At 48.8% G+C, this 141,651-nt stretch overlaps 6 protein-coding genes across 12 annotated transcripts in view; 2 read left to right on the top strand and 4 right to left on the bottom strand.

Annotated features, from left to right (window-relative positions):
- The window catches only part of Cacng8 (calcium voltage-gated channel auxiliary subunit gamma 8), a 22,633-nt gene extending 16,103 nt beyond the window's left edge, over nt 1-6,530 (bottom strand). Inside the window, exon 1 of the mRNA XM_042266439.2 lies at nt 6,073-6,530. Coding sequence (XP_042122373.2) covers nt 6,073-6,250 — 178 coding nt within the window. The 5' untranslated portion in view covers nt 6,251-6,530. The remainder of the gene's footprint in view (nt 1-6,072) is intronic.
- Nucleotides 6,531-27,516: 20,986 nt separating this feature from the next.
- Nucleotides 27,517-60,870, bottom strand: Cacng7 (calcium voltage-gated channel auxiliary subunit gamma 7). Its single transcript, XM_006988315.4, has 6 exons — nt 60,756-60,870; nt 57,081-57,305; nt 55,641-55,727; nt 55,140-55,280; nt 29,951-30,096; nt 27,517-29,230 (listed from the first exon to the last, which is right to left on the bottom strand). The coding sequence occupies exons 2-6, from the start codon at nt 57,274-57,276 to the stop codon at nt 28,973-28,975; spliced, it is 828 nt and encodes a 275-aa protein (XP_006988377.1). The 5' UTR covers nt 57,277-57,305; nt 60,756-60,870; the 3' UTR covers nt 27,517-28,972.
- Nucleotides 60,871-62,695: 1,825 nt separating this feature from the next.
- Prkcg (protein kinase C gamma) lies at nt 62,696-91,474 on the bottom strand. Of its 2 annotated transcripts, XM_076568356.1 has the most exons (19): nt 91,344-91,474; nt 90,579-90,686; nt 90,190-90,221; nt 89,183-89,265; nt 83,844-83,955; nt 83,550-83,681; nt 82,176-82,332; nt 80,851-80,985; nt 80,428-80,515; nt 80,104-80,133; nt 75,415-75,567; nt 74,486-74,674; nt 71,149-71,240; nt 71,001-71,063; nt 69,760-69,898; nt 65,843-65,923; nt 64,694-64,801; nt 63,831-63,971; nt 62,696-63,653 (listed from the first exon to the last, which is right to left on the bottom strand). In XM_076568356.1, the coding sequence occupies exons 5-19, from the start codon at nt 83,854-83,856 to the stop codon at nt 63,465-63,467; spliced, it is 1,710 nt and encodes a 569-aa protein (XP_076424471.1). In that variant the 5' UTR covers nt 83,857-83,955; nt 89,183-89,265; nt 90,190-90,221; nt 90,579-90,686; nt 91,344-91,474; the 3' UTR covers nt 62,696-63,464. The 2 variants fall into 2 exon arrangements, with proteins under 2 accessions (XP_076424471.1, XP_042118296.1); XM_042262362.2 differs by lacking the exon at nt 91,344-91,474 and having other exon boundaries at nt 90,579-91,011.
- A 4,386-nt stretch (nt 91,475-95,860) lies between these two features.
- On the bottom strand, nt 95,861-105,755 carry Myadm (myeloid associated differentiation marker). 6 transcript variants are annotated; one of them, XM_076568317.1, is made up of 5 exons: nt 105,553-105,755; nt 104,780-104,848; nt 104,187-104,474; nt 101,648-101,735; nt 95,861-98,249 (listed from the first exon to the last, which is right to left on the bottom strand). In XM_076568317.1, exon 5 carries the CDS (start codon nt 98,245-98,247, stop codon nt 97,291-97,293), a length of 957 nt encoding a protein of 318 aa, XP_076424432.1. In that variant the 5' UTR covers nt 98,248-98,249; nt 101,648-101,735; nt 104,187-104,474; nt 104,780-104,848; nt 105,553-105,755; the 3' UTR covers nt 95,861-97,290. The 6 variants fall into 6 exon arrangements, with proteins under 6 accessions (XP_076424432.1, XP_076424454.1, XP_076424445.1 ...); XM_076568339.1 differs by lacking the exon at nt 104,187-104,474 and having other exon boundaries at nt 104,681-104,848; XM_076568330.1 differs by lacking the exon at nt 104,187-104,474.
- Nucleotides 105,756-135,303: 29,548 nt separating this feature from the next.
- Nucleotides 135,304-136,286, top strand: LOC102912702 (olfactory receptor 6E1-like). Its single transcript, XM_076564507.1, has one exon. The coding sequence runs from the start codon at nt 135,312-135,314 to the stop codon at nt 136,284-136,286; it is 975 nt and encodes a 324-aa protein (XP_076420622.1). The 5' UTR covers nt 135,304-135,311.
- A 4,549-nt stretch (nt 136,287-140,835) lies between these two features.
- Nucleotides 140,836-141,651, top strand: part of LOC143271891 (olfactory receptor 6E1-like) — a 1,188-nt gene continuing 372 nt past the window's right edge. Inside the window, exon 1 of the mRNA XM_076564502.1 lies at nt 140,836-141,651. This exon is cut by the window's right edge and continues 372 nt beyond it. Within this exon, the coding sequence (XP_076420617.1) occupies nt 140,905-141,651 (747 nt within the window). The 5' untranslated portion in view covers nt 140,836-140,904.

The raw sequence follows: 141,651 nt of genomic DNA, 5'->3' as shown, positions 1-141,651 counted from the left end.
TGGGGGGTAAATCAGTAGCTCTTTAGCAGGGTTATTTGAGTGACACATGAATGGCAGGTACAGTAACAGTCAAGTCAGCCTTCACAAGCTAGCTCCATGACACACTAACCTCCTTTGGCTGACAGCATACCCACTTCCCCAGTTTAAACTCAACATCTGATCCTTTCTCATCTCTCCTGCCATGCATTTCTCCAGCTCCCTCATACTTTAACCCTTTTGTGAGAGCTGGTTTTATTTGTCAGCTGGACACAACCTAGAGTCACCTGAGAGTCACAACAAGGGGTTGTTTGGTTAGATAAGGTTGGTGCTTGGGCATGTCTGTGGAGAATCGTCTTGATTGATTTAATTGAGGTGGCAAGATGTGCCCACTGTGGGTGGTTCCATTCCCTGGGCTTGAGGTCCTGGGTTGTATGAGAGAAAACTGAGCACTGCTATGCAAGCAAGCAGCATGCATGCATTCATTTCTCTCAGCTCTTGACTGTGGATGTAATGGGAAGAGCTATTAGATTTCCCCACAACAATCCACTGTATCCTGGTCCAAGTGTGGGAGAGCCGACCTTGAGGGTATGAAAGCAGAACTGGCCCTCCCCCTTGCTCATCCCTGCAAGGGGTGAACCAGCCTGGTATAATGCTGAAGAGCTCCCCCCCGGTGGTAAGGAGCGGGTGGAGCTGGCAGGCTGACCAACCCTGCAACCACTCAGACCCGGAACCAGGGTTACGAGTTGGCCCACCCCAACACTCAGCCCATCGATGATCTGTGGGAGCAAGTAAAGGGACTGGTCCTGTAGATCCAAAGCTGCAGGATCTCCACAACACAAGGCAACAACAGGATACACAAGAGGAGTTCCAGGGAGAGCCCAGCGTTGATAGTGGAGCAGAAACCAGAGACCTCCAAACAGACCAATGAGTCTTTGCAATGAACACTTGCATGTCAAGATAGATGGACTAAAGGGTTTACTGTGTGACTCACTGCGTCACACTCCAGCTTCCATAATGAGATTTTTCCATTTTTCTTTTCTTCCCCCCCTCCTTAAATTTTATTTTATTGTTGGGGGAGGTTGCAAGGGCAAAGGGTGGATACAAAGGGATGGGGAAAGGAGTGGAATGGAGATGCATGATGGGAAAGACACAAAGAATAAATAAAAAGAAAGTTTTAAAAAGAAGATGAAAAGGTCTCTTTCTCCTTTAAGTTATTTTTTGACAGAGTATTTTATCATAACAACAGAAATGAAATTAGAACACCTTTTGACTGTCTTTTTTTTTCCCCCCTTTTGAGACAAGGTCTTGCTACGTAGTGTAGGCCCATCTGGAGCACGGATCCTGCCTTGGAGATCCTGCCCCCAAGTGCTAGGATCGTAGGAGGGGACCATCCGGCCTGGCTTCAAATGGTTTCTGTCTGATTTTTCTTGGGCTGTTTGAATGTCATTCTAAAGAACGCTACTTCCATTGAGACGGCCCCTGGCTAGAGGCTAGGCTGGCCAGCAAGGCCCAGCGATGCTCATGTCTCCGACTTCCCAATGCTGGCATGACAAGCATTTGCCACCCTGTCTAGCTTTGTTATCTGGGTTCTGGGAATGGAACTCAGGTCCTTGTGTTTGTGAAGCAAGCGCTTTATGAACTCGGTCGTTTGCTGTATTTCTTCTTTTTCTCTTAGGTGACTCTGGTCCACTCATGCACTGATACTCAACCCATTGGCATCTCCAGTCAGGCTGCTCCCCTGACCCCAGCCTCCCAGACCACATCTCTAACAGGCTGAAACAAGAGGAGAGAAGGACCACAAACAGATCAAACCTAACTGAGAATGGCTTCTTCAGTTTGTAAAGGATGGAGAAAAGAAGAGTGGTTTCCTGGCATCTGAAAACAGCATGAAATTCTGCCAGACTTTTGACACAGACCTTTTATTACATCTACTTGGGAGGCTGAGGCGCAAGGATTGCAAGTTCAAGGCCAGCCTGGGACACTTAGTCTCAAAATAAAAAGAAAGCTGAGGATATAGCTGAGGGATAAAGTACCTTCGTAGTGTGCATGAGGCCCTGGGTTCAATCTACTGGGGGAAAAGCTAGGTATGGTGATTCATACCGGTGGTCTCAGTACTTAGGCTACTGAGGCAGGAGGACTGCTGTGATTGAAGGCTAGCCTAAACTGCATTGTATAGTCCTGTCTCAAAAACAAAAAACGGTAAGCTAGGTGTGGGGACTCATGGTGGAATCCCAGCACTTAGGAGACAGAGACAAGAGGATCTTGTCTGGGCCAATGAAATGGCTCACCGGGTCAAGGTGCTTGCTGTCAGATCTGATGACCTGAGTTCTACCTTGGAACTCACATGGTAGGAAGAGAAGAGGAAATTAGCTGTCACGAGTTAGCTGCTGACTTCAACCTATGTGGCCATGGCATGCATGTATATCACACACACACACACACACACACACACACTAAATTAATTAATTAATTAATTAAAAATAAAATTAAAAGAGACTGCATAGACTTCATATTTTAAAAACAAAGTCCAGCCTTGGCTACAAAGCAAGTTAGAAGCCAGCCTACCTGAGAACCTATCTCAAAAGCCCAACCAAAACCCACAGAAAGAAGAGATGGAGATAGAGGAGCGGGGAGAAGGAAGGAAGGAAGGAAGGAAAGGAAGGAAGGAAGGAAGGAAGGAAGGAAGGAAGGAAGGAAGGAAGGAAGGAAGGAAGGAAGGAAGAAGGGGGCGAAAAGAGGAATAGCAAAGGCGAGGGCATGAGACTCAAACGCCGGTGACCGTGAATGACGCTCAGCTGGGCGGCAGCCACACTCAGGTGTAGCACGGGTGTTTTCAGTAGCAGGGGCAACACCGACCATGTGCTCCACAAAAAGCCTGAAACAATTACCGTTCTGCATGCCGTAAGCCCTTCACAAATGCCGCCTCTCCCATCACAGGTACTATTTCCTGGCAAACATTCTAAATCTGAAAGTGCTCACAATTGAGCCGGTGATATCCCTCCTTAATTATGAGAGAAATAAGAGAAAACATAGGAATTTGAACAAAATGCCCGCTCTTCCATCTCATGAGCAGATCTCCCTCATTGCCAAGGGCTCTGGTCAAAGCTTCATCATCACGTGGGATTTCTCACCTGAGGTGTGTTGTTTTTTTTTTTTAATTCCCCAGGGGAATGTAGATAATGTATGGAGACAATTTACAATTTTGGTTGTCACAACTGTTGGGGGGTGGGCGGGACTAGACAGAGAATAGAGAAGCAGATCAACATCCTACGGTGCACAGCTCAGCCCCCGCCACACAGAATTCTCAGTTCCAAAATGTCACCAGGGCTGAGGTTCAGAAACCCCGCCTCCAAGACACCCCTCATCATGTCTCTCTCTCTCTCAGATCCCACAGTTGCTCCGTCAGCAATGCCTTCCAACGGGGAACTTTGGAATATACTGTGAATTCAAACCACAGCTCCCACATTCTCCCTTTCCAGCCTTCCCTTAGCCATTTCTCAACGCAGCAGCAAGAGCCATCCTCTTAGAACTTAAGCCAACTGCCATGGCTTCCCTACTCCAGAGCAGTCAATGGCTCCCACCACCAAGCAAAAGCTGGATCTTCCGTGGGGTGCACATGAATCTGTGGCATCAAGAGCCTGTTGTCTCCTGACTGTACATTCCTCTCTCTCCTTCCCTTGTGTCCCAGCCATGCTGGCCTCCCATTGGTGGCCAAATGCAGATTCATGATCACCTCAGGGCCTTTGCAGCTACTGTTTCCACAGCCCATACACCCATGTGTCTCCAACCTCACTTCTTTCAGGCCACCAACCAATGTCAACTGCTATGTGAAATGCCTCCCAGCCTTCTTGATTAACTCACATGTATAACCCTGATATCTCCCTCTCTCCATTTCTGCTTTTTTTCTATTTATTTCCATTAGTCGTTCTCTCTCCTTGCAGAGCAGAAGATATTTAGAGTCAGAGATTTGCCCCTTATTGCTCTTGAGTCAACAAGGAGAACCTGGGGATGGCTCAGTGGGCAGAGATGCTCGCTTCCAAGCCTGACAACCTAAATTCAGTTCCATGAACTTACGTGGTGGAGGGAGAGAAATGACTACCGCAAATTCTCCTCTGATATCTACCTGCACAGTGATACACATTCAGCCCATTCTGACACATACACACACAATTAAAAGGTACAGAGCCTGCTACACAGTTTAAAGCCAATAAAAACTGATGGACAGATGGATAAATACATGGATAAACGAGTGAGAGAATGAATGAATGAATGAATGAATGAATGAATGAATGGATGGATGGCACACATTGTCATGGAGGGTTCCTGTGCAAACTCCCATAGTTGGCTCTGTACTTCATGCCTGGTCAGACCAAAAGAGTGGACACGGGTGACATGTCCCCCTGGTGGGGGTGGGGGGTAACAGAGAAGAGGAGAGACATGGGATGGCAGTGAGCAGAGGTGACTATGACAGCTGATTGACTTTGTAACCAGATCTGAAAAAGTGTCTGCTACTCATATTGGGCCAGCAGGGGTCAGTTCTGAACACCGGCCCTGGGGATCAGATCTTCTGTGATAGCTCGCTGGAAGCCAGAAGGCAGACCTTTAGGGAGCAGTCTTGCTGCTTTGAAATGTTGCTGACTGACTTTAGTTTCCCAGTGTGGAACATTCCACAGACTCATCTTCAAAGCCCACCCATTCTTCACTTGAGGTGAGTAATTCCGCAGGAGAGAGGCATCAGGGGCAACAGGGGAAAAAAGTGTAAAAACTTCTGCTATTGGCGGTAAAGCAGGAGCTTCCAGGTTGCTGGTCTACTCCTCGATGCCACAGATGAGAGCGCAGAGGCTCGGAAAGGTGGAAGGATAGGGGTCACATGGTAAGGCACCCAGAGTCCTGCTTCCCAGCCCAACACCTCTACACGCATGAAAGACACATCCGAAATGTGCGTGAAAGAATTATTGGCATGGAGGGCGGGCTAGAGAAGGAGCTGAAGAGGAAGAGAGCGTGTGTCCTGGACAAGAGGGGCCGGGCAAGGAGTCAGGTTTGAGCCTGAAAGCAGCACAGAGAAAACACTTGGAGGGAGAGTGGAGAGCAGCAAGGAGCCTGTTGAGGAAGGCGTGAGGCCGGGAGGATGAGGTAGAACTGTCCAAAAGAGGACTAGAAAGACCAGGATGTGAGCTTGGGAGAAGTCCTGAGGGGAGAGGAGCTAAGGGCTGCAGATGAGGAGAGGAAGACCTCCAAGAAGGAGAGTGAGGAAGAGGGACCAGGGGCGGTCAGAAGGCATAGCTCTGTTTCGGTTCTGGGAACCCACAGAGCCAACAGGAGAGCCAAGACACGGAGAAGGGGCAAGAATGGCCAGGGCTGGTGAGACAGCTCATGGGTGAAGGTGCTTGCTGCCGGGTGGGACAACCTGAGTCCCTTCCCTGGGACGCACACAATGGAAGGAGATTATTAACTCCTTCACGTTGCCTTTTGACTTCCATATTCACACTGGAACTTGTACACACTAGATAAATACAGATGACAGACAGACAGACAGACAGATAGATAGATAGGATAAGAAGTATTTAAGGGAGCTGAAGAAGTGACTTAGCAGTGGAGAGTACTCCCTGCTCTTCCAAGAGACCAGAGTCCAGTTCCCAGCACCCATATCACGAAGCTTACAACTTTTTAATAACTCCTAGCTCCAGGGGATCAGAGGCCCTGTTCAGTCGCACATGGGTACTTGAACACACGCACTCATGCAAAACACGGACACACACAAATACATATATGGTAATTCCACCTGGCTCACAGCCATCTGTAACTCTAGTTCCAGAGCATCCGACACCCTCTTCTGACCTCAAAGGTCACCGAGCATGCACGTGGCACATCCATACACATCATCAAGTAAAATATAAAATAAAAATTAAAAAAAAGAAGCCCAGAAGAGGGTCAGGAGGGAGGATCGAGGAATGCGTGGAATCATAGCACCTCCAGCAGGGAAGCACACACCCCCGGAGACCTTGGGATGGAGACTCAGAACACACTAGCCGTCAATTTGCTGGAGGCACAGGCTTCAGGGAGGTGGCCAGCCAGGGCCTTCCTGCACCCTACCTTCCAAGCAGCATATCCGCCAGAGACCTGAGTGTGTGAGGCCCCCAGGGTCCTTCTTCTCCGAGGAGCCGCTGCCCCCACGGTGGGGCGGTCCGTCATCACCCGCGGTGAGGTTGGTGGTGTTGCAGATGAGAGCTCGTGTGTAGAGCCAGTAGTCAGTACTGATGGCGATGGTCATGAGTCCAAAGGCTGCGAAGGCGCCCACGGTGGTCAGCAGTACCTGAACGCCCTTTTCGCACCACAAACCCCTCTCTTCATTCCAACGTTTCAATGACTCCAGTTTGACCACGGGCAGCCGGGGGGCCGTGGGCCACCACCGGGGCAGCGGAGGTGGGGCCGTGCCTGCGGCTGGGGGGGTCACAACACAGGCAGAAGCGGGGGCCTCGAGGGGCCAGAGGGGCCGGGGGGCAGCGAGCAGGTGGCTGCGGAGGCGGAGGTCAGAGTGAAGCCATGGTCTCCAGCTGGTGGGGGCAAGAGAGAGGGAGTTAATTCTGTGAGACGGCCTCTTTTCTCCCAAAACGGCTTTCCTGCTAGATTCTACTGAAAGATTGCCCCTCATCCATCCATATCCTCAGAGGTCAGGACCCAGCACCCTCCATTCCTCTGTTGTGATCACCATTGTCCCCTTGGGAAGCCAACTCTGGATTCAAACGCCACTGTTATCTCAAGAAGGCCCCTGCCTCTGCTCACTCCTTAGTTTCCTTGGCCCCGTTACCAGCCTTCTCACATACAGTAACACACACACACACACACACACACACACACACACACACACACACACACACACACACTGTGGGACCACTGCTTAGGAAAAGCCTGTCTGTAGGTCTCCAGTTTTGCCTCTGGTATCTCTCCAATTCAGGAGCCACAGTATCAGCTGGGGATGTAGCTGGTAGGAGCTGGCCTAACATGAATAAAGCCTTGGGTTTGATCCCAACCAGAATATAAATGGGACATGGTGGTGTATGTCTAGCATCCCAGGACTCATGAGGTAAAGGTAGGAAGATCAGTTCAAGGACATCCTCGGCTACATAGCAAGTTGAAGACCAGCCTGGACTATGGGACACCCCCATCTAAAGAAAAACAAACAAAAATTGCCCACTAATTCCATGTTTTGGATTTTTTATATCCTCCTTGACAGAATACCTCCCTCCCCAAAAGTTTCTGGTTTTGCACCTGGCATATCTCCTATAATTTCCTCTACTTAGGAAAAATAAATCCCCCAATCTCTCCAAAAAACAAACAAAAAACCTTCCCAAGTGAGCCTCACTATTCACAGGAGTCCTAACACTTCCCCCATTTCCTCTAGATAGGCCCCTGTGTCTCAGGATTGGCCTTACCACCTTGGACACATCTTTAAAGTGCGAGAGGATGAAATAAAAATTCTGATGCAGGACTCCTACCCGAGAAATCCCAATTTAATGGGGCTGAGCAGCAGTCAATCACCTGGGGTGTTTAAAAAGCTCCCTGGGGAGTTTCCAAATCCCCTAGATTTTGGAAGACATATGGACGTCCTGTCTCCGTCATGTAGGCTCTCACAGTCCCTCCTGTACCCTCTTGCCTCATTCACCCACCTCCCTTCCAACCCCAGCGCCCTGCTATGTTTCTGACTCAAAGAAAACTCCGCTCTCAGTCTTGCTTAAAAGTATTTGGAACCTGGCCTCTGTTCTCCCTACAACTCACACAAACTCATCCTTCCGTTGCTTTCTCCCCTCCATTAAGAAAAATTTGCTCTGTGAGCTTCACAAGGTTTCCTACTACAGCCATGGCTTCCTCCAGACCCCGATTTCCTCCCATTCAGAAATGTTCTAATATCTAACCTGTCCAAAAATATGATCACCCTCCCCTGTTCTGCCCAGCATGCCTTGGCTCTTGTCCTCGGCACAGACAACTCACCACAGCCTCAGCAGTCTACACTGCAAGGGATCCCCTCAATTCTAGATCTTCTCGGGTGATTCTGAACCCCACACTCTCTTCAAAATATTAGAACTTGTCATCCCCAACTTTTTTTTAACATCATAGAGAATCCCCTTCTCTTTTGCCCACTTCCTCCACACACCACAGCTTCCAGCATCTATTTCACGAAGGAAAATCCCCTCCGCAGGCCCAGCCGGCAGACTTCTCTGGAATATCCCCAGTCCTTTCCCATAACAGTTTCACCTGTGTAGGAACTTAGTCCCTGTCATCTCCCAAACACACACACACACACACACACACACACACACACACACACCACAAAAAAAGAAAGAAAGCTACAGAACTACAACTCCGGTATGGATAACTCGTTCCCTGTCCATTCATTGCTATCTTCTATGAGATCCCGACCATCCGTGCCTCTTCCTGGCTGCCTCTTCCTGGCTCTGTTTCCCTCACCTGTTTCAACCTCTTCCTCTGACTTCTTTCCCAAATCCCCCCGTAAGAAGGAGTCCGGAAGCTCGGAGGATGAGAGGCATCAACTAGAAACCCTGGGTCCCAGTACAGGGTGACCTTGGCCTCCCAGTTTCCTCTCTGGCTCCACCGCCCCCACCAGCTGGCCCTGGACCGGGTCTGCTCCCAGGAGGGGCTGTAGAGAAAGGTTGTCTATGGGGGGTGTCTCCATGGCAACAGGGCCTAGTGCCCCACACGTGTGCTCCTGCCTACACACACACACACACACACACACACACACACACACACACACACACACACACACACAGCCCCTTCCTGGGCCCATTCCCAGCTTTCCCATTTTCAAGGCTGGCCCCTGACCGGGACTGAGTTTCCTTCCCTCCTTCTGCCTCTAGACAAGACTGTACCCCTCACCACTACCACAGCAACCACCTCCACTGTTTTAACAAATGCTGCTTCCACGGACATGAGCTCTGACCCCAACATGTACCTTCTTCCCAAGCCTCGTGGGCCCTACAACCTGGGATAGGAGGAAAGGGACCAGGAGGGACTTTCTCCATCATAAAGATTTTAAGAGCTTTTCATTTCTGTCAATTTGAGAGACAATCTGTTTGGCTTTGGGGACTCTTCATTGAGTCCATCTGCAAAGGAGAAAGGAATAGAGGACCCCCCAATTCTAAATCTTCTGGATAGAAGAGGGTCACAGTCTTTCGTTTGAGAGACTGGATTTTTTTTCCTCAGAATCAGGGGGATTCACGGAACCTTAAATCTACACCCACCCACCTCCGATTAATAAAAAGATCTCTCACCTCAGTTAATGATAGGTCAACTCTCCGATGCACTGGGGAGGGACGTCCAGCCCCTGCTGCCAGCACCCCTCCCCCCAGAAACACCTCTGGGCTTCCCAATTCTCGCTGCTCCCCCCTCCCCCAGCAGCAAGGGACCCAGGCGTCCGACCTGGTTGAGAGGGGATGGAGATGAGGAGGCGTATGAAGAATGGGGGTGTAGAGTGAGGGGGAGGGGAGCTGGGGGCTAGCTCGGAGCTTGGGCCGTCAGGATGAGAGGGTCGGGCTTTAAAAAAAAAAAAGGTGAGGAGACAATTTGGTTCTCGTGTCGCTGGGTAAAGTGCGGAGCTGGAAGAGAGAAGGAGGGAGGAGGGAGGGAGGGGGAGGGGAGCTGCTGAGGGATGGGGGAGCCTCCGAGAGGAGAGGGATGAGGGGGGGGAAGGGAAGCGGTTGGGGAGCGGGGTCTGAGTGGCAGAAGGAAGCTAAGGAAGAAGAGAGATAGATCCAGAGAGGGAGGGAAACGGAGAGAGACAAGGAGATCGGAAAGAGAGAGAGAGAGACCCAGAGACTGAGAACAGAGGTGGGGGAGGGAAGAATTTGGGGGAGGCAGTGACTGGTAGCAGAAGGAAGTTGAGGAGACACACACAGAGAGAAATATCCAGAGAGAGAAGGGGACAGAAGCAGGAAGAGAGGCAGAGAGAGAACAGCAAGAGACGAGGGAGAAATAGAGGGGTAGGGGGAGGCTGGGGGAGGGTGTGGGGAGGACAGAAGAGGGGGTCCGGGTCTGGGCAACAGAAGGGAATAGGAGCAAGAGATAGTCATCCAGAGAAGGGGGAGGAGAGACAGATGGGAAGAGAGAGACTGAGAGGATGGGAAGGGAAAGAAATAGAGGAAGGGGTGAGGAAGAAATTGGGGATGGGGGCCAGGGAGAGAGTGAGGAGGGAGAAAGACAGAGACACAGGCAGAGAGAGACAGAGACAGAGACAGGGAGAGACAGAGAGATTGATTCTGGGAAAGGGGACCAGCTCAGATGCACTGAGGAAGGCAGGGACAGAGGGCACCTCTGCCCCCTCCCACCCGCACCCCCATCCCCCTGGTCCTTACCCCCACCCCCATTTCAAAGCCACCACCCCCACCCCCACCAGCCTCCATCTCTTCAGCATGGCTTGCCGCCGCCACCGCCTCTTCCTGTTGTCATAGCAACAGGATCCAGGCGCCCAGCCAAGGTTGGCAGCGGCGGCCGGAAATGAGGGGAGGGCCTTTTTAAAAAGACCCCAGGAATGCTCTTCCCTCTTTCCTCCCCCCCCCAAAAAAAATCAGGGGAAAGCTCAACTTCTCAGGGTCTTTTTTTCTCTTTCCCCAAGTAGCGGGGCCAAAGATTTCTTCTAAATGAACTATAATTCATTTACAAGCATAGCAAGCATTTTGAGTTTTACCAACAATTTTTTTTTTCTTGGTACCCTCTGCTTCTACCGTAGTTTAACCCCGATGGAAAAGGAGGATGCCGTTCGGTTCCCATCAAGACAAGAATCGGGTTGGGGAGCAAAGCGGAGAGATAAATGTATCTAGGACGGTGCTGGAGAGCTAGGCAACAGTTGTGAACTTAGCTGTCACTTCTAGAGCTAACCAGCGAGTATGGGATGGGCCAATCTGAGGTAGAAAATAGATAATTACAACTTTGGCCTTGGTCCTGATTTTGGAGACCGCCCTTTGCTTCTGGGTGACCTTGGGCCAAACACTTCCTGTCCTAAACTCAGCCATTCTGAGGACCGAAGTTACCTTCAGGTAAAAGGAGAGCAACCTGAAAAGTCGCTTTACACGTTTTTTAAGACTGGTGCAAATTGAGCTAAATATGGTGGTGCACATCTGGGATCCCAGGGAGGTAGAGACAGGAGGATCAGGAGTTCAAGGTTGTCCTTGGCTGCATAGGGAGTCTGAGGTCAGCCTGAGCTGCATGGTAGGGGCGAACCACAAAAATCTTAAGAGCTGGCCAAGGTTTGTTTCTGTCTTGAGCTAGATAGTTTACAAACCACTTTATCTCGTGAAATTCTGACAGAATCTTTGGGAAGTGGGCAAGCTAAGATTCTGAGATGTGAGGCCATCCGTTCAAGATCACGCAGGGGATACAGGCAGAGCTGGGATAAGGCAGCCTTTTTGTGGAGAGAGGCCAGCAATGGGTAAGTTTCAGAAACTTTTTTTTTAACATGTGTGTGAGTGTGGTGCGTATGTGCGTGAGGAAAGGTGTGTGCCGTGGCTTGCGTGAGAAGGTCAGAGGACAACTTGCAAGAGTTGATTCTCTCCTTCCACCCTATGGGTCCTGAACACGAAACTAAGGCGGTCAGGCTGGCTTGGCAAGTGCTTAGATGGGCCAAACCATCTCCACCCTGGGAGGAGGCTAACAGAGGACAACCTATGCTCCCTTCTATGTCTCATTTACCTGATGGATTTTGTATCTCTGAGTACCCAGTTTCTCAAAAGTTCCACTAGTCTTTCTTTTCTTCCTTCTGTTTTTGTTTTGTTTGGTTGTTTCTCTTCAGTTTTTTGAGACAGCGTCTCAGTTTGTAGGACAGGCTGGCCTGGGACTCACTCTATAGCCCAACTGGGCTCAAACTCCAGGCAATCCTCCGGTTTCAGTTTCGACAGATATCATCAGTTCACCAGCTTTCCTTGGTACTGCTTTAGATATCTCAGTTCATTTCATTCCCACCATGCCCCCTGAGGGACTGAAGTTCGGAAAAATATCCTTACACTCCTGGTTTAGAAGCAAATAAAAATAACCCCTCAGGGAAAGAAGGGACCTGGAATCCACTTGTCAGTTCTGGGCATATTTTTTTCAGCATCTTTTGCCAAGGAGAAGGATAAAACAGACTCAACAATGACAACCAATATAAATTGAACGTTTAATTTGCAGGCTCAGTACTTTGCAGGCATTGGCTCAGTCTTTTCAGGAAGCAATTCAGAGGTTACCCCCATTATGTTTTATTTCATTATTTTTTTATTTCATTATTTATTTGTTTGCCTGGTTTTGCATGTGTATACATTTGTGCATGTGTATGCGTGTGTGTATGCGTGTGTGTGTGTGTGTGTGTGTGTGTGTGTGTGTGTGTGTAACAGAGATCAATGTTGGATATCTTCCTCAATTTCTCTCCATCATATTTTTTGAGGCAGGGTCTCTCACTGGCTTGGAGCTTGAGAATTCTGTTAGACTGGCTGGCCAGCAGACCCCCGGCATCTTCCTGTCTCCTCCTCCCTAGAACTGAGATTATAGGCAGACCCTACCACACTTGGGAATCTGAACTCGGGTCCTCATACTTTTGCTGCAAGCTTTTTTCTGGCTGTGACACCTCCACAACTTCCAGTTATTTCATTTTTCTTTTTAAGACAGGTTCTCATGTGTCCTAGGCTGGTCAGAAATTCACTCTGCAGCCAAAGATGACCTTGAACTTGTCTTTATCTCCTGAACTTTGGGATTATGGGTGTACAACACCATACCTAGTTTTTTTGTTTTGGTTTGGTTTGGTTTTTCGAGACAGGGTTTCTCTGTGTAGCCCTGGCTGTCCTGGATCTCGCTCTGTAGACCAGGCTGACCTCGAAGTCACAGAGATCCGCCTGCCTCTTCTTCCTGAGTGCTGGGATTAAAGGCATGTGCCACCACTGCCTGGCTCCATACCCAATTTTTAATTGCTTAATTTATTATATTTTATTTATTTTCTGTGTGATTTCAGGGGGGTGGGAGGAATATGCATGGCATGATGTTTATGTGCACACCAGAAGACAGACAATAGACATTGGTTCTCTCCACCAGTAGATCCCAGCAATTGAACTTAGATATTAGGCCAGATGGCAAGCATCTTTTACCCAATGAGTCATATAGCCAGTCCTTATTTTTTTTTTTTTGAGAAAAGGTCTTATTATGTAGACCAAATGAGCTTTAAACTTATGTCAGCCTTCCATCCTAGGTCTCCCAAGTACTGGGATTACAGTCATGTATCACCATATCTAGCTTAGCTCCCATTTTACAGATGTAAAGACTGAGGGTGAGAAAGAGAAGCACATTCCATAGCTTGAGCATGATGTCAGTTGACATCAAAGTTGGATTTCAGATAATGAAAAATAAAGCCAAGGTTTCCCAGCCTTGATATGAATGACATCCAGATCAGGTGCTGCTTCATTATGGGGTGAATTTTACCTTGTGGGAGACTGAGCAGTAACCCTTGCTGGCACCCACTGAAAGCCAGGATCTGCACCCTCTCTCCAGTTATGACAACCAAAGTCTTCAGACACTGTCCCAAGTCCCTTGAGAGACAAAAATCACCCACAGTAGAGACACACTAGCATAAAATAATTAGCCACTGGGGCCTAATTACCAACTTTATTTTTATTTTAAATTAAATTCAATCTCCTACACAAATCAATATTGCTAGTAACTACTTCTTAAAGGAAAAAAAACAAATAGTACATGAGGGATTTTAAGAAAAATAATTCAGCCAATTGTATCCCAAATTCTGTTCCTTATGGAAAGGGCTGTCAGTGGGATTTTGTTGCTGTTGTTGCTTTAGAGTTATGTGTTTTATTGTACATATCAGTGTTTGGCTTGCATTGATGTATGTGCACCACATGTGTGCCTCATGCGGGAAGAGGTCAGAAGAGGAAGTCTGAACCCCTGGAATTGGAGGTACAGATGATTGTGAGTCACTATGTGGGTGCCGGGAATTGAACCTGGATTTTCTGCAGGAGCCACAATCACTCTAAACCACTGAGCCATCTCCATGGTCTGTGTGTGAGTGTGTGTGTGTGTGTGTGTGTGTGTGTGTGTGTGTGTGTTTGTACACGCATGCACTCACTCATGAAACGCATGCCAGTACAAGTGTGGATGTCAAGAGAGGGCATCAGACGTTGTCCATCACTATCTATTCCTTTGAAGCAGGGTCTCTCCCTGTACCTGGACATGGGGCTTACCTCTTCTTTGGAAGCAAGCAAGCTTTAGATTCCCTCCCCCTTCAGTCTCTACCCATCTTGGAGCTGAGGTTACAGAAGTTTACAAGACACCCAACTTGTTGAGTAGGAGCTGAACTATGATGGTCATGCTTGTTCAGGGAGCATTCTTAAGTACAGAGACAACTCTCTGACCTTGTAAATGTTTTAAACTATGTCTTCTCTTGGGGCCTGGTGTGGTAGCACTCACATTTCATCTCAGCACTCAAGAGGCAGAAGCAGAAAGGACATGTGTGAGGTCCAGGGCAGCCAAGAGTACATAGTGAGACCCTGTTTCGAAGGGAAAAAAAGTATTTCTTTTCCGACTTTTCTTGACATTTCTAAATAATAATTATCTTTGAATATGTCTACATGATGTATTATCTATTGTCTTTTGTTTCTCTGATAGAAAATGATTTTACTCACATGGAACTCACTTTTTTCTCCCTTCCTTCACATATAAATAGTTTTACATTGCTGGTTAATTTTTATATTTAAATGATACATAATTAGAATACTTATTGTTCTGGTGACTAAAGAGAACACATTTCATATTTATTTACTTTAATCTGCTTATGTATTTAAAGAAGCTGTTTTTGTTTGGTTTGGTTTTCAAAGACGGTCTCACATAGCCTAGACTTCCCTTGATCATTCTCTGTAGGTAAGGCTAGTCTTGAACTTGGTTCTCTTGCCTCTGCCTCTCAAATGTTTGGATTACCGGTGTACACTACCATACCTGGTTTATACAATGCTGTGGACTGAATTCACCATTTTGTGCACACACACTATGCAAATACCCTACCTACTGAGCCCCATCCCCTGTCCCTCTAATATCCTTTAAAGAACACACGATCAGGGCCAGAGAGACGGCTTCCCAGGTAGACACATTTGCCATGAAAGCCTGATGGCCTCAGTTCAACTCTTAGAAGCCACATGAAAAGTCAGATGTTGTGCATGGCTCACATCCATAATCCCAGCACCCCTGAGGTGAAACAGGAGAATTTTTCAGAAGTTTGGAGACCAGCTGGAATAGACAACCAAAGAGACCCTGCCTCGACAAGGTGGATGAGCCATCAAAATGGCTCAGCTTGTAAAAGCTTTTGCTGCACAAGCCTAACAACCTGAGTTCAAGTCCCAGGACCCACAGTAAAGGGAAAGAAACAACTCAGAGCCGCCCCCTGACCCCCACATGCACACCCACATTCAGACACACATAAAAAAAGACTAATAAATTTACAGGGGAAAAAATAGAAGAGAACTGACTCTCACAAATGTGTTATTTAACCTCTACATGCATGCTGAGGTACATGTGTACCTGCACACACACATTATACTATAGAGAGAGCCATGGTACAGAGAATTTTGATTGGCAGCAAGACAACAAGGAACTTCTTCTGGTTACAGGGCAGTGAATTCTGCACAGGTTTCAGGAGTTTGGTGATCTCTCCCAGCCCAAGCTCCAGATAAGAATGAGCCAATCCGTGGTTTCAGGTCTGAGAGACCCTGGCCAGATCACCATATCTTGCTGGACCCTGATCTGCAGCAGCTATGGGGTTCTCAGTATGTGTTGTTTGAAGCTCTAGGCCTTCTGCTCTTTGGACAGATGACTAATGCACCCTGTCAAGCCTCACACTGGGAAGGTCACACAAGCTGTTCTGTCACTGTTGCTTCAGTGCTTCCTTGAAGCCTTCTGTTCCAACAGTCAGGCCACATGTAGTTCTATCTGGCCTCCTGGGTAGATGCCCTTTTCTTTCCGGTCCCTTCCTCCTGCCCTGCTCTTCCTTAGACTGCTACCAGCCCACACCACTAGCCCTCACACATCTTCTCCTTACTCACCTCCCCAAAGACTGTACAGCACCACAGCTGGCCCTGTCCTTCTTCCTCTTAAATTTCTCCATGGCTCCCTGTCATCCTCAGAATATCCAGGCCCCTTAACTGAGCCTTCATGGCGAAAACATCAGCCTCAAGGCAGGACATCCTCTCTCCTGTATCCTTAGGATGCAGTCGCTCTCCTACCCTGCTCAGCCCACAAGGCTTCCTTCCATCCACACTTTTGGATGTTGTTTAATTTTTCAAGCAGGAATTTATTAATGGCATGTGTGCTGCGTGTGCATGTCCTGTTGCAATGGCGGAGGTCAGAGGACAACGTTCAGGAGTCAGTGTTCTCCACCATGTGGGTTCCAAGGAGCAAACTCAGATAGGCAGTTTTGGTGGTAAGTGCCTTATCACACTGGGCCATCTCATCGGCCTTCCATCACTCTTTTAAAAAGGATTATTTTTTAAAAAATGATATGGAGGTGGGATATGTGCACTTGCTTCTGGGTGCAGTTTCCTGCAGAGGCCAGAAGGTGGCCTTTGATCTCCTGGAGCTGGAGCTAAAGGTGATCTTGAACCAAACTCAGGAAGCACAGAAAGTGCTCATAACCAGTGAATTGTCTCTCTATCCTCTTTTCCATCCACTCTTAAAAAATTAAACCTCAATGGGGCATGGTGGTACATGCCTTTAATCCCATCATTTAGTAGGCAGAGGCAGGTGGATCTCTGTGTTCAGGGCCAACCTGGTCTACAGAACTATTCTGGGGTAGCCAGGGCTGCACAGAGAAACTCTTGTCTCAAAAAAAATCAAAACAAAACAAAGAAAGAAAGATTCACTGCTGGGTGGTGGTGATACACGCTTTTAGTCCCAGCACTCAGGAGGCAGAGGCAGGTGTATCTTGGGGACTTCAAGGCCAGCCTGGTCTACAAAGCAAGATCCAGAACAGGCACCAAAACTATACAGAGAAACCCTGACTTGAAAAAGCATAAAAAAAAAAAAAAAAGATTCACCCTTATCCTTGCTGTGATGGTACACACCTTTAGTCCCAGATTGTTGGAGGTGGAGGCATGTGTATGAGGAATGTAATGTTAGCTGCATAGCAAATTTAAAGTCAGCCTGGGCCATATAAGACCATGGTGTCTCAGAAAGAAACAGGAGTTGGAGAAACTTCTCAGTGGTTAACAGCACTTATGGTACCAGCATAGTGGTTCACGCCTTTAATCCCAGCACTGGAGAGACATAGACAGGTGGACCTCGGGGAGTTCCAGGTCTACAGAGCAAGTTTGAGGATAGCCAGGGCTACAGAGAAACCGTGCCCTGGGGGGGAAAAAGAAAGAAAAAAAAAAGAGCACTTATTGCTTTAGTGATGGACATGGATCCAATTCCCAGCACCCACATGGTGGTTCACAACAATCTGTAATTCCAGTTCTAAGAGATTTGGTGCTGTCTTCTGACCTCCGTGGCCACAAAGCACAGATGTGGTACACAGATATACATACATGTAGGCAAAATACTCATACATAAAATAATTAAGTCTAACTTTCATTTTTTATATATAATTTATTTTACTTCATGTGCATTGGTGTAAAGGTGTCAGATCCCCTGGAACTGGAATTACAGACAGGTATGAGCTGTCATGTGGGTGCTGGAAATTGAACCTGGGTCCTCTGAAAGGGCAGCCAGTGCTCTTAAACACTGAGCCATCTCCCCAGCCTCCTCACTTTAGAATTTTAAACCAACAAGAGCTGGTGAGATGGCTTAGCCAGTAGAAGCAAATGTCACCTGATGATACAATGCTGGAACCCTGAATTGGACCCCCAGAACCCATGGAAAGGTGGAAGGAGAAAACTGAGTCCACAAAGTTGTCCTTTGACCTTCAAATATGTGCTTTGGCACATGCACCCCCCTCCCCACACACACACACATCTCTCTCATACACACAATAATAATAAGTAGTTTAGCCGGGCGGTGGTGGCGCACACCTTTAATCCCAGCACTTGGGAGGCAGAGACAGGCGGATCTCTGTGAGTTCAAGGCCAGCCTGGTCTACAGAGCGAGATCCAGAAAAGTTACAAAGCTACACAGAGAAACCCTGTCTCGAAAAAAACAAATAATAATAATAATAATAATAATAATAATAATAATAATAATAGTAAGTAGTAGTAGTAGTAGTTCAATTGATTAGAGTACTGGTCTAGCATGGATGCAGCCCTGGGTTTATTTCCCAACACTGCATAAAACTGGGAGAGGTAGTGACTTCCTGAAATCCCAGCAGTCAGTCTAGAGACAGTCAGGAGGGTCAAGAATTCAAGGTCGTTCTTGACTCCATATGAGTTCAAGACCAGCCTGGGCTGCATGAGTCCTTGTCTTAAGAACAAAATAAGGTCTAGTGAGATAGCTTAGCAGGGGAATATTCTTACTGCCAAGCCTGACAACCTACGTTCAGTCCCCAAGGATGCACACCGTGGAAGTAGAGAACTGACTCTCACAAGTTATCCTCTGACCTCCACAGGCATGCTGTGGCACACGCACCTCCCCAAAAATCTGTGAATAAGCCGGGTGGCGGTGGTGACGCACATCTTTCATCCCAGCCCTCAGGAGGCAAGAGGCAGGCGGATCTCTGTGAGTTCGAGGCTAGTCTGGTCTACAGAGTGAGTTCCAGGACAGTCAAGGCTACACAGAGAAACCCTGTCTCAGAAAACCTAATAATAATAATAATAATAATAATAATAATAATAATAATAATAAATTATGAATACATAAATATATCTTTTAATATAAAAAAAAGAGATTCACCTTCAATGCTCTTCCTCCCAGGAAGCCTTCCCTGACCACTGCAGCCTGTATCCCGGCTCTTGGTTTCCAACTTGCCCTGTACTGCCTCCACCAGCACCCAGGTACCCCACCTAGTGGTTGGTGTGTGGAGTCCATTCTGCCTGTCGGTGCAGGAGCTGATCAAAGACCGGAATAGGTCTGACTCACTTCGTTCGGGCCCACTCCCACAGGCAGTCGATGGGAGGCCTCTGTCCAGGGCTCCTGGCTGGGTGGGGAAGGGAGGGATGGATGGAGTCTGAGAGTGAGTGGGTCTGTCCTCTGTAGTCCCTGCCCGGAAGCATCAGTTCTATCCCCCCCTCACCCCAAGCCTCCGGGCCCTTGCATCCTCTCCAGGTGTTTGTCATCAGGCACAGCTGGGGCCTTTGTGTTTCTGGAGAGGAACAGAGAGTGTCGGCTCCGCTCTCCTTCCCACCGCATCGCATCGGGGAAAGGATGATAATCAGCGCTTGGAGAATGTCCTCATTTGGGGTGAAGTGGAAATGTCCCAGCTCTGGGGAGTCAGGTGGTCTGTGTCTCACAGGCTGTTTTTCCTGGTCTCCGCCCAAGGCACCCAGAGCCAGTGCCTCATCCTCTACCCACTGGGCCTCTTGATCTGTATCAGGGAAAGGTTGCCTGAGTGCGCCCCCTCTGAATGGGGCATTCTACAACCGAGTTTCCAAACAGCATACCCGGAGAGTCTTGGGAGAGCTGTGACGATCGATGTTCACAAAGCTCCTGAAATTATGTACAGAATTGTGTGAGTATGTGTATTCCCCCAATGTACCGGAGGTTTGTAGCTTTTATCTGATTCTCAGAGGGATCTCTAATGTCTGCATTAATTAAAAAAAAAAAAAAAAGAAAAGAAAAGAAAAGCAGAAGTTGGGGGTGTGTGGCTCAGTTGGTAGAAAGTGGCTGCCTAGCATGGATGAAGCCCTGGGTTCGATCCCCAGCACAGCATAAACCAGGCATGGAGGTGGCCCCTCAACCATAATCCTAGTACTTTGTGGGTAAATGCAGGAGTGTTAGAAGTTCAAGGTCACCTTCCCAATACGAAGTGAGTTGGGGCTAGTTTAGGCTGTGTGAGTCCTGTTTAAAAAAAAAAAAAGATAGATAGATGATAGATAGATAGATAGATAGATAGATAGATAGATAGATAGATAGGTAGATGATAGATAGGTAGGTAGATAGATAGACAGACAGACAGATGGCAGGTAGGTAGATTGAAGAACAGATGATAGCTATGGCAATAGAAAAGAATGGAAAAGACAGAGGGACAATATAGGTGAAGAGGTAATGCCTGGAGCCAGTAACTGGAACTTCACTACAATCAGATCTTAGACCAGAAGAATCTTTGTTATGGATGGTGGGCAATGCATAACCACACCTTTGCAGAATCCTTACAGATGCCAGTCTGCCCTCTTAACTTGTACAGAAATCACTTTTTTTTTTTACCCTGGAGGCAAAATCATCCCAGGTGAGAGCCACTGGCCTAAAAGAAGAAACTGCTAATGGTCACGTCATCTGGGGATGAGGTTGAAACTAAAAAGAATAAAAATAGGAAAGTCACTTTGATTATCTTTCTTTTCTATTCCTATTTTATTTCCTTTATTGTCTGATACCAGAGGTCAAACCCAGAACCTTGTGCATGCTGGGCGGTTGTTCTACCACTGGGTCATACCCCGAGCCTCTGGTGTATATCAGGCAAGGTGCTCTGCCCTCTAATCCACCGTCAGGACATCCCTCACTAGCAGATTCTAGGCACTCCACCTCTGAGCTGAGAATCTAGCCCAACTATTTTCTTATAGCCTTCTCTGCTCCTGAAACCCTGTCCCCTGTCTCAAAAAACAAGAAAGAAAGAAAGAAGGAAGGAAGGAAGGAAGGAAGGAAGGAAGGAAAGAAAGAAAGAAAGAAAGAAAGAAAGAAAGAAAGAAAGAAAGAAAGAAAGAAAGAAAGAAAGAAAGAAAGAAAGAAAGAAAGAAAGAAAGAAAGAAAGAAAGAAGGAAAGAAAGAAGGAAAGAAAGAAAAAGGAAGAAAAAAAGTTACTTTTTATTTAGATGTATGCCTGTGTCTGCATAGATTAAGTGCATTGCCCACAGAGGCCAGAAGAGGGCGCCAGTTCCCCTGGAGTTGAAGTTACAGGCAGTTGTGAGCCACCCAACTCAGTCTTCTGAAAGAGCAGTATGCACTCTTAACCTCTGAGCTCTCTCCAGTCCTAAAAACTTCTTAAGGAAAAAAAAGCATTTTTAAATATTTATTTTTACTTAATGTACATGTGTGAGCGTACGTGCACATTTAATTTAATTTATATGCCAGTGCCTATGGAGACCAGAAGAGAGTGTCAAGTCCCTCAGAGGGCTTGTGAGCAGCTCAACATGGGTGCTGAGATTGGAACTCTGGTCCCCATGACTGAACAGTATGCAATGACTGAACAGTACGCATTCTTAACCACAGAGCCATTTTTTCTGGTCCCAGAAAATTCCCCCTACCCCACCCCACCCCCCCCCACCCCCGTGTGTGTGTGTGTGTGTGTGTGTGTGTGTGTGTGTGTGTGTGTGTATGAGAGAGAGAGAGAGAGAGAGAGAGAGAGAGAGAGAGAGAGAGAGAGAGAGAGAGAGAGAGAGAGAGAGAGAGAGGACTGTTTCAGGTGTCCTTCCTCAGTCACTGTCCATCTATTTTTACTTTTTAGATATAGTTATTTTATATGTATGAGTGCTTTGCCCACCTGTATATATTTACACCATGGCTTGCCTGGTGCCCTCAGAAGTTAGAAGAAGGTGCCAGATCCCCTGGCACTGGAGTTACAGATGTTTATGAGCCACTGTGTAAGTGCTAGGAAGCAAGCCTTGGTCTTTCGCAAGAGCAGTGGGTACTCTTAACTGCTGAACTGTCTCTCCGACCTCAGGATTTCAGGTTTGAAGCTAGCCCAGGCTATTCAGCAAGTTTCCATGCAGCCTGGACTCCACAGTGAGAGACTGTCATAATAAATAACTAGACCACAGCATGCTTACATAAGCAACTTGCTTTAGTGAAAACTCTCTAGGGGGTTCCAAAACAAAAGAAGCATATGCAGATACATTATAAAATCTATCCAACCTTTGTCCTAGTGGAAGAAGGGGTGGCTGGTGTGGCGATACTGAGACCTCAGCCCAGCTACTTGTAAGACTAGGCAGGAAGATAGTAAATTTGAGGCCAGCCTCGGCTACTGGGTGAATTCAACACAAGTCTGGGCAAGTTAGTGAGACTGTGTCTCAAAATAAAAATTCAGAAAGGACTAAAGATATAGTTCAGATATAGAGCCCTTGCCTGGTATGTGTGAGGACCTGGATTCAGGTGAAGTCCTACTTATTTGTCTTTTTGATTATCTTCATACTGGCTCTAATTTTGCTGTACTCTATATTTCATAAGGAAATAATAGTATAAGGGGAAAATAAATTGATTTAGGCCCTGTTTTACTTTATTTCCTGTTTCCTTAAATCTTTAAAAAGGGGTGTGTGTGTGTGTGTGTGTGTGTGTGTGTGTGTGTGTGTGTGTGCAGTACCTGAGGAGTCCAGAAGGGGGCATCAGATCCCCTGGAGCTGGAGCTACAGGCAAGTAATGAGCTTGACTCATACATTTTTGGGAACTGAACTTTGATCCTCTGGAAGAGCAGTATGTGCTCTTAGCCACTGAATAATTTCTCCAGCTCTTAGTCTATTATTACCACTACTATCATTATTGTTGTTGTTATTGTTATTATTACTGGAAGTGGGCATATGGAGGTCAGAAGACAGCTTTCAGGATTCAGTTCCCTCCCACTCCGTGGGTGTTGGGAACTGATCTCTGGCCTTTAGGCTTGTGATGCAAGAACCTTTACTGACCCCTAAATTACTCTCTGTGTGTGTGTGTGTGTGTGTGTTGTTTGTTTGTTTGGGTAGAGTCTCTGTATCAAACTGTCCTCAGACTCCATGTATAGCCCTGCCTTGGACCTCTGATCCTCCGTAGTCAACCTCCTGAGTGCTGGGGTTATGGCTGTGTGTAACTACACCCGGGTCTGTGGGAAAACTTTGAACTTCTAATCCTCCTCCCTCCAGATTCTGAATCTTATAGCTTTTTAAATTAAGTCCCAAGGATCCCACAGGCCCTCTGGGTCACAATTTGAGCACCACTAATGTGTGACATTCTTCTGTAAATAACGTAAGATGCAGGACACTGTGAAAAATGGTCTCACAGAGAGAAGTGTGGCTTCCTCCCGTGCATAAAGACATCCTCCCTTTTCATGGGTGAGTAGGACAGGCTCAGGGACTCCCAGGATTCAATTTTAGCTTGGTGATTTTTCTAGCTGTGTGACAAGGAGAAAGTTAATTAACCTCTCCATGCCCTGGGATCTCATTTACAAAATGAGATGATAATAACTATCAAGCCTCCACGGGTTACGGGATGTAAATGACTTAAAGCAAAGTGGCCAGTGACAGGAAGCACTTGCTAAATTATGCAACTGATTTATGCAAACTATTGTTATTAAGTGGCCTTGGAAAATAGTCAAGAAGGGTTATATAACTGATATGAAACTGGCTCCGTTCCACATGTGTAGTTGGAAGGTGGAGAACTCTGTGCCTTCTGTGATGACTGTTACATAAAATACACACATACGTGCTTCCTGCCCACCTGTGTGTGCATTTAAACTCACACCTGTATGGGCAAAAACACACAGAGTGTTCCTCAAATGATTTGCTCAAAGGTCATAGTACTTGCTGGAGACACAGCTCAGCTGGTAGAATGTTTGCATAGCACACACAAAGACCTGGGTTCAATCGCCAGTGTCATAAGGCAGACTTGATGGCAGATATGATGAATTAGAGGCTAGCCTGGGATACATGAGACGGTCAAAAAAAAAAAAAAAAAACCAGCAGCAGTAAACAGAATTCTGATAGTACCTTGGCAAAGGTTCTTGCTGATGGTGGCTGTCTTGTATAGTTTTATGTCAACTTGACACAAGCTAAAGTCATCTGAGAGGAAGGGACCTCAGTTAAGAAAATGCCTCCCTAAGACTGGGTTGTAAGGAGGCCTATAGGGAACTTTCTTAATTAGTGCTTGATGGGGGAGGGCCCAGCCCATAGTGGGTGGTGCCATCCCTGGGCTGATAGTCCTGGGTTCTGTAAGAAAGCAGGCTGAGCAAGCCAGTAAGCAGCGCCCCTCCATGGCCTCTGCATCAGCTTCTGGCTCCAGATTCCTGCCCTGCTTGAGTTCCTGCCCTCACTGCTTTGGATGATGAACTGTTATATAGAACTGTGAGCGAAATAAACCCTTTCCTCCCCAAGTTGCTTTGGTCCTGGTGTTTCATCGCAGCAATAGTAACCGTAACTAGGAAAGTGGTGGAGACAGCTTGTTCATTTGCTGTGTAGCCTGACGATCTAGTTTCCATCAAGCTGAAAGGACCCACTAAGCCACACAGTCTTCCCACCTGAATTAAACTAATCTAGATAATCTGTCACAAGCATGCTTGGAGGCCTGTGTTCTGGAAGAGGCTAGGTCCTACCAAGGGAACAAAAGTGAACTTAACTTTCTGCTTTCAAGATTTGTATCTGTTTCTTTCTTTCTTTATTCTCTCTCTCTCTCTCTCTCTCTCTCTCTCTCTCTCTCTCTCTCTCTCTCTCTCTGTGTGTGTGTGTGTGTGTGAAATGCCCCGTGTGTACGTGTATCTATACACACCCGTGTGTACAAGGAGAGGCCAGAGGAGGGCATGGGCATCTCTGCCGTATTCCTTTTGAAACAGGCCCTCTCACAGGCTCACTAAGCTGGAAGCCAGAAAACTCTACAAACCCTCCTCTCTGCCCCTCACAGCACTGGAGTTCCAAGCCCGTGTGGCCATGCCTAGCTTTTTCCGCAACGGAGTGAAATCTGGACTCAAGTCCTCATTCCTAGATGACAAGTGCTCCTACCCATTGAGCCATCTCCACAGCCCATGGCCTCATGTTTTTTTAAAAGAGAGAGAGAGAGAGAGAGAGAGAGAGAGAGAGAGAGAGAGAGAGAGAGAGAACATCAACTTCAGGATTTTAGGTTACTATATTCTGTACAAATAGCAGCAGCCAGCACTTGTACCATCGCCTCCCATGCTACAGGCAGGACAGACAGCACCAATCGATCAGTGTGGCAGACAGCACCAATAGATCAGCGTGGCAGACAGAACCGATAGGTGGGAACATTCTCTCCTCCTGAGCAAACGTGTGTTCAGAATCCTTCTAATACTGTGTTCCAAGCCACACTAGGAATCAATTAGTCTGAACAAAGACGCTGAACTGTGTTTGCCATTGCGAATCTCAAGCCTGACCTTCAGAAATTCCTGGAATCATGGAGAATGACTCAGAATGTATTTCCCTCCAGGGAGTCTGACCCTGCTGAATCTGAGTTCTTTCCTGAGAACCTCCCTAAACCATCCTCCCTGTTCCAGAGGGATTTGGAATCATTCTAAACCATCCCCCTCATTTTTTTTTTCTTTTTAGATAGAAAAGGAAACCAAAGCCTCGGAAATTAAAAAGACTTGCTCAAGGTCACAGCATGAGTTTGCATAAAATCTGAGGTGGTAAAACGTAGCAGCTGGGGACAGCAAGATGGCTCAGCAGGTAAAGGGCCTTGCCACCAGGTGACAGACACCCTGAGTCCAGTCCCTGGAAGCCACATGGTGGAGGGAGAGAACTGAAGCCTGAAAGCTGTCCTCTGACCTCCACGTGTGTGCACCTCACATGCGTCCCCTCCCCCTCTGTACTTTTTTTTTAATGTAACAGCTAATTGACTGTGACTCAGGGAAAGCCTGGGCATGGGACGAGTTCACGGGTTAACAGCTGGGTCACCTCACCTTCCAATGCCTCTGCTTCTTCACTTGTAACCCGGGGCTAGTGGGAATGCTGAGTCTACAGGATGGTGGGGGAAAACTAATGACTGGATAAATTAAAAAACGTTACCTCAGTAGGGCGGTGGTTGTGAGCCAGGTGTCACGGTGGCAGGGCCATTGTCGCACAGATGAGGCAAAGAACAAGGGGCAGACATCGTACTTCCTTCCTAGTTTTCAAGATTAAGCTTATTGGGGCCACGGGGGAGGGGGGGAGGGGAGGGGGTTGTTGCCAGTGGTAGAGCACCTGCCCAGAATCCCCTAGTGAGGGCCTGGGGGTGTGGCTTAGCTACTGAGCTCTCGCCTTGCGTTTAGGAGGTCCTTGGTTCCCTGGATTCAACCTCTAAGAGAGAGGTGGGGAGAGAGATCTCGGTTGTAAATCTATCGGCTACTTAATATTTTGGCTGTTCTCAGTCTCTCCCTAGAGTGGAACTGCAGCTCTCAGAATCCAATTTTGAGCCTCCCTGTCTCCCTCCCTCCCTCACCTGTACAAACAGCGGTAATTCCTACGTACCCACCACTGTGAATGGCTAATGGGATTATGTTCAGATCGGAAGCTTCTGCCTCACGGCAGCTGTCCAATAAATAGTTACGGTGGTTTCTTTCAACGTCGTAGCAAACGGGCCCAGCATGCGCGAAGCCCACTCTTGCCTTGTACCCGGGAAGGAAGCTCAGGTGTGGGAGCCAGACTGACTTGGTGCCAGTCAAAGGCTGTCAGTTGGCATAAACGCTCTCAGATGAGTCATTCACCTGGCTGGCTGAATGGGCACGAGGAGGCCGGTAAATTCAACAGGGGGTCTCGGAAGAAAGTCAGACGGAGCAGTGTGGGTGACGGACAGTGCACTGGGTAGCCAGAGGCTATCAAGAGGTGGGGTTCTTTTTGTTTTTGTATTGACCTTAACATTGTTTTCATGTATTGTCCTTATACAGGGACTGAGTTATAAGGTGACGATTAAATTAAGTAACCTAAATAACTTCTCAACACTCTCTCTCTCTCTCTCTCTCTCTCTCTCTCTCTTTCTCTCTCTCTCTCTCTCTCTCTCTCTTCCTCTCTCAGTGAGCGCTTAAGCTCTCTTCACAGCCAGTGAGGACCTTGAACTCCTGTTCCTCCCTCTCCCATCTCCTGGTCTGGCTGAGAATGAAACTCAGGGCCTCAGGTATGCTAGGCAATCACTGTACCAGCTGACCTACACCCCAAGTTTTGTTTGTTTGTTTGGTTTGTTTTTGTTTGGTTGGTTTGGTTTTTTAAGACAGGGTTTCATTTCTCTGTGTAGCTATGGCTGTCCTGGAACTCTCTCTGTAGCCCAGGCTGGCCTCAAACTTAGAGATCCCCCTGCCTCTGCCTTCCAAGTGCTGGGACTGAAGGTGTGCGCCACCACCGCCCAGCTTATTTTTAATTCCATTATTATTACGGGGAGAAAGGGAAGTAATCTCAAGCATTCCATTGCAAGAGTGGGTTCTAGGACTCAAGCAGAGCCATCTTGGTGGGCTTATTTTGTTTTTTAAGAAAGCCTTGAAAGTTTGCCTAGAACTTGCAGCAATCCTCCTGCCTCTGTCTCCCAAGTCCGGAATTACAAACCTGGTCATGTGGTGTTCTATTTTTGAAGACAAGGTATTACTTAGTCCTGGCTGTCCTAGAACTCACAGAGATCTGTCTGCCTCTGCCTTCTGAGTGCTAGGATTGAAGGCATGCACCATTCGAAAGATCTAGTCAGAATAATAACACTTTACCCTCAGGAGAAACCAGTACCATAAGCCCATTGTTTCTGATGCCCTCCCTTTTGTTAGGCAGAGACGTGTTTGAAATAAAGTTTATTGAAGTTTCTGTCGGTATTTACATATGATACACGGTAAATAACAGAGCCAGGCCCCCCACCCCACCATTTCCCCACCCTTATCGCTTCCCTCCCCCTCCCCCAGCCTCATTAAAAATCGCTGCGTAAAGACAGGTTATAACTGCTGCGGTTCCCCCACCCCCTCCCACCTAAGATGCAAACTAAAAGCCCCGTCCCTCCCCTGCCCCCCTCCCCCCACCCTGGGGCCGTTCTGGTTCCGTGTGTTAACACTGTGCTACCTCTCCCCTCCTCCCTTAATAAAGGGGGTGGGGTGGGCGGTTTTCTGGCGACCACCCCCCGAATCTGTCCTAGGGGGCGGACGGGCCCTTGAAAGAGGCCAGAGTTGGGGGATCTGAGATAGGAAGAGGGACATGGATGAGAGGGAGTACCAGAAAATGGAAGACAGAGGTTTTGGGGGGTGTTAACCCCCGCTACTACCCCTCCCTCCCCCGATGGGACCTCGAGGGGGGAGAGGCGGGCACAGGTGTGGAGATAGCATGAGGGAACCTCCCTCCACCCTGGGGTCCCATCCTTGTTTGGTGTGAGAGGCTGGATGCACCTAGGGGCTTCGGATGAGCAAGTGGAGGAAGGAAAAGAAGAGGAGGAAGAAGAAGGAAAGGAGGAAGAGGAGGAGGGAGAGGAGGAGGAGGAAGAAGAAGGAGAGGAGGAGGAGGAAGAAGGAAAGGAGGAGAAGGAAGAAGAAGGAGGAGAAGAAGAAGAAGAAGAAGAAGAAGAAGAAGAAGAAGAAGAAGAAGAAGAGAAGGAGGAGGAGGAGAAGAAGAAGGAGAAGAAGGAGAAGAATGATCCCTTAGAAGAAAGATCACCTTCCTTCCAGAGGACAAAAGAAAGAGAGGGAATGGAGTCTCCCAGAGGCAAAAGAAAAAGAAGTCAAGGTAAGCCATAGTCATATCACTGCAGCCCCTGACCCGACCAGCAGATGTGGGCAGAGCAAGCTTCTCCCCCACCCCACCCCACCCCACCCCACCCCTGAGACCAGGGACCTGCAGGCCACTGTGGTGTTGTGCTAGGAAAGAAAGAATTCAAGGGCATTCCCAGTGGCTATCACACCCACTCTCCAGCCCAGCACCCCCGCGCGGAGGCGGTAGTCTGAAGGGGTTCGGGGGAGCTAGATGCAGGATGCCACCAGAGGATAGTAAAATGGGTTAGAGAGATAACGGGTGAGGAGGGACCAGGAGAGGGACCCCCGAAATGGAACGGGCTCATGGGGGGTTGGGCGGGTGGCCGACATCATCATCTGGAAGTATAATGGACCAACGAGCGGTTGGAGCCATTGAAATGAGGATGATGGGTTGGGGCCTGGAGATGGCACAGCATCCCTCAGCCAAGAGTCCCTTAAGGTATTAGGGAGGCGGGAGGCGAGGGGGAGGGGGAGGAAGGAGGAGGAGAGGGAGGGAGCCCGGCCTCAGCACGGTGAAGTGGAGATGTGGAGGTGGTCGGGGTACTTGATGGCTGGAGGGTAGTTTTGCGTCATCTGGATGGAGACGTCGCTGGAGATGTCGGAAGGGCTGCGACCACGACGCCACGCCTCGGGCTGCAGAAACTGGCCCGAGTAGTCAGAGCAGTCGCTGAGACGCGGGCGGTAGAAGGCCGGGTGCGGGCGGTACATCTCTTCCTCCGCGTAGCGCTTGGTGAATAAGTACACCGACATGACTCCGGCCCCCTGTGGCAAGGCACCGTCAGAATCCCAGAGGCAGCTTTCTGCCACTTCCTCTACCAAAACCCAGGAGTCACAGTTGCATATCACCCCCCGCCCCCCCCCCCCCAGACCTCTGCAGAACCCAAGAGGCCCCAGTCCTCATCTCCTCCAGGACCCCACGAATTGGAACACTCAGATCTCCGGGGTTAGACCCACAGTCTAACCCTCCTCCCTCATAATACAGGCATTACCCTCAGCCTCCTCTTCCTTCTGGACCCCGGAATCAGACTGCCAAACCCTCCCACGTCAAAGCAGAGAGACCGGTCCCCCAGCCCTGCTCTTTCCCGGGACCAAGGGCTCCCCATCCTCCTCCAAAACTTCAAGGGTCCAACCTACAGGCTTTCCCTCAGCTTTTTCCCTCTCAAGATCCCCAGGAGCTAGAACTCCCAGACTCTTTCCTCTCTGGGACCGACCCATAACCTACAGAGTTCTTTTCCTCCTGGGCACAGGGTCTTCTCTTCAGGGAGTCCTGTCCCGGGGCTCCTTCTCTCCAAGAAACCAGGACTCCCACCTCTAAGACCTCAGAAGGTCCAATCCTCAGGCTTGTTTGTTTGTTTGTTTTCTTGCCACAAACCCAAAAGGCCCTATCTTCAGATCCCATCTGCTCCAGACCCCCAGGAGCTGGAACACCCCGACATCCCCACCTCCTCCTTCAAATTGGTAGTTCTGGGCCCAACACATCACCTCTTTGAGAAGGAAAGAGGAAGCAGCGAAGGCAAACGACCACCCGTATCGATAGTGAAAGTACTGCTCCGAGCTGCTGGGCCTGTTCATGACCTCGTCATTGATGCTGGAGATGTACAGAACCAAACCCACCACCAAGGAGAGACCTGAGGGGAGAAGGGTGCCAGGAACATGAGAAGGGAGCGCCCCCAACTCCGGTTCACTGCTTTCCTTTGCGCTCTGCCCTGTATCTAGACTAACCTTACATGCAAGTCCTCCACCTCTGAGCAATGGTCCCCATCACTGGGGAATTGTAGGCAGGTGCCCTTCCTCTGGGCAATGGTCCCCATCACTGGGGAATTCTAGGCAGGTGCTCTACCCCTGAGCAACGTCCCCCTTGCCTGGCCCCGCACCCCACTGGGGTATTCTAGGCATGTGCTCTACCTCTGAACAATGGCCCCCATCACTGGGGGATTCTAGGCAGGTGCTCTACCTCTGGGCAATGGCCCCCATCACTGGGGGATTCTAGGCAGGTGCTCTACCTCTGGGCAATGGCCCCCATCACTGGGGGATTCTAGGCAGGTGCTCTACCTCTGGGCAATGGTCCCCATCACTGGGGAATTCTAGGCAGGTGCTCTACCTCTGAGCAGTGCCCCCCTTGCCTGGCCCCGCACCCCACTGGGGGATTCTAGGCATGTGCTCTACCTCTGAACAAAGGCCCCCATCACTGGGGGATTCTAGGCAGGTGCTCTACCTCCGAACAATGGCCCCCTTGGCTCGCCCTGCACCCCACTGGGGGATTCTAGGCAGGTGCTCTACCTCTGAGCAATGCCACGCACACGCAACTAGGGGGTGCTAGGCAGGGGCTCTATTACTGAGCCAAACCCCCAGCCTCACAGTGGAGGTTTTAGGCACGCATTCTACTGCTAAGTCAGTCACAAACCCAGCCCCTTACTGGTGAACCTAGGCAAGAATCTATCACTGAGCAATGACCTCTCACTGCTGAATTCTAGAAAGGTACCCTACCACTAAGCCATGAACTCCTCCTCTCACCAGTTAGATTCTGTGGAAGAATTCTGCTGCTGAGCCAGGCCTCCACGCTGCTCTGTCGTCACTACGGAATCCTAGGCAGGTACCCCGTAGCAGATTCTCAGCCCCTAGTGGATTCTAGGCTGGAGCTCCATCACTGAGCTCTGTCCCTGGTCCTCTTTTCACTTTTTGAGACAGGGTCTCAGAAACTTGCTCAGGCAGGCTGTGAACTTTTGATCCTCCTGGCTCAGCCTCCCAAATAGCTGTCATGACAAGCCTGTGTCTCCAGGCTGGACTTAACTTCTGTGTTCCGAAGGACCTCCTGTTCCAGGCCTTGGTTGGATGTAGAGAACCCAGAAATGAATCCACCAGCTGCCCTCACCCCACCCCACACCTACCATATGAGACCTCGGGGCAAATGCAAGAAGTAAAAGACAGGATAGTGACCACCCATACTGTGCATGGTGACATGTGCTACAAAGTTTGTCCCACTGAACACAGTGGGGTCCACAGGAGGCACAAAGCTGTCTGGGATAAGAAGAACAAGGGGATTAAAAAAAAAAAAAAAAAAAAAAAAACAGGTCCAAGTCCTAGAGGATGAGATCCAGGCAAAAATAAGGTGGACAGCAATACCATGTGTCAACCTCTGGCTTTCAAGCATACACACACACACACACACACACACACACACACACACACACACACACACACGGTGTAAGTATTCTTAGGAGGCCTGGAAAGATGGCTCAATGGTTAAGAGCACAGGCTGCTCTTTCAGAAGACCTGGTATCAATTCTCTGCACCACAATGGAGCTCACAGCTGTCTATAACCCAGTCCTAGGGATCTGGTAAAAACAGCTAAAGGGATAACTGCATAGCCTGGGCTCTACTAAAAGCCATGGTAATATATGAGTTGTGTCTTATGCGAGTTACCCCTTAAATGTTTAAAGCCTATGAATTCCATGCCTATGAGATGGCTCAGTGGGTAGAGGAGCTTGCTGACAACCCCGAAGACCTGAGTTCAATTCCCAATATATACATGGTAGAAAGAGAATTGACTCCCACAAGTTGTCCCCTGACCTCTAACCTCTAAATGAGCTTCCTGGCACTTGCACATACCCCTCACTAATTAAATAAATGAAAAAATATTTAATACACTCATTAGGGACTGGAGAGATGGCTTAGCCATTAAGAGCATTTGTTGCTCTTGCAGAGGACCCAAGTTCAGTTCCCAGCAACCACACAGTGGCTCACAACTGTCTGTAACTCCAGTTCCAAGGTGTCTGATGCCCTCTTCTGACCTCCATAGACGCTGCACACACATGGTGAACAGACATACATGCAGACCAACACTTGTACTCTTAAAAAAGCAAAACAAAGCCGGGCGTTGGTGGCTCACGCCTTTAATCCCAGCACTTGGGAGGCAGAGCCAGGCGGATCTCTGTGAGTTCAAGGCCAGCCTGGGCTACCAAGTGAGCTCCAGGAAAGGCGCAAAGTCACACAGAGAAACCCTGTCTCAAAAACCAAAAAAAAAAAAGCAAAACAAAAAACTACAAGTGAATTAATTCATCTTTCAACCCAATCCTGGCAATATCTCCTCAAGGATATGAATGCTATATAATATATATATATATATATATATATATATATATATATATATATATATATATATATACAAGCAAATCCTTTCCTTCCTTTGTTTCTCCCTTGGCAATATATATATCATCACTGAAAAATATGAGGAAGTATTAAGCCAAGGGGTAGTTGTGCACACCTTTAAGAGCTGCACTCAGAAGACGAGGCAGGTGGATCTCTGTGAGTTCGAGGCCAGCCTGGTCTACAGAGAGACTTCCAGGACAGCCAGGACTACACAGAGAAGCCCTGTCTTGAAAAAACAAAAACAAAAATATGGGAAAGTGTTGGGAATAATTCAGCGGTGGAGTGCCTGCCTAGCATGCATGAAACCCTGAGTTCCATCCCCAGCATTGCATATAACCAGGTGTAGTGGTGCATGCCTGTAATCCCAGTACTGGGAAGGCAGAGGAAGAAGGATCAGGAGTTTAAGGTCAGCCTGGGCTATATGAGACTTTGTCTCCAAAATCCATTAATCATTCCATAAACAAAATGTAAGATGAAAGAAAACTGAAAATGTGCATAAGAGTATAGAGAATGCACTTTTTTTGTTTGTTGTTTTCAGACAGCCTCTCTCTACATAGCCCTGGCTGTCATGGAACTCACTATGTAGACAGAGCTGGCCTCAAACTCATTGAGATCTTCCTGCATCTGCCTCTCAAGTTTTGAGATTAAAGGTGTTCGCCACCAGTACCTGGGTTAGAATGTACTTTCAAGCATGAGAAAAGGGATCATTATAAAAGGTATTTGTTAAAACAAAACAAAGTGTTGGCTCACACCTTTAATCCCAGCATTCCGGAGGCAGAGGCAGGTGGATCTCCATGAGTTTGAGGCCAGCCTGTTCTACACAGTGAGTTGCAGGACAGGCTCCAAAGCTACAGAGAAACCCTGTCTCCAAAAAAAACAAACAAAAAGGTATTTGTTATTGCACGTGACCGATCAGGCAGTGTTTGAGGGGGATGTCGTTCCTAACACTGTAAACATGTGGAGTTTAAGGGACAGCTATGTGGAGTCTCTTGTGTCCTTCTTCTTTTATGAGATTTCTAGGGGATCAAATTCAGATTGCCTTAAGAACAGAACAGGAGGGATGGAGAAATGGCTTAATGGTTAAGAACACTGGCAGCTTCTCCAGAGGACCTAGGTTCAATTCTCCGCACCACAATGGCAGCTCACAAGTGTCTATAATTCTGGTCCTAGGGATCTGACATCCCCTTCTGGCTTCTATGGGCACCAGGCACACAGACGTACATACAGTCAAAACATCCGTACATATGAAAATATTTAAAAAACAAAACAAAAAAAAAGTACAGTAGGAGGGACCGAGAGATGGCTCAGGTCAGGGTTTAAGAGTACTTGGTGATCTTGCAGAGTACCCACATCTGAAAGTCCATAACTACCCTGGTTCATTGTGAGTTCAAGCCAACCTGAGTAACCTAGTGAGACTGTGTCAAAATAATGGGGAGAAAAAAAGAGGGGTGAGAGTGTGGCTCAGTGGTAGAACACTGACCTAGAATCCTGCAGCAAGGGGCAAGAGACATGGCTCAGTGGTGGAGCCCCTGCCTAGAAACCCCAGTGAGGGGCTGGGGTGTGGCTCAGTGGTAGAGCCCCTGCCTAGAATCCGTCAATGAGGGGCTGGGGTGTGGCTCAGTGGTAGAGCACCTGCCTAGAATCCCCCAGTGAGGGGCTGGGGGTGTGGCTCAGTGGTAGAGCCTCTGCCTAGAATCCCCCAGTGAGGGGCTGGAGTGTGGCTCAGTGGTAGAGCCCCTGCCTAGAATCCCCAGTGAGGGGCTGGGGTGTGACTCAGTGATAGAGCCCCTGCCTAGAATTCCCCAGGGTGGGGATGTGGAAGCAGAGGAACACTTGTCCAGCATGTATGAGGCCCTAAACTGAGTCCTCAGTGTTGAAATGGGAAAGAGAGAGAGAATACACATGCATCTGCTTGTTTTTGCAAAACTAAGCATAAGAAGGAAAACCAACGAACAAGCAAGGCTGATTGCATCGGGGAGTAGGTGGCACACGGAGATGAGGAAAAGCGCACAGTTTTGCATGATTCTGATCTCGGAATTACATTCATATTTTATACATTCAAGGAATAAACTCAAAGCCAGGTGTGACGGCAGAGAGCTTGCTGAAGGGAGAGGGGCACAGTTGGAGACCAGCCCAAGCTACACAGCAAAACTTCATCTCAAAAGCAAAGCAAACAAGAACAAATAAATAAATAAAAATAAAAGAGTGGAGAATGATCCCAGTAACTTTTCTTTCTCTAGCTTTTCTCCTCCCTCCCTCCCTCCCCACCCCAAATTATGTATGTATTTGGTTTGTCGAGCTAGGGTAGGATCTCTCTTGCTATGCAGCGCAGACTGACTTCAAACCGTTGATCCTTCTGCCTCCAACTCCTAAATTCAGATCCTATAGGCACGCCATGACACCTACCTGTACTTCTTACTTTCTGAATCCACCCCCCACTGAAAGGAAACAAGACTTCCTGAAGAAACATCTTCTCCAAAGCCAAGGAAAGTCACATTATAAGTGTACTTTGGCCCCCAAATAAGAAAGTGCTCAAGGGGCTTGAGAAATGGCTCAGTGGTTTCTTCTCTCCCAGATAAACTGGGTTCAGTTCTCAGCACCCGCATCGAGAAGTTCACAGCCATCTATCACTCCAATTCCAGGAGCTCCAACACCCTCTTCTGGCCTCTGTGGGCATTATAAACTGTATGTATACCCATGCATGCTGACAAACACTTGTACACATAAAATTAAAAATAAAGATATCTTTAAAAAGAAAGAGAATGAGCTCAAAAATGATGGGAGATGATCAAAAAGGGACATGGCAAGCCGGGCGGTGGTGGCGCACGCCTTTAATCCCAGCACTCGGGAGGCAGAGCCAGGCGGATCTCTGTGAGTTCGAGGCCAGCCTGGGCTACCAAGTGAGTTCCAGGAAAGGCGCAAAGCTACACAGAGAAACCCTGTCTCGAAAAACCAAAAAAAAAAAAAAAAAAAAAAAAAAAAGGGACATGGCAACTAGCTCAAAGAGTTTCCTGAGTCAAACTGAGGACAATTTAAGCAACAAATGAGTCATTGAAGTGGAGGTTTATAATCCACTGATATATAGATATATAATGTATATAATATAAATATATAATACTATATCTAGATAGATGGATATATCTAGATGGATGGATAGATAGATAGATAGATAGATAGATAGATAGATAGATAGATAGATGGATAGATAGATTATTTGAGCTGGGAATATGGTTCAAGTTGGTAGAGAGCTTGTCTAGCATATGTGTAGCTGTGAGTTTGATACCACATTTGCGTGTGTGTATGTTTATGAGTGTGTGGGTGCATTTGTAATATACACTGATTGCTTGTTTGACATAGGATCTCTTTATGTAACCCAGATTCTACACAGGTCTTTTTTCTTATTTGAAACAGGGTCTCACCATGCCCGGACTTGGTGGAACTTGCTATGTAGTTAAATATGACCTTAAACTCCCTGATCCTCCTGCCTCCACCTCCTGAGTCCTGGGGTGACAAGTCCAAACCACCATGCCTGGCTTATGCATTGCTGGGGAAGGAAAACAGGGCTCATCCATGCTAGACAAGCACTCTACAAACTAAGCCACATTGTCAGCCATGGGTTGGTGGGGTATTTTCGTTTTGTTTTGGTGTGTGTGTGTGTGTGTGTGTGTGTGTGTGTGTGTGTGTGTGTGGTTTGTTTTGTTTTTTAAAAGTGGGCAAATTAAATGGCTCACTGGGTCAAAGTGCCACCCGAACCTTATGGCCTGAGCCCACTCCCTAGGACCCATGATGCAGAGAGACCTGACTTCTGAGAGTTGTTCTCTGACCTCCACGCTCAAACAGTGGGACAGTCACACCTGCACTCACGCGAGCACACACACAATAATAGTGATGACGACAGTGGGTCAACAAAGTTAATAAACAAATAGGGGGAAAGGTTCGCTTCAGTAGCACACCCATCCATACATGTCCATGGAATGGCACAAGATAACACACACTTGACAACGGCAATTATAACAGCAGTCGCAAGTAGGAATCACCGACAGGCTGGAGAGACTGCTCAGAGGATTAGCGCAAGAGTGCTCTTCCAGAGGACCCCAGTTCGATTCCCAGCACTCACATGGCAGCTCACAACATCTGTAACTACAGATCTAAGAGGTTCCAACACCTCTGGCTTCTGAGGTCACCTGCACACCACCACACACAGAGATTCACATTATTAAAAATAAATATGTTTTTAAATCACTAACAGATATTAAATCAAACGGTAGCAGAATCTCCTCATTGAATGTCAACTAATTACCAAGAGATTAAAAGCATCTTTCTCAGCTGGGGATGTAGCTCAATTGGTAGAATGCTTGCCTAGGGTACACAAAACCTTCAGCTCTGCCCCTTGCACCCTATTAACCAGGCATGGTGGTGTGTGTCTGTCATCCTAGTGATAATGTCTACACTAGGGAGGTAGAGGCAGGAGGATCAGGAGTTCAAGGTCATCCTTAAGTACATAGTGAATATTAGCCCATCCTGGGCTACTATATTAAACCCTGTCTCAAAACAAGCTAAGAAAAAAAACCCACATCATTTATTGTGATTTCTTGATCCAGCAGGTACCACTTTGAGTAAGCTAGTATCGCTGATACTGGGCAGACAGACTCCTTACACCAGGTGTTACAAAGCGAGTAAGCCATTACTTCCTTCCTATGGTGTTCCCGCTGAGAATGTATGACCTGAATCCACTGAGAAGGACATTGTGGGGCTGTCCTCTGCAATAAAAATGTCAACATGAAAGAGAAAAGGAAAAGTGACAGAACTTTATAAAAGACGAAGAGAGCCACTGGAGTACTCAGAGCTCCACAGAGATGTGTTTGGGGAGTGCCGGGTCATCCATCCGGGCACTCTGGAAGATGATGAAACACAGCAAATCAGAGGTGAGGTATCCCAGGTTCTGCGTGGCGCCGCCATCCTTCCTGGCGCAGCCGCTATCGGGAGACTGGCAGCCAAGCCATGTATGCACTATCCCGCCCCCCCCCCCCGCCCCCAAACCCTGGTGCCGGCCACCAAGCGCATCAAGTTGGTGGGGTACATGATGCAGGAGGTATGCGCCCTACGAGGGGCGGCCACGGAGCATCTCAAGGTGTCCAAGGACAAGAGCTCGCTCAAGTTCATCAAGAAAAGAGTGGGCACATACATTCGTGCCAAGAAGATGCAAGAGGAGCTAAGCAACATGCTGGCGACCATGAGGAAGGCTGTAGCCCAGAAGGACTGATGCACCCCCCCCATAAACGTTTGTGCGCGTACGTACACACACACACACACACACACACACACACACACACACACACACACGAAAGAAAAACGAATCAGAGGCAGTGTGCCTTATGTGCATTCTTTGAGCAGATTTCCTGGGTGCACAGGAGGTTCTCAGATACTTTGGTCTGATCCAAGTTTCTAAAAAAATTGTCCAGTGAGGAAAAGGCTGTGTCTGCTAAAGAGAAAGTCTGAAGGCACAGCCAACGTGGGCAGTCTGGTTAGGAAAGAGGAATGGAAATAGCGGCCTGCCACGGTGGAGACTGGAGATAAGAGGACCTGCCCCTCTCCCTGAGGACTTGCAGGCAGATAATAGTTGCTAGGGCAGGTGGAGAGAGAGAGAGATTTTCTTCAGTGACGTAATCACCAGTAGGGAGGCCACTCCCAGGTAAATAATCCTTCAAGGATATTGTGAGAAACCCTGATAAAATATATTAGGTCACCACAAACAAACAAACAAGTAACAAAAAACGTGGGCTGGCAGGATGGCTCCCAGTTAAGAGAGCTTGCCACCAAACTTGATAACCCGAGTTTGGGTCCTTGGTCCCACATAGTCGAAGGAGAGAATTGGCTGCCAGGGGTTGTCCTCCTGACTTCCACGCATGTGCCTTGGCACCATGTAAATGAAAAAGAAAAGTTAAACATAAAAAATAGAAAGCCTCTGCTTCCTGAATGCTGGGATCAAAAATAAGCACCACCATGATGTCCAGATTAAAAAAGAAAGAAAGTAAAGTAAACACAAAAATAGAAAGGTAATTAGCTGGTAGACAGGTATGAGGAGATGGAAGAAGGGAACAAGAGGTGGTAATAGGAAGTGATTGTGACCAAAATGCATGATATACCTGCATGAAAGTATATATGTTATAATGGGCTGGCTGGGTGGTACACAACTTTAATCCCAGCACTCAGGAGGTAGAGGCAGGTGGATCTCTGTGAGTTCCAAGGACACACACACACACACACACACACACACACACCACAACCTAGATCCCTCCTAATAAGGACACAAGAAGAAGAGGAGGAGGAAGAGAAGGCAGAAATTGATTAAGGTCTGGGGATACAACTCAGCTGGTAGAATGGTTGGCCAGCATACATGATTGCATGATGCCCTGAATTCAGTCCCCAGAGCTGCATAAAACTAGTGGAGACAGGAAGATCAGAAGTTCAAGGTCATGCTTGGCTGTATAATGAGTCTGACCTCAGCCTAGGTTACAGAACATCCTGATTCAAAAACAACAAACAAAAATGTTCAAAGTTCAAAAATCCATATTCATCCAAGAGGCCTCCTTTGGCCTTCTTTTATGTTCTGAGTTTTGCCCTCAAACCCAAGAACAGCTGAGCCTGGCCATGGTGGTGTTGTAAGCCGTGGATCGGGCATGCTGTGGATGATTGGCAGCTACAAAAGAAGGCAGCTGAACTGAAGGGAGAGTATGAAAAGGATGCTGTCCATGGTGAGGTAGGCTAGCCTGATGCAAGAAGGGGCAACAAACAGAAGAAGGAAGAACTAGGGCATGGTGGCTCCTGTCTCTAACCCCAGCACTTGGAAGGCTGAAGCAGGAGGATTGCTGAAATGGAAGCCATCTTGGACAACAGAATGAGACTCTCAAACCTCTAAAAACATAAAAATAAAAATAATAGTGGGCTGCCAAGATGACTCAGCAAGACTGGGGCCAAGCCTGGTGGCTTGAGTTTGATCCTCAAAACTCACATGGTGGGAGCAGAGGGCTGATTCAAGCAAGCTGTCCTCTGACCGCCACTACGGTTCCAGCCGCTCCCTCCCTCCCTCCCTCCCTGACAGCTGTATGTAATTCTGCTCCAGATCTTAGATGATGCTAGGCAGTATACCGAGGTGAGAAGTCAGCTGATGCTTCATGTATGCATCTATGGGGAAGTGGTCATTCATGCCTGGGTACAGCTGCTTTGGGGTCACCCACACTTCTGCAGGTAACCCATCACCCATCCTCCTGTCAGTAAGCCCAATCAACAAATTCACAAATTCACCAAGCTAGAATTTGGTGCAGTAACTACTCAGGTTCTTCATTGGTGACCTATCTTAAGAGAATAAACATCTGTTAACATCTGCCCAGGAGAAGGGAATGCAAACATTATCTGCAGAGATGTAACTCTGCCCTGAAGAAAAGGGCCACAAAGTTCATAACAGCACTTTTTTTTTTCTTGATGCCAATCATGTTTGACCCAAATGCTACAAAAGCCTCAAGTCCAGGCATAACTTCCAGATTCCAGGGGAGACGGAAAAAAAGGACTATGATAAGCAAGAAAACAGATAAAAATGCAGGGTGGGAGCTGGGTGGTGGCGGCACAAGCCTGTAATCCCAGCACTCTAGAGGCAGAAGCAGGTGGGTCTCTGTGAGTTCCAGGCCAGCCTAGTCTACAGAGCAAGTTCCAGGACAGCCAGGTCTACACAGAGAGACCCTGTCTCAACAAAACAAAAATGCAGGGTAGGGGGTATTCTACAGAAATCCTGCCCTTCAGTATTCTGAGGGTGCTGCCTGGATCAGGAATCAATTGTTGCAGGAGAGGGAGAGAGAGAGAGAGAGAGAGAGAGGAAAGGAGGGAGGGAGGGAGGGAGGGAGGGAGGGAGGGAGGGAGGGAGGGGGAGAGAGAGAGAGAGAGGAAAGGAGGGAGGGAGGGGGAGAGAGAGAGAGAGGAAAGGAGGGAGGGAGGGAGGGAGGGAGGGAGGGGGAGAGAGAGAGAGGGGGGAAAGGAGGGAGGGAGGGAGGGAGGGAGGGAGAGAGGAAAGGAGGGAGGGAGGAGAGAGAGAGAGAGAGAGAGAGAGAGAGAGAGAGAGAGAGAGAGAGAGAGAGACCAGACGCTGCATTTCCTAATAGAACTTTAATAGCCCTATCTATCATGTAAGCCAGCCTGACCTTGAACTGACTATGTAGTAGCCAAGGATGACCTTGAATTCCAGATCCTCCTGTCTTTATCTCCTAAATGGTGGGATTACAGATCTGTGCCCCACACTCTCAACTTTAGGAAGTGCTCTTGACAAAACAACAAGAAATCAAACCCACACTTTCCCAAGCTTCTTCCAAATCCTAGTTCACAAAGATGGATAGATGGATTCAACCACAGCATGGAATGTCTTTAGAAGAACACAGAGCATGAGGAATCTATACCACAAACTGCCATGTCCCCCCCCCCAAAAAAAAAACAAAAAACAAAAACAAATGAAGGAAAAGAAGGGGAGGAGGGAGGGAGGAGAGGAGGGAGAGCATGAAGGAGGAGAAAGGGTGGCTAGGTAGCTCCTGAGGTAAAGGTGCTTGCTGCCAAGTTTGATGACCCGAGTTCAATCTCTAGAGCCCACATGGGGAAGGAGAGAACAGATGTCCTCTGACATGTCCCCTACACATGTCCCGTGGTGCACACCCGCACAGCCACAGATAAATAAGTGTAATAATATTTTTTAAAGGAAAAAGAGACTGTCTGAGCGTAAAGGAGGCTTTGGAGAGCCATCGGCTAAATGCCCGTGCGTAATTTACATACAGATTTGCAACCCGCTCACAGTAAAAAGGCAATTTACGAGACCAGTGTGGGGGGAATGAACAGTAAGTAAATATTAGATGGCGTTAACTTACTCTCTTCGGTTTGTTTGTTCGGGCTTCATCGTGGTAGCGTGGCTAGCGTGGCTGGCGTAAATAAAAGAGTACTTCTTACTCGGAGACACACTAAAATTCGTGAGGACAAAATGAGTTGCTGGTGTCTGAGGCTGGCTTTAAAATAAGGCAGCAAAGTACAGAAGGGGGACATGGCAGTGTCTGACTAAAAAAAGATCCGCCATATGCTGGCAATTGTTGGAACCGAATGAAGGGTGCATGGGATTTCCTTATACGATTCTTTCCAAATTTTAAAAGTAAATGTTGGGGGGCGGGGCAGAAAAAGAGTGGCAGAGCCAGTAAATACCAAAAAGACTTCAACGAAATAAAATTCAAGAGGCTGGATGAAGTCCTGGCTCTGAAGGGAAACCTAAAAAACACAGTCTCCACACACACACACACACACACACCCTTTCTTTCTTTTTTTTTTTTTTAATGCTGTTAAACACAGAGCCTCAAGTAGGCATGCTCAGAACCCCTGAGCTACTAAGCCCTAGAAAAGATACTCTTTTTTCTTTCCACTTTTATTTTATTTGCATTGGTGTTTTGCCTGTGTATATATTTGTGCATGTGTATGTGTGTGTGTGTGTGTGTGTGTGTGTGTGTGTGTGTGTGTGTGTGTCAAATTTTAGGTGTGATGTGTATTGGCATTGTACTCATGCAAAAGAATGTGTTCTTGTAAGATCCTTAAAACTGCGTGTGTGATACGTATTTGTACGTGTTCATGTTTCTGTGTGCTCAGACACATGTATGTGTGTGTGCGCATGTGGGTGCCTGGGTGCAGGATGTCAACACAAGACATCTCCCTCAATCTCTCTCCACCTTAGTTTGTTGAGACAGGGTCTCTCACTGAACTTAGCGATCAAGAATTAGGCTGACTTGCCAGGGGGCCCCAGGAATCCTCCTGTCTCCACTTCCCCAGTTCTGGGGCTTCAGACTGCCGATGTGTGCTCCAAACAAGACTTGTATGTGGCGGGTGGGGATCAAACTCAGGTCCTTACGCTTGGGTGGCAAACATTTTACCCAGTGAGCCATCTCCCAAATGACACAATATCTACTATTTATTCTCTCTCTCTCTCTCTCTCTCTCTCTCTCTCTCTCTCTCTCTCTCTCTCTCCAACCACTCCTGCTTTTTTGAGACAGAGCCTCAGTCTATACCCCAAATTATCCTTAAACTTGCAGTCTCCTTTTGGGGGGGCAAAGTTTCTGTATGTAGCTCTGGCTGTCCTAGAACTCGCTCTGTAGACCAGGCTGGCCTTGAACTCAGAGATCCATCTGCCTCCCCCTCCTAAGTGCTGGGATTAAAGGCGTGCTCCACCATGTGTGTACTACCATACCTGGCTCTAAAACTTACTTTGAAATGGTAAAGAAAAAAAATGTAATTAGTAATCACAGCTACTCAGCAGACAGAGGCAGGAGGATGCCAAGTGTAAGGTTTGCCTGGGCTATAGAGAGAGAGTTCACACAAGGACCCCATCACATCCAAACTATAAAAATGATTGGGATGTAGCTCCATGGCAGAACATTTGTTTGGCACGTGGGAGATCCTGGGTTCAATCCCCAGTGTTTGGGGCGGGGGGGGGGGGGGCGCGGAAGGTACATGGTATGTGGAGGGAAAGGAGGGAAGCTGGAGAGATGGCTCCTGCAGGACACCTGCCGCTCTTCCAGAGGACGCAAGTCCAGCTCTCATTACCCATGTCAGACAGCTCACAGCCACCTGTAGCTCCAGTTTCGAGGGCTCTGACACCCTCTTCTGGCCCCCATTGGTACTGCACCCGTATGTGCATGCGCGCACCGGCATAAAGAGGCCGAATAAGGGAAAAGAGAAAGAGGAAGGAGAGACTGGAGAAATACCTAAAAGCTGGATGGTTCAGCTAGGTGGGTAAAATTATCCCTTATCTTTCATTTTTCTCCCACCCGCCTTATTCTATTAATTAATCAGTTAATTAATTTTGTGAGCAGGGGATGGAGGCACACCATGGAAGGTGTGGGTCAGGGAAGAACATGAAGGAGTTGGTTCTCTCCTTCCGCCATGTGGGTCTGAAGGACCGAGCCCAGGTTGTGAGGCTGGCAGCATCTGCACTTGCTGAGCCATCTTACTGGCCCCTAAATGGTTCTCACGATCGCACTCATCACTACCTAAACTGTGTTCTGTATCTGTTACTTTTTTATTGTACATTGTTCCCACCTCACCAGAAAGCTATATAATCTCATAATGCTAGGAAGGAGCCCATCATCTTTTCTATTGCATTCCTAGGATCTACCACAGTATTCAGTACGTGCAAGATGGTAGTGTACTGGCTGGTTCTGTGTGTCAACTTGACACAAGCTACAGTCATCAGAGGAAGGAGCCTCCGTGGAGGAAACGCCTCGATGAGATCCAGTTGTAAGGCATTTTCTCAATTAGTGATCAGTGGAGGAGTGTCCAGCCCGTGGTGGGTGGTGCCATCCCTGGGTGCTGGTCCTGGGTTCTATAAGAAAGCAGGCTGAGCAAGCCATGGGAAGCAAGTCAATAAGCAATACCCCTCAATGGCCTCTGCATCAGCTTTTGTCTCCAGGATCTTACCCTGCTTGAATTCCTGTCCTGACTTACTTCAGTGATGAACTGAAATGTGGAAATGTAAGTCAAATAAATCCTTTCCTCCCCAACTTGTGTTTTGGTCATGTGGTGTTTTGTCCCAGAATAGAAACCCTAACTAAGACAAGTATATGGAACTTCTGGAGAATTTCATTAACTGGTCTAGTCTCCCTGCTACACTGGAGTGATGGAGATTGAACCTCAGGGCCTCCAGAATGCTAGGCAAGTGCCCTACCACTGAGCCACACCCCCAGCCTCTCTCTGAGAGAATCTAGGCAGGGATTCTTCCACTGAGCCACACCTCATCCCCTCATTGGAGATTCTAGGCAGGTGCTCTACCATTTAGCTATGACTCCAGCTCCTTAGTGGTAAGTTCTAGATAGAAGCTCTATCACTAAGCCCCACCCCCACCTCTCACTAGGGGATTCTAGGATGGGCTCTACTCCTAAATCATATCCCCTAATCCCTCATCTGGGCATTCTAGACAAGAGGCATTCTACAGCTGAGCTATATCCATAACCCTTTAAATATGGGTGTGTGTGTGTGTGTGTGTGTGTGTGTGTGTGTGTGTGTGTGTGTGTACAGGGGCTGGAGAGATGGCTCAGAGGCTAAGAGCACTGGACCCAAAGGACCCGAGTTCAATTCCCAGCACCCACATGGCAGCTCACAACTGGCTATAACTCTGATTCCAGGGGATCTGGTGCCCTCACATAGACCTACATGTAGGCAAAACACCAATGTACACAAAATTAAAAAATAATAATAAAGCATGTACTTTATTAATTACTTACGTATGTGTCTGTGTGAATGTATGAGCACTCGTGCATGTGGTTGCCCACCAGAAGAGGCCATCAGACCCCCTGGAGTTAGAGTTACAGGCTATGGTGAACCATCAGACACCGGTGCTTAGAATCAAACTCTGGTCCTCTGGCAGAGCAACCAGATGTTGCTCTTAACCACTGAGCCATCTCTCCTACCACCCCCACCCCCACACACGCCTCAATCCACTTCTACTTTTTGGTTTGTTTTGAAGCATAGTCTTGCTAGATAAAGCCTTCTTTAAACTTACTCTGTAGCCTGGCCAGTCCTTGAACTGGCCTGAGCCTCCCCAGTAGCTGAAAAGACAAGCTTGCAAGATCAGACTAACCGTTTGGCAATGTCTCTGAAAATGGCTTTCTCTCTCTCTCTCTCTCTCTCTCTCTCTCTCTCTCTCTCTCTCTCTCTCTCTCCCTCCCTCTCTCTCTCTATTTCTAAACCTGCAGTGTGTGTCTCTCATCTCTTCCTGTTCCCTCAAGTTCATCTGCCCACTAATCCCAGCTCACAGAAGAATCGCATCCCAAGCTGAACACAATCACCGTGACTTTAGGTCAGAGATTCAGGACCATGGACAACCTCAGTAGCAGCGGCTGCTGGTCTGATGGTCTCCCGGGCCTCAGCATGTGCGGTGCATTGCATTTCATTACAAGGCACCTGGCTTTCTTTGACCCTCTCCCTCTGCACATCCACTTCCTCTGGAAGGCATCCCTGCTGCTCCCCCAGCACGTTGTGCCAGGCCAATGCATATTCTCTTTTCTGGGAATACCAGCTTTGTCATTCATACACTCATCCACTCTCCAAATGTGTGTCCTCCCTAGCAGAAACTCACATGGGCTCTTCAGACACAAGTGAGAATACATTGGGAAGGTTCCCTGGTGGGCTAGGGGGTGGCTCTGTAGTTAAACTGCTTGCTATGCAAATGTGAGGACCGGAATTTAGAAGCTCAGAACCTAAGAAAATGCCTGGTGGATGTGGTGGTCTGCCTGTAACTCCAGCCCAAAAGTGGAAACAGGATCCCAGAACAAGCTTTCCCGTGACATTAGCCATATCAGTGAGCTCTGAGTTTGACTGAGAGACCCTGCTTCAGTGAAAATGAAAGAAAAGTGATCAGGATCAGGAATTATTCCCGACCTCAGCCTAGGGCCTCAACATACATACACACACATGAGCATTCACCTCAACTACATACACACCACAGAGAGAGAGAGAGAGAGAGAGAGAGGGGGGGGGGGGGAGGAGGGAGGGAGGGAGGGGGAGAGGGAGAGGGAGAGGGAGAGGGAGAGGGAGAGGAGGGAAAGGGGAGGGTAGAAGAAAAGGTGTATGCCTTTTAGAGTTTATTCAGAAAGGAGCAGGTAGAAAACTAATAAAATGAACCAGGCAGTGGTGGCGCACACCTTTAACCCCAACACTTGGGAGGCAGAGGCAGGTGGATCTCTCTCTGTGAGTTCTAGGTTGGCCTGGTCTACAAAGGTTGTTCCAAGGACACTCAGGGCTACACAGGAAACCCTTCCTTAAAAAATATTAATAATAATAACAATGAGACTAATGATAAGGGATATAAAAACATGTATGAGAGTGTGGCTGTTAGCAGCCTGCTCGACTAGCATGAACAAAGCTCTGGGTTTTATTCCTGGCAGCATTGGCACAGGAGACACAGTGGTCCACGCCTGTGATCCCAGCACTAATGACGTTAAGGCACACAGGTCAGAAGTTCACTATCATCTTTGCTTACATAGTGAGTTCCAGGCCAGCCTGGGCTAGAGACCTTGTCTTAAGAAAAATGGGGAGATTGGAGATATGGCTCAGTGGCTAAGAGGACCTGAGTTCAAATCCCCGGAATGCACATAGAAAGTCAACCCTTGCTGCTGTGCCTGTTACCCCAGCACCAGGGTGTGGGATACACATCCATCCTGAGGGTCCACTGGCCATCCAGAGACACCCAAAAGACAAATTTCTAGGTCAGTCACAGACCCTGCCTCAAGATAATTACCCAGAGCTGGGCGTGGGGGTGCACGACTTTAATCTCTGCACTCAGGGAGCAGAGGTAGGCAGGTCTCTTGAGTTTGAGGCCAGCCTGGGCTACACAGTGAGTTCTGGAACAGCTAAGGTTACATTGAGAAACCCTGTCCAAAAAAAATAAAAAAATAAAAATAAATAAAAAGCTTTTTTTTTTTTTTTTTTAAGATAAAGCACAGGATGCAATAATGAAAGCCACTCCACATCCTACTCTGGCCTCTGCACGTGTGTACCCACAGTCACATGAGACACACACACACACACACACACACACACACACACACACACAGGAAGACAGGGAGCGGTGGGAAGACATCAGAAATTGTTTCTAGTGCAGGTGATTCCCTTGGCCTGGTTGTTGCTCCCCTGCCTGACTTCTTCATTTTTCTTTGCCTACATTTGTTCATGTAGTGTGTTGTGTGTGCATGCAGAGGTCAGAGGACAGCATGCAGATGGATAGGTTCTTTCCCCCCATGTGGGACCTGAGAAAAGAACTCAGCCTATCAGTCTTGATGGCAAGCACTTTTATCTTGCGGACCTCATTTTGCTTTACTTTTTTCTTTTCTTTTCTTTCTTTGGACAGGGTTTCCCCATGTATCCCAGGCCTGCCCAGGCTCCTCTCAAACTCAAAACAATCCTCCTGCTTCCTAATTGCTGGGATTACAGGCCACAAACCCATCCAGAAGAGGAAATTTTAAAGAGGCCCTGAGGGACAGGAAGCGAGATCCCTGCAGGGAGGAATAATGAAGTGCAGAAGTCCTGTAGTGAGGCTGAGATCTGCGCTCTCAAGCAATTGAATGAAGCTGGGACAGCCTAAAGCTATGGCAATGTGGAGAGTGTTAGTGGGTCAGAGATGAGGTCACAGACCTGAACACCAGCTAGATTCCAAAAGACCTTATAGGCTAGAGTGAGCAACCTGAGTGTCTTCTGACACATTGGAAACGCACCGGAGGATCCGGGAAGATGTGTGACAAGCTGTGAATGACATGGAGATGAGGCTGTCTTGCGACTGTGTCTGGGCATTCACCTAAGATTTAGCCACGTGGGACCTGCTACATTGGATAGCTGATGAATGAATCTTAAAGCGGATGTGTGTGTGTGGGGGGGGGGGGCTCGGGATGTTGCTTGGTTGGTAGAGTGTCTGCCTAGTGGGAATGAACCTAGATGCAGTCCTCAGCAGTGCATACACCAGCTGTGATGCCATGGGCTACAGTCCCAGTGCTGGGGGAAACGGGATGGGAAGAGGCAGGAAGATCAGAACATGAAGGTCATTCTCAGCTACACTGCAAGTTCAAGGCCGTTCTAGGGTATGTATGTATGTTTGTTTGAATTAAATGTACAGACTGAGCTTGAGAACTGGAGTGAGCATGGGGTGCATCTATGTCTGTTGTGACCTACAAGAAGAAAATCTATGCAAGCTGGGCCGTGGTGGCACATGTCTTTAAAATCCTAGCTGTGGGGAGGCACAGGCGGGCAGATTTCTGAGTTCAGCTTGGTCTACAGAGTGAGTTCCATGACAGCCAGGGCTACACAGAGAAGCCCTGTCTCAAAAAAAGGAAAGAAAAAAAAAAGGAAAATCTATGCCACCGTGGCTTTTTCCCAGCTCCCCTCTCCAAACAGTCAGTCAGTCATGGGTCTATTGATTCTCTGTCAATACCCCTCTCTCTCACAGCCATGTGACACCTCCAGCCCAGCACAGATCTCATCTGCCACTGCTTGGACCACTGCAGACACTGTCCATTTTCAGCCTTTGCGATGGATAAAATTGAATGTCAACTTGACGGAATCTACCATCATGTAGGAGACAAACTTCCGGGCATATGAGTAAGGGAGTTTCTAGATGGGGCTAACTGGGGTGGGACAACTCACCCTAAATAGGGGTGGTACCATCTGAGTCCAGCCTTCATGGCTGCTGGCTTCTGAATGCTGACGTAATGTGACTGGCTGCCTCACGTTCCTCCCACCAGGGTGGACTGCACCCTGGAACTGTGAGCCTGAGTAACCTCTTCCAACCTTACATTACTTTTGTTAGGTCTTTTGTTTCAGCGATGAAAAAGAAATAAAATTAACTAGTCAAGAGCCCTCCAGCTCCTTCCCTAAACAGGTCCTTGAGGGATATTTGACCACCAGAGATGTCCCTTCCTTTCTCCTGCTCTAAACTCCGATACCACTTTCTCCAGGTTTAAGTGCCCATGTATCAATGTGCCAATGTATCAATGTGCTGATGTATCAATGTGCCGATGTATCAATCATAAGCTCAGAAGTGACTCCTGTCTCTGGGAACAAGGAGTTAGACAAGATCATTCTAGTCTAAGATCTAAGGTACTGATATTATGCATGGAGTTCTCTTTGGTTTGGTTTTGAGATAAGGGCTCATGCAGCCTAGGCTGGTCTTGAACTAACTGTGTAGCCTAGGATGACTTGGAACATCTGATCCCCCTGCCTCCACCACCTCCTGAGTACTGGGATAATATGTGTGTACCACCACACCCAGTGTGTATGTTGGGTGTGAGACAAGATCTCACTATGTAGCCTTGGCTGGCTGAAGTGTTCTAAGTAGATGAGTCTGGCCTCAAACTCACAGAGATCTGCCTGCCTTTCCTCCTGAGTGCTGAGATTAAAGCTAGTGTTACCATCATTCCTTTAAAACATGGTCTTGCTGTGTAGCCCAGACTGGTCTCAAACTCTCAGTCTTCCTGCTTCGACCTCCCGAGAGCTGAGCTTGCAGGCATGTGTCTGGTGGAGTTTTAGAAACTGTGGTTTTGGTGTGGGGTACAGTGCTGTGGTGAACGTGCCTGGCCTGGAGTCCTGGTCTCATTGCTGCACAACTTCACCTCCTAACACTTCTGCTTTCACAAGGGTAAATGAAGTTACTGGGGTTAGCGAGAAGGCTAGGTGAGTAAAGGCACCCGTTGAGCAAGCTGGCTTTCCATTCCTAAAACCCACATAAAGGTGGAAGGAAAGAACTGACTTCACAGGGTTTTCCTCTGACCTCAGCATGTATGCCTTTGCACTCACAACCCCAGAGACATCATGTGCGTGCGCACGCGCGCGCACACACACACAGAGTAATAATGACGATAATGGTAATAATATAATCGTCAAGGAAATGAAATTCACATAAAGCAGAATGGCTGAGGCCCAAATACACCACAGGTCATACTACTACCACCAGTACATTTATTTATTCATCCATTGATTTCCGATTTATTCTGTTTCAATTTTTTTGAGACAGGGATTCATGTAGCCCAAGGTGGCCTTGAACTCATTTTGCAGATATAAATGGCCTTAAACATGTGACGCTCCTGCCTCCACCTCCCTAGGGCTGGGATTACAGGTATGCACCACCTCTTTGTTCATGGGATGCTGAGGACTGAACAAGGACTTTGTGTATGCTACACAAACAGTCTACCAATGAGCTACGACTACAGCCTTTGCTCACTCATCTACCTGCTTTACTACATACAGTTGAACACTTAATGTTACATGTCATGCCCATGACTGGGATCGGGTTTCAAACACCTGCAATTCTTCTTTTTCTGTCTATTGTTTGTTTGTTTTTCAAGACAGGGTTTCTTTGTGTAGTCTTGGCTTTCCTAGAACTAGATCTGTAGACCAGGCTGACCTCCAACTCACAGAGATCCACCTGCCTCCGCCTCCCGAGTGCTGGGTTTAAAGGCATGCGCCACCACCAGCTGGCTGGATTTTGTATGGTTTGCAGGCTAAGGATGGGCTTTACATTTTTACATTTTTAACTTTCTGGTAGAAAAAAGAGAGAGAGAGAGAGAGAGAGGAATATTCCACGACACTTTATGATTTGAATATGAAATGTACCCCCACAGGCTCATATATGGAAAGTTTGTTCCCCAGCTGGTGGTGTGATTTTGGAAGGTTCTGGAAATTGTAGGAAGTGAGACTTACTGAAAGAAGTAGATGACTTGAGGGTATGTCCTTAGATATATTTTGTCCTGGCCTGGTCCTCATTCACTGTCTCTGTTTTCTTCCAACTTTGTCCAACTCAACACTTGGTGTTTATGATGGTGGTGAGGGGTGTGTGTGTGTGTGTTCAGATGTACACACAGGGGATGGACAGATAGCTCAGTTATTATGAGTGTGTACTGCTCTAGCAGAGGACCCAGATTCAGTCTCAGCACCCATATCAGGCAGCTCACAAGCTCCTGTAACTTCAGCTCCAGGGGATCTAACACCTTCTTCTGTCCTTCACAGATGTGTGCACACTCATGTACACATACCCCCGTACAGATACACATACACACATACTTAAAAATATTTTTAAAAATTTCTTAAAGGACAGAGAAAGAACAGGGTGGGGGTGGGAGGTCCCCAATCACTCCCCACCCTATTCTTTGAGGCAGAGTCTCTCACTGAACTAAGCTCATTATTCAACTAAGTCGATGAGGTTGAGGGACCACCTGTCTCCACCTCCCCAGTGATAGGGTTCCAGGCATGCACTGCCATACGTACTGGTTCTTTGTTTTTGTTTTTAATATGGTGTTGTGGATCCCAGTTCAGGCCCTCAGTCTTACAAGGTACCACTTCCCCAGCTGAGCTGGGCCCCCAGCACAAACCAAGTGCTTTTCCTTCCATGCCCCTTCGGCCTCACCACAGGCCCACAGCAGTGGAGCCGGACAACCCACAAAGAGAAGTCCTATTATTTCCTTCCTGGAAACTGTTCTCTCATCCCTCAGAGTGAGCTCCTCCAGGCAGTGAGGGGTTTGAACCCACATCTCTCTGGGTTTACAATATGTGGCTCGGCTATACAACCCTACAAGCTTGAAAGCACATGAGCAAACACCCCAGTAGGGTAAACACATCAAAATCTACTCAATGAATTCAAGAAAAGAGATTCAGTCAAGACGTGGTGGTTCACACCTAGAATCCCAGTCCTAGGGAGGCTGAGGGAGGTGGATCGCCATGAGTTTTAGGCCAGTCGGGCCTCCATAGAAAAAGCTTTTCTAAGCCCCTCCTATGTGCATGCTGGGAAGAGAGCATTTTTAGATATATTTTTTAAAAATGTAAGTATGTGTCTTCTGGCCCGTGCAGGCCAGAAGAGGGCGTTAGATCCTACAGAGCTGGAATTGGGGGGGGGGGAGAGGGGACGCGGGGGGGGGGGGGGGGGTTGTGAGCCACTCGATGTGGGTGTTGAGAACCAAACTCAGATCTTCCGGAGAAGAGTGAAGAGCTCTTAACTTCACAGCCCTCTCTCTAGCCCGGGGAGGAAGGGAGTTTTAATGAAGAATTATCTAGATTGGGCCGGCCTAAGGAAACATCTGGGGGGTGGGAAGAATGGTTGGAATATTAATTGAGGTGGGAAGGGCCATCCTGCATGTAGGCGGTACCGTTTCATGGGCTGGGCCCCGAGCTATATGACAGTAGAAGACACTGGCTGAGAAAGCAAGCAGGCAGCATGGGTGTGTTCATTTTTCTCTGCTCTTGACTGTGGATGTGATATGACAGGCTGCTTGGGCTCCTGCCTTGCTTTTCTTGAAGTGGTGGACTATAAGCAGGAATTGTTAAGCCAAATAAACCCTTTCTTCCTCTAAGTTATTTTTGGTCTGTGTGTTTAATCACGGCAGAAGAAATCAAACTAGAACACTACCACCAACACACACACACACACACACACACACACACACACACACACACGGCTCTGACTTCCAGCCCCAAAGGAATCATTAATCTGTGGTTTGACCTTGGGCAGACAGTTACTGGTTCAGTGCTTGGAGGGTGGATTTTAGAATCAGAATTCTCTTGGTTCAAAGCCTAGCTCTGTCATTGACTGGCTGATTCGACCGGTTCCATTCCTGTGATCTGCAAACAGTGGGACTTGATACACAACGTACTGGGCAGATTGAATAAAAGTCCCCATGGGATCCACTCTTGCCCCACTTTCTCTCTCTAGGCTACTATTTTTCCATCTCAGAAATGATGCGCCCTTTCTGCTCTGACACTCTGGGATCGTGATATCCAACATGTCTTATTTTAGCTCGGTGTCTGGCTCCAACGCCGTGATTTGAGTCTGCACGGAGGCTGCACCCTGCTTTCCCTGGAAAAGGTCTCCTCAGGTTAGGGTGAAGGCTTGGGGGAAGGTCTGGCCTCCAGAGAGCTGGGAGAGGAGCAGGGATATCTTTCTGTAACACAGTGAACTGTAAAGATGGACCCACTCATAGGCTGTGGGGAGCAGAGTGAAGGAGAAACACCATAGGTTGTGTGCATGTGTATGTCTATATAGAAAACATCAGTTCAAGGGGCTTTGGAGACGGCTCAGTGGAGAAGAGTGCCTGGTGTTCAAGCATGTGGACCTGAGTTCGAATCTCTAGCACCCATGTACAAAGCAGGATGTGGCTACCCATGTTTGTAACCCTAGCATTGGGGAGTGGGGGCAGAGACAAGCAGATCCTCTAACCACACTGAAACCAGTCTAACCGAAATGGTGAGCTTCCCAGGTAGGAATATAGCCTTTATCAAGGCAAAACGACAGAGACTGACTGAAGGAGGACACCCAGCATCCTGCTCTGGCCTCTGCATGTACACGCACAGGTGCATGGATGCACATGCATAACACACACACACACACACACACACACACACACACACACACACACACACACTAAAATACCAGTCAACTGGAAGAATCTGGTTTGAGTTAAATTAAGAAATGGTGAATTAATTTGGATTAGGTTGGAGAAATAAGTCAGAATGAATCGGGGTTAGTTGGACTGGACTGATGGGATGAAGTATACTGGAGCTACAGTAAGCTGATCTGGATTGAACTGGATTGGACAGAGCTGGAAAGCTAAGACTCCCCAAAGAATGCCGCTTGGATCTCTGGACACTGGCATCATCCGGAAGCAGTATGCACCGGTGACTTGGGTGTATGGATCTTAGAACCTTTACTTCATCAGGTGACTGCTAACAACGCCCCATGGAGTTTTTAGAGGAGGGAGTGTGAGATCACACACGCTAAAGATAAAGAGCCTTGCACCTCAGAAGACAGAGGGAGGTGCAGATGAAACCTGCGCTCCAGCTAATGGCATGCACTGTGAAGTGCTGGCGGTGACGGGCACCAGAAATACACCTTGAAATGCTTTAAAAAATGAGATAGATAGGTAGGTAGGTGGGTAGATGATAGTTAGATAGATAGATAGATAGATAGATAGATAGATAGATAGATAGATAGATAGACAGATACAGACAGACAGACAGGCAGGCAGACATAGATGATAGATTGATAGATATATAGATAGATACATAGGTAGGCAGATACACAGCTTAGATAAAGGGCTTGGATATAGCTCAGACAGTACAGTGCTTGCCCGGGTGCATGTGACCCTGGGTTTCATCTCCAGTACCATATAAACCGGGCATGATGGCATGTGCCTGTACTGCTAGTGCACGGAAGATGGAAGCAGGAGGCTCAGAAGTTCAAGGTCACGCTCAGCTACACAATGAATTTAAAGTCAGCCTGAGCTATTTGAGACCCTGTTTCCCAGAATGCAGAAGGAAGAATAAAGAAAGAGAAGAGAAGGGGGGAGAAGGGGAAGCAAGGGAAGAAAAAGGAAGAGGGTGGGATGAGAGGACAGAAAGACAGAGGCAGAGGTACAGAGAAAGGAAAATATAAACCCAGTAACAGATCATTAATTGACTGGAATTGACAGGCCCATGTTGCTCACTGTGAAACTCTTGTCTGTTTGTTTGTGGAAAAAAAATTAAAATAATAAAATGTTGCACCCAAAATAAAGAGCTCTGTAAACTGCTAATTGCTAAAATAACAGTGCTGGCTAAAAATACAACTTCTGGAGGCGAATTACGTGAGTTTGATTCCCAGCTCTGCCCCTCACTCTTTTGGCCCCGAGCAAATGGCTTCATCCCTCTGACTGGTTCCTTCCATATCTATAAAATGGGGCTATTAATAGCCCTCACCCCATGGGCTTCTATCAGAACAGAGCCTGGCACCTAATTAAGCAGGTACCTACAGTTTAGCCCACTAAACAACACAGTGCACGGGCACTATGCTATCTCGACTTCACACAGAGGTCCTACACACACGCCTCCTAGGGCACAGCGAATAAACCACTCAGTGGAAGAAGGTCCCTCCCTAGCTCCTGGAAGTCGAAACAATCTCTCACCCTCCTCACCCCTGCCGCAGCCCACAGTTCCTTGGACTCACCTGATAAAATGAAGAAGATGCCAGACACAAAGGCCAGAATGGTCCTCTGAGGTCGGATGTGGCCGATGTTGCTGATGACGAAAGCGGTGAACACAAGGAAGAGGCTGACCATAGGGAAGGGAGTAGCCGTGCGCACTGTCTCTGGGGGAGGTGGACAAGGAGAAGCAGGGGTGAGGGACGAGTCTCCAGGGAGGCACCTCCCCATGCCCTTCCCTCGTCTTCCCTTTAGCATCTCCCCTTTCCCACCTATTACACCCTGTTGTTAGCTGTGTCCTCTTCTCTCCACTCTCAACCAAACCGTCCCCTTGGTTCACCCCCACCGCTCTCATGCAGATCCCTCCCTGTCCCAGCCAAGATATCTCCATTTGCCTTCTTCTCTCCCAAAACTCTTTCTTCTTTCAACCCTCTGCCCTTTGTGTGAACCCACCCCTTTCCTACCTAATCCTGTCCTTTCTCCCCAAACCCTCTTGTTGCCTGGGCCCCTTCCCTGCTCCCCCTCACTCAGAATATTCTCCGTGTTTTCCGTCACCAAGTTGATCTCTGGTTCAAGAAAGTACTCGGAAGCCACACAGCGGCCCTTCTCCCGACCTGGTGGGGAGGAAGATGAGAAAGCATGGGTGGAGGAGAGCCTCCAGGACTCAAGGGAGGCTGCCAGGGGCAGAACAGGACCCAGGATGGACATGGGAAATTTCACCCGACATTCACAATCTGCACTGCTCTAAGGGCTGGAGACAATGGGCTGAGCCAGTTGAGGCCTGGGCGTAGAGGACTGCAACCATACTGGGGAGTTTGAGGCAGGAGGATTGTAAGTGCAAGGCCAGCCGGGCTACATCATGAGACTCAATCCAGCCTGGGCAATTTAATAAAGTCCTGTCTCAAAACGGGAAGTAAAGAGAAGGCTAGGGATGCAGCTCAGTGGGAGAGCACTTGCCAAGCAAGCACACAAGAGGCTTTGGGTCCCATCCCAAGCACTAAAAAGTGAATAAACAAGTAGGATGGGCGAGAGCCATAGTGTTGGAAGATCCTGATTGCTCTGGAGATTGGAGGGTGGAGGAGGGCAGGGCTGGATTTTAACATCCTACAGGAGGAGAGAGCTGTGAATGAGGACTCCTGGATTCCTAAGGTCCAGGGAGCTGGGGGTTCTAAAAGTAAGTAGTCTTAATTAAGTTCAGCTAGAAGGCCTGGAGTCTTCCTCACTGCCCGTGAAACACTAGAACTGTCCGAGGAATAAGTTCTGAATCTAAACTGTTGACTGGCTTTGTTTTCTGGAAGCGCCTGTTTTCTGTGTATTTTCTTTTCGTTTTTGAGACAGACTTGTGTATCTCAGGCTGGCTTTGAACTGTCTCCACAGCTGAAGATGACCTTGATCCTCTTGCCTCTGATCTCCCAGATGCCATGATTATAGACATGTACCCTTGCATGTAATTTATGAAGTTCCAGGGGTCGATCTCAGGACTTCCTGTGTGCTAAACAAGCATTCGACCAATTGGGCTTCCTACAGCTCTAGCCCTAGAATTCTGACTTTTTTTTTTTTGTCACTTTAAAAATTATTAAGGGACACAGGTGTGAGCATGCCAGTGTGCAAGTGTGGAAACTGGAGAACAGCATTCAGGAACAGATTCTCTCCTTCCACCCATGTGGGTCTGGGGATGAAACTCGGGTCATCAGAATGATGCTAAGCACACTATCCACTGAAGCATCTCCTGACCCTAGTCTTACGACTTCTAACAGAGTTCTTCGGAGTGGGGGAAATGTTAGAGACATGGATTTTGAGTATCTGCGCTTCAATATCTAGGGAATAAAGGGGTAAGCATGAGGATTCTGTGCTGAAATTTAACTTCTAAGAGAGAAATAGAAACAACTTCTGGATTATCGGAGTCTAAGACATATGACTACAGATAAAGACTTTGGGGTGAGTGAGGGCAGGTGAGGGGGGGTCACCTGCAAAGAAGCAGACTCTCCAGAGGCCAGCGTGCAGCGCCATCTTGACCTCGGTGGTCTGGTTCTGCGGCAAAACGGTCCCCTCCTCCATGTACAGCCAGTAGTCCGTGCTCACTGCGATGCCCACAAGAAGCAGGCCGCAGGCACCAAACACGCTGCTCAGCAGGGTCAGGGCGCGGCTGCTGCAGTGACTCATCCTGAGCGGCGGGGGGCGCCCTGCGGGGCCTGTGGAACCAGAAGCTACAGTAGAGCGTGCCCAGGGTCCCCAGCTCCATGCAGCCATTTGGGACATTAGCTCTGCTCAGAGACAGAACCTCCAAAACCAAACTCCCAAGTGTGATTTCTGTGCAGTGACCCACCATCCCAGCCCTGAACTCTGAGCAGAGATACGAATGTTGACTCCAAACCTCCATACTGGACTTCCCTGACCCATCACTGTGCTCTGTCCTCATGGATACAGATCCTCAACTTGAGATAAGACATGCAGCCACAGTCTTTAAGTCAGACCTGAAGATGACTCTTGACTTGAGCCATGTCTAGACCAGAAATCCAAAGTATCAGGATTCTGATTCAAATCCAAATTATCAACCCAAGACAGATTCCCCTAGATCCAACTTCCAATATTGGCTTGCAACCCAATTTGAGAAGCCAGACCTTAGCAGAGTCTTTAACCTTTGAAGTAAGCCAGTGACTCAGAAACTGCCCTAATCAACAGCTTCAAATTTGGACCTGACACCTCAACCCTGACTCTGTGCCCTGATTAGCCCCCAGCTGTGAGCACTAGACACCACCCCCCACAAAAGACCTGCTATCACATTTTAAGCAGAACTGGAGTTCTAGATTTAGACACTGAATTATGGACAACTTGATTTATTCGGAAATTCTATCCCATGCTACCCAGCTTTAACTCTGTGCTATGACCTGTATATTGAAATGTTTCCTGTAGAACCTGTCTCTAAAGCACATCCGATATTCCCCAAAGTAGGTCACCACTCAAGGCTCCCTAACCCCATACCCTGGACTCCCACCCTTGACTTTAGGCCTCTGTAAGACTTGGAGCACAGTCCTCCTCCTGAGTTGACACTCTTAGATGCTTATGTTGACACTCTTAGACGCTTATCTTCACCCTGACACTCAGCTGTAATTTTTTAAAATCACCCCTGTGTGTCTGTGTGTCTGCGTGTCTGCGTGTGTGTGTGTGTGTGTGTGTGTGTGTGTGTGTGTGTGTGTGTTCACGTGTATGAGTGCGAGGAGACGTCTGTGGCGATCAGAGGACAACCTCAGGTGTCTGTCACTTTCCACCATATTTGAAATAGCACCTCTTGTCTGCACCTGCATGTCAAGCTAGCTGCCATACAAATTTGAGCCGAGATTCTCTCTCCATCTCCTATCTCATCATAGAAATGCTTTCATTACAGATACATGCTACCACGATCAGCCTTATGTGGGTTCTAGGACTCTGAACTCGGGTCCTCACACTTCCGTGGCTAATGCTCTACCCTCTGAGCCATCTTCCTAGGTTGGGGTCAAATCAGTTGTACAATCTCAGATCCAAACCTTAATCCTACCCTTCCAGATCCAGGCATGCCCCTGAACCTGAGGTGCTGGAATTTGTTCCAGGACATTAGAGACCAGAGATCTGAAGCTATGACCTGGATTGGAGATTCTAGACTACCAAGAGCTGGAGTTGGGCCCCTCCAACCCAGCATTCTCAACCAGAGAACTCCAGTAAAACCAAGGTCCTGCATCCTGCGAACACGAAACCAGCACTCTGAACTGACTATTCTATCAGAAATTCCAGTACACCCCATCCCATTCCCCAAATTCTGCCAAACTCTGGACCCTGATTTCCCATGCTAGAACTTTCCAGTCAAGTTCTGCTCCAAGCAAGAAATACCTAGTCAGTTTATATGTGAGACCCCCCAAATTCCAATTAGGAGCTCAGAAGTGCTAACTAGGGAGAGTCTTGAAGGCTCCCAAAATCTTTTTTATGTATGTAGTGTGTGTGTGTGTGTGTGTGTGTGTGTGTGTGTGTGTGTGTGTGTGTGTTACCTCCATGGCACTCATGTGGAGGTCAGAAGACAACTTTCAAGAATTGGTTCTTTCTTCTCCCTATGAGTCTGAGGGGTCTAGCTGAGATCATCAGCTAGACTGGCCGGACACTCAGAAGCAATCACCTTTACCCCCTGAGCCATCTCAACAGCCCCCAAATTCTTTATCTACACTTACACCCCCAATTGCCACACAAGAAATCCCTCCTTGTCACAAAATGCCATGCAGCACTCATCTTGGTGTCCCCAATTTACCTCAGCCAGAGTCTTCTATGACCAGAGGCACTCATTCCCCTTAAAAAAAAATCTGTGTAGGTGTGTGTGTGTGTGTGTGTGTGTGTGTGTGTGTGTGTGTACACGTGCGTGCGCAGGTATGTTCAGGAAAATGCAGGTGCCTGAGAAGGCCAAAGTTGAGAGATCCGGGTGGAAGAGAGGCCAGAGGTGATGGATATTCTGGAACTGGAGTAACAGACAATTGTGAATCACCTAATATGGGTGCCGAGAACCAAACTCCAGTCTTCTGGAAGAGCAGCAAGTGTTCTTAACAACTGAACCGCCATCTTTCCAGCTCCTACCCATCATGTTTTTTTCATTATAAAGTTTGAGGCACCTCCCCCAAACATTTCCCCAACAGAGCAATAAAGACGACATGAGACTCCACTTCCCACATTTCCTCATAGTTCTGTGAGCACTAGGAATCCACCTCATCCCAGTGAGACCCTAGAGTCAGAGTCAAACCCCCCACACACATCCCCGCACTTCAAGCCTCCAGAACTCCTCGCTTCCAACCTCAGCCTCGTGGACGACCCAAAGATCTAGATTCTGTCAGAGCTCTGGCTAGCTTTTCCTCCCTTCCCCCTTCACGTAGCTCTGAAGCTTGACCGCCAGCTGCCTGCTCCGCTTCCAGTCTTCGGCTCATACAAGCATTATCCACCCCATCACCCAGTCACTGGACTGTCTCGGTCCAGGTAGCTGACCTCAGCCTCCGGGTCTGCTCCTCCGACTGGACTCACGGTGGGAGAGCTGGACCTTTCCAGTTCCCCTCACTTCTCACATTAACCCTTCTCCCATCCAGTTCATCCTCTTTCTACCTGACCCACTCCGAGCTCTGGATCTGCAGCCATTCCTCCTCTGGGACACCCCCACCTCCACCACTACCAGGCCTGGAATCTCCTTCTGGTCTGTTACCCCAGCGTTTGCGCGATCTGGATATTTGAATGGCTGAAGTTTCATTCCTCAAAACCCAAGTCAAAACTCCATCTCCCAGACCGTAACTCTCCGCTTTTCTAGAGACCCTTTCCCAGACTCCCTGCCTGGGCCCTCCGCCTTTATCGATTACCGCCTTCCCCAAAGACCCTGTCTAGACCCTGCCCAGTGGCGATGATCCCAGAACTCAAACACCACGAGTTTGTTTTCTAACTCCCGCACGGACCCTCAGACCCCGGTCCTCCGGGATCCACCAGGCCCAAATGTCCCTCAATCCACCCAAACCTTCCCAAATCCGACACCGGAACCCCCAGGATCCAATTCCTGGAGCCCTTCTAACCTCCCGGAGCCCCAACTCCGGCTGAGAGTGGTCTAGCGCGGAGCCCCCTGCCTGGCCGGACCCTCCCCTCGCGCTTACCTCTCTCAGGGCTTGGCGGACGCTCCGGGCCGCGGGCCCCGCAGCCGCATGACCGGCCCCGCGGTTTCCCCCGGCCGCCGCCGCCGCCGCCACCGGGGTCTCCGGTGCCCGCGCCCCCCGCCCCCGCCCCCGAGCCCGGCGTCCCGGCCCCCTCCCGGCCTCCCACCCCCCACCCCCCGCGCCCGCGGCCTCACTCGGCGGACGCAGCCGGGAGCAGGGACCGGCGGCCGCTCATTGGCTACTGCGGAGGAGGGGAGGGGCGGGGAGGTAGGGGGAAGGATGCAGAGAGGGAATGAGATGAGCCTTCAGGATGGGGGGGAGGCAGGGAGGGAGAGAGAATAGAAACAGAGGCAGAGAGCCCGAGAGAGCGAGAGAAAGAAAGAGAGGAAGAGAGGGAGAGGGAGAGGGAGAGAGAGAGAGAGAGAGAGAGAGAGAGAGAGAGAGAGAGAGAGAGAGAGAGAGAGAGAGAGAGAGAGAGAGAGAGAGAGAGAGAGAGGAGATTGATTCTGGAACTCACGAGTCCTGAGACTGGAGGAGACAGACAGAAAAGGAGAGACAGAGATGGAGTAGTTTCAGGTGTCCCCACCCCCACCACTACAGAGACTCAGAGATGCTGAGGCCCTGGAAGTGGAGAGGTCAGAAAGCCCCAGAAACCAGGCAAGGAAAGCTCAGAGGCCTTGGGCCAAGGGAAACTGGAATCCAGGGATCTTGAGCTTGGAGATGGGGTAGGGGAGACAGAGAAATAGAGATAGATGATAGATAGACAGACAGACAGATAGATAGATAGATACTCTCTGAGGAGAGACAGCAGGGGCAAGCCAGAATGGGGGGTCCCCTGATGAGGACTGGGGCTGTAGCCAGGCAAGGGGCGGAGCCTGGGGTCTGGGCAGCTGGAGAAGGCGGGAAGGGGCGTCCCGGGCCAGGGTCCCTAGAGCAGCGGGCGGGCAGGCGCAGAGCAGAGCCGGGTCCTGCAGCCGCCGCGGAGCCGGGAGCGGGGCCAGCCCCCCCCCCCCGCCGTGATGTCAGCGGGGCCACTCTTAAAGGGGCAGGCCGCCCGCCGAGGGTCGGAATTTGGGCTGGGGCCTCCAGGAGCCGGATAGGGGTAGAGAAGTGGTGATGCGGATGAAAGCGACAGCTTCAGCATCGAGTTGGAGCAGGACTCGGAAATCCAGAGAAGAGGAGATGCCAGGTCCTCAAAGGAACCTGCTAAGCTTTTGAGGCGCTGTCCCCTCCAAACACACTGACAGGCACACCATCCTGCTGCCCTGCCCTATCCAGAGACTACATTCCCCATCAGCCCTGGCGGCCAGAGGCCAGCACCTGGTGGGGGGGTCAGGGTCTTCTCCAGTGTCTTCTGGGAAACGTAGTCTATCTTGATTGGCCCCCTCCACTCCCCGCTCCCCTCCACACACGCTTGCAAGTGGGTCAGGGGGAAAAAGGACGGGAGGACGCTTCTGCCTCGCTAAGCGGTTTCTAAGCTCCCAGGTTCTGACTGTCTCGCCTTCTGTAACATGGGGTCCTTTCTTCTGATCATGTCTGTCTCTCCCTCCACGGGAGGCCAGCCTTTCATCTCCCTTCCCAGGACTTCTCTGGATCCCGCGCGTGTGTTGTGTGTGTGTGTGTGTTTGCACTTTGCTCTCGGTGAATATGCACGTGCGGTGTCTGGGTGGAGGGTCGGTCAGTTAATGGTCAGTGAGCGTTCTCCCTCGTTAAGTATGTGACTGAAGTGGTCACACTGGTCTTCTCTGAAGGAGTCTCTGCATGTCGCTCACATGCCGGAGGTGTCTTGTCTCTCACCGTGTGGGTCTGTGCATGCTCTCCCCCCCACCTCTCCACACACACACACACACACACACATACCCCTATGTTTGTTTCTATGTACAGCCGGCCCACCTCCGCACCCTCTTCATTCCCCAAGCTTACAAGAAAACATCCAAACATTTTAGCATCAGCATCCCAAATTTATTCTCCAGCAGCTGTCTGGGTGGGGGAGGCTAAAGGAAGAGGGTGGGGGAGAAGAAAGTCCCAGAGAGTGGCAGGCACTGCGGAGGACGAGGGGAGTCCGACCAAGGCTGGAGCCATGCACGGGGCAGGAGAGCAGTGATGGGCTCTGGGACATGTCTAGAACAAAGGCTGTCTGACACCAGCCGGGGAAAGAACCCTCCGTGCATGCCAGGAATCCCCAGAGCGTGGAAGGGAGGTGGCCCGGAACACGGAGCCCGGCCTCCCACTTAACTCTACAACTGAAATGGAGGTAGGAGGGGCCTTGAAGGATGCGGGCGGGCGGGCGGATCTGGAATCTTAGTCTGGAGCAGGCAATCTCATGAGACTATTTCCCCCAGGGTGGTGTAGGGGGGAGAGAAGGCATAAAACTACCAAGATGAAGTCTAGAACCCCACACGGAGTAGGGTTTCTGGGAACAGTTGGAACAGCATCCAGATGTTGGGGGTGGGGGGGGGAAACACGGCTCGGCACAACGGAATCTAGGACACAGAAAGGCTCTAGAGACTGTATGGCGTTTAAAATGCCAGCAATGCTTGGGAACAGCATCTAGAACCCGTTGGAGGGGTGCGGGAAAGAGGCCAGAAGGCTGGGGTGAGGGACCTAGAATCCGGACTAGAGGTTGGGGTGGGGGTGGGGGTGGGGGTGGGGGCTGCAGCCGGCGTGGCGGTGGGGGGCACTGGGGACACCTAGCGGCGGCAGGTGAGATTACATGACAGGCACGGGCACTGGGCTTGTGGGGCTACGGGCATCTGGGTGCACGAAGTCCGGGTTTACGTAGGTAAAGCCCTGGAAATCCGCTTGGTCGATGCTGGCTAGGACCAGGCGGTCTGGCGGGGTCAATGCTGGCGCCGCCCGCGTGAAGAACTTGTCAAAGTTTTCGCCACTGCGCCCACACTGTGATAGGAACGGATGGGAAAATTAAGCTCTGATAATCAGAAAAAACACACATCCCCGTGGTCTCTGATTCTCCTTTGGGAGCACCTCTGCCGAAGGGTCCCCCCACACCCCAACCTCCGCATACAAGTGCGGGAGCCCCAGCCCCCAGGGATAGAAGCTGGGGGAGCAACTGACCGGACGTGGTCTGAACGGCGGTGCTATCTCCAGTCTCTCCAGCCGCTCCCAGTCGATCCAGCGGAAAAAGCCGTGTGCCCGGATGGTGGGTTCACCGTCTGGCCCTGAGCCCAGGCGCTTTCCCGGGTGCTTGGTCAGGAACTGCGGAAGACACACAGAGAGGGCCTTCCAGATAGCTCCGTGAGCAAAGGCACTTGCCACCATGCCTGAGAGATGGATGACCTGAGTTTAATCCTTAGGACTCACATGATGGAAGGGTAGAAATGACTCTCTAAAAGTGTCCTCTGACATCCACATATGTGTGTGTGTGCGTGTGCATGCATACACACACACACACACACACATCAACAGATAAAAATGCAATTTAAAAATGCCTTAAAATCAAGTGTGGTGGTATAAGGGTCAGAGAGAATAAAAGAGACATAAGAAAAATCCCAAGGAAGGAGGGAGAGGGAGAGATGGAGGAGAGCTATAAATAGAAGGAGAACTTCTGTGGGCCAGGCACTTTCTTCTGCACCAACTGAGGAAGAAGAAACTGAGGCTCACAGTTTGGGCAACCCATCGAGATCCCTGAAGAAGAAAAGTCACAGGAATTGGAGGCAACCTGACCCACCCAGCTCTGGGAAGACGGGCCTCTCCCTTTCAACATTTCCTGCAATGTGCCAGGATGTGGGGACGGCAAAGGATGGCGAGGAAGAGGCCACCCTTGGCCTGGGATGACAGCAAGGTGGCAAAATATCGCTCAAACGTTTGCAGCAGATGGCCGTAAGGAGGTTTGAGTGATAGGAACCTTCTTCTAAAAGAGATGGCAACTGGGGTGTATGGGTTGAGGGTCTGGAGAAGCCGGGAGCTGGGGCTCTCACCCCCTTGCAGATGGCCACAGCTTCCCGGGAAAGCGACTTGGGATAGGTGACAGTTTGTTCCATGATGGCTTGAAACAGCTCCTCCTCATCTTCCCCATCAAAGGGCGGCTACAAAAGTAGGGAGGACAATGTCAGAGCTTGGCAGGCTGCCTTTCCCAGACCTACATCCCTTCAGTATCCACTTCCAACAAACGCACTCTGATAACGTGTCCGCCGCCCCCACCCCTACGGATGACTGTCCTGGGAGAACAATTAGAAAACTATCCCACCCTCATCTCCAATTGCCTCTCACACGTGCCCCAGTTCTGTGCCTCTCTCTACTGTCTGCCTGTCTTTTTATGTTATGCAAATCAACAGATTGTTAATTAGGCAATATGTCATCTCATGAGAGAGGGAGGGAAGGAGAGACATACACAGAGAGGGACAGAGACAGAGAGTCACAGAAGGAGAGACTGCCTGGAAATGATTATTCTCACTGAAAGCGGCTCAGTCTTCTGTGGTTAGGAAAGGCAATGCAAAGTAAAAGTTTGTTGTCTTGCTTGCTTATCTGATTGTTTTGAGACAGGATCTCATGTAGCCCAGGCTAGGTAGCCAAAGATGACCCTGAACTCCTAATCCCCTTATGTCCACCTCCCAAGTGCTGGAGTTACAGGCATGTAATACTACACAGTTAACTTTTGAATTTGAAGAATTCCTTCTCATGTGAATACTATGGCTATCACATTGTTCTGGAGAGTGTTGATATGGTTCATCAGACCGCCAAAGAGGTCCACAGGAAAAAGATGAAACAAAAACGGTTAAGACAATGTTTCAGGACCATGGACAGCGCTGCGCTGCCCCCAGCTTCCCAGCAGACTGGCCTGTTTTCTTAGTCTGGACTACCTGTTCTTTCAAGAACAATGCCGCATAAAAAGGGACATCCACTAGGGCCGGGCGGTGGTGGTGCACGCCTTTAATCCCAGCACTTGGGAGGTAGAGCCAGGTGGATCTCTGTGAGTTCGAGGCCAGCCTGGGCTACAGAGTGAGTTCCAGGAAAGGCACAAAGCTACACAGGGAAACCCTGTCTCGAAAAACAAACAAACAAACAAAAAAGGGACATCCACTAGATGTGGCCATTAGTCAAGTCAACACATCCCCACTTCCCCTTACCTGTCCTGCCAACATCTCATACAGCAGGACCCCAAAAGACCACCAGTCCACAGACTTCCCATATGGCTGATAGGCAATGATCTAGAAGACAAAGAGAAAGTAAAGAGTGTGACTTTTTTTTGAGACAGGGTCTCATGTAGTTCAGGCTAGCTTTGAAATAACTATGTATAGGAGGATGGCCTTGAACCCTTTATCCTCCCACCTCCACCTCCTGAGTGCTAGAAATTCAGATATGTGGCACTGTGTCTGGCTGTGACTTATTTAAGATGTGCAGATTCCTCTGGTCTTTCCCTCTCTGGATCCTGACCCATATTTTCCACACTGAATATTTTAGCAAGAGCTCCACCCTTTGGAAAATCCAGGGAATGGTGTTTAAATACTTACAAGGTTCCTTTAGGTCAGATATAAGGGCTACCTAAGGGCTGGCAAGATACCAGCAGGTAAAAAGGCCCTTGCCACACAAAGCCTGGTGACTGGAATTCAATCCTCAGAACTCACATAGTGGGACAAGAAAACCAATTCCCTAAAGTTGTTCTTTGGCCGGGCGGTGGTGGCGCACGCCTTTAATCCCAGCACTCAGGAGGCAGAGCCAGGCGGATCTCAGTGAGTTCGAGGCCAGCCTGGACTACCAAGTGAGCACCAGGAAAGGCGCAAAGCTACACAGAGAAACCCTGTCTCGAAAAAAAAAAAAAAAAAAAAAAAAAGTTGTTCTTTGACCTCCATATGCAAGCTGTGACATACACACACACACACACACACACACACACACACACACACACACACACACTATTTTTTTTAAGTGGAGAGAACAGACTCCTCGAAGTTTTCCTCTAACCCTCACATACATACTGTGACATGTGTGCCCATGCATACACAAAGCAATAATAAACTTCACATTTTAAAGCCTATCTAGGCCAGGCATGGTGGCACACGCCTTTAGTCCCAGCCCTCAGAAGAAAAAGGCAGGCAGATCTATGTGAGTTTGAGGCCAGCCTGGTCTACAAACAGAGAACCAGGACAGCCAGGCAGGGCTACACAGAGAAACCCTGTCTTGGAAAACAAACAAACAAACAAACAAACAAAAAGCTATCTAAAGGCCAAGTCACAAGTCCCACCCACCCATGTAAAATATTTGAGTAAATACATTTTCTGTTTGAGTGCTAAACATATAGAGCTAAATCTTATTTTTAAAATGCTTTATTTATTTATTTATTTATTTATTTATTTATTTGGGGAGAGTGGATGTGAATCGTGGTTTCTATGTGGAAGTCAAAGAATGGCTATCAGGGGTCAATTCTCCGATTCCACTATGTGGGTCCCCAGGATAAAACTCAAGTCATCGGTCTTGGCAGTAAGTGCTTTACTGACTGGGACATCTGGCTGACCCTCAGGCTAAATTCTGAAGACCAGGTAATTTTAAGAGTTCTTGTAGCCCAGATTGGCTGTCTCTGTTGCCAAGGATGACCTTGAACTGCTGATCCTCCTGCCTCCACCTCCTGCATGCTAGGATGACAAGAATGAGTCACCATACCTGATTGGATTCTTTTCTCTTTCCTTTTATTTTCTGTTTTTCTCCTGAGCAAGACAGGGTCTCGCTAGGTATCTCCAGGTGTCCTCAAAACTAGAGATCTTCCCACTTGAGCCTCCCAGGTGCTGAGAGTAAAGATATGCACCGCCACCCTTGGCTAAGACAGGAGATTCCTTGTTTGTTTCTTTGGTTGGTTGGTTGGTTGGTTGGTTTGATTTTTTTGAGACAGGGTTTCTCTGTGTAACAGCCCTGGCTGTCCTGGAACTCACTCTGTAGACCAGGCTAGCCTTGAACTCACAGAAATCCTCATGCCTCTGCCTCCTGAGTGCTGGGATTAAAGATGTGCACCGCCACGCCCAGCTAAAACAGGATATTCTTAAGCCTGGAGGATTCTTGCCTTGATAACCCAGAGTCAGAGTCAGGACTGTGTGTGTATTTTTCCACCTTGCTTAAGTGAGTTCAGGTCACCAGGAAGGTTTTGTGGCCAATGACATTGACTGCTTGGGCCCTAGCACTGATCTACTGTAAAGGTCAAGAGCCAGCACCCCTAACACAATGGCCTCCATGGCTTAGAAAAGTCAGTTCATGCACACTACCCAACTACAGTATGAACCTTCCAAATATTAGCTCCAGCCCCTTTACACCAGGGTACTCGTCTATCCATTGAAAAGATCCAAGGGTCAGTTTTCTACTCCCCTAGGAAGCCCCTCGGGTCTGACCTTGCCCTCTCAGAATGTCGGGAGGGTGATCTACCTACACTACAGAATCACGTGCAAGTTAAAGGCCTGTGTTCAATTCCCAACACTAAAAAACAAACAAACAAACAAAAAACAAGAAAGATGGGAGCTGGAGAGATGGCTCAGTGGTTAAGAACATTGGCATCTCTTCCAGAGGACCCGGGTTCAATTCCCAGCACCCACATAGCAGTGTAGAACTGTCTGTAACTCAAGTTCCAGTGGATCCAGCTCCCTCACAATGCGTGCACACGCGCACACACACACACACACACACACACACACACACACACACACACACACAAGTATGAGATGCATGGGCTTGGGGTTCAGCTTAGTAAAGTGTTGCCTAGCATACATGAAATCATGGGTCTGAACCCCAGTAACACATAAACCCTGGTGTGTTGTCAAATGCTAACTGTTCTTCCAGCACTAAGGAGATAGGCAGAATGGTCATAAGTTCAAGGTCATCCTCAGTTATACAGAGTTCCAGTCTGGGATACTTGATACCCTTTCTTAAAAACACAAAGGGGAAGGGGCGGGGAAGCCAGGTGGTGGTGGCTCACACCTTTAATCCCAACACTCAGGAGGCAGAGGGAGGTGGATCTTTGTGAGTTCAAGGCCAGCCTGGTCTACAGAGTGAGTTCCAGACAGCCAGGGCTACAATGAAAAAGTTTGTCTCAAAAAAAAAAAAAAAAAAAAAAAAGGCAAATAACAAACAGGGGGAGGTGTTATGGGGATGGCTCAGTGGTTAAAACTGCTTGCCACATAAGTGTGAGGCCCAGCGTTTGGATCCCCAGGACCCACATAAAATGCCTGGTGAGTGTATCGGCCCACCTGTAACTCCAGCCTTGGAAGGTGGGTGCAGAGGATCCTCAGTGCAAGCTGGCTAGGGAGACTAGTCAGATCAGTAAACTCTGGCTTTGACTGAGACAATTTGCCTCAATGAATAAAATGGAAGAGTGGAGGAGGAGGAGTCCTAACATAACCCTAGGCCTCCCAATGCATGCACAAATGTGTCCCACACACACATGTACAACACACACACACACACACACACACACACACACACACACACACACACACACACACGAAAAATGGAAAGCTTTCCTTAAAAATCAACAACAAGCTGCCATTCAATTCTCTGCTCAAGGGTTAGCCTCACCCAGCAGCATACAGAAGAGACAAAGCCCCACAGCAGGCATAGTGTTCTCAGGCCTTCCCACTCAAAACACACTAGAAATAGTCTCCACCTTCTTCACTTCGGAATAGTGCATGCTCTACTCACGCTCCTACAAGCTGATCCTACTCCTGTACGCTACTCATTCTCTAGTCCTTCTGGCTTTACCCATTTGAAGTAGGGAGATCTAGCTCACTGTGAGTGGCACCATTCCCTAGGCAGGACAGCCTGAAGTGTAAGAGCTGAGCACTAGACACGTGTTAATTCGTAGCTTCCTGCTGTTAACATGAATGTGACCAGCTCCTTGACTTAGAGTGCTCTGCATATGGGTCTTTCCACTCAGGGCATTGGTGGAGACTACCACAGCTGGGGGCTGGTAAGATGTCCCCAAATCAAGGACAAGCCTTGCCTCCTGTGACTACTAGACAATTGCACCCACTCAGAGATGTCCACAGAGCAGCAGGCTCAGGGTTACCTCAGGGGCTATGTAGTCTGGGGTCCCACAGAAGGTTCGGGTTGTGGACCCCGGGAAGACATTCTCTTTACACATGCCAAAGTCTGTGATCTTGATGTGTCCTTCAGCATCCAGCATCACATTATCCAACTTGAGGTCCCTGGAGGAGGAGAGTACAAGTGAGAATTGAGGAACAGTAGTATGATGGTTAGTGTTCCATGTCAACTTGATACAATCCACTATCTCCCAGGAAGAGAGTCTCAATGAGGGATTGTCTGGATCAAGCTGGCCTGGGGAACTGTTGTAGAGGACTTCCTTGATTACTTCCATTGAGATAGACAGGCCTAGTCCACTGTAGGTGATATCACTCCCTAGGCAGGAAAACTTATGGAATATGAGAGCTGAGCACTAGCTCCATGAATTAATTCTTTGCTCTCTGGTCTTGGGTTTTTTGTTTGTTTTTTGTTTGTTTGTTTGTTTTTTGTTTGTTTTTTTGTTGTTTGTTTGTTTGTTTTGAAACAGGGTTTCTCTGTGTAGCTCTGGCTGTCCTGGTACTCTCTCTGAAGACCAGGCTGGCCTCGAACACAGAGCTCCCCCTTCCTCTGCCTCCCCAGTGCCAAGATAAAATGTATTCACCACCACTGCCCTGAATGTTCTCTAGTCTTACCTGTGTGTGTGTGAATAGCCCTGACTTCTCCTCAATGATGGAAACTGTGAGCCAAACCAAACTTTTCCTCCCTTGGTTGTTTTTGTTAGGTTCAAAAGCGTGTGTGGTGTGTGGGTGTGGGTGTGGGTATGGGTGTGTGTGTGGGGGTGTCCAGGTGTCTGGGGCAGGATGCAAAAGAGGATGTCATGGCCGAGAAGTGGTAGTGCACGCCTTTAATCCCTGCACTCCAGAGGCATAGGCAGGTGGATCTCTATGAGTTCGAGACCAACCTGGTCTACAAAGTGAGTTCTAGGACAGCCAAGACTACACAGAGAAACCCTGTCTTGAAAACCAAAACAAACAAACAAACAAACAAAAAGAGCATGTCATATCTCCTGGAGCTGGAGTTACAGGCAATATACTTCAGTCCTCTCCAAGGGCTGCAAGGACCTTAACTGCTGAACAAGCTTTCCAGCCCCCTTGTGGTGTACTTTAGAACAGCAACGGGACACAAGACCCAAGGCAACCAGCACTCAGCAATCCGGAGCTGTGTGTTGGAATCCCATCCCTCCAAGGAACCCATTTTCCCTCCAGGGAAAGTGCTGGGGCTTCTGACCTGTAGATGATGCCCTGGTTGTGAAGGAAGAAGAGGCCTATAGCGATTTCTGCAGCGTAGAATCTGGAGGAGCACGTGGAAAGTTGGAAGGTCAATGACGAGACCACTCCTCCCACCCCCCACTCCCTTCACCATTGCTGAGACTTACGCTGCGTGGGGCTCCTTAAACTTGCCCAACTGCTGAATGTGGTACATTAAGTCGCCTCCAGTGACATACTCCATCACGAAATACAGGCGGTCCTGAGGAGGAGCAGGTGTGGCTTAGTGTCAGGGACACACCACACCTGGACAGAAAAGCTTTTTGGTTTAGTTTTGGTTTTTCAAGACAGGGTTTCTCTGTGTAGCTCTGGCTATCCTGGAACTCACTTTGTAGACCAGGCTGGCCTGGAACTCAGAGATCTGCCTGCCTCTGACTCTCAAGAGCTGGGATTAAAGGACTGCGCCATAACCGCATTTTTTTTTTTTTAGTGTTTTGGCTGTGTGTATATATGTCACCACATGTGTGTCTTTGTGCCTTTGAGTGTCAGAAAAGGATATTCAGTGCTCTGGAACTGGAGACTCAGATAGTTGTAGCCACCATGTGGATGCTGGGAACTGAACCTGAGCCATCTGCAAGGGCAATAAGTGTCTTTAACTGTTGGGCCATCTCTCTAGCTCCAAGTTTTTTTGTTTTTGTTTTTAAAGACAGGGTCTCAGCTAGTGGTGGTGCTCGCCTTTGATCCCCACACTTGGGAGGCAGAGTCAGGCAAATTTCTAAGTTTGAGGTCAGCCTGGTCTACAGAGCAAGTTCCAAGATGACCAGGGCTACACAGGGAAACCCTGTAATGAAAAACAAACAAGACAAGGAAGGTCTCCTGTAGCCAGAGTTGACATTGAACTCACTGTGTAACTGAGGACAACCTTGAACTCATGATCCTCCTCCCTCTGACTTCTAAGTGCTGGGATCACAGGGGTGGTCTATCACAGCTGTCTAAGAACAGCTCTTTCCTCCTGCCCACTTGGGACAGACATGGATACCTCCTGATGCACTCAGCCAGTAATCCAGAAGAATTGGACAAACACAAAGGAAGGTTCCGAGATTCTGACCCTGATACCTGAGAATCTCCTCAGCCCTCTCTCTGTTACTCTGATTACCCAATGTTCTAAGAGACCCGCAGGACTGGACTAAAACCCAGAAGCACTGAATCTCATACTATACACACACACACACACACACACACACACACACACACACACACACACACATACACACACACACAATTCTGGCTGCCCGGGACCAAAAGTGGTTGGGTTTCACTTGCAACTACTAGTTTTTGTTTATTTAGGGGGCAAATGCAGATCGTGCACGCATGTATGTGTGCGTGTATGAGATCAGAGGACACAGGCCGCCCACCTCAATCACTTTCTGCCTTATTCCCTTGAGACAGAGTCTCTTAGTGAACCCAGAGTTAAGGTGGCAACCAGTGTCAACCCTGTGACACTGTTTCCATCCCCACCCCCACAGTGCTGGTGTTACAGGTGTTCATGAAGCCACACTTGGCTTTTTACGTGTGTGATGGGGATTCAAGTTCAGGTCCTCATGTGCGCACTGCAAGTGTTCCTACCCAGTAACCCATCTCTCTAGACATCCCTACTATTATTTATAGGATCTCCACTCTGTAGGTTAGGTTCAGCTCAGGCTCATGGCAATCCTCCTGCCTCAGCCTCCCAAGTGCCAGGATGACAAATATGTGCCACTTACACTCGGTTGCCTGCAATTAATTTTTTCTTGGCCAGAGACCAGGGAAACTGAAGTCATACTTCCCCAAGCCCCGAGGATTCTAACTTCTTGTTCAATCCCTCAGTCTCAGGAAAACACCCTTTTATAACTCATCCTTCAGTCAGGATCCAAAAGTGGTGAGCTCACCCTGGAAGCCCAACATTCTGGGCATGTCCAATTAGAGACATCCCTAAGGGCTGGGGATACAATCCAGTGGGTAGAATGCTTGCCTGGCATTCACAAAGCCCTGGTTTGATCCCCAGCATGATATAAACAGGCTTATCCTCCAATACATAGCAAGTTCAAAACCAACCTGGACTACATGAGACCCTGTCTCAAGGAAAAAGAAAGAGAAGAAAATATTCCCAGCTAACTCATTCCTGGGATCAAAGCCACAGAACACTGGCTACAGGCATTGGAAATAGAGTTCACAGGAACCACAGACATTCTGACCAATACTCAGATCCCATCCTCTGGCCATGCCCTGCATGACACCCCCATCCCCATACCATTGGATCCCACTTGACTGACCACATTTATTCATTTTTAAAATTTTTTATGGTATGTAATGGCTCACTTTTGTCCTTTTGTCCCAGCACTTGGGAGGCAGAGGCAGGTAGATCTCTGAATTCTAGGCCAGCGTGATCTACAAAGTGAGTTCCAGGATACCAGGGCTACATAGAATAACCTTCTCTCAAAAAAACAAAAACAAAAACAAAACCGGGTGGTGGTGGCAGCGGCACATGCCTTTAATCCCAGCACTTGGGAAGCAGCAGCAGGCAGATCTCTGTGAGTTCAAGGCCAGGCTGGTCTACAAAGTGAGTTCCAAGACAGGCACCAAGGCTACACAGAGAAACCCTGTCTTGAAAAACAAAACAAACAAACAAAAAGTTTAAAAAAATTAAGAAAATTAATTTTTAAAATCATTTTAAATAATGGAGGCAGGTATGTGCTTATGAAATAGGGGATCCCCAGAGACCAGAAGCATCGGATCCCCCTGGAGCGAGAGTTACAAGTGGTTATGACCACTGCACATTTGATGCACCATAGGATCCAAACTCAGATCTTCTTCAAGAGCAGTAAGTGCTCTTCACTACTGAACCATCCTTCCACATTACTCACTTATTTAATTTATTTTTATTTTATTTTATTGAGACAGTGTCTCACTTTGTAGCCCTGGCTGTCCTGGAACTCGCTCTGTAGACCACTTTGGTGTCCAACTCAGAGAGGCCCACCTGCCTCTGCCTCCCAACTCCTGGGATTTAAGCCACACACCACCACCCCAGCCTTATTCACTCATTTTAACAATTTCTTTGTTGTATGTGGCGTATATACAAGTGTGGTTACATGCATGTGAGTGTGGGGGCGTGTGGACCCATGTGTCCCGTGTGGAAGTCATGGTGTCTTCTAGCTCTCTTATTGCCCTGAGACAGGGTCCTTCACTGAACTGGAAAATCACCAGAATTACAAGGCTGGCTAGCCAGAGAGCTCTTGGGACCCTGTTGTCTCTGCCCCTCAATGCTGAGGCTACAGAACACACAGCCACATCTGACTTCTTAAGTGAGGACTGGGATTCAAACTCAGGCCCCCACACTTGTGGAAGCAAACACTCTTACCCCCCGGGCCATCTCTCAGCACTGGCCACATCCTCTCAGAGCACAAGCTTCTTTTTGCCTTTCCCTGAACTCAGCCTTCTAAAGCATCAGCTCGCCCCATCCTTCCTCACCGGTGTCTGAAAGGTGGAATGAAGCTGTGTGAGGAAGTGGGGCCGGCCTCCTGGACCTCGGCCTCCCAGGGCCAGCACGCGCTTCTCCACTAGGGTGCAGTCCACATCGTCATCCTGGACTATGACGTCTTTCTTCAGGATCTTGATGGCATAGAGTTCATCAGAACCTCTGCGTTCAGCCAGCATCACCTACAGACAGATGTCCGAAAGGGCCAGTCCATTTGAGAAACTCCATGCTGCAGGGCCCTGCCCCACTCATCACACAGAAGACAGGATCAGAGCCCCGTCCCCCCTCCCCCAGGGGCCTGGGTGTTCTAAAATTGCATCTACTCCTCTAAAGAAAAGTACTGGCAGATTTAATTTTTGTTACAATTATTTGTTATGGGTATGGTGTGAGTGCCACAGTGAGTGCGTGGAAGTCTGGGACAACTTGGGGGGAGTTGGTTGTATTATTCCAACACATGGGTCCTGAGACTCGAACTCAGGTAGTCTGGCTTGGTGGCCAGAGCCTTGATCTCCTTTGCTATCTTGGTGGCAAATGCCCTTACCTGCTGAGCCATTTTACCAGCCCAGTATTGAGATATTTATAGCAGAAATATCCAGATACCCAAGCTGTTGTTTTTTTAATGTGCATTGGTGTTCTGTATGTCTGTATGAAGGTGTTAGATCCCCTGGAACTGGAGTTATAGACAGCTGTGAGCTATCGTGTGGGTGCTGGGAATTGAACCTGGGTCCAATGGAAGAGCAGCCAGTGCTCTTAACCACTGAGCCATCTCTCCAACCCCCAGATACCCAATCTTAACCCATCTTAATTCATTTAGGGACACAGGAGCCTAGTGAGTCTGCCACCCAAACTTCAGGCATAAGAAATGGAAATCCAACCTCTCCTCAAGCTTCCTCCCCTCCCCCCAGAACCCCAGGAATCTAACCTTCCCAAAACTGCCTTTCCCTAGAACCATGAGGAAGCTGAAGTCAGAGATATGCAGGCGTCCTGGGCTGGCACTGAAGAAGCATCGCTTGGAGTCTGTGGGACTGGGGGATGGAGAAGGGATGGGGGAGGAAGAGGGGCCCATCCGCACTCTCTATGAGAAAGGAGAGAGAGGGAGATTCAGAGACAGTCAGAACCTGGAGATGTCCCCAAGAGTCACAGCACCCCAAAATGAAAAGGACCAAGAGAGACAGAATGGAGAGAAAATGCCATTGTCCTGTGTTTAGTTTAGTAACTTTCTCTGACTAGGCTCGCCTGTAACCCCAGCACTATGGAACCTGAAGTAGGAGGATGGAGAGCATAAGACCAGTCTGGCTACACAAGACCTTGTCTCAGAAAATGAGAGAGAGGGGGAGAGAGAAAGAAGGAAGGGAGGGAGGGAAGGAGGGAGGGGAGAAGGGAGGGGGAAATACAAAGTACAAAAATTAAGAAAGGGAGAGAATAAGGAAAGGAGAGAGGTATTGAAGGAGGGAGGGAGGGAGGGAGGGAGGGAGGGAGGGAGGGAGGGAGGGAGGGAGGGAGGGAGGGAGGGACTCTCCATAGCCTGGTGGACCTATTATTTAACTCACACCTAGTCAAATCCAAAGAATTCACGTCTATAGATTTGTACCTGTTAGCCTCTAAACCAGAACTCCTTAAGGGATCGACAAAAAAAAAGTGGGGCCTCATTCCCAGGTTTTCTGGATATGAGGCTTAAGAACTTAAAACAAGCCAGGTGGCGGTGGTGGCGCACGCTTTAATCCCAGCACTCGGGAGGCAGAGGCAGGCGGATCTCTGTGAGTTCGAGGCCAGCCTGGGCTACAGAGTGAGATCCAGGAAAGGAGCAAAGCTACACAGAGAAACCCTGTCTCAAAAAACCAAAAAAAAAAAGAACTTAAAACACGATCCAAGGGGACACTGCCTGCTATTGGTCTGAGGACCACACTGAGTTTCCAATGATGGAGTGTTCTCATCTTTTCCTACCTCCACCTCTGTTATGGGGAAGCGGGGGAGGAAGGGGGTCCCCAGCCTAAACTGCAACAGCTACCACACACATCCCTCTGCATCCACTGCCATGCTGTCTGATATGTTCTCTGCTCTGTGGGCAGAAGGACCAATTTAAAAATAAATAAATCAGGTCATGTCTTCCTTTGCCTTCAAAGCCTCTCACTGCTTCTGTGTATTAAGATTTTATTCCCTGCAGCTTCAAAATCGGGCTCTGATCAGTCCGGAGTGTCCTTCTTCTCTCTGCCCAACCCCCCCCACACACACACACACCATGATACAGACCCTGGCCTCGTTCACCTAGTCCTCTGTCTCCCCTCAAGGTCTGGGCAAGTGACACCGAGTCTTCTTGCAGGCTGTCCTGTCCCATCTCCTCAAATTGTTTCTCCTTTAGACCAGAATCAAGCGCCTCCTTCACAGGTGTCTCCTGATGGTTTTATCAGGGTCAGATGCCTCTCTTGAGGCCTCTGTGCTACCATGGACAGCTCCTGAGTGGCCCTGCGTAATTAGCATCTCTCCATCAGTGTGGCTGCTGGCTTACTCCCTGGGAGATCCTGCAGCAGCCTGTTTGTTCTCTAAGATACAGTGACTGGAGCCGAGCTGGGGTTCAAGGGAAAATGATTATGTAGCTATGTATGAGATGGATAGACAAATGGATGGATGGATGGATGGATGATGGATGGGTAGGTAGGTAGGAGGCAGGCAGGCAGACAAATGGATGGATGGATGGATGGATGGATGGATGGATGGATGGATGGATGAACACAGAAAGACAGGAAGAGATAGAAAGAGTTTTTGTTTCTTTGTATGAAGATCTCATGTAGTCCAGACCAGCCTCAAACTGGCCATGTGCCTTGAGCTCCTCATCTGTCTGCCTCTACTTCCCAAGCGCTAGGATACAGACACAAGTCATCCAACCTGGCTGCAAGAAGTATTTACTAAAGTATGTGTTCTTGTGAAGAACAGCAATCTGACCTTCTGGATTTGGGACTCAGTCACCAAAGGGGTTCTCTTCATAACCTTATCACAATGTAAGTGTAATAGGTATGATTTCCAACAAAGTTAGCAAGAGTTGGTGATTAACATCTACAAACCACTTAGAGCAGTACCTAGCATGTACCTTTTTACCTAGTACTGGGCCTGGACAAGCTAGGCAAGCAAGCATGCTAACACTGAGCTATGTCTCCAGCCCTCTCAGGGACTTTTTTGTTTTGTTTTGTTTTGTTTTGTTTATTTTTTTGAGACAGGGTTTCTCTGTGTAGCCCTGACTGTCCTGGAACAACTCACTTTACAGACTAGGCTGACCTTGAACTCAGAGATCCACCTGCCTCAGGCTCTGGAATGCTGGGATGCATGTGCCATCACTGCCTGGCTTCAGGGACTTTTGTATGGTGCTGATGAGTGAATTCAGGTCCTTAGGCATACTAGGCAAGCAGCTGAATTACAGCCCTAGTCATTCATTAATTTATTAATTTAATATTTACTCATTCATTGTGAGAGGGGGCTTCACACTGTAGCTCATCCTGGCACAAAACTTGTTTTGTACCCTAGGAACTCATTATGTAGCCAACACTAGCCTTGAACTTATAGCAATCCTTCTGCCTCAGCTTCATGAGTGCTGGGATTATAGGTCTAGACTGCCATGCTCAGGTTATCAAGGATTCTTGTGTCTTCTATTACTATTCTGCCCCACCAGGACCCAGCTCAGGGTCTGTCACATAGTGGGTCTGCATTGGTAACACTAATGTATGCTTACTGGTTGAGGAGACAGCTGTGGACAACACCACACACAGTCATAGCCAATCATTGGTACTCTTAGACTAAGCAGCTAGTCCACATTGGGTATGGTGACACATGCCTATGTCACATGCCCAGCATTAGGGAGAGGGAGGCAGGAAGCTCAGAAGTTTAAGGTCAGCCTCAGCTACATAGTGAGGTTTTTTGTTTGTTTGTTTGTTTGTTTGTTTGTTTGTTTGTTTGAGACAGGGTTTCTCTGTGTAGCTTTGGTGCCTTTCCTGGAACTCACTCTGTAGCCCAGGCTAGCCTCGAACTCACAGAGATCCACCTGTCTCCGTCTCCAGAATGATGGGATTAAAGGCATGTGCCACCATGCCCAGCTTAATATCCAAATTATCTCAGGATACAACACAGCTCTGCCCAGAACCCTCCCTTCTTGCTTGGGTTAAGAACAGCCGTCCTCTTGAGGGATGACAAGGCATCCTCTCTGATGCCGTCTCCTTTCCTTCCTCCACACCCTTTGACCTATCTTCACTGTCCTTGTTGATCCCAACCCTCCTATCTGGCTCCTCCCTCGGGGTCTCACACATGCCCCTTCCTCTGCTTCAAGACCCTTCTCTGGGGATCCTCACTCATTGTCTTGTTTAATGTAGATCTTTGCCCAACGGTTCCCTTTTCAGAGAAGCCTTCTTACTGCGAGCTCACATTATTATCAGCAGAATTCCCAATGCTTCTCAAAGAAGATTGCAGCATTACCAACAGAATTCCCAGTGCTACTCAGTGCTCATTGTTTTCCTTATCACTTATAACTTCCTAACATATTGTCATGCATTTTAAAAAAAATAATAAGAGGGCTGAATCTGGGGTTTTGTGGATTCTAGGCAGGGGCTCTACCTCTGAACAACACCTCCAGCCCTCACTGGGGGATTCTAGGCAGGGACCCTACCACTGAGCCACACCCCAGCCCCTCACTGGGGGATTCTAGGCAGGAGCTCTACCACTGAGCCGCACCCCCAGCTCCTCACTGGGGGATTCTAGAAAAGAACTCAACTGCTAAGCTATAATTTCAGCGTGCCTCTCCCCTTTACTTTCTATTTTGAGACAGGGCCTCACTAAGTTGCCCCGGCTGTCTTTGAACTCACTCCATTGCTCGGGCTGGTCTTGAAATCGTTCTGTAGATGGCAAGCCATGAACTTGTGATCTTCTGCCTCAGCCTTCAGAGTAGCTGGGATGGCTGGCCTGCACTACCAGACCAGATGTCATGTCTTACATCATGGGTGAGTTGTATGAAGGAGGGACTCTTTTGTCTTCTCGGCTGCATAGAGATCTAGACCCTTGCCTTGCATACAGAGATGTGCCTTTTTTTTTTTTTAAACAGCAAAGGAGGGGAATAGTTTTACTGCCTCCCTCCCTGTGTTCTTCTCTCCTTCCTCCCGTCTGCACTCTCTAGGAAGTTGTCCTGACTCTCAGGCTGTGCTGGCTCCCTGGTGCCTGAAGCTATTTCCACCATCAAACACATTCCTATTCTGATGTCTCAGGCTGCCTCCTTCATTAGAGAGGAGCCCTAGGGAATGGCCTGATTCTATGCTGGCACCATGCTTCAGGAAATAGTGTTCAATGAGCAAGTGACTGAATGGAGAGAACAGTGTCCTGACCACAGAGAGACAGCAAAGCTCAAAAGCCAATTCAAGGAGAAGCCTTCACTGTCCACTCCAATGCCTCCTCCAGACCTTTGAGGCTCCCTGAGCTACCAGTAATTGAGCTCACATACCTATGATGGTGGCCCTGCCTCACGTAGCCACTGATATTGTTCAATAAACACAAAGCAGGTGCTCAATTTCTGTGTGCAGAATTGAAGACAGGAAATCAGAGGATTAGAACCAAAGATGTCTGTCTGAGTGAGACTCACCTCATACAGTTCCAATGGGTAATTACAGGCCTGGAGGAGAGGAAAAGCCACAGTCAGGACCCCTTGAGAGGTAGGTAATTGCCCTAGAGCAAAGGCCCACAAGGGCCCCTAAGGCCCCAAAGCCATGGGGATGGGGAACTACAATTCCCATGAGACCCTGTGGCCTAGACCCCTAAGAATATTTGAGGAAGGGGCCCTGGAGTCTTCTGGGAATTGTAGTCCCAGTGCCAGTGGTAGCCCAGGGATAGAGGGCAAAGCCAGCTTTGAAGTTGGGGAGGCTGGGCTGGGCTCCCCTGGGGGAAGCCAATCAGTCGGTCAGGGTACCTCAAACTTCTGGAGGAGGCTGCAGTTGTCAGCATCGGCCACCGGTACATTGTAATACTCGCCCTCCTCCTGGTTCAGTAACTTGTACCTGACATACAGACGGAGACCAGGGCCGGGCAGGGATAGGGGGAAGCAGGGCACCCATGGGAGAGGCAAAGACATCCAAAGGGAGGTAAGTGACACAGAAAGACGTACACGGAGATGGAGAGAGAGAAAGAGTGAGATACGGAGAGAGGGGAGAGGCAGGGGAGGAGAGAAGAGGAAGAGAAGGAGGAAGAAGAAGAGGAAGAGGAGAAAGGGGAGGAGCTATGCGGGAAAGTAAAGGCGGGAGGGTGGGGGGAAGATGGTGGCCTAAAAGAGAGACCACATATGGAGCAAGAAGGTGACACCCAGGTCCACCGGCAGCCCAGCCCTGCTCCTCACCATCCGTCCACCGGGGCCTTGAGTAGCTCTGAGACGCCGAAGGACATTGCACCCATGAAATCATTTCGGGAGGTCCTGTCCCAGTCCCACACCTCCACACTCAGCCGGCGCTCCACGTCCCCTGGCTTCAGGTTGCTGTGAGAAGAGTGGGGGCAGAGTGAGGAGCCGAAGTCATGGCTCCCGGCTTCGTTGCCCCACCTCTGACCCTCAGAGAGTCCCCCCACCGTGGCAAACGGGGCGGTCACAGGTGATAAACAGCTACCACAAGCTCTCTCCATTTCTCCCAAATTCTTGATCCCTTCCACTCAGTTCCCTGGTCCTTTCTTCTCTTTGCTCTGAGTTTCTGAGCTCCTCCTCTGAGTCTCTGTCCTCACGTCCCGGCTTCCCTTTCTGTCCTTGTCACTTTCACAGCACCCTCCCCTCCTCTCCTCCTCTCTTTCCTTCCTCCCCTCCTCTATCCCTTCTTCCTCTCTCCCTCACCCACTCCCTCCCTCCTTTCCTTTCTTTCTTTCCTTTGTTTGAAACAAAGTCTCTCCATGCAGTCCCGGCTAACTTTGAACTTGCTCAACCCCCAAGTTGCTGCCATTACAGGCATGCACCACGACTATACCCGAACCTAACCGCTTCAGTCTGTCTGTCTGTCCCTCTGCCCTTCTCTTCCTGCGCCGCCCCACTTCTTTTCCTTTTTCTTCCTCTGGACTCTTCTCTAGACCTCCATTCCACCCCCCACCCCACCCCACCCCCACCCCACCCCCGTTCTCACTTATTCTGACCGTCTATCTGAGCACCCGTGTGTGTCCATCAGCCTCTCTGGTTTCCTGGTTGCTTCCTTAACAATTTAAAGATTTTGTATGCGTATGAGTATTTTGCCTGCACGTGCCTAAGCACGACGTGTGTGCCTGATGCCTGTACAGGCCAGAAGAGGACATCAGGTCCCTTGGAACTGGAATTCCAGGAGGCTGTGCCTTGCAGGTGCTGAGATCCCAGGTCCTCAGTACTCATGCTTCACGACTGAGCCCTCCTCTCTCTAGCCCCTCGGTCTGCTTCCTGAGAGTCCTGTCTTCCTCACTCTGTCTCTCCTTTGATCTCCTCACTCTGACATGTAGGGCACTGAGGAGGAGTAAACACCCAGAGCCCTGTCTCTCACTCCTGAATGCCTGTCTCTCTTTCCCGATCATTCCATTTCTGTCTCCCACCTTCTCCTGTCTCTTATTAGAGGTTTCCTCCATCCTAACATCTACTCCACACACAAGCACTCCCAGGTTGTATGGGCTACTAGGACCCTCAGATCCTGCCCTGTCAGTCATCACAGCCCCAGAGCTCACAACACGAAGGTCTCGTTCCACACGGGATTCAGTGTGGCTTTCACAGTCCTCGTCTTCTGTTTTGTCAGGTTCCGAGGGTCTGGGATGAGCTTCAGTTTCACATAGGGATCAGACAGACCATTGGGGTCCATAGGAATGAGGTTTCGGGCCTCGCCAACTGAAGGTAGAAAGCAAGGAAGGATGACTTGAGTTAGAGATCCAGGAAATAGCTCCCAGCCCTCCCACAGCCAGTAATCAGGAATTCAGGATCACAGCCAGCAAGATGGCTCAAATGGTAAAGAAATGGTAAAGGTGCCTGCCACTAATCTTGATGATTGGCGCAGCAGGAAAAAATGACTTCTTCTGGTTGCCTTCTGACCTTCATACACTCACTGTAACACACACACACACACACACACACACACACACACACACACACACACACACCCAACAGATTAAGAAATGTTGAAAAGTAATAGAGGCTGGAGAGATGGCTCAGTCATTAAAGGGTACTTGTTTTGCAAAATGCCTGAGTTTGATTCCCAGCACCTACATGGTGGTTCACAATCACCATGTAGTTCCAGGGTATCTGACATCCTCTTTTGGCCTCTATGGGCACAAGGTACACACATGGTGTTCATACGTATATCAGGCAAAACAGTCACATACAGAAAATAAATATATCTAAAAATATTTTTTTTAATTCATTCAAGGTCAGTCTCCTTTCTCTGTGACTTATTTTTCTACCACCTATATGCAGGACATAAGGCCTGTTGCCTGGAGCATGTGCCCAGAAATCAGTGTATTTCTTCCACTAGGACTCAGGAGTCTGGAGTAGGGACTCTGCTGGGTAAGTCAGATTTTGCCTCTCATCCCATCTTCTCAATGGCCACTAGTTAGAAATCTGAGATGGGGGTGGGGGGGTATAGCTCAAGGATAGAGTGTTTGATAAGCATAATGAATTCCTCAGTTCAATACACAGTGCTAGCACAAACACACACACACACACACACACACACACACACACACACACACACACACAAATCATAACCTGGCATGGTGTTTGTTGCATGTCTGTAAACCCAACATTTGGGAAGTAGAGTCCTGCAGGCCACAGATTATAGACCAGCCTCTGCTACGTATCTAGTTTGAGGGCAGCCTAGGCTACATGAGATCACAGCTGGAAGACTAAGGCTGAAGGCAGGTGTTCTGCTAGTGGTGGATAGAAGGAGCCCATTGGGGATGGGGTCAGGGATGTGGACGGTGGTTTGGGCGGGGGAGGGGGGGGAGGGGGGAGGGCGTGGCATCCTGGTTCCCAGCATAGAACACCCTGGGTGAGTTCAGCTAGCCTCAGCTCCGGGTTGGGGCGTGGCGAGTGAAGAGGCGTGGCCTCACCAGTGATATGGATCTCATCTGACGTGGGAGCTCGGATTTCCAGTTGCAGACGTCCACGGCGCTCTGTGTGGTCCACGCCGCACAGGGAGGGAACGCTGCGCACACAGCGTCGGTGCACGTTCATCTCGCAACCTGGAGCGACAACACTGGAGATAGCATTTCAAGCCCAGGCGCTCACCAACCCCACCTTAAATCCCCTCTGCACCCTAGACATTGCGCTGTGGTTGAAGAAGGAGCGCCCTCTAGTGCCCGATCTGGGCTGGGGCAGCAGACAATCCTGCCTGGCACACTCACAGGAACATTTCATGCCCTGGTGCACCAGCCCGTAGAGGAGAGAGCCACAGTGGTCGCAGAAGGTGGGGCTGCTGTAGCTGTGCAGACGGAACTTGTGCTTGTTGCGAGGGTCCTGGGGGGCAGAGAAGAGTCATTTAGGGAAATAGGGTTGGGGGAGGGTCCTAAAACCTTAAGAGAGGTGATTTTAAAAAATGACTTAGTATTTTTGCATATGCATGCCTGCATGTGAAAGCAAGTGAAGGTAGAGGCCAGAAGAGGGCGTCAGATCCCCTGGAGCTGAAGTTACAGGAAGTGTGAACTTTCCCCGACATGGGTGTTGGGAACGGAACTCAAATCCTCTGGCAAAGCAGCAAGTGTTCTAAACTGCTTTCTCGCCATCTCTCCAGCCTTGGAATTTCTTGTTTTTATTTTTAGGCTATGAGACAGGGTTTCATTTAGTTCAGGCGGGCCTTACACAATATATAGTAGGGGATGACCTTGAGCTCCTGATCCTCCAGCCTCCAGCTGAGATTGTAGGCCTGGGCCACCATGTTTGGCATAGAACTACTAACAGAGAAGTGTCCCCAGCCAGAGAGAAACCCTTTTACGTTTTCTTCCTTTGGCCTTGCTCTCTGTCATCTTTCTGCTCTATCTCACTCCCTTCAGTCAACACAAATTCACTGAGATCCTGCTGGGTGCCACGCCCAGGACTGAATAAATACAATTAGAAATCTGTCACATAGAGAGACTGGAGATATAAAATTTTATAGAGACAGGCTCTATAAAATGCCTGTCTGGCATTCGTGGAATCCTCTGGTCCCCAACACCCCATAAACTGGGTGTGGTGGTGCATGCCAGAGTCAGGAATTGAAGAACAGCATCCCTTGGCTGCAGGGCAACTTCAAGACCCTCTCTCAAAAAACAGAACACCCTTGTCAAAAAATGAAACAAAAAACAAGAACCCGCTGGGCGGTGGTGGCGCATGCCTTTAATCCCAGCACTCGGGAGGCAGAGGCAGGCGGATCTCGGTGAGTTCGAGGCCAGCCTGGTCTACAGAGCGAGATCCAGGACAGGCACCAAAACTATGCAGAGAAACCCTGTCTGGAAATATACAAAAACAAACAAACAAACAAACAAACAAACAAACAAACACCCTGGTCAGCTGACATTTGGCTTTCCAGTGGAAGGAGGTGGAACAGTAAACACAGTAAATAATAAATAAAAAAGATGACAAATGGCCATAGCTGTTTCGGAGGGAAATGAAGCAGGGGTGGAGACCATCAGGGGCCTGACAGTGCATGCCTGTCATCCCAGCTATTCTCGAAGCTGAGACAGGTGGATCGGAAATCCAAAGCTACCCTGAGCTACACAGAATTCAAAGCCAGCTTGGGTAACTTAGTGATACCCTGTCTAAAAATTTTAAAGGGGCTAAGAGTGTTGCCTGGTGATAGAGCAGTTGTCTGGTATACATGAGGCTTTGGGTGTGGTCCCGGTATTTCAAAAAGAAGGGATGGTTGGAAGGAAAGAGGAGGGGGGGAGAGGTGGAGGAGGAGGACGGGAACAAGGAGAGTGGAGAGGAGGAGGGAGAAGACAAGAAGAGAGGGGAGGAAAAAGGAGGAGAATGAGGTGGAGGAGAGAGGGGTGGAGGAGGGAGGGGTGGAGGAGGGAGGGGTGGAGGAGGGAGGGGTGGAGGAGGGAGGGGTGGAGGAGGGAGGGGTGGAGGAGGGAGGGGTGGAGGGTGAGAAGAGAAGGAGAAGAGAGGAAGAGGAGGAGAGAACAGAGGAGCAGGAAGGAGGAAAGGAAAGGAAAGTGAGAGGAGAGAGAAGAGTGGGAGGAAGAAGACATGGAGGAAGACAAGGAAGAGGAAAACCCGAAGTTGGAGGCTCCAAAAGGGATGTTTGGGGAGGTCTTGTTCACAAAGGGACATTTGGTGGGAGCACGCAGATGAGAGCTCCCAGGAGCCTTCCCATGTCCATACCTCCCCCAGCTTGCCGAGGGAGGACCTGTGAACCACCCTAGCCCCAGGTCCTCCACTCACTGCCTCCGCTGGCCCCCACGTGAGCCGGAGAACCGGCTACCGCAGGCACCAGAGGGCCGGACTAGATTAACGGGAGGCTCACAGCAGAACTCAGTATGTGGGACAAGTCCATTGCTGCTCATCCGACCGCAGTTATCGCGGGGCTGTGGTTATCAGGAGGGGTTTTATTGCTGGCCCTGAAGAACCCCGAGTTCAAATAACGGCCAGGTCACTTCCCAGATGTGTGATTTTTTTTTTTTTAGCAGATTCATTTCCCAGTTTTGAGCCCCAGCAACCTCCTCTGTCAAATAGAAATAAATATTCTCTCTATGTCTTAAAGCGACATTAAATGCCCAGGGTCTGATTATGCAGGAATTTAGGACACCAGCCAGTACCTTCCCCACCCACACAACACCCTACAGGGTAATGCCTGATTCTTGAAAAATTACTTCGATTTTTCTCTCCTTCCTTCCTCCCTTCCTCCTCCCTTCCTTCCTTCCCTTCTCCCTTTCCTTCCGCCCTCCCTTCCTTTCTCTATCCCTCTCCCCCATTTTTCTTTTCTTTCTTTTTACAGGCTGGCTTGGAACTTATTGTGTAGGTCAGGATGGTCTGGAAGTCCGGATCCTCCCGCCTCTACCACTGAGATTCCAGGTATCTCATGGTCACCATGCTGTACGCCATGATAAACATCACCATGGTCAGTTTACTCAGTGCTAGGGATAGAACCCAGGGCTTCTAGGCAGGTGCTCTGCCATCCGAGCTACAGCCGCAGCCTCGGATTTAACTTTCTCTGAGCAATCATTGAAAGAATTAGCCTGAAGGGAGGAAAATTAAGATAATCTCTGGCTTTCATTTGTTTTAGTGAGATTTCTATCTTCACATTTTTAAATTTAAATTTATGATTGTGTGTGAATGAGTGTCTTGCCTGTATGTATGTATGTGCGCCATGTATGTGCCTGGTGTCCACAGAGATCAGAAGAGGGCATTTGATTACCTGGAACTGGATGGTTGTGAGCCACTACGTGGGTGCTTGGAACTGAGCCTGTGTTCTTCCCAAGAGCAACAAGCACTCTGAACCACGGAGTCACCTCACCAGTCCCTAGTTTTCTGTTTTGAACTCATTCAAGCGTGTGTGTGTGTGTGTGTGTGTGTGTGTGTGTGTGTGTGTGTGTGTGTATGTGTGTATGTGTGTGTATGTGTGTGTGTGTGTAGGCACACATGTGGAAGTCAGGGACTACCTGCAGTCATCCATTCTCTTCCTCCACCGTATGAGTCCCAGGGATGAAATTCAGGCTGCTAGCCTTGGCAGCAAATGCCTTTTCCAGCTGAGCCATCTCGATGATCCAGTCTTTTACTTACTATGTTTCAGATACTATCCCAAGTGTTTGACTCAACTGAGGCTGGGAAATGACCCCATAAGTAGGCACAATTCTCACTTTCTAGCCTAGGAACTTAAGATGTGTCATAAGTAATTAAGCCATCTGTTTTGACACACACCCGTCATCTCAGCATTTGGGAGGCTGAGTCCTCAGTAGAATGGGGGAGTTTGGAGGCACCCTGGACTACATAGAGAGACCCTATCTAAAAACAAACAAAACAACAATAACAACAAAAAACAACAGAGGAAAACACTGGGCATGGTGGGGGCATACTTTTAATCCCAGCACTCAGGCAGCAGTGGCAGATGGATCTCTATGTGGCCATTCTGGTCTACAGAGCAAGTTCCTGGCCATCTAGGGCTATATAGTAAGATGTTGTTTCAAACAATGCAATAAAAACAAGACCTCTGAAAGAAACCAAAAAGACTTTTGATCTCTCCCAAAGGAACAGAAAAGACTTTAAAATGTATTTAAAATTTTTAAGAAAGAAAGAGGAGCTGCAAGAGATAATTCCTCATTCGAAGAGGGACTGACATTCAGATCATGTGTTCTAGTTCACGAGTCTCTGCTCAGATGGGAACAGAAGAAGAAGCAACTAATCTAATCTTATGAGCAATTATACGGATTCAAGCCTACACTGGGTGTAAAACAGTTGATGAGTATGTATGTAATCAGGACCTCATAAAACACAGCTAGCGTTGGAGGCAAGCAGGTGCACAGGCAGGCAACAACAGACCCTGGGGCTGGTACACAGTGGTGCTCAATACATGTTCTATGTAGCCACATCCTCTAAGCAAACTCCTGTTTTCTTCAGCTGACAAGGAGGCAGGTGCCTCGTGAGCCTCTGTGGATCTGTCCTCCTGCTTTTTCTTTGAGACAGCATCTCCCTATTTAGCCCACTCTGGCCTCGAACTCGTGACCCTCCTTCATCAGCCTCCCAATTGCTATCTTCCCTTTCTATGAATCATATGGCTATCTCTTGCCTTGTATCAAACTCTGCTGAACTGCTAACATAAGATTGGAAACTTCTGGATTTATGCTACCCCGTTCAGCAATGTAGCTGTTCAAATTTAAATCAATCTGGGCAAAACTGGAGTTTAGGTTTCTTCTCCTCACAGCGTCCCTGTTTTGTGCCCGCTGTAGGCTGCTGGTGGCAGCCATAGAAAGAAAACATCTCCGTTACCATAGGCAGTCTCACTGGTCACTGCCAGGTCACAGCCCCTTTTGACAGGGGAAGAATCAGAGATTTGATGAAAAGCTGAAGGAGGGGAGGGAACAAGTGCCCAGAGTTGACGTGCTCATCAGCCCCTGCTGTGCAGAGGGTCAGGGCAAGGTGGATATGGATCTGAGTGCATTCACGCGTGAGACTGCATGGTGTCTGTGCACTGTGGGGTCTCTATAAGCCTCCCTAAACATCTAAACGCCTTTTATCTCTGCCACTTCCTATTTCACACACACACACACCCTTAAGACAGTTAGACCCAGGCTTGCCTAGAACTTGCTATGTAGACAAAGTTGGCCTTCAATTCCAGATCGTTCTGCCTCCACCTCTTAAGTGCTGGGATACCTGGTTTGTGCCATGACGCCCGGCTTTGAATTTCTCTTTTCCTGCATCTCTGACCATCTTCTGAGAGTCTCTCTACCTATTTTACTATTTCGGTACTGGCATGGATAACTCTCTCTCGGCCGATGGCAACTTCATCCTTCCAATGATGACTTTTGGTCCCTTCAACCCCTGCTTCCTTTCTGTCCCCTCACCTGTGTCCCTAGCCTCTTCCAGGCCCCTTCTCAGTCCCCCTTTTCAGGCCAAGGGCAAGGAATCTGGGCCAGACTAGCTCCCCCTATCTCTCCAGCCCCCCTCCCCTCCCAGCCTTAAAAATAGCAAGAGAAATTGGGACGGACGCCGAGGGGGTGAGGGCGGGGACATGGCCTGAGGAGGAAGAACCAGGTGTCTGGGCACTCACGTCCGTCTGGGGGCCCTTCCCAGCGCCTGGACACTCGAAGGTCACAAATTCGTGGCATCGTCGGTGAACCACGAAGCTGCAGACTAAAGATGAGAATGCAAGAGACACCGAGGCAGGAGAGACCCCCCAATAGACACAAATTCAGAGCAATACATCCAGCCCACAGAAAACCACCAAAAGAGGGGTTCCCACGTAGAGTCCAACGGAGAGAAAAACAGAGGAGAGACCCAGACCAAGAGTCACATGGAGAGGGACACAGAGACAGAGAGAGCAGGACCCAGAACCCCAAGAGATAGACTTGAAGGAAAACAAAAAGAGACTGAGAAACACAACCCCCTAATGCGCACACGTGCGCATACAGAGAGAGAGAGAGAGAGAGAGAGAGAGAGAGAGAGAGAGAGAGAGAGAGAGAGAAGAAAGCAAGGAGAGAGGGAGACAGGTTCTGAAGAGAAACAACAGAAATATCCTGAGACACAGCAGAGAGCAGCAACTTGAACAGAAGTGAGTCTGGGGGCGCTGCTTCGGCCCGCCCCCCACCTTGAGTCACTCTGTTCTCAGCCAAGTGGCAGCTGGTGTTTTAGGACTCGCCCCCCTCGCCCGGCCCCCACCCGCCCATTAGTGACCCCACCCGGCCTGCCCCTGCTTCAGGATGGATGGTGTTGTCATAGCAACGGCAGTCTGGGAGGGGGGCTCTGACTTTGCATCGCCGAGCCCCTTCCCCCCCTTCGGCTCCCCTTTTCCAAATCTCCCTGTTCCCATGGAAACAGATTCTCCAAATATCTGTCCCCACCTGGAGCCGGCCGAGGGAGGGGCCCCCAGCACCACCTCCGCGGTGGCCCTGCCATCAGAGTTTCCTCCCCACCACAGGCTGTGTCTCTGCCACACCCCCCGCCCAGGGCTCCCCCGCGCCTCTCTGGGGACCACAGAACACGTGTGTCAGCCGCCTCAGCTGCGAGGCCCCAGCCTCCACCCTCGGGGGTCCCAGGAGTCCAGGTCCCAGCTCTTACCTTGACATTGCAGGCCCTGCTTTCCAATGCCCCTGGAAGAATCAAGGATCTAAGGTCAGTGCAGATAGGGGTACAGGGCCCTCCCACCTTTGCGAGACAGGTTTGTGGCTTCCCACCTTCACCCAGGTGTGTGAGGGAGTCTCAGGCTCCTTCTACTAGAACCCAGAAATTCTAGTCCCAGCTCCTTTTCCCTTGGACCCTGGAACCCAGCTCTCAGCCCCTCCTCCCTCAGACCCAAGAACCCAGGCTTCATTCCCCACCCCCCGCATCCTTAAGCCAGGAGTGGGGGCTGCAGCCCCTCTCTGTTCAATCGCTTGGGGGCCAGCGTGACATGACGGCCCCCAAGTCCCCTCTTTCTCCAGCCCTCTCCCCCAGCGCGCTTCCCTCACCAGATGAAGTCGGTACAGTGACTGCAGAAGGTTGGCTGCTTGAAGAAACGAGCGGTGAACTTGTGGCTCTTCACCTCGTGGACCACCTTCTGCCTCAGCGCCCCCTTTCTGCAAAACAGGGGTCGGGGTCCCCCCTCTGAGTCGCCTCCACCGGGGCCCAGACCCGCCATGGCCCCAGGAACGCAGCAGGCACCACGATCTGGCCCTTTTTCTGAGGAAACAGGTGGACGGGAAAGGGGGACTCCGTAGACTCGGAGATGGGAAGGGCAGGGGCGAGGCACCTAACGGTGCGCAGCGCAGGGCAGAAAGCGGCACCCCGGCACGGCACCGGCTGCACCGAGGCTGGAGCAGGCGGGTGAGGTCAGAGCAGAAGGCAGGGGCACCGAGGAGCCGCAGGCACGGGCGGCGGCGGGAGCTCCGGCTCCCGGCACCTGCTGAAATGTAGAAGCTGGGGGTGGGGGGGGTGGGGGAGAGGCGTTGCCATGACGACCAAGGGGGCGGGGTTTCAGCTTAAAGGCGCCCCCTCCCCCGCCCCTCCCCAAAAGCCCAGGACAGATGCCCCTCCCTCCTCTCCACGTGCACACACCCATTCCGCAGGCGGTATGCAGGGAGGGGACGTCCTCTGAGTCTTGTCCATCCCCCTCCTTCCCCCCAAATACATTCCAGCCTGTCATCCTGGCCCCAACATCTCCATCTTCCTCCCCGCTCAGTTGCATGGCTCTTGAATCTGGGCTAGATCTGTGTGTCTCTGGCCATATTACTCACATTAATCAAGAAACTTTGTGTTCAGTGCTAAGGACTTCCGAATGAACGGAGAGGCTCGTGTCTCACTCTCCATGATGCTGCGGGCTCTTTTCTCGCTCTCTGAGCCTCTGGCTTTACTGACATGCCTCCCTCTGGGCGTGTCTCTCCTCTCTCTCCCACTTCTTGTCTCTCCTTTCCTCTGTGTTCTCTCTCTGTTCCTCCCCGCTCTGCGTCTCTCCTTTCCTTGCTCACGTCTCTCCTCATGCCCCACATGGTGAAATGTTTTCATATCCATCTCCCTGCCTTTCCCGGTCTTTTCTGGGTTCCTTGTTTCACCTCTGCCAGTTCAGATCAGCGTTTCCCGATGTCCGTCACTCTCCACTTCTGTATTTCTCCCCTGCAGTCGCTAGGGGATGCTCTCCCTGAAGAGTTGCCTGTCCCTCCTTTCCTGGGCCTCTTTCCTTCTGTCCCTTTCTCTCTGCCCCGCTCAGGGTTTTTCTTTGTGGCCCCGTGACCCTCTTTGTCCTTGGGCATCCCTCCCCCACTCCTTGTGACTCTGTCTCCAGCGGTCTCTTCGCCCTCCCCATTTCCCTGTAACTGTCTCTGGGAGACTCTCCCTCCTCGGTGACTCCCGGTGACTCCGTCTCCCGGGGAATCTCGACCCTCCTCAGTGTCTCCCAGTGATCGCCCCGTCGCAGGGGTTTCTCCCTCCAGTGTCTCCCCGTCTCTGTCTCAGAGACTTCTCTCTCTGTTTCTCCCTGCAGCTCCGTCTTCGGAGGTTTCTCCCCAGTCTGTGTCTCCCCGTAACTCTCCATCTCTGAGGGCCTGCCCCCTCAATGTCTCCCTATGACAATGTCTAGCTGTGTCTTTTTTGACTCTGGATCTCCCTGTGACTCTGTCTCTGGGGTCTCACGTGTCTCCCTGTGACTCTCTATCTGGGTGGGGGCTTCTGACTCTGTGTCTCCCTGGGATTCCCTATGCACCTCCCAAGTTTACTCCCCCGCGTTCCTCCCCCAGGTCACGCCCCACGGTGCGCCCTTTCCGCAGTTCTGGCACTCCCATCGGTCCGATCTGGCAGGAAGCCGTTCATAGGCCATGGGGAACCCTGGCCCGCCAGAGGCTGTCGAGCTCAGTGCACTCTGGGACTTATAGTTGAGGCCCTCGTACTGGCTATTCTTGGGAAGCAACAGAGAACTACTTCTCCCGGCGTGCCCTGCGTTGGCGAGGGTGTCTGTAGTACCACGCCTTCTTTGCGGTTTTGCCTATCTTGCGGTTGCGTCCAGATTCCAGAAGGTGCAAGGGAGGTGGAGGAGTTCGAGTCAACTCCCAAGCACCCTTCGCTGAATGCAGAGTTCCCTGCCCGCCCGGCAAGCCACCTCTAAATGTCTGTGGTTCTCTGGGGCGACCGGTGGAAGGCACTAGGCGTCCAGCTTCGTCCGCTGCTGCTTTTCCGAATCAATACAGAAGACCACTGGATGCTACAGCTGTGTTTAGTTTTGTTTCTTCTTTGGGGGGGGGGGGGCGGAGGGAAAGCGAGACAGAATTTCTCAGTGTAACAACCCTGGCTGTCCTGGAATGCACTCTGTAGACCAGGCTGGCCTCGAACGCAGAGATTCGCCTGCCTCCCGAGTGCTAGGATTAAAGGCGTGCGCCACCACCGCCCAGCTCTGTGTTTTATATTTTAAAATAGGGGCTTGCACACCTTTAATCTCAGACAGAGGCAGAAAGAGCTCTTGTGAATGTGATGTCAGCCTGATCTACATAGCAAGTTCCAGACCAGCCAGAGCTACACAATGAGACTCTTATCTGGTAAATACATACATACCTACATGGGTCTGGTGTATTTCTGGCTGGCTTCAAACTTGCTTGGTAGTCGAGATGACCTTGAACATCTGAGCTTCCTGCCTTCACCTCCCCGCCCCCCCCCCAAAAAAAACCTGGGTGTGCCGGCATGCTTCACCACAGCCTGGGGGCTCAGGTGCTGAGGATTAAACCGAGGGCCTTGTACCAACTGGTCGGGACCCACAACCCTCTAGCTGTTCTTTCTAGTGTCTTCCAGAAGGTATTCTTGAACCAGGTAGGGGAAGGAGTGGGTGAAACGTCCTCCTGAGAAGAGGGATTCATGCAGATAGGTCTTGGTAAACACTGAAAAATATAAGACATTTCTTACCCCATGAGTATGTGTCCTAACTGGCCCTTCTCCCTTGTACTTCCTGTTACGTCTCAAACCTGGGACAAAAGGCTGATTGACCTGCCTATTTAACATATCAAAGCAGACCTGGCTGCCAGGTTCCTCCTGCATTCCTCAGTCCCTACCTCTTACAAAGTCTGGCTGGCACACTCCATCCCTTCCTTCCCTAAACTCTCCGCCCCTTCCCTAAACTACTCCAGCTCAGGGGATGGGCTGCCTTTCTCCCAGTTGCCCATCCCTATATAATCCAGCTATTTTGGCTACATGGTCCTTCTGTTTACCTTTTACCCTCCTGGCCTCTTGGCCTCCTGGTTCTCCCCTCTCCCCTCCCTGCTCTTCTCACATGGCCCAGCTCAGGGTCATATTCACTCTGGACTCTCCTAGACATCTCTTTGGCTATGCTCTTCCTTCTGTCTACAGTAAACCTTCACCTCCACCATACCTAAGAGCAGTCATGTCCTTCCTTTTTTTTATTTTTCATTCATTTCCAAATTTTGCAATGTTTTCCAAGTTACAAGAGCAAAAAAAGGTTTCATATGATCCTGGAATTTTTTAAATGACTTATTTAATTTTATGTGCATTGCCCATGTGAAGGTGTTAAACGTCTGGAACTGGAGTTATAAGCAGTTGTGAGCTGCCATGTGGGTGCTGGGAATTGAACCTGCGTCCTCTGGAAGAGAAGCCAGTACTCTTAACTGCTGAGCGGTCTCTTCAGCCAGATCCTAGAAATTCTATGTGTTTTATGTATGTGATATTCAGGTGAATTTCAGCAGGGAGGGGCAGGGTCAGATCTGGATGGAGTGGGTCCCAATGGGGCAAGGTTAAGTTGGACAGAGAATAGTCAAGGAGAAGGCCGCTATGAATGGTACTTAGGAGATAGACCAGTGTTGCATGAACTGTCAGGAGTCTGCTGGAAAACACGGAGTGCATTTTGGAGAAAACTGTTGCACTCAAATTGGAATATATATATATGTGTGTGTATGTGTGTGTGTGTGTGTGTGTGTGTGTGTGTATGTTTCTGAGATAGGGTTTCCCTTTGTAGCTGTGGCTGCCCTGGAACTAGCTCTGTAGCCCAGGCTGGCCTTGAACTCACTGCCTGCCTCTGCCTCCCAAGTGCTGGGATTAAAGGCAAGGGCAACCATACCCACCTTGGACGTTGTATTTTTTTAACTTACTTTTGTGCGTCTGTGTCTGGTTGTGGAGGCCAGAGGGTGTCAGTAGTTTTAACCTCTGAGCTATCTCTCATGAAACTGGAGTTGTGATCTGCTAGTGTGGGTGCTATGAACTGAACTCCAGCACGTTTAACTGCACCCCCTCTATCGCCAGGACATTTTATTTCTGAATTGCCAAGGTGAGCTTTTCCTCCTGAATCTCTGTGTGTGTTGCTAGGGATAGGACTGCTAGGGCCTCATACATGCTAGCAAGCACTCTTCCTCTGAGCCACTTGCTAAGCCACGGTGGCTTATATTTCTCGAGTACTCATGGGACTCTCTGGGGGAGAAATCATGTTCATGTCTTTCCTAGCCAACCTTCCTGGTTTCTTCCCTCTTTTTAAAGGTTATAAAATGAGCCGGGCGGTGGGGGTGACACACGCCTTTAATCCCAGCACTCGGGAGGCAGAACCAGGAGGATCTCTGTGACTTTGAGGCCAGCCTGGTCTACAGAGAGAGATCCAGGACAGGCATCAAAGCTACACAGAGAAACCCTGTCTCGGGGGAAAAAAAAACATTATGTCTGTATATGTCTGTGTGATTGTAGGTATAGAGGCCAGAAAAGGGTATCACCTTCCTTCACTCTGAGGCAGGAAGCCAGCCATCCCCAGTGATCCTGTCTCTTTCCCCCAACCTGAGGGGATGCTCAGCCTGTTCCATGGGTACTGGGATGCAAACCCTGATGCTGATGCATGTGCTTTTAACCAACCTCTGAGCTCTCTCTCTTGATTTTAAAGAATAATGTGGAAACCTAACAGGCTGCGGTATAGATGAGCTCAGCTGGTAAAGGGCTAGCCCAGCATGTGCCAAGCTCTGGGTTCCGTCCTCAGCGCTGCATAAACAGGGCGTGGTGGCTCATACCTGTAACCCCAGCACTGGAGGTGGAGGCAGGGCTTGGATTTACCCTTGGCTACATAGTGAGTTTGAAGCCAGCCTAGGATACATGAGACTGTCTTACAAGAAGGCGGAGGGGGGTGGATCCAGACGCTGCCACTGTTTTTTGATGAGGCCAAGGTTCTTCTCAACCCCCTTCCGCCATAGAACTGAAGAATCTGTGTCCCAACCCTCTCTTCAAGCCCTCCCCCCCACCTACCCACACTCCCCCCTCCCCACCCGTGATAAATAAAGCAGGAGTCTTCCTGTTATCTTTATATTGAGATTTTAAAAAAAGAACATTATGGATGTGGGGTGGGGGGGTGGGAAGGGATGATTGACAGGAGGAGCTAGAGGAACCTAAAGCTCCAGAAAATAAAAAAAAATAAAATATATATTTATACATTTATATATATCTATATATACCAATAATGCATGTGAGTCCCAGAGAAGCAGAAAGCAGCAGCAAGAAGCAACTAACGTTAAGACACACAGACCCAGAGCGTGTGCAGCACACACAAGCCGTCCCAATCCTGACAACACCCCCCCACCCAAGAGAAGATGGTTAAGAAGCGTCCCTCTTGAATGACCTACACAGCTGGATGTGGTAGCACACCTGTGATCTCAGCACCTGAGAGGTGGAGACGGGAAGACCAAGGGTTCAAGGGCAGCCTGAGCTACACAGTTAAGTTCGAGACCAGCTTGGGTTACATGAGACCCCGTCCCAAAAGCTTTAAAAAAAAAAAAAAAAGAGCTTCTTAGTCATTTTGGTTTTTTGCCTTCATGTTCAGGAAAAAAATAAGAGGCCAATAATGCCTTTAAGGCCAGCAGAGGCCATTTTTCTTCCCATCTGTGCTAAAGCAGGCCATGTTATTTTTAACACTGAGATGGAGGGCCACCATTACTGTCCCTCAGAAATACTTCAGAGCTGTCTTTAAGACCATGTGGGTATTTTTGGTGGTTTTTTGTTTTGTTTGTTTGTATAGCACAGAGAATAATTCAGCAAAGGCATCCATCCTTTGCTTCATCTAGGATAGCCTCTAGGCAGTGGGTCTTCAGTAAGCCTGGTAAAAAATTCTGGAGTCAATTTTAGGCAAAGCTGAGTGACAAGGTAGAGACAGAGACTCTGCTTAAAGACTCCTGGGTACCGGGAATTATTGGCCTCCAGAGTTTTTTTTTTTTTTTTTTTTTAGTTTTGAACTTAGAGGTGTACTGTACGCCTGGTCCCCAACCCCTTTAACACACACGCACATACTAAGGCACAGCTAAGGCAGGCAGGCAGGCAGGCATGCTTTGGCAATGAGGGCCCTAAAGAGGCCCATGGGGGTGAAGAGCTGCAAAGGAGGGTGGGATGTGTGGGGTCAGCACCTTTGAGGGGTGAGGGAGAGAGAAAGCAAGAACTCCGAGGGCTCCCCGGGAAACCGTGGGGATAGGAATTTGAAAGAGGTAAAGCAGAGGGCTGTGGAGACCGCTCCTGGGCAGCAAAACAGGAAATAGATAGATAGGCAAACAGGAAGAGGAAAAGGAAGAAAGCGAAACAAGGAAAGAGAACAATGAGTCAGGAGGAATATATAAGGAGGAAGAGGAAACGGGAGGGAGGAGAGGAGGAGGAAACAGGACGGTACCAAAAAAACGTGGCCAATAAGATGGAGAGGTCGCCAGAAGGGATGGGGAGGGGAGCCCCTTGTTAACCTTAGACCTTGACAAACACCAGCCGGGCGGAGTACACCAGGTCAGACACATAGGCCAGCAGGTTGACACCTGTCAGGATGGCCACCGCCAGCCGGCGGTCCCAGTAACACACCGAGTGGGGGTGTGTATACGCGCAGCTTGCATCCGCCGCCCGCCGCGGGTAGCCATGGTACCTCTGGTCAAACTGGTAGAGGGGCCAGAGGACAATGGCGGTGGCATACAAGAGGACAGACAGTAAGGCCAGGCCGGACAGGAAGGTGGGGAAGGGGATGGGCAGCATGTTGGTACAGTCCCCCAGGTTGAGCAGGATGGTCACGGCAGCCAGGATGAAGCAGATGGCGTAGACTGCCACACACCACTCCAGGGCCGGCTTTTGCTGGTACAGGAATGGCTCGCTGATGAAGGCAAAGATGATACAGGCTACGAAGGTCTCGAAAACCTTAAGCAGCCCCGGCACGGTAGCCATGTAGCCAGTGATCTCACCCGGCCTTGCACGAGTCCAGGCCACTTCGGTGGCGTAGGCCAAACAGGCGACGCAGGAGAAGGTGGTGGCCGCGATGGCGTGGTCCCGGGTCCGTCCGTGAGCCATGAACTGCACATAGGTGGTGGGGTAGATGATGGACGACGACAGGCAGAAGAGAGCCGCGTAGCAGGCGTAGGTGATGGGGAAGTTTCGCCACGATAGGGGGAAGCGGGCCTGGAGTCCGCCCAATTCCACAATCAGGATGATGAGCGTCACCGCAAAGCAGAAACACCAGGTGAACATGGCCCAGTTACCCATGGGCCCAGTCCAAGCGGCCACACTGGCCACCAGCGAGAAAGCCACGCAAGTGGATATTAGCTGCAAGAGGCGGAGGAGGCCCAGCGGCTGGGTCAGTGCCCGAGGGGACCCCACAATGGTGGAGGAGGAGGACGTTGTTGTAGTCGTGATGGTCGTGCGGGTCACTGATACCGGCATGGCTGAGAAAAAAAAAACCAAACCTTTGGATAAGGCCTCATGCGGAGGAATCCACACACCCAGCCCCTCATCTGTCTTGGAACAAATTATCTTGAACTCTGAAAAGGGTATGTCTCAAAATAGAGGACTTGTAACTCGGGCAGTGGTGGCGAACACCTTTATAATCTCAGCACTCAGGAGGCAGAGGAAGGTAGACCTCTTGAGTTCGAGGCCAGCCTGGTCTACAGAGTGAGTTCCAGGACAGCAAAGGCTACACAGAGAAACGCTGAGAAGTGAAAAAATTGAAGGAAAAAAAAATGGAACCTGTTTATAAACTGTAAGAACGAATTGGTCATCTAGGTTCTAGGCTCATCCCCGATCTGCCCATGAGAGAACTCAGAATCCGGAGACCCAAAGCAGCACTTCTTGCTCTTCCTCCCCAGGGACTTAGCAGCCTCTCGACTGCTGAAATATGGTGGGTGCCAGTGAGATGCCTCAGCAGACAAAGGAACTTGTAGCCATGCTGAACAACCTGAGTTGGATCCCTGGGGCCCACCTGGTGGAAGGAGAGAACCAACTCCTCCAGGTGGCCTCTGACCTCCTCCACATGAGTACATACAGACCCACCCCAACCACTCACGTAGGGCTGTGGTTTGGGGGATGTGGTTCAGCTGATAGCATGCTTGCCTACTGGTTCTGATCCCGGCCCTGCATAGACCAAATGCACACCTGTGATCCTAGTATTTGAGAAGCTGAGGTAGGGTGACCATGAGATGGAAGCCAGACTGGGTTCCAATAGTGAATTCTAGGCCAGCTTGGGCTACAGAATGAGATTTTGCCTTTAAAAAAAAAAAAAAAAAAAAAAAAACAGCAACGAAAAGATTATGGTCTAAGATCCTGGGAGTTATCTCACTTCCTCCTCTGTGTGACCTAGGGCTTTTGTACCCCAGGCTCTATGAACAAAGTTCCCCCTTTCACCCTGCAGCAACTCAGTCATTTCTAGCTTCTCCACAGCCAAGACTCCAACTTCCTCAAACCTCAGGCCCAATGAGTAGATCTTCTTCTTTTTTGGTTTGGCTGTCCTAGAACTCTCTTTATAGACCAGGCTGGCCTTGAACTCACAGAGATCTGCCTGCCTCTGCCTCCCGAGTGCTGGGATTAACGGCGTGTGCCACCATGCCCCGCAAAAGTAATTCTTTCATGGTAGACATTAGCAGCCCCTATACGTCCAGTATTCCATCTTCCATTCCAGCTCCCACGTCTAACCAGAGCACTGGACCTCCATCCTTCCACTTACTCCTCTCCCAGAGATCTCTGATCAGGAACATCAAATTTTCTTTCTCCCCTCCTTTCAAGTTTCACGAATCCTCCCCCTAATCCTACTTCAGACATGGGAGAAAAAAAAAAAACCCAAAGGCAGCTCAGTTTCCTCTTTCCTATCATGGAGCCTATCAATTCCTAAAGGGACTTGGCTAACAGGTTCCTCAAGTTCAGGAAAATTCAACTCCCTCCGCTCTCACTGTTCAGTGGCTCAGCCCCATCCATTGAAATTTCTAGCTTTCAAGGCCAGTCATGCAGGGCTGGACCTCCGGACATGCCTCTCAGCCTTCTAATGTCCCCCGTGACCCAGACATAGGATGGGGGTAGAAGGACTAACTTTTTTTTTCCACTGACAAACCTTGTCTTAGACTCAGAACTGGGATCAGATGCCAGAGCCCTCTTCAGGATGCTAACTGTCTGACCTCTCAGCTGATGCCCCCCAAAATATGGGGAGGCAGTTCCCAAACCCAGGAAAATAAAACTTCCTTATTGCTATTTTCAGTTCTGCCATTATTTCCTCTGACTTGTACATCAGCTGCTGGAGGGAACGGAAAGGCTCGAATGACTCAAAAGCTATAGAGACCTGGGCCAATTACACAGTTCAGTTAGCAAAGGAACTTGCAACAGAGCTTGACAAACCTGAGTTCAATCCCCAAGACCCACATGGTGCACAGAACTGAATTCTGAAAATTGTCCCCTGACCTCCATACACTTGCCATGGGGCGCGCACACACACGCACACACACACACAGAGATAATTACATGTTAGAAAGAAGAAAGATAATAGGAACTTTCAAGGCTCAGGAAACATACTCTGAAAGTACAAGATTTTGGTATGAGGCCTCTTCCCAAAGCTGAAGCCCCACCACAAGAATATATGAACATTGAGCAATTAAGAGGATGGGGTGGGGGTGAGGGGTACGTGTGTGTGTGGGGGGGGGGATGGATAGTTTATTTAGCCAGGGGTGAGGGTGGGGTGTGGGGGGGATATGGATATTTCATTTAGCTCAGTAGTGGTGGTGCACACCTTTAATCCCAGCACTCAGGAGGCAGAGGCAAGTGGATCTACAGAGTTCCAGATGGGCACAGCTACACAGAGAAACCTTGTCTCAAAAAAACAAGTTGGGGGGGGGGAGGCTCTTCTGCCCAGCTAACTACAAGTTGGGCAGTATGCTCCACGAACCTATCTTTCATGAGTCATCACCCAGGCTGAGGTGGGCTTTTCAGTGATGTCCAGGCCCTTGCAAGTATCCCAATCAACTCATTGGCTCAACAAGCTGTACTCCGGTTAACAGTGTATTTGGTCTGTCATCCTTTTTTTTGTTTTTTGTTTTTGAGACAAGGTTTCTCTAGGTAGCCCTAGATGTCCTGAAACTCACTCCGTAGACCAGGCTGGCCTCGAACTCACCGAGATCTGCCTGCCTCTGCCTCCCAAGTGCTGGGATTAAAGGTGTGCGCCACCACCCCCACGGTAGTGTGTCATTTTGTGCCGGGAGATGAGCATAAGTTATTCATAACTTTCCCCAGGAAAAGTCATGCTCAGGTCAGGCCCATGGAAAGACAGAAGGTCAGGCTTTAACCTCTGGAAGCTCACGCTGTCCCAGAACAGCTCCCAAAGTACACAGGAGCCAGCTCCTGGATACAACTTCTTAGGCACATGAATAACTGATTCTATCCTCTGGAATCCTTTCAAGTTCCTCCTGTATCAGGATCTAGGAATCTAGGCACCATTCCCCTCCTCCGTCATACCCAGAGATCCAGGCCCTAGCCCTCTCCTTCTGTAGATTCAGTTCAGTATTCCTGGCCAACCTCCCTCAGTCAGACCCAGGAATCACCAACCCTATCACAGACCCCAAAGCTCAGGTTCCAGACACTCCACCCTTAGACTCAGGGATCCAGGCTCCAGGCCCTCTTCCATCAGACTCAGAACAGGACCCTCCTCTCTTAGACTCTCGGTCCAGAACCTCAGCCCTCTTCCCTTAAACTTAGGGATCCCCCTCCCCCAGCCCTTCACCTTCAAGAACTGTAATTACAATCCGGACCGCAGCCGTTCCTCCACCCTCAAGAACTAGAACATAGTGCCACTAACTAGCACACTCACCTGCGGTCTTAACTGACGACCGGAAGGAGAAAGATCGCGCTGCAAAGGCGACGAGGGTGGCGCACCTGGAAAAGGTGGATCAGGTGCCCTGAGGAGGAGAAAGGCAGTCAGGGCGGAACTCAAGGCTGTCCTCCCTCGCAGCACCCTAACCCCGAGCCCTAGACTCTACAGTTGGGACCCGTCTCCCTGTGGGGACGCATACTTGGCGGCGAGCCCGAGAGCGAGGTCTCAGAGGTTACCCCGAGGAAGCACCGCCCTCTCCTTCCTCCCCTAGGACTTGCCCGTGGGCGGAGTGGAAGCAAATGCGGACAAAGGGCCGGCCTTCGGGCCGCTAGGGGCGTGAGTGATGTTAACCTAGCCCCAGCCTGGCAGTCGGCGGAGGGAGATCCCTGGGCGGTGGTTGCAGGGGCGGGAGGCCCAGCCTGGCCCCGCGTCTCCGCTCCTTATAAGGGCTGTAAGTCGCCTCCGCCAGGACAATGTGGCAGGGGCCAGGAGGTGGTGCCAAGACCCTCGTGGCTCACTCGGAGGCTGCCCGGCCCTCTCCAGGACACCCTGGCTGGAAACTGGATGTGTGTGGGGTGGGGCGCGCGCGCGGGGGGGGGGGGGGAGGCGATTGAATCCTGGATTCTAGGAGAAGGCGGGAGGGTCCGATTTGTGGTTCCTTGAAAAGTGTGAGTTGGGAGCCAGGCAGAACCGACTCACACAAGTTGTTCTCTGACTTGCACACGTGCCCTGTAGTCCGTGCGCCCCCCACCCCCCTGCAAAGTAAATATATTTTAAAAGTCTATTTTGAGACAAGCTCTTACTGTGTAACCCTTGCTGGCCTAGAGCTTGCTATGGAAACCTCGAAACATTGAGCTCACAGAGATCCGCATGCCTCTGTTTCCCAAGGGCTGGGTTTTGTTTGTTTGTTTGTTTTGTTTTGTTTTTTAGTTCTGTGTCCCGAATGGAACGCAGGTGAGTCTGGCCTGGTAGCGCAGGGCTGTATTCCCAGAACCCCAGGAGAAGAGGCAGGATTGGAAATTCAAGGCCTTCCTGTAGCCATAGTCTTCAAGACAAGCCAAAACTACAAAAAGAAAAAAAAGTGGGGGGGGGGAGGACGGGTGGTGGTGAGGAAGGTGAAGTATTTGACCAGCATATGGAGGTACTAGGTTCAACCCCCCCCCCCATACCCAGTACCAGGTGGGGATGCGGTTAGGGGAATGAAACTCTCTGACTACAAGACAGAAACTCCTTTAAAACTCTTCAAATCGCCTTGCTGAGCTCGAGGACACATCGCTTCCCTTGCTTCAGGCTAGAAACGTCTGCTAAATTAGAATTGGGTACACACCGTTAATGTAGGCTCCCCAGTCAGAGCTAGGGCCTCCAGTGCACCTGGTAGGGGTCACAGGAAGGCAGAAATCCGGTTCAGATCCCACCAGGACTGGTTAATGGGAAGCCAGGACTAGTCTCACACCCAGCACTATAAAAAGTGGGCTATTGATCGCCTTTAATCGCAACACTCAGGAGGCAGAGGCAGGAGGATCTCTGCGAGTACAAGGCCAGCAAGGTCTACACAGCAAGTTCCAGGACAGCCAAAGGACCCTGCTTAAAAAAAAAACGTGGGCTACTGTCCAGCCATAAACACTAGGAGGAGGAGGAGGAGGAGGAGGGAAGATCATAAATCCTTCGGTCTGGAGGAAAGTTGGTTAGGAAAGGAGGAAGAAAAGAAAGGGAGAGCCTGAGAGATGACATCCTTGGCTGTCCAGAGGGCCTCCAGCACTGTTTCAAGTCAGAGCTAAGGAATGCTCAGCCTAAGACCTAGGCAGGGCGAGGATACGCCCCTTGAGCTTCCTCCTAGATCTAGTTCCACTCTCTGGGCCACACCCAGCACCCCTGCTGCCGTCTCCCTAGCTACACTCCTGAAGTCATCCATCACTCCACAGACTCAGACTCGGCCACGCCCCACACCAGCGGTGGACACAGCCCTAATCCCACATGGCTCCCCAGCTCCCCCCACACTCCAAGTGCCCGTATAAGGCCTCTGGAAGGAGGGTCACACCAAGGACTTCTCCCCTCCTGAGCACCTCTGGGCACCAGATGAAAGCCTCGCATCCAAGAGCCCCATCTCCCCTCAGATTCAGGGATCTGTACTCCATCTGTCCAGGTCCTCAAACCCAAGAGTCCAGATCCCAACCTCACCCACCTCCTTCAGTCCAAGTTCAGAGCCCAATGCCTCCTCCTTTAGAACAAATTCAGACGCCCGCCCTCCTCCAGACTAAGCCCCAAACTCCAGCCCTCGTCCCCCAAGACCCATCTAAGTCCAGATCCCAGGCCTGTTCGGTCTGACCTAGGGTTCCAGATCCCATCCCACCGCTCTCAGCCTCAGGGGTCCAATCCCCACCGTCCTACCTCAGACCCAGGTGCCCACTCTCCATGTAAGACCTGTATGAGCTCAGAGAGTTCTGGCCCAGACATCTGAATCCCTTGCCCACTTCTCTTTCTAGACCCAAGGATCTTGGGCCGCGACTCCTTCCCTTCGGGGTCCCTGCAGCCTCACCTCTCCAGCCAGTGGCGCCTGCAGCAGACACAAGAAAGACAGCTGCAGACGAGAAGAGGGGTCTTAGGGCTGGGTGGAGTTGGCCAGCCGGGGGAGCGTGCGGGGGCGGGGCCGAGGGCGGGGTTTGGGGCTGGCTTGGGCGGTGAAAAGGTATCTTTCCCTCCGTTCGGGCTATCCCTGGTCGGCCCCCAAGGCGGGGCTAGTGTCACACCACGCCTCTCTAAAGACTGGCGTGTCGTGGCTCACTGGCCCAACCAGTGAGGGGGTGCAGGGCTGAGGTCACCGTTGCTGTGGAGACAAAACAGGAAGACACAGCAGCTGGCGGCGCGGGGGCTCCCAGGGGCTATCCTCCCTGACTTAGCTCTAGAAAGAAATCTCCAGGGTAGGCCCGAGAATGCCGTTGCCTTAGAAACCTACATGTTTACGGTTTGTTTTAGATGGAGTCCCCTTGTTTCCCCCCCCCCCCAAGCTCGGGTCCCCGCGCCTAGTCTTACCCCTCATTCAATTCTCCTTCTCTCTGCTTCTGTCCTTGTCTATCTGATCCCCAACTCTGGACAGGATTGAAAAATAAAAAATAAAAAAGTCTTACACACCCAGGTGGCAGCGTATTTCGGACCAGACCTCTCAGTTTAACGGAGTCTGTGGGCTAGGGTCTTGTCGACCTGAAAAAGAAAGGAATTTAGGATGCCAGGCCTTGAGCTTTTAGGAGTTCTGAGCAAGCAACCTTGACTAGTGAGGCCCCACCCCCAAGGAACAAAGACCAGATTTCTGTGGGGTTTCTTTTGGGGGGAGGTCTTCCTAGAGGGTAGTGGGACGTATCTCAATCACTCTGTAACTGCAGCATGGGCAGACTGCTGGGCCTCGTCTCAGAAGATCACAGCCAATGGGGGCGAAAGGATGATGGATCGTAGCTAATTCCTGGAAATTTAGGGGTCCCAGATTTCTGAGCCATGAGACAGTTTTCAGAACAGATGTGGCTGGAGCCTTCTGGGTCTAGAAGGGCGAGCTATTTTTGGCTTGCATTCCTGCCTTCAGGACGAAGGGAGGGACTCAATCTTTACGAGCACGGGCTTGGGGCCCGGAGCTCTGGATTCCGGGTTCTACCATATGGTAGGGATACGGTGGACCCCGTGGTGCCGCGAGGAGGGGGCAAAAGCAGGGGATGGGTTCAGGCTTGGGCCTTTTTTTTTTTTTTTCTTCCCCAATTGGTTGGATTTGAGGATCTGAAAGGACTGGACTGAGCCAAATGGGAAAGGGAGCTGAAGGTCGCGCTGCGGGAGGGAGCTGAAGGTCTGGACGCCGGCCCCCAGGGCAGGGCGGGGACCCGGGATACCTGGCTCCCTCCCTCGTAGCCGCCCTCACTCACCCCGCTCTGCAGCGGTCCCGGGCGCGGCCCTGCTCCGCTGCTGCTGGGCGGGGCCTAGCGGCGGCTGCAGATGCTCAACTCTTCCCCGCCGCTGCTTCTGGTTGTCTTCCAGGAGGACTAAGGAGGCTTAGAGGCCCAGCCCCGGAGAGGAAACCGCAAGCGTCGCGAAAGGAGGGGTCCGAAGGGGTCCAGGAGCTCAGAACAGCCCGCAACGCGCCCTACGGAGGAGGGAGGAGCTGGAGGGGGGACCTGGCGCTTGCTTAGTGCTTTCCTGAAGTGGGGGTGGGGACCAAGGTATAGGGAATGGGTAGGTGAAGATCTGCGGGCTCACTTTGCATTTCCGGGAAGAGACACAGAAACAGACCCTTCTTTGTCATTCCATGCCCTGCATAAAGGAGGGTTTTAGTTTGCGTATTTTGTGTGTTAGAATGTAAATGTGGAAGTCAGAGGACAGCTTGTGGGAGTCAGTTTTCTCCTTCCTGCATGTGGGATCTGAGGATCAAGCTCAGGTCGTCAGTTTGGTTGGCAAGTGCCTCTGTCCACTTGAGCCATATTGTTGGCCTATGGAAGGTATGGTTTTGGTTTTTGTTTGTTTTTATTTTAATTTGGTTCTTTTTAAAAATGTATTCGTTATTATGTGTCTGAATGTTTTGCCTTCATGTATGTATGTGCACCACGTGCAAACCTGGTCTCCTCAGAAGTTAGAGGAGGGAATCAGATCCCCTAGAACTGAAGGTTGTGAGCCACCTTGTGGGTGATGGGAATTGAACCCTGATCCCTCTGCAAGATAAGTGCTCTTAACTGCTGAGCCATTTCTTCAGCCACCTGAGGAGTTTTTAATATGCCCAGCATCAGACATTTTCACACACACACACACACACACACACACACACACACACACACACACGGAGTGTAAGTCTATACAGTCTATAGACAGTGGGTTGGATTTCCCACAGATTCTATGAAAGAGAGAACTGATTCCCCAAAGTTTTCCTCTGATTGACACAGGTCCACTGTAGCATGCATTCCAACACACACATACACACACACACACAAATGTAAAACACACAATCAAAAAACAAAACATCTCAGTGTTCAGGGTAACATGAAAAGATACAGAACTGGAGTGTGTCCATGTGCGATGCTGAAGATCGAACCCCCAGCCTCAAACATGCTAGGTGAGCCCTGCACCGTGGAGACCTTTCCCCAGCCCAGTTTGCAAACATTTGAAGAGTGAGTCACAGGGTGTGATTTTTGAGAAATGTTACTCTTGGGTTCCCAGGTCTGTGTAACCTGTTATCATGTATGTGCTACTGGTTCAGTGTTTACCCGTCTTTTAGGATGGAACTCCCACCCGATTGTCCCCAACCTATCACTGTCACCCCCTTTCCAATAGGCTGTGCCTGTGTTCTAGGAGTCTGGCTGCTTTGCGAGTGTTGCGGTACAAGAACAACGCCCCCTCCGAACGCGTACCAACTTCTAAATAAACAGTCCCTTGGTCAGAAGCAGTACTGTGTGTTTTAACACGACGGTGAATAGAGCATTCATTGTGCACACACAGGCTGCTTTTGGCAGAAGTGCAAAGGGCAAGAAAAGCAAATAACAAGCACAGAGTTACTTATTCCATGGAAGAAAAACGTATTGCCCAACCCATGATAGGAGAGGTCCAATGCAGTCCTGGGAAGACTGGGCGTGTGGCTGGCCTTCCTAGTACGGTGCTTCCTTGGGTAAGCAAGTGTTGCTGCCACCAGCAAGGTAGGCATTCATTGATGATGTGGCTGGTTAAGGTTGGTGAGTTGAATCCATCATGATCGAGCATGGTCATTTTCACTTAGAAGCTCACTGAGCAAGCCCTGAGGTATCGAGAGAAGAGCTGACCAAGAGACACCAAGCAACCATCTAGTCTACCATATGAGATAATAAAATTCCCTCTAGTTGAGGTGGTTATGGGAGTGAATGAGATATAAACTGTGAGGTGATTTTCATTCTCACAACTTCTAACACCTACTATGGAAGTTTTATTTTCTCAACTCACAATCAAGTCTTTTTCTATCTTACAATTCAACTAAAAGATTTTTTTATTCTAATGTGTGTGCATGCATGAATTTATGTGCACCACGTGCATCCCTCAGAGGCCAGAAAGAGGAGTCAGATCCCCCTTCAAGTTAACAGATGTTTGTGAGCTATTATGAGGGTACTAAGACCTGAACTCGGATTATCTGGAAGAATAAGGTTGGTTTTTGTTTGTTTGTTTGTTTGTTATCCCAGGATGGCTTTGAACTTGCTGTGTAGTCAAGGGTGACGTTGAACTCCTAATCCACCTGTCTCTAACTCTCTAGTGCTGATATTACAAGTGTGTATCACCTAGACCAGTTTATGTGGTTCCGAGCATCAAATGCAGGGCCTAAACAGGTAGTAACAACAGAGCAGTAAAAACAAACAACAGCAAACAGCTGTCTTCCTGGGAAAGATGGCTCAGAGAACGAAAGTGTTGGCTGGACAGGCGTCACTTCAACCTCTGGAATCCACAGTGGAAGGAGAAAACTCCCAAAAGCTGTCTTCTGACCTCCACACTGGCATCTAGGCATGCACATGTTTGTACACATGTGTATGCACACACATACTTATAATGACTTTAAAAAAAAAGTTAAACAACAACATAGTGAATTCCAAGTCACCTTGGGCTACAGGAGAGATCCCCTGTGAGACAGGGTTTCTCTGTGTTGGCTGTCTTGGATCTCACTCTGTAGATCAGGCTGGCCTTGAACTCACAGAGATCCACCTGCCTCTGCCTCCCAAGTGCTGGGGTTAAAAGTGTGCACCACCACCACCACCCGGCTACATGAGATCTTATTTAAGCAGGGAAAAAGCTTCCATTGGGGCCGGTGAATGCTCTGCAGTTAATAGCTCTTAACCACTCTTGCAGAAGACCTGAGTTCAGTTCCTAGCATCCATATTTGGTGGTTCACAATCAACCATGACTCTTGCTCCAGGAGATCTAATGCCCTCTTCTGGACATGGGGGAACCTTGCACTCACATATGCACAGACACACACAGATCACAAAATTTTTTAAAGTAATAAAAACAAATCTTAAAAAAAATTAGCTTCCATTTCTTTTGGCCCTGTGCCATGAGCATGTTTGGTCGCTGCTGACCTCAGTGACCTGCAGCCCTAACTGAGGTGACTTTCGCAGAAAAATCAGATGTCAGACGTCTCGACTCTGTTAACCATAGCCCTACCACATGAACCACTTCTCTTTTGTCTTTTAGATCTTCAACAAGAATGCTTTCTTGCTTTCTTTCTTTTTTTATACCTGAAACTCCTAGTTCCTCAGCTCTCTCCTTCCGCTCCTGTCTTACTTGGGAAAGAATCCAGAGTCCTCGACTTCAATGGCATGCTTACTCCATCAGGGTACCCGACCTCCTTCTGCCCGTCCATCACTGTTAGAGAGGCGTGAACCCACCTATTGCTATTGATGCTTGGACATCTTTGCCACTTAGCAGAGATTCCAGTTACGGGACCAGTAAATGTTCCGTGGCTTGCATATCTTTTTGTGTTGGCTTGGCTTTAATTTGGGGCGGGGGGAGCAGAGGGGATGTTTCAAGACAGGATTTCTCTGTGTAGCCCTCACTGCCCTGGAACTCTCTCTGTAGCCCAGGCTGGCCTTGAACTCACAGAGATCCGCCTGCCTCTGTCTCCCAAGTGCTGGGATTAAAGGCATGCCACTGCCTGGATGGTTTTTTGGTTTTTTTTGTTTGTTTGTTTGTTTTGTTTTGTTTTAATGTTATGATCATTGGTGTTCTGCCCGCATTCATGTCTGTGTGGAGGTGTCAGAGGCCCTGGAACTAGAGTTACAGGCCGTTGTGAGCTGCCATGTGGGTGCTGGGAATTGAATCCCGGTCCTCTGGAAGAGCAGCCAGTGCTTTTAACCACCGAGCCATCTCTCCAGCCTCTTGGCTTTTTTTTTTTCCACACAGGAGGTTTATTGAGGGGAGTGGGGAGAAAGGGGCAGAGACTGGGGACAAGAGTGAAGGGAGAGAGGGAGAGAGGGAGAGAGGGAGAGAGGGAGGGAGGGAGAGAGGGAGAGAGGGAGAGAGGGAGAGAGGGAGGGAGGGAGGGAGGGAGGGAGGGAGGGAGGGAGAGAGGGAGAGAGGGAGGGAGGGAGGGAGGGAGGGAGGGAGGGAGGGAGGGAGGGAGGGAGGGAGGGAGGGAGGGAGGGAGGGAGAGAGAGAACACAAGGCCCGCCTTTTATAAGGAAACATGGCGAATGCACACGGTGCTCTTTGTGGCTGCAGCTGAGGTATATCCTGTGAGGACCCTAACGGCAGGCCAGTACAGATGCCTGAATGCTAACATTCCCACCTTTTGTTTATCATAAAAAGGTGAGGAGTTAGAAAGAGGTAGCAGATGAGGGCACCGTATTCTGGAGACTGCTTCCTGCTGGCCTGGGGGGAGGGGGGCGGGGGGCGTCGATTATCTTTGTGGGACCTGAGAAAACTAGGGTGCTGGCCACGTCCTGGAGTAGCTGGCTGTTTCGCTTCACTGTCCAGGCTCTGTGGAACCGTCCGGCACTCCTTGGACTTGGCAAGAAGCTGTTCAGATGGATCCAAGTCGACTTCCTGGAGCTCATAAGAAATCACGATGAGGTCACCAGCCAAGGTGGAGGAGAGCCACATGGTTGCAATCATTGGTGTTGGATGGAGAGTCCCAGCGATCCGTTAGGTGGGGAAGTAGGGCTGTCGCTGGTGGACCAGGTTCCAGGGTCCCAGCATGTCTCAGACTGCCAGGAGAGACTATCCGAGCCAGGGCACCAAATGCTGTATTTTAAAAGCAGCGGGAAGGAGTCACACCATACAACAAGGCCCACGTGGGAGGTTTGTTGAGGGGAGGGCAGAGAAGGAGGAAGAGACAGGTCCCTGGGGACGAAAGTGAAGGAAGAAAGAGAGGGCTTTGGTTTTTTTTAAACATTCTCCCCCACCCCCTTCTCTCCTCTCTGTCTCTCTCTGTCTGTCTGTCTGTCTCTCTCTCTCTCTTGTGTGTGTGTGTGTGTGTGTGTGTGTGTGTGTGTGTGTGTGTGTGTGTATGTGTATACAAACTTGTGGGTACCAATGTGGAGCTCAGAGGACAACTTCCGGAGTCTCTCAATTCTCTCCTTCTATTATGTGGGTCTCAGGGTTCAAACTCAGATCGTGAGACTTGCAGGTTAATGCCTTTACGATATAAACCATCTCCAAGGCCCTGTTGGTGTTCTTGAGATAGGGTTTCATGTAGCCCAGGCTAGTCATGAAACCACTACATCACCTAGGATGACCTTGAACTCCTGATCCTCTTGATTCCACCTCCTGAATGCTGGAATTATCAGTGAGTTCCACTTTCCCTGGATGTTTTTGGTGTTTTGAGACAGGATCTTACTCTGTAGCCCAAACTAGACAAAAACTGGTAAGGAACACAGCCAGGCTAGCCTTGAACTCACAGCAGTCCTTACTTCTATTTTTCAAATGTTGGGATTATAGGCCTGGGTCACTGTGCCCAGCTCTGTGGTTTAGATCCTAAATGCCCCACAAAGTTCTGTGTATTAAGCAGGCTTGGTCCCCTGCTGGCACTACTTTGGGGGAGGCTCTGGAAACTTTGGGAGGTGGGCAGAGCTGGAGGAAAAATGTCAGGGAGGGAGGTTACATATTTGGAAATTGTACCAAGTATCCAAACTTCTCCCTGTCAGTATTCTGACCTGCCCCTTGGAGATCTGCCCAGCGACCTGACTTCATCTTATGTTAAAGGCCCCTTAAGAGGAAAAAACCTCCCCCTCTTTTTCTCCTCCTTCTCACCAGAGGTAGTGTGCACCTCTCTCTCTCTGTGTGTGTGTGTGTGTGTGTGTGTCTCGCTGTCTCTTCTCTGTCTGTCTCTCTCTTCTCTCTGTCTCTGTCTCTCTGTGTCTCACTGTCTCTTCTCTGTGTGTGTGTGTGTGTGTCTCTCTCTCTCTCTGCTGCCCCCACCGCAGCTACATCTGCATGGTGTGTCTCGCCAGCTGCAGGGCACCTTGGTCCAAACCCACCAAAGCCTCCCGGGCGCTGTATCATAACACTCCCCTTTTCCGGTTTCCTCATCACCTTGATAGGAACACCTTCAACATACCTTCTCTGCCACAGTGGACTGAACCCCCTGAACGCGTGACCCGAAACAAACCTTTCTTCATATTGTTTTCAGGAATAGTGATTGTCGAAGCACAAAGACAAACACAGCCGACATCACGACTCTTGTGGTTTGGGACCACTGTTAAGTAAAATAAAGGTTGTTTGAACACAAGGGCTGTGATACTGTGGTAGTCTGAGTGCCCAAGACAGCTATGACGAGCACACAGGGAACGTAGCGTCCTGGATTTAATTCCCAACACCACATACACCAAAATTCTGGCGCATGCCTGTAATCCCAGCACTTGAGAGGTGGAGAAAGAAGGACCAGCAGTTGAAAGTCATACAAGGCTACATAGTGAGTTCAAGGCCAGCCTGGGCCATATGAGACTCTGTCTCAAAGTGGGGATATGTGAGCCGGGCATGGTAGTGCACAACTTTAATGCCAGCACTTGGGAGGCAGAGGCAGGTGGATCTCTGTGAGTTCAAGGCCAGTCTGGTCTATAGAGCCAGATCCAGGACAGGCTCCAAAGCTACAAGGAAAAACCCTGTCTTAAAACAAACAAACAAACAAACAAACAAAGTAACAAGCAAATAAATAAACAAAAAAAGTAGGGGTGTGTGAGATGGCTTATTTATGGATAAAGATGCCTCCAGGCCTACTGAGTTTGACTCCTGGGACCCACATGGTGGAAGGAGAGAACCAGAACAGCTCCTTCAAGTTATATTCTGGCCTTCACACTTACAGTGTGTGGCAGGCAGGGCCAGTCACGGGGACACATGCCTTTAGTCCTGACACTCAGGAGACAGAGGCAAACAGATCTCAAGTGAGTTTGAGATCTCAAGTGAATTCATAGTGAGTTCAAGGCCAGCCTGGTCTACATAATGAGTTCCAGGTTGGCCAAAGCTACTCTTGTCTCAAACAAAACAAAAAGTAAAGTGTGGCATGCACTTCTCTGTGTGTGTGTGTACTTTCATAATAAATAAATGTAATTTAAAGTAAAAAAGTGGGCTGGAGAGATGACTCAGGTGTTAAGAGCACTGGCTGCCCTTCCAGAGGTCCTGAGTTCAATTCCCAGCAATCACAGGGTGGCTCACAACCATCTGTAATTTGATCTGGTGACTTCTTCTGGCCTGCAGGCAGAACACTGTATACATACTAAATAAATCTTTTAAAAAATGTGAATGAAATAAACTATTTAAAAAATAAATAAATATAATAAAAAAGTAATAAAAAAATACTGGGAACATAGCTCATTGGCAGGGCACTTGCCTAGGAATATGTGAGGCCTAAGCTTTAATCTCCAAGACCAGAGCGGGAATCTACTTGCTTACTTGCATGTTATAACTTGGTAATCTATTTAAGGAAATGTCTTTTCCAGTTGCCCAGTACCTCTCCCTTTTTGTTTTTACTGGTCTATTTTGTAACTTTCCAGAAATATCCATTGTGTAATGGCCATTATTTGTGTTTCCAGAAATAGCCATCCACATGTATTCAAGGGGTGTAGGTGCCCATGTCAGAATATCCTGAGGTAAGCTACTGCTAAATATTTATGTAGTGGCTTGATTGAGAAATGTCCCTTGTGAGGTCAGGCATTTGCAGTCTTTGTTCCCAGTGTGTGGAGCTGTTTGGGGAGGTTTAGGAAGTGTCTCAGTTAGGGCTACCATTGCTGTGATAACCCACCATGACCCAGTGCAACTTGGGAAAGAAGGTTTTCATTTCACTCACACTTAAATATAACGGTTCATCGCCATGAGCAGCGAGGGCCGGAACTCAAGCAGGGCAGGAACCTAGAGGGAGGAGCTGATGCAGAGGCCACGGAGGAGTGCTGCTTCCTGGCTATCTCAGCCTGCTTTCTTTTCCTTTCGTTGTTGTGGTGGTGTGTTTGTTTGTTTGTTTGTTTGTTTCAAGACAGGCTTTCTCTGTGTAGCCCTGGCTGTCCTGGCATTCACTCTGTAGACCAGGCTGGCTTTGAACTCGGAGGTCCACCTGCCTCTGCCTTCCTAGTGCTGGGATTAAAGGTGTGCACCACCAAGGCCCGCCAACCTGCTTTTTTATAGAACTCAGGACTGCTAGCCCAGGGATGGTGTCACCCGCAGCAGCAGCAGCAGGCTGGACCCTCCCCCGACAGTCATTAGTTGAAAAATTATGCAGCGGTCTTGTTTATAGTCATATGTTATGGAGGCATTTTCTCAGGTGGGGTTCCCTCCTCTCAGGTGACTATGGTTGGTATTAAAATGATATCAGGAGCGGCCGGCACAGGAGGCGTGGCCTTGCCTGAGGAAGCACACGGGTGGGCCCATGGGCTCTGGGACTGGACATCCTTGTCCAGCAGTTCACTCTCTGTGTCACGCTTGCTGTTAAAAATGTGACCACTCAGCTTCCTGTTCCTGCCACCATGCCTACCGCTTGCTTGCTGCCATGCCTCCCCACCTTGATGGATTGATCCATCCCTCTGGACCCATGAGCCAAAACAAACCCCTTCTTATACAGGTTACGTTAGGTCACGGTTGGTCGCTGCAGTAGAAGGCTAACGAGGACAATATTTTATGTGCATGGAATCGGGTAACACACATGACAATATATGTTTAAACATACAGTGTACTGACACATTTAAAATCAAAATATTAGACTGGGCATGTGGTACAGATCTTTAATCCCTGTGAGGTCAAGGCCTGCCTGGGCTGTTACTCAGAGAAACATTGTCTCAGAAGGAGAGAGAGAGACCCTAGATAGATAGATAGATAGATAGATAGATAGATAGATAGATAGATAGATAGATAGATAGAGATTTAACTGGGTGGGTGCTGTGGCAGTCAGCCTGTCACCCCAGCACTTAGAAGACAGAGACAAGATGATCAGGAATTCAAGGTCTTCCTCAACTACATTGCGAGTTCAGGACCAGCCTGGGATACATGAGACCCTGTGAGGAAAAAAGGAAGCCTTGAGTGAAGATGTTAAAAGTGGACAAAGTGCAGGGCAGTGGTGGTGCACGCCTTTAGTCCCAGCACTCAGGAGGCAGAGGCAGGCGGATCTCTGTGAGTTCACACCAGTCTGATCTACAGAGCGAGTTCCAGGACAGCCAGGGCTACATAGAGAGAAAAAGAAAAGAAAAGAAAAGAAAAGAAAAGAAAAGAAAAGAAAAGAAAAGAAAAGAAAAGAAAAGAAAAGAAAAGAAAAGAAAAGAAAAACAAACAAACAAACAAAAAAACTATTTTATTGCATTTATTTGTGTCCAGGATGAAGGACACAAGTGTGTGGAAGTCGGAGGAAAATCCATGGAAATCACTTCTTTCTTGAGCCACTGTTTGGATCCTGGGAACTGAACTCAGGGAGTCAGGCTTGGCAGCAAGCACCGTTATCCACTGAGCCATGTCAGTGGCTCACATTTTTAAGTGTGTGTGTGTGCGTGTGCATGCGTATGGGTGTGTGGATGTTGTGGGGGGGTGTGACTGTACATGCTGGTCACAGGACCATTTGTGGAAATGTTCTCTTCTTCCATCATTTAGAGTCTGAGGTAGTCAGGTCTGGCTGCAAGGACCTTGACTCCCGAGCCGTCTCCACAGCCCCAGTTACATTATCTAACTCTTCCTTGTGAACCCAGTTCGCTTAGTGTGGGGGCTTGACTCATTTCCAATATGATAAATGCATTTAGCAACTTTAGAAATCAAGTAGATTTCCTTCCTGCCCTGTCCCCCAGTGCAGCCCACGCCTTCAAAACAGACGACTTCATCCTCTTCAGTTTAAGGATGACAAAGCTGCCATCTGTTAATCCAATCTGCATTGTGAGGAAAGGAGACTCACTTCACCATGTGAAAGCCCCTCTCCCGCTTCATCGGGGGGAATTTCCCAGGGTCTCACCGGGGCAAAGCAGCCACCAGAACTTGTGCCTAGCCTAGATTTTGGCAAATTAAGACTTTGAAAACCAGGAAAGGAGAAACGCGTCTGAGGATGCTGAGTAAATCACGGGAAGCCTCGGGAAGACTAGAATCAGGCCCAGGAATTTTGTCAGAAAGCCAAGTGTAGACAGCCAAAGAAATGCTTCCTAAGTCACATTGCAACCACAGCCTGCTCATGAGGCTGCCTGTCACGAGCAACTCTGTTCACAAGGCCCCAGTGACACTGGCCTATCATACTGTCACCCTGCGGCTGCTCTCCAACATTTCCAGACTTCTTTGTATCTTCCTTCTCTAATGGCCGTGGTTCGGATAACAGCTTGAGTGTGTCCCCCAGAGTCAGGCACTGAGTGAGCTCAGTTTTAGGCCTCTTAGGTGGGTGTGGTAGAGTTGAGAGGTGGTGGACTATTAAGAGATTAGTCACCTGGGACACTGTCTTCAGAAAAGATTAATGTAGCTCTTGTGGGGCCTCTTCTCGGTTCCCCTGAGAGCATCGCTGTGTGAAGAGGAGCGTGGTAGTACAGGTCTGTAATTCGAGTGCTCAGGAGGTTGAGGCAGTAGGATCCGTTCATGGTCAGCCTTACATATGAAGAGTTGAAGGTCAGTCTGAGCTATACGAGACCCTGTCTCAAAAACAAAAATTCTGAGTAAAAACACCACAAGAATTGGAAAGCCAGCCAAGAGAGGTGGCACACGCCTTTAGTCAAAGAACTCAGGAGGCAGAGGCCAGTGGAACTCTACGAGTTAGAGGCCAGCCTGGTCTACAGAGAGAGTTCCCTGTCTAGAAAAACTCGAAAGAAAAAAAAAATGAAAAAAAGAAAGAGAAGGGGAGAGACAGAGAGAGAATGAGAGAGAATGAATCTAAAAGTCAGTAGAAGTTGACACCCTTGTAGTAATTTCCTTTTCCTTTTCTTTTTCTTTTCTTTCTTTCTTTTTTCTTTCTTTTTTTCTTTTTTTCCAAGACAGGGTTTTTCTGTGTAGCCCTGGCTGCCCCATAGACCAGGCTGGCCCCAAACTCAGAGATCTGCCTGTCTTTGCTACCTGAGTGCTGGGATCAAAGGCGTGCAGCTGGCTACTTAGCAATTTTCAGCAATGTCGATCTTTGATATTAGCTACAGTTACCCTGTTACTCCCTTGGACTTTTCTTCTCCTGGGTCTCACTGAAACTTTGTGTCCTTTGAACACCAGTGTGTACAGTCCCACCTTGTTACAATCCTACCTTGTTCTGACCCTGGTTCGAGCCTTTTACTCGTAGCTTTCCTGAGTTGAACTGTTTTTTCATCTCCACATGTGAGTGATTTGTTCTATGTCAGATTTGTTTCAGCTCCCATAAAGTCTTGCAGGTTCATTCATCTTGTGACACATGACTGTAACCTGTGGCCGGATGTGGTGGTTTATGCCTTTAAGCCCAGCCTTTGCAAGAAAGAGGCAGGGGGTTCTCTGTGAGTTTAAGACTGACCTATTCTACATACCAAGTTCCAGGACCAGCCAGGGCTACATAGAGAGACCCAGTCTCAAACAAGCAAACAAACAAACCCCTAAAAACATGGCAGGAACTCCCTCCTTCCTTCCTCCCCTCCTTCCCTCCCTTCCTCCTTCCTTCTTCCGTTTATTTCTTTCTCTTTATACTGAGGATGGACCCCAAAACCTTACTCTACCAGTGGAATATATCCCCAGCCCAGCTTTTTTTTTTTTTTTTTTTTTTTTTTTTTGGTAAGGCTGAATAATAGCCTTACCAAAATATATATCTCTGTGCTGTTAGTCCATTCACCACTGGATCTCTTGGCTGCTGAGACTAGGGTCTACACAAACATAGGATGCCAATTGTCTCTTCCATCCACTGCTTTCATTTCCTTTGGATATATACCCAGAAGTCGGATTGCCTCATCATATGGTGGTTCTATTTTTAATTTTTTAAGGATTCAGAAATGATAACATTTAAGGCAAGAGCTGAAAGATAAAGAAAAGCCAGCAATGGGGAAGATCTCAGGAAAGGCTGAGCATTCCAAACAGAGGACAGGGTTGACATAAGGGTCCAGAATGTGGAATCCAGAATGAAAAGCCCAATATCCCGGAGATCAGTGTAATGGAAAGCGGAGAGGGAGGTGTGATGACCGGGAAGCTGAATATAAAGCAGGCCAGGACATGATTAGGCATCTGGCCTTTGTTCAAGTCTAAAGGGAAGTAATTAGAGGCAGGAAATGACACAATTCCATTTCTGGTTTTGAAAGAACTTGGTTTTTTTTTTTTCTTTCTTTCTTTTTTTTTTTTTTGGTTTTTTGTTTGTTTGTTTGTTTTTTGCCTTTGTTTTGTTTTGTTGCTTTTTCAAAACAGGATTACTCTGTGTAGCCCTGGCTGTCCTGGATCTCACTCTGTAGACCAGGCTGGCCTTAGACTCGCAGAGATCCACCTACCTCTGCCTCCCAGGTGCTGGAATTAAAGGTGGCATCACCACTGCCCCGCTGAATGAATCTCGCTGTAGCAAAGAAGTGAGTGGAAAGATGAAAGGAAGGAGGCCGATGTGCTGGGGCACTTGGGACCGTAGCTGGTGGTCTCCCATGGGTGGCCAGAAGGCAGTCTGGTTCTGTAAGCGGTAAGGAAATTCCTTGATCTGGAAGTATCTATTATAGGGATGTCTGGCTCATTGTAAGCACTGATGAAACTATGAAGAAAATGAAGTCCCTGTCTTGGTAGTCACAGGGGAGGCTGATGACAAGCAGCTATGTGGCTAAAACTTTTTCTCCTCTCTGCTCCCCTCCCCTCCCCTCCTCTCTGCTCCCCTCCCCTCCTCTTTCCTCCCCTCTTCTCCCTTCTCCTCTTTTCTCCCTTCATATTTCTTTCTTCTTTATTTCCTTTTCTGTTATTGGGATAAACACCACAAACCACGTATCTCTGTGAGTTCGAAGCCAGCCTGGTTTACAAAGCGAGTTCCAGGACAGCCAGGACTGTTACACAGAGAAACCCTGTCTCGGAAAACAAAACAAAACAAAAAACACCACAAACTAAAGCAACTTGGGGAGAAAAGCGTTTATTTCTCTCACACTTTCACATCACAGTCCATTATGACGGGAAGTCAGAACTTGATGCCGAGGCCGTGAGTGAACCCTGACACACAGACACACACACACACACACACACACACAGAGAGGGAGAGAGGGAGAGAGAGAGAGAGGGAGAGAGAGAGAGAGAGGTAGCACCACTCTGCTTACATACACATTGTGAGGATTCACGTGGGAATTAGACTGTGAGTTATGGAAGCTGGCCGAATCATCCTTACATGTGTTCCCATGTGAAACTCAACAGGAAGACAAAGGGACCAGCTGCAAAAATGGGAGATGGGTGTGATGTGGGGAGGCCACAGATGGAACCATATCTTGTCTCACTACCTCTATTGTTTTTTAAATGTGATTTTTTGTATAACATACACGCCACAGGACTGTTCGGCGACTGAAGGATTTAATGAGCATAAAGCACCTAAACCATTGCCTGACCTCCCAGGCAAAGCTGGACTCCTGCCAGAGCTCTGCCTCAGGACACATTAAATCTGGGAACTAAGGAAGGATAATAAGGGCTGGTGAGATGGCTCAGCCATAAGAGCACTGGCTGCTCTTGTGGAGGACTGGGGTCCCACTCCTAGTACCCACATTTGAGGGCTCCCAACAACCTTTAACTCCAGTTCCAATGAATCTTTTACCTTCTTTTGCACTCCAGGGCCATTGCACACGTGTGGTACACAGACATACTTGCAGGCAAAACACTCATACATAGAAAAGAGAAACAAATCTTTTTTTAAACGACTAATAAAGTTGGGCATTGTCCATGCCTGTAACCGCAGCACTCTGGAGGCTGTCGTAGAAGGATTATGAAGAGTTTGAGGCCAGCCAGTTAATAACACATCACCCCCCACCCCCACCCATGGCTAGCCTGGAAACCACTATATAGAATGGGCTGGACTGGAAATCAGAGAGCCACCTGCCTCTGCTTCATGAGTGCTGGGATTAAATGAGTGCCCCACCACACCTGGCTAGGTAGTGAGTGTGAGGCCAGTCTGAACTACGTAGTAAGTAAAGAGAAGAAAAGAGAAAAAGAAGAGGCGGGAAGAAGAGATCTTTCTTTGAGATGCTAGCTGACTCGTGTCCCTCAGGCCTTAACTTTTAGAGAGGCGGAATCACAGGAGGTGGGCACAACCATGCCTGCCTCTGAGGAAGCAAGCTTCTCTTCTGCCTTTCTATTTGTTGTAATCGTCATCATCATCATCATCATCACCATCATCATCATTATCACCATCATCATCACATCATCATCATCACCATCATCACCATCATCACATCATCATCATCACTATCATCATCTTTTTTTTCTATTGGTTGGTTTGTTTGTTTACTGGAGACCAGGTCTTTCTATGTAGCCCTGGCTGTTCTGGAACTCACTATGCAGACCAAGCTGGCTTCAGATTCACGGAGATCCACCTGCCTGTGCCTCCCCAGGGCTGGGATGAAAGGTGTATGTCATCTAGCCTGGCCACTTCCTTCCTTTCGTGTGTGTGTGTGTGTGTGTGTGTGTGTGTGTGTGTGTGTGTGTGTGGTGTTTTATGTCAGCTTGACACAGGCTTGAGTTATCTCAGAGGAGGGGATCCCAGTTAAGAAAATGTCTCCATAAGATCAGGCTGTTGGCATAGCCTTCAAGCATTTTTTTGGAGCAGGGGTGGGGGGGGAGTGGGGGGTAGGGAGGTGGGGGTGGGTTTTGTTTGTTTGTTTGTTGTTTTTCTGAGACAGGGTTTCTCTGTGTAGTTTTGCATCTTGCTCTGTAGACCAGGCTGGCCTTGAACTCACAGAGATCTGCCTGCCTCTGCCTCCAAGTGCTGGGATTAAAGGCATGAGCCACCACCACCACCTAGCCTGCATTTTTTTTTTTTTTTTATTGATAGATGTGGGAGGGCCCAGCCCATTGTGAGTGGTGCCATCCTTGGGCTGGTGGTCCTGGGTTCTATAAGAAAGCAGGCTGAGCAAACCATGGAAAGCAACCCCAGCAAGAAGCACCTCTCCATGGCCTCTGCATCAGCTCCTGCCTCCGGGTCCCTGCCCTGTTTGAGTTCCTGTCCTGACTCCCTTCAGTGATGGACTATGATGTAAAAGCTTGAGCCAAATAAACCCTTTCCTCCACAACATCCTTTTGGTAGTGATGCTTCCTCATAGCAACAGTAACCCAAACCAAGACAGTGTAGGTAGCTGCATGAATATATGTGAACCATATGCACACGGGTGTCTGTGGAGGCCTAAAAAGGGTGTCTGATCCCCTAGAACTGGAGTTAGAGTTGATCATAAGCCACCTGATGTGGGGGCGAGGAACCAAACATGGGCCGCAAGTGTTCTTAACTGCCAATTGGCCCACAAGTTCATGACCAGCCTGGGCTACATAATGAGTTCTAGGCTAGCCGAGGCTGCAAAGACTCTGTCTCAAAAAAAATGAAGATATTCATGTGTAACAGGGATTGCTAAATGGTCTCATTAACAAAAAAAAAAAAACCAGAGCCAGATATTGGGGTGAAGCTGAAAGATCAGAGGAATAGAACAAGCCAGCCACAAGTTCTTACTGCTAGGAAATCCTCCTTTAGCGATTCATGTTACAGTCATGACTCACAGTTCCCAGGCAGAATGGTGACACTGTGCCAGGCAGGGTTCCCTGAGGCAGCACTTAGGCAGGTCAAGAGGCAGAGGGAGGGGCTGGAGAGGTGGCTCAGCAGTTAAGAACACTGGCTGCTCTTCCAGAGGACCTGGGTTCAAGTCCCAGCACCCACAGGACAGCTCACAACTGTCTGCAGCTCCAGTTCTAGGGGATCCGACACCCTCACACATATCCATGCCCACGAAAACACCAATGCACATGCAATTGAAAAAGAGGCAGAGGGCCGGGCGGTGGTGGCGCACGCCTTTAATCCCAGCACTCGGGAGGCAGAGCCAGGAGGATCTCTGTGAGTTCGAGGCCAGCCTGGGCTACCAAGTGAGATCCAGGAAAGGCGCAAAGCTACACAAGAGAAACCCTGTCTCGGAAAACCAAAAAAAAAAAAAAAGAAAAAAAAAGAAAAGAAAAAGAGGCAGAGGGAACCAGGGAAGGTGTAGGCAAGAGGATCAGCCAGTTTGAATTACTTCAGAGAGCCCTGCAGCATAATGGTATTTTTGGTCCTCTGGGACCTGCCCTGGCGCCACAGCAACCCTGGGCATGAGAGCCTAGTGGAGCAGGTGTCACTGGGTATGGGCTCTGGATTGTGTAACCTGCAGAGGAATAATTGCCTCTAGCAAGCTGTTTACCATATAGAAATTTCTTAGCTTCGGAGGGGCAGAAGTAACAAACCCAAGTGTCAAAAATCAGCAGTAAAGAGCCAAGCCAGACCTGGCGGTGCACACCTCTGCACTCGGGAATCTCTGCACAGGCGGATATCTGAGTTTGAGTTCGAGGCCAGCCTGGTCTACAGAACAAATGCCAGGACAACCAGGGCTATACAAAGAAACCCTGTCTCAAACAAACAAGCAAACAATAATAGGTCCTGGAGTACTTTTAGTCACGTGGCTAGCTGTTAGTCTTAGCCATGCAACCCTCTAAAATCTGCACTATTATTTCATTCTGAATAAAGTTATCTTGTGACTTCTGCAAAATCAAAACAAAATAACTAAAAAAAGAAAAGAAAAGTTGCAGGTGGTGGTCAGCACCTAAGAGGCAGAGGCAGGAGGGTCTCTGAGTTCGAGGCCAGCCTCATCTACAGAGCAAGTTCCAGGACAGCCAGGGTTGTTACAGAGAGACTGTCTTGAAGAGGGAAAAACAAACAAACAAACAAACAAACAAAAATGCTTAATACGTCACATTCCCTCTGGGGAACAACTGCCGTGGCTTGGAACAGTTTTGGTTGGGGTCAGGGGACAGTAGTGATAGCTACTGAGATGAAGTCCAGACAATCTTATTAAACATCCAGCCAGCTCTAACAACCAAGAATCGCCCAGGCCCGGTCGGCTAGGCCAAGAACGAAACTAACAGCATCAATTTTCCGCAGCCGATTTATTGCATAGTTTCCTAATTCGGTAGACTTTCCTTCAGCTTCTTGTTTGAGCCACGGTGATATCATCTGGATGCACTCAGGCCCTGCCTTGGAGACAGTCTCCAGCCCTTGTAACTGCTGACTCAATCACTCCCCCTCCCAGATATGATAGAGCGCCTGCCTCGGAAGTTTGAAGCATGGCATTCCCAACACAAAATCAACGGGTTGGGATGGTTTCTCTCTAGAAATCTAGCATTAGGGAAGTGGAAGCAGGAAGATTAGAAATTCAAGGTCATCCTTGGTTGTAGTGGGTTTGAGGCTGGTCCTGAAAACAAGAGACTCTCATCTAAAAACTGGCTGGATAGATAGCTCAGCCATGAGGATCGTGAGCCCTCCTCTTCTAGACAACTGATTTAATTCCTAGCACACCTACATGGTGGTGGCTCACAACTGCTGGTAATTACAGCTCCAGGAGATCCAATGCCCTTTTCTGGCCCCTGGGGCAGCTCTTCACATACACCTATAACTTAAAATTATAAATAAACAGGGCTGGAGAATTGTCTCAGTGTGATGATCGCTCAGTGGTTAAGAGAATTTGCTATTCTTGTGAAGGACTTGGGTTCGATTTCCAGCACTCACATGGAGGCTCAGAGGGAGAGGGAGAGTTCACGTCCTCCCTTCCCCCACTCCCCCCTTCCTTCTCTTTCTCCTTAACTAAAAATGTTGAATGTACGTGCCTGTACCATCTGGTATTTCTGATGTTTTGGTCCATGGTGCAATAACCTCACAAACATTTTCTAAGTAAACGATCAGTAGGATTTGTTGGGTTGTGGTTTTTACAAGTTTTGTTGGTTGTTGGGTTTTCGTTTTTCTGACAGGGTCTCCTAGGCGACCCAGAGTGACCTACCTGCCTCTGTTTCCCCTGTGCTGGTGTGACTGGTGGGTTTCTCCCTCTGAGTGCGAAGGATCTTAGCATGAGCCCTTATGGACTTATGTCTCTAAATGCTAATGCATGAGCTCTTAATCTCTTAAACTGCTGGCTGACCTTGTGAACCGGCTTTACTCTCGGATGCTAATTACTGGCTTATGGTAATTAAGATCCCCTTCACCACCACCCCCTTTAATTTGCACTTGATCATGTTTTATTGAGGTCTCCACACTGCAGATAACGCCTTTGTTCCTTACGACGACGACGACGACGACGACGACGAGGACTTCTATTTATTCCTATTCACTAACTGCAGCCAGGAGTGAGTCACTTAGTGGTTTATAGGCAACGTTTTAAGAGGCTCACTTCCTCTGTTAAGGCTTGGTCTCTGTTTGCACTTTCTCTGTTCCATCGCCCCCTGCTGAGTTCCACAGTCCTCTGCAAGTCAAAGGCCAGCTGGGTTTGGCCCTCCAGATAGGTTCAGAAGATGGTCTCTAAAGCCCAGAAAGAGCCTGGGATGTGACTCCCAGGGCAGAGTATAGCTTCCCTGCATGGCTGGGTTTGATCCCAGCATCTCATAAAGAACCCAGAAAGGAGTATACTTCTACATCCCATAAGAAAACTGTTCCCGAGCTGGAGAGACCGCTCAGCGGGTTAAGAGCACCAGAAGACCCAAGTTCAATCCCCAGCACTCAAATCGCAGCTCACAACTGTCTGTAACTCCAGTTCCGGAGGATCTGCAGACATTCTCACACAGATATATGTGCAAACAAAACATCAATGTACATAAAATAAATTTTAAAAAAATTTTAAAAAGAAAATAGTTCACTTTTGATTATTGCTATTCATGGAAATGCCAACTAAATATCTTTCTTTACCAGGCTCTTAATCTGAATATGAAGATTATTTGAGACTTCAGGTGTAGTGCTTGTCCAAGGACCTGCAATCAATCCCCAGAACCCTTGTAAAAAGCAAGGTGTGAGCCGGGTGGTGGTGGTGCACGCCAGCACTTGGGAGACAGAGACAGGCGGATCTCTGTGAGTTCAAGGCCAGCCTGGTCTACAGAGCGAGATCCAGGACAGGTGCAAAGCTACACAGAGAAACCCTGTCTCGAAAAACCAAAAAAAAAAAAAAAAAAAAAAAAAAAAAAAAAGCAAGGTGGTACCACACACCTTTAATCCTCAGGTGGAGCTCTGAGTTCGAGGCCAGCCTGGTCCACAAAGTGAGTTCCAGGACAGCTAGGGCTATACAGAAAAACCCTGTCTCAACACATACACACACACACACACACACACACACACACACACACACACACACACAAAGCAAAACCAAAACAACAACAACAACAAAAAACCAAAACCCCCAAACAAACAAACAAATCTTTAAAAAAATAACTTTTTAGGAAATTGAATGGTGTCTAAGGAATGACACCTCAGGTTGTCCTCTGGCCTCCATGTGCACGCGTGAACACACACACACACACACACACACACACACACATGATTAAAATGACTAATAGTCTTCAGTAGCTTTTGAGGATGAAAGAAATCGAGGCTGGAGAGATGACTCCATGGTTAAGAGCACTGGTTGCTCTCTCTCGTAGAACCCGAGTTCAATTCCCAGCACACACGTGGTGGCTCTCAGGCATCCACAGTTCCACTTCTAAGGAATCTAACGCTCTCTTCTGACCTCTTCAGGCACCAAATACATGTGCTGCACAGACAGACAGACAAGCAGGCAAAATTCCCATACACTTAAAATAAAATAAATAAATTGAGAGAGAGAGAGAGAGTTGGAAAGATGGCTCAGAGGTTAAGAGCACTGGCTGTACTTCCAAAGGTCCCGAGTTCAAGTCCCAGCAACCACATCACATGGTGGCTCACAACCATCTGTATGAGATCTAGTGCCCTCTTCTGGCCTGCAGACAGAACACTGTATGTATAATAAATAAATAAATCTTTTAGAAAGAAAAAAAAAAGAAAAGAGAAAGAAATAATTTGTCTGGGTAGAGTTAGCTCTGTAACTTGAGTTTCAATTTAATTGCATTAAAAAGATAACACCATTATGTGATTTTCTCTGTGTAGTTTTGGAGCCTGTCCTGGAACTCACTCTGCAGACAAAGCTGGCCTCGAACTCACAGAGATCCACCTGTCTCTGTCTCCTAAGTGCTGGGATTAAAGGTGTGCACCACTACCCGGCTTATCATTCCTTTTTTAAACAATTTATTTATTTTTATTTTATGTGCATTAGTGTTTTGCCTGCATGAGAGGGTGCCAGATCTTGGAGTAACAGACAGTTGTGAGCGCCATGTGGGTGCTGAGAATTAAGCCCAGGTCCCTTGGAAGAGCAGCCAGTGCTCTTAACTGCTGAATTATCTCTCCAGCCCCTATTTATTCCTTTTTTTAACACTGGGGAATCAAACCTATGGTCTCATGCTTGGATGGCAAACACTCTACCAACTAAGTTTTGTGTACAGTTTTTAATTAATTAATTTTGAGACAGAGTCTCTCTATGTAGCATTGGCTGTCCTGGAACTCATTCTGTAGACTAGGCTGATCTCAAACTCATAGAGATCCACCAGCTTTACATAACATTTAAGTCTTGGCAAACCAGCACTTCAACTCCAACTCCAGGGATCTAGTGCCCTCTTCTGGCCTTCACTGGCCACTACACCCACAGACACATACCCAGATCTCGCAGATACACATGCATACACACAATTTAAACAAAACCAAATCCTTTTAAAAAATGGGCTAAGGCGGACAGTGGTGGCACACGCCTTTAATCCCAACACTCCAGAAGCAGAGCCAGGTGGATCTCTGTGAGTTCAAGGACAGCCTGGTCTACAGATCGAGATCCAGAAAAGGCACAAATCTACACAGAGAAACCCTGTCTCTAAAAACAAACAAACAAACCAACCAACCAACCAACCAACCAACCAAACCTGAAAGGGCCTGGGGATTTAGCTCAGTGGTAGAACACTTGCCTAGCAAGCACAAGGCTCTGGGTTTGGCCCTCAGCTCTTGGGGAAAAAATGGGATAAGGAACTGAACAAAGAATTCTCAGAAGAAGACATACAAGTGGACAATATATTTTTTTAACGTTCAGTTTCCTCAACCATTTTGGGGAAATGCAAATTAAAACTACTTTGAGATTTTTATCTCACCCTAGTTGGAATGGCTATCACCTAAACAAACAAACAAATGAATAAATAAATAAATGACAGCAAATGCTGATGAGGATGTGGGGGAAGGAGAATATTTATTCATTGTGGGGGGTGTAAAGTGTGCAGCCACTATGTAAATTATTCTGGAAGCGTCTTTAAAAAATGAAACTAGAGCTATAACATTATAGCTATATCACTCCGAGGTGTGTCCTCAAAGGATTCTATATTCTCCCAGGAAGATCCTTGCTTATCCATGTTCATTGCTGCTCTATTCGCAACAGCCAGAAAATTCGATCAGTACAGATGTCCATCAACTCACGAATGGATCATGAAACTGTGCTACATATCCACCATGAAATTGTTTGGGGCCATCAAGAAAAATAAAATTATGAAATTTCAGGAAAACGGGTAGGAGAGAAAAAGTATTATGTGAGGAAACAGCCTTAGGAAGACTGATACTGCATGCTTGCTTCCATAGGCAGATCCTGCATTCTCAATTATTTAAATTAATTACACACGCACGCGCGCGCGCACACACACACACACACACATTTATGTGGGCGTGAGTGTGTGTGTGTAGAGCCTAGGGAACTAGAATGGGGCCATAAGAGAGGGAGAAAGGAGCCTTTAAGGGTTAATTAGGGGGTTAAGTAGAACCCATATGATAAGAAAATGGTTGTGGAAAGTTTCAAGGGGAGATGGGGGAGAGGAGGAGAGGTGAGAATCAACCCAAGCTAAAGATGTACAAAAAAGCCATAAGGAGGCTGGGGAGATGACTTGGTGGTTAAGAGCACTGGCTGCTCTTCCAGCTCTTCCAGAGGACCCGGGTTCAACTCCCAGCACTTGCATGGCAGCTCACAATGGTCTGTAACTCCTGTTCCAAAGGATCTGGCGACCTCACACAGACATACATGCAGGCAAAAGACACCAATGCACATAAAGTAATTTAAAAAAAAAAAGTGATAAGAGTGCCAGGCATGGTGGCGCACGCCTTTAATCCCAGCACTCAGAAGGCAAAGGCAGGCGGATCTCTGAGAGTTCGAGGCCAGCCTGGTCTACAAGAGTTCCAAGACCTGGGGGCTGCGGAGATGGCTCAGAGATTAAGAGCACTGGCTGCTCTTCCAGAGGTCCTGAGTTCAACAAAAGTACTGCATGAGTGAGCTGGTCCCAGAACAAGGTTATTAAATGAAAAATTCCTATGTTCCTATGTGTGCTACCTTCCCTATGAGTCATCCAGGGAAGTCTCTTACACCCTCTGAATCAATACAGGCTATTGATATTACTATTGTTTACTATTGATTGCCTACCAGAACTAGGTGGCAAGACCCTATTCCTGAAGGCACCACATACTCTCAGACTGGGACATCGAGAAAGCAATCTGAAACTGGATTGAAAGCTACCTCCCTGCTGGCTGACCATCAGAGTCCTCCCTGCTGGCTGATCATCAGAGTCCTCCCTGCCGGCTGACCATCAGTCTTTCCTGCTGGCTAATCATCAGAGTACTGGAAGGTGCTCTGTGGGATGCTGGGGAAGAAAAGTCACCAACGGTCTTCCTTAGCTGTGGACTGTGCATGGTGCATTTATTAGCATGAGATAAGTGCCCACTGGTGGAATGGTGGCAAGTTTGGGTTTTATTTATTTATTTTATTTTTTTAGATTTATTTATTTATTTTATGTATTATATGAGTGCTCTATCTGCATGTACAACTTTATACCAGAAGAGGTCGGCAGATCCCATTATAGATGATGATGAGCTACCATGTGGTTTTTGGGAATTGAACTCAAGACCTCTGGAAGAGCAGCCCCGTGCTCTTAGCCTGTGACTGGGGAGGTCATAGGCCCTAGTGAGGAACTTACCACTATGTTCTGTTTAGTGAGGATGAGATGCCAATCAAATTGCATTCTGTTTGGAGTCCCCTTCAGGGAATTGAACCCCGGTCTCTCGCATGACAGGCAGGGGTATTCACCACAATACTAACGAGGAAGACAATCAAATTACATTCTGAATAACTATGTTTATGCCGGTAGATTAGTGCTACCATGTGCTTCTGTCAGGAGACATGGGGGCGTTACTACCGGGACTCATAACTCAGCCTAGTTCAAGAGCCCAAGGGGCAGGTAGAGTGTTGTGGAATTTCTAGGTGGGTGTGATATGACTGTGATGACCTGCACAAAACCTGCTCCAGACGGGCCTCGTTAATATCTTGTCACATAAGAGAGTGGAGCTGGGACTGGAGAGATGGCTCAGCAGTTAAGAGCACTGACAGCTCTCCCAGAGGTCCTGAGTTCAAGTCCCAGCAACCACATGGTGGCTCACAACCATCTGTAATGAGATCTGGTGTCCTCTTCTGGTGTGCAGGCGTACATGCAGGCAGAACACTGTATGCATAATAAATAAAAGTTTAAGGTCAATTTGGGTAACAGGAGACCCTGTCTTCAAATTAAAAAAAGAAAAAAAAATGAAAAAAAAAGCTTTAAAAAAATAAGAGAGAGAGAGAGTGGAGCTGGTGAGATCATCACAGCATTCCCTGGTAATTTATAGGCACTGAATGGTTGACAGTAGACTGAGGTGGCTTGTTTTTGTGTCAGCTTGATACAATCTAGAGCAGTGGTTCTCAACCTTCTTAATGCTGCGACCCTTTAACACAGTTCCTCATGTGTGACCTCCAGCCATAAAATTATTTTTGTTGCTAGCTCATAACTATAATTTTGCTACTGTTATGAATCATAATGTAAATATCTGTATTTAGAAGACTCCTATGGGAGGTCATCTGACCCCCTTTGGGGGGTCATAACCCATAGGTTGAGAACCACTGAGCTAGAGTTATCTGGAAAGGAGGAATCTTAATCAAGAAGATGCCTCCATAAACTTGGTCTGTAGGCAAATCTATAGGGCATTTTCTTGATTAACGATTCCTGTGGAACGGCTGAGCCCATTGTAGATGGCAGGTTTTCCTGGGGTATAAAAGAAAGCAGGCTGAGCAAGCCATGAGGAGCAAGCCAGTAAGCAGTCCTTCTCCATGGCCTCTGCCTTAGTTCTTGCTTCCAGATTCCTGCTTTGAATTACGACCCTGACTTCTCTCAGTGATGAAGTATGACCTGAGAGTTATAAGCTGAAATAAATCTTTCCTTCCCAAATTGCTTTTGGTCATGGAGTTTTAACACAATCCTTTTTTTCCCCAATGGTGTCGCCATTGGAAAGATGCCTATAAATAAAGCCTCTTGTAAGTAACCGAAATGAAAATCCTTGGGATGTTAAGAAAAAAAAAGTAAAAATAATAATAATAATAATAATAAGCAGGGTGTATCAGTACAGGACTATAATCCCAGGGTGCAGAAAGATTAATGCCAGTTCTACATAGAGAGTTCCAGGCCAGAGAGATCCTACCTTAAAGCAACAACGAAAACTAGTTGAAAGCTCATACCTGCTCAAATATAGCTTGCTTTCCATTTTCAAATGGAACACTCTGTTTAAAAAGTATTTGAAGACTGCAAAGCTACACAGAGAAACCCTGTCTCGAAAAAAACCAAAACCAAAAAAAAAAAAAAAAAAAAAAAAAAAAAAAAAAAAAGTATTTGAAGACTGGATGTGGTGGCGCATGCCTTTAATCCCAGCACTCAGGAGGCAGAGGAAGGCGAATCTCAGTGAGTTCGAGGCCAGCCTGGTCTACAGAGTGAGTTCCAGGACAGTCAGGGCTACACAGAGAAACTCTATCTTGAAACAAAACAAACAAAAAAAGTGCTTGAAGACCAGGTGTAGTGCTGTGGGCCTTTAATGCCAGCACTCAGGAGGCAGAGGCAGGAGGATCTCGGTGAGTTTGAGGCCAGCCTGGCCTACATATTCAGCTCCAGGATAACCAGGACTACATAAAAATGCTCTGTCTCAAAAATAAATAGATAAATAAATGCTTGATCTTCTATACACAGTATCCAGATGTGCTTATTCCTGCATCCTGATCTTCCTTCCTGCTCTGAGAGTTACTCTGTTCTGTCCCGAAGCTACAACCTCCATTTGATTGATACTAGCTTTCCATATTCTCGTATTTTCTGCATGCCCACAAGAGGCCCTTTCAGCAGCAATGGCTGTCTTTGAGAGCCAGTTCTGCACACGCCAACTTTTCCTTTCTCCCGCTCATCCCTTTCCCTCAGGCGCTACCGACCACCACTCCCGCCACAAGCTTTCTCTCCCTCTTATAACACAAACGCTCAGCCTCATTTGCTCCTCCTATCATTACTTTTCTTTGCCTAACCCTCATTCTTTTGTTCTTTTGAGACAGGGTTTCTCCGTGTAGTTTTGTTGCCTGTCTGTAGACCAGGCTGACCCCGAACTCACAGAGATCCGCCTAGCTCTGCCTCCCAAGTGCTGAGATTAAAGGTGTGCGCCGCCGCTGCCCAGCCTAACCCTCATTCTTATTGATTGATTGACTGACAATTCATTGGTTTTTCTTTTCTTTTTTTTAAAGATTTATTATTTATTATGTATACAGTGTTCTGTCTGCACACCAGACGAGGGCATCAGATCTCATGTTAAATGGTTGTGAGCCACCATGTGGTTGCTGGGAATTGAACTCAGGACCTCTGGAGGAGCAGTCACTGCTCTTAACCTCTGAGCCATCTCTCCAGCCCAATTTATTTGTTTTTTCGAGACAAGGTTTTCTCTGTGTAGCCTTGGCCGTCTTGGAACTTACTCTGTAGACCAGGCTGGCCTCGAATTCAGAGATCTGCCTGCCTCTGCCTCCAGAGTGCTAGAACTAAAGGCTAGGGCTACCACACCCAGCCAAGGCTAATCTTTATCACATACACCTATTGAATGAACTCTGGTAACACACACGTTCCCTGGTACCTACCCTTTTATGGTTTCACCCTTGCTCTGTCTCTTTTCTGAATGGAACCAGTGGTTATACCAATCTTGCAGAAATCAAATAAGTGTGTGTGGGGGGCGGCAGGGAACAACTCTCTCCAAAATGCAAACATCCAAACAAGTCCCCATGAGCAATGCTTGAAGGAAGTTGAGTTAATCAGTCCCCTAAGGATGACTACAATTTTATAAATGCTCTTTGTCCCCAAGGCCAGAGGAATTAGGGAATTGAAGGAAAAGTCCCTCCCCTGCACACTAGAGTGTGACCTGGACCCTGAAATAATAGTATCTCTAGAGTCCAGGACATTCCGTGTCTCTCAAGGACCTCAGAGGCTTTCTTTTGTCTCTCTCGGTTTGCCTTCCTCCGCGTCTCTGTTTCTTCTCTGTCACTCTATCTTTTACAGTCCGTGTCTCCCCCTCCCTCCAGCTCTCTGACCACTCATTTCTCCCCAGCCGCCTCTCTTCCCAGTCTCTAGTCCTTATCATGCTTTTCCTTTACAGAGTCTGCCCAGCCATCCTTATGTGTCTGTCTCTGTTTCTCTGGAGAGACTCTCTCTTAAACCCATTTCCCGCCATGTGCCTCTGCGGAAAAGCTCCAGAATCAGAACCTTGACCATTCATGATAGAGGAGGCTAATACATTTCAGGTAAAAAAATATCTTCTCTTCAGAGGGGAGTCTTGCTGTGTAGTGCAGGCATGCCTCCAACTCATAATGCTCCTGCCTCAACTGCCCGCGTGTTGAGGTTATAGGCTTGTGCCACCATGCCAGCTCTCTCCTGATTTGTGATTTCCAGTCATTTGCTAGAAAGTTGGGGGCCACAAAGCAGCAGAAAATAAACAAAGATGCAGAAGAGAGATCTGTGCAGGGGCTTTTTCTTTGGGGGGGGGGGGCTGAGATGGTTTCTCTGTGTAAATCCCTGGCTGTTCTGGAACTTGCTCTAGACCAGGCTGGCCCTGAACTCACAGAGCTCTACCTGCCTCTACCTCCCACACCCGGCCCATTTTAGGCTTTCTAATGTAGCTGGAAAAGGGTTATTAGAGGAAGGTGAATGGTCAGATCACTTTTGGATGGTTTTCCTGCCATGAGCCCAAGAGAGGTGAGGAAGGCAGCCTGGATACCTTTAGGCACAGCCTCTTGGAAAACTAAGGTTTGAGTGGTGAATCTTTAGCAGGACAGAGCCTGTGGAAGCCAAGCACACCGCTTCAGAGGGAGTGTGAGCTTGGAATTAGCTTCGCTTTTTGCAGCACACATTATAACATGTTACTTCATATTCACGGTTTTGTTAGGATGTCACAACAAATGGATGGGAAAGACCAAGGAGGTGTTAGTGTCACCTGAGAGGGGACAGAGATTGAGGCTCAAACAGGGAGTTTCCTCCCAGCCACATGCTGTGTGTGGGTTTGGGAAATGTCTCTGTAATGGACCAAGAAGAACAATGAAGTTCATAAGGCCCCACAGCGCCCTTGTTCTTGTGACGGGATGGGAGTGAGTCATACCTAGGATCCTGAGCCATTCAAGGTGTCTGAGCCTGGCAGAGTCATCCCTCAGTTCTGCAGTTCAGTCTGCAGCTCTCTTTCCCTTCCTCACTCATTCATCAACACATCTAACGACCCATCTTCTCATGGTTATTCCTTTCTTCATATTTTCATTCATTCTCTTCAGAGCACTCACTACTTATCTGTTCACTTAATTACCATTTGCTGAGGAGCTGTGGCAAGATGTACATTCAAAACTTGGCTCAACAGCTGAGGATGAAGCTAGGTTGGGAGAATACTTGCCTAGCATGCAGGATGACTCAGGTTCTGTTCCCAACACCATATAAAATGTGACACAATGGCACTGGGCTGCTACCCCAGCACTTGGGAGGGAGAGCCAGCAAGATCGGAAGCTCAAGGTTATCCTTTGCTGCATAGGGAGTTTCAGGCCAACCTGGACTACATGAGACCCTGGCCCCAGGAAGAAATAGAAGTACAGATGTGGCTTTTACTCAAGCACTGTGTTATACCTTGGTCAGCACATCTTATGTGGATGAACTAGACATATGAACACAAAGAAGGACTTTGATGGTCATGTTCTGTGGAGCAATCCAGTCCACAGATTGCGAGGAATAGTAGGTATTCTCTAACTGTCAATCAACTCATCTCTAGGCAGATCTCTCGTTCTTTCTATGGTGATTCTCTTACAGAAGGTGGTATTGTCTTCCAGTCTTCCCAGAGCAGCAGTTTGTGGGTGTTATTTCCTTCCTCCCATCCATCCTTCCTTCCTGTTTTCTTTCTTCTCATGATTTTTAAAAATAATTATTTTTCTACTGTTAAGTACGGGTATTTGCATTTGTAGGGGGTTCATGCATGTGAGTTCAGGTGGGGGGTACATGTGAGTGCAGGTGCCAACAAAGTCCAGAATAGTGTGTGGGATCTCCTGGAGTTAGTCTTACTGGTGGATGCTGGACTCTAACATGGGTCATCTGCAACAGCCACCACAGCTCTTGACTGCCGAGCTGGCTCTCCAGCCTATCTCTCCCTCATTTTAAAAACTACATTTATTCACTTACTTATTTACTGAAGGGACCATGTAGAGGTCAGAAGACAGCTTGTCTCTTGTCTCACATGGGGGACCTAAAACTTGAACTCAGGTTGTACGGAGCTGTAGCAAGCATCTCTATCCTTTAAGCCACCTCTCTATATCCCTTCTTACTTTTTCTTCTCCTTCCTCCCTATCTCCCTCTCTTCGTTCATCCTTTCTCCGCATCCCTTTCTCTCTTTCAAGACAGAGTCTCACTCTGTAACCCAGATCAGTTTGAACTCAATCTGTAACACAGGCTGATCCTGTATTTATATCAGTCTTCCCGCTACAGCCTCCCCAGTACTGAGACGGCAGGTGATCCACCTGCCCAGGCTGTGTTCTGTTTCTTGCTCTGTGTCCTGGCTACATTTGAGAAGACTCAGCAAGTGGCATTTAAAGGACATATGCTCTAAACCAGAGACAGAGGCCAGCGCCACTAATCCCAGCCCCTGAGGAGGCAGAGGCATGTGTATCTCTGTGAGTTCGAGGCCAGCCTTGTCTACACAGTGAGACAGATGCCCTTATAAAAGCTGATTTTATCTTCCAACACATAGACAAACAACACGACAGTGTATAAAAACCAAATTCCCTGTAATAACTGACCAATCCCAAACCACAGTCATTCAGTCCATACATAAGACAATCCCTGCAAAGAACAGGTCTCACCCCAAGTGGATTGTCAAATTTAGCGAAAAGAATCGTTAAAGTGTCCTCTCAATCCCTAACAAAGGACTTGGGGAAGCAGGAACCAAAATTCCTCTTTCTCCTCTTCTCTTTCCTCTTCCTCCTCCTTCTTATTTTCTCTTCTAATATTTCCCCTTCCCCTCTTTGTCCTCCTCAGTCTCTTGCTTTCTTCTCCTTCTTCTTTGGGATTTTTGAAATGGGGTCTCATGTAGCCCAGGTTGTCCTGCAACTTCCTGTGTGGCTGAAGATGCTCTTGAATTCCTGGTCCTTCTCCATCAGCCTCCCAAGTACTAGGCATAAAGGGCTGTGTCATTACACTAATCTATACATTCCCATCATTATCATTTAATGCAAGTGGGTTCACATCCGAGCGGTTTTCACGTATGACAAATGCTGTCCGTCCTAAACGCCATATATTTTTATCTCCAGTATTCTTTGTGACCGATTGCCCCTGCATTTGCGAGGTCACTAACACCCACACAGATTCCCCGCAGCTCTCACAGATGGAGGTCTCTGCGCCCATCCCCACGGCCAACCGCTCCTCAGTGCTGGAGTTCGTGCTTCTGGGGGTCACCGACAAGCGCGGGCTCCAGCTCCTCCTCTTCGGGGTCCTTCTGGTTACCTACACGCTGACCTTGCTGGGCAATCTGCTCATCGTCGCCCTCACCTTGGCGGACCGCCGCCTGCACACCCCGATGTACTTCTTCCTGCGCCACTTCTCGCTGCTGGAGGTGGGTTTCACGTCCACTGTGTCTCCGCAGATGCTGGCACACCTGTTGGCGGCGCGCGGGGTCATCTCCCGCCACCGCTGCTTTGCACAAATGATTCTCTACTTCACCCTGGGCGCGGTGGAGGCCCTGCTGCTGGCCGTGATGTCCACCGACCGCTTTCTGGCCATCTGCAGGCCCCTGCGATACCCCGCCCTCATGACACCCCGCGTCTGCTCTTCCTTGGTGCTGGCCTGCTGGGCAGTCACCCTCCTGGCCCTGCCTGGGCTCTTTGCCTGGATGTTATCTCTCCCTTTCTGTGGCCCGCGAGTCCTCAATCACTTCTTCTGCGACAGCTCCCCTTTGCTGGAGCTGGTGTGTGCAGACACCAGGCTTCTGCAGCTGGTGGCCTTCCTGGTGGCTGTGTGCACCCTGCTCATTGCTACATTGATCACAACCTTGTCTTATGGCTGCATCATCAGCACCATCCTGCGCCTGCCTGCAGCTGGGGGCCGAAGCAAGGCCTTCTCCACCTGTTCTTCCCACATCCTGGTGGTGTCGATGAGCTATGGGAGCTGCATCATCATGTACCTGAACCCCACCCAGACAGGGAGGCTGGACCTCAACAAAGGAATAGCTTTCTTCAACACGACAGTGTCACCCCTGCTGAACCCTTTCATCTACTGCCTCAGGAACCAACTGGTCCACACAGTGTGCAGGGATTTGCTGCTCAGGAGTAGGGAGCTTTCTTCCAAGATATTCAGAGCATAAGACTGCAAAGCTGCGCTCTTGGTGTATCGGCATTGTTACTAATTTGCTTATTAGTTATTGTGGATGTGTGTGTTTTGGTTTTCTGTGGCTTGAACACAGGGACTGTGCTCATGGTGAGGCCAAGTGCTCCACGATTGAGCTACACCCTCAGCCCTCTTTTCCTCTGTTATTTTCAAACACTGTCTCAAGAAGTTGCTGAATTAAAGCTGGCCTCGAACTCACACTGTAGGTGATGAAGGTCTTGGCATCTCCATCCTCTGGCCTCCCTCTCCTGGGTGGCTGGAATTGGCATGAGCACCAGGCCTGGCTGGTGGAATCAAAGTGGAATCATTTTTTTCCTTTATTTTTATTTGTTTGTTTCATTTTGTGTGTCTGGGAGGGGGGTGTTTTGTCTGCATGTATGTCTGAGCACCGCTTGTATGCAGTGCCCACAGAGAGAGGCCAGAAGAAAGGTTCCCTGGGCCTGGAGTTACAGATGATTGTGGCTGTCATGTGGTTGCTGGGAATGGAACCCAGGTCCTCTGGAAGAGCAACCAGTGCTCTTCACTGCTGAGCCATCTCTGCAGCCAAATGAAGGGGAGATCAACAACAGAACAAACGAACGAACAAACTTCATTTTAAAGCTCATGTTACCAGGTCCAGTGGTGCTACCAAATTCATGTTGATGGTCTGTGCCACCAAAGTCAACCTGGGCTACCCATCCTAAAGAAGCCAATGAAAATAGCTCAATTAACAATCCCTGAAGAGAGATTAAAGTTTAAATAGAGAGCCAGGGATAAGCTCACCTAAGCTCTCCTAAAACCTGAGTCTCAAAAAACAAAAGACAAAAACTGAGTCCTCAGGAGGTCATAGTTCATAGAAGAGAACCTAGTACTGTTGTTTTGTTTAAATGTGTGTGCTAAAAGGGGCTGGAGAAGTGGCCCAGGGCTTAAGAACAGTGCTTGCTCTTGCAGAGGACCCAGCACCCACATGGTGGCTACCATCTGTAATTCCAGTTCACGAGCATCTGGTGTTCTTTTCTGACCACCCAGGGCACTGGATGCATGTTCCATGCATGCAGCCAAAGCATTTATACACATAAAATAAAATTTAAAAAATCTTTTTAATAAACGGTTGTATTGTGGCACTGCCCTCTAAATATTTATGTTAATACTCATAGATGAGTACTGCTCTTAACCCTCACCAGAAATGTCTCGTTCCTGTGTGGGCAACAAGGTAGAAACACATAATCCTCAAAGTGCTGATAACAAGGGACTGTTTGGTACTCATCCCTAAACAAGGCATTTCTATTAACTCATTCCCCCAAAGGCTCAGGGAATGTCACAGAAGAAGAAGTGGAAAGAAATCAAGATCTGGAGAATGAGGAGAGCTATTGTATCTGTCTTCTGGACAGGACAGGGCTTTTGTAGCCATGGTTACCTGAACAAGATTAAGCTAATGCTGTCATAAATCAGCATTCCAACAGGTCACACTGACTGGACTCAGTGGTTTATCAAAACAAACCAAATCAAAATATACAAACAAAGAACCAGCAAGCTGGGTGGTGGTGGTGCACGTCTTTGATCCCAGCACTTGGGAGGCAGTCTTGGAGGTTTCTGAGTTCAGCGTTTGGTGCCAGCCTGATCTACAGAGGGAGTTCCAGGACAGCCAAGGCTACATGGAGAAACCTTGTCTCAGAAATAGCAAAGAAAAAAGAAAAAAAAAAAAGGAAGAGAGCATGAAGTTAGGAAAGGAACCTGTGAATGGGTGTCTATGAGAGTGGGGAGGAGAGGGGTAGATATACACACATTGTAAATATATGTATGAAATCATCAAAGGATAAATAAAAGATATTCTTTTAAATATCTTTAGATTTATTTGTTGTTATTACAGGTGAGTGTTTTGACTGAATGTATGTCTTCGCACCATGTACATGCCCAGTGCCCACAAGAGCCAGAACACAGTGACATCACCTGGTACCGGGTTTACAGATGGTTGTGAGCTGTCATGTGGGAGCCGGGAAACAGACCTGCAACTACTCTTTTTGTTTGTTTGTTTGTTTGTTTGTGTTGAAACAGGGTTTCTCTGTGCAGCCCTGGCTGTCCTGGAACTCACTCTGTAACCAGGCTGACTTCAAACTCAGAGATCCACCTGCCTCTGTTTCCCAAGGGCTGGGACTAAAGGCGTGCGCCACCACTGGCTGGCCAGTCTGCAGCTACTCTTAACCAATGAGCTCACTCTCCGTCCTCCAATAAATAATAATCTATAAATAAATAAAATAAAGATGAGACTCCAAACAAGTTCCCATGGGCAGCATCTGAAGGAAGTCGAGTTAATCACTCCCTTAAGGAGGATGAAAATTTTAGATGTTTTCTGGGTCCCTGAGGTCTGAGGCTTTGGGGAAGCTGAGAGGGCAAGGTCCCTCTATCTTCACACTGGCTCCTGCAATAATAGTGCCTCTGGAGAGCAGGGCAGCTCCATGTCTCTGAAGGACCTAAAAATCTTTCTTTTGTCTCTCTCCTTGCCTTCCTGTGGGCTTCCAAGTCCCTTCCCTTCCCTGTGTCTCTGTCATTATTTTTCTTCTCTTCTGTCTTCCTGTGGTTCATGTCTTCCCTTTCCCCCGGCTCTCTGACCACTCCTTGTCTTGTGTGTTTTTTTCCCAGCTGCCTCTCTTCCCCATTTCCATCTCCGTGAGCCCCACCCCACTCCCCACCCCACTGTGTTCTCGCCTTACAGTGGCGGTTCTGAACCTTCCTGACGCTGAGATCCTCATGTTCTGGTGATCCCGACCATACAATTATTTCCGTTGCTACTTCACATCTGTAATGTTGCTGCTGTTACAAATTGTAATGTAAATATCTGAGGTGCAGGATGTCTGATATTCGACCCCTGTGAAAGGGTCATTTGACCCTCAGAAGGGTCACAGCCCACAGGTTGAGAACCACTCTGCCTTACAGGGTGTGGTGATATATGGTGTACCCTAATAAAATTTGCCTGAAGATCAGAGGACAGAACAAGCCACTAGATAAAACATAGAGGCCAGGCAGTGGTGGTACACACCTTTAATCCTAGCACTTGAGAGGCAGAGATCCAATTGGATCTCTGCAAGTTCAAAGCCACCCTGGACTACATGAGATTGACTCAGTCTAGGAGAGAAGACAGAGTCAGGCAGTGGTGGCATACACCTTTAATTCCAGTACTGGGAAGCACACACCCTTTAATCCCAGGAAGTGAAGGCTGGGCAGAGAAAGGTACATAAGGCGTGAGGAGACAGGAACTAAAGGCTTTTCAGCTAGAGGCTTTTTCAGCTGGAGCCTTTGGGGTGAGGACTCAGAGGATTTCAGTCAGAGGATTCGTGGAGCTGGTGAGGTAAGAGGTGATGGCTGTGGCTTGCTCTGCTTCTCTGATCTTTCAGACAAAGTTTCATTAGTGTATTTTATAGTTGATTTATATATGTATTACACAATCTATCACCACAGCAGGGTCTGACTGTGTGTATCTGTTTCTATTCCTCTCTGAGGATTCCTTGTCTCTGTCATTTGGGCTGGTTTGACTAAGGAACCTTTCTCATTAGTCCATTCCTGCCATGTGCTTCTTCTATGGTAAAACTTGAGAATAAGTACCTTGGCGCTTCAGGATAAAGGGGACGGAAAAATTCCAGGTAATTTTTTTTTTTTTTAATTTCAGAGCAGTCTCACAGCGCAGCTCGGGTTAAGCCTCAAGTTCATGACATGCCTGCCTCAACCTCTCATGCACTGAAACTGCTGGTATGCATCCCCACACCCAACCTTCCTGCTTTGTGGTCCCCAGTCAATCCATTTGCTATGAAGTGGAGGTCACAGAGAAACAGGGAATCATGAGAGTGTGGGTGTGTGCAGTCAACCCCAGCTGGTATCATGAATCTCCACCAGTGTTTCTGCAAGGAAGCGAAGGACTCAAAAATGGAATGGTTGCTGCACTTACTAAAATTACATTTTACCATTCAAACTTACAAATAAGCAATGTATCAGTTGTAGGAAATGAAGCAAAAATTGTCTATGACCTGGTCACTTCCAAACAATAATAACTCAGTCCATATATAAGAAATACCTTGCAAAGAATAAGGTCTCTCCCCCAAGTGGATCATCACATCCATCCGGCTGGATTAGCAAATTTTTCATTCAGTACCTAACAAGCATCTTGGGGGGAGCAGAGGACAGAAATCATCCAATTGAAGTAATATTTGTGATTTTTTTTTTTTTGAAGTGGAATCTCAGGCTGCAGAGATGGCTCAGCAGTTAAGAGCACTGACTGCTCCTCCAGAGGTCCTGAGTCCAAGTCCCAGCCACCGCATGGTAGCTCACAACCGTCTATAATGGCATCTGATGCCCTCTTCTGTCATGCAGGCATACATGCAAATAGAGCACGCATATACAAAAAATATATAAATCAATAAATCTTGTTTTAAAAGTGTCTTTTGAAATAGAATCTCAGAGAGCCCTGGTTGGCCTGAAACTTCCTATGTAACTGAGGCTGATATTGAACTCCCAATTGTGCTTCCTCAGCCGCCCACAAGCTGGCATTAAAGGAGTGCGTTACCATAGAGGTCTCAATTTTTTTCCATCTTTGTGCGGTTGAACGCTGGAGATATCTCACATTCATGCGGTGTTCACGTGCTCACGCTGTTCCAAGCGCTGCTTTATGTCCTGCATTTGATTCGCAGTGCTCTTTTGTGACAGACACTGACTGCCCCTGCATTTCCGAGGTCACTAAGACCCACACAGACTCCCCGCAGCTCTCACAGATGGAGGTCTCTGCGCCCATCCCCACGGCCAACCGCTCCTCTGTGCTGGAGTTCGTGCTTCTGGGGGTCACCGACAAGCGCGGGCTCCAGCTCCTCCTCTTCGGGGTCCTTCTGGTTACCTACACGCTGACCTTGCTGGGCAATCTGCTCATCGTCGCCCTCACCTTGGCGGACCGCCGCCTGCACACCCCGATGTACTTCTTCCTGCGCCACTTCTCGCTGCTGGAGGTGGGTTTCACGTCCACTGTGTCTCCGCAGATGCTGGCACACCTGTTGGCGGCGCGCGGGGTCATCTCCCGCCACCGCTGCTTTGCACAAATGATTCTCTACTTCACCCTGGGCGCGGTGGAGGCCCTGCTGCTGGCCGTGATGTCCACCGACCGCTTTCTGGCCATCTGCAGGCCCCTGCGATACCCCGCCCTCATGACACCCCGCGTCTGCTCTTCCTTGGTGCTGGCCTGCTGGGCAGTCACCCTCCTGGCCCTGCCTGGGCTCTTTGCCTGGATGTTATCTCTCCCTTTCTGTGGCCCGCGAGTCCTCAATCACTTCTTCTGCGACAGCTCCCCTTTGCTGGAGCTGGTGTGTGCAGACACCAGGCTTCTG

The sequence above is a fragment of the Peromyscus maniculatus genome, chromosome 1 (genome assembly GCF_049852395.1).
Source record: "Peromyscus maniculatus bairdii isolate BWxNUB_F1_BW_parent chromosome 1, HU_Pman_BW_mat_3.1, whole genome shotgun sequence".
NCBI lineage: Eukaryota > Metazoa > Chordata > Mammalia > Rodentia > Cricetidae > Peromyscus > Peromyscus maniculatus.
The sequence above is the reverse complement of the archived record's forward strand: the minus strand, read 5'-3'. Positions and strand labels throughout refer to the sequence as shown.

Excerpts from the sequence above, each read along its gene's own strand:
- Cacng7 (XM_006988315.4), bottom strand. The coding sequence starts at position 57,276 with ATGAGTCACTGCAGCAGCCGCGCCCTGACCCTGCTGAGCAGCGTGTTT. Across the intron at positions 55,281-55,640 it reads AAACACGGAGAATATTCTGA|AGACAGTGCGCACGGCTACT; the intron begins GTGAGGGGGAGC and ends CACCTCCCCCAG. Across the intron at positions 29,231-29,950 it reads CCTCTTTCCTTCTCAAAGAG|GGGGCCGGAGTCATGTCGGT; the intron begins GTGATGTGTTGG and ends GCCTTGCCACAG.
- Prkcg (XM_042262362.2), bottom strand. The coding sequence starts at position 90,748 with ATGGCGGGTCTGGGCCCCGGTGGAGGCGACTCAGAGGGGGGACCCCGA. Across the intron at positions 83,682-83,843 it reads CCAGGGCATGAAATGTTCCT|GTTGCGAGATGAACGTGCAC; the intron begins GTGAGTGTGCCA and ends TTGTCGCTCCAG. Across the intron at positions 71,241-74,485 it reads ATTCCACCTTTCAGACACCG|GACCGCCTGTATTTCGTGAT; the intron begins GTGAGGAAGGAT and ends GCTCCTCCTCAG.
- Myadm (XM_076568339.1), bottom strand. The coding sequence starts at position 98,247 with ATGCCGGTATCAGTGACCCGCACGACCATCACGACTACAACAACGTCC.
- LOC102912702 (XM_076564507.1), top strand. The coding sequence starts at position 135,312 with ATGGAGGTCTCTGCGCCCATCCCCACGGCCAACCGCTCCTCAGTGCTG.